We start from the raw sequence: 144,179 nt of genomic DNA, 5'->3' as shown, positions 1-144,179 counted from the left end.
TTTAGTGAACAAACAAGCCAACTCCAAGAGTGGAAAGCCATTCTTAGTTTCTTGGCCTAACATATCAGATCCAGAATTTCTGCTTTGTACACCCAAATCAATACATTTGGCCTGATCCTACTTTACATTCTTTCCACCCTGATCCAACACTCTTAGGATCCCAAATGTATTTTATCAGTCAAAATTAGCAAAATCTCACTATTCTTTTGGTGCATTTGGTTCCTTCTTGTAGGTCATTTTGTAATTGACCTCCCGAGGCCTGCCAGGATTTAAGTCTATTTCAAGTTTGAGAAACAATGAGGGATGGTGGGGATAGGTCCTGAGGAGGCTTTGTCTCCTGCAAAGCCACTCTCTCAGGTTCTTCAGGCAAGCGGAGACTGACCTTCTCATGCAGAAAGAAGGGCTACTTCTACTGGAATAGAAGGCAGAGCAAAATTTAAAGGTCATGGGCCAAGGTTCATTCACATCTGCCCATAAAGTCCCCATATCAATTTTCAAAGTCCCTCTTCTTCCCAATAAATGCCCTAACTTGAACAAAAAAGACCCTATGGAGTGGTAAATTCAATTTGCCTTGTAATTCAATCACCCACAGGATTAGCCTTTTGTTTTTCAGAAAAATTTCAGAAACTTTGCTACTGCATGAGATAGAGTTTCTTTTAGGGCAGTCATAAACAAGTTTGTAATTCTGAACGTTCCTAGAATTCCCTGGCTTGTGGAAACAACTAAAGTCACCTTAATATTGAAGACTGAATTCCACTAGTTTGAAAGCTCTCACGTACATAACTGTAAAACCTTGGGCCTCTTTTGAGATTTCTCTCTTACAGACATACCTCTGGTGTTTTTGGAGGTTGTCGCATAGTGTCACAAAGCATGCATGGCCACTGTGCGTGGCACTGCTTTCACTTGGCTCTGGGCCACCATTCCATACTCCCAGCAGACTGCTGCTGGAGCTGGCACCACAGCCCTACTCTGAATTGCTGCTCTGTGCTCCACCTAAGCCACTGTTGACACAGGGGCTGCTCCTTTACACTCTATGCCTGCCATCCCTGTCATAGCTGCTTCACCTGGACCCCCATTCCCTCTCCCTCAGGCTGCTGTTTATGCTGGTGCTGCTGCCCAAGGTAACTAACTCTCTTGGCCTTTCCACATGGGCTGCTGCTGGCCCAGCTGCTGTCACTCTACCTGGATGCTACTTCTGGGTGCCTTGCTGCTCTGTCCTACTCCATTGCCAGACCTTCTGCTTTGCCTCCTGCTTCTGCTGTGGTCACCCTATCCTTTGCAGCCAGTCAACATCCTTCACTGTCATCACCAATCTGCCTTAGGCTGCTAGCATTCACCTTGTATAAAATGCGTAGAGAAACATTTTCCTCTCCTCTGTGCTCTGTCCTCTTATAGAATTCCACCTCAGAGCTGCTTGGGGCCTGAGGTGTTACATAGTATAAGGAGTCTTCAGTATTACCCACACATGCTCCTGTCCTCATAGGTTCATGTTGGCGATTAGGACAACAGCAGAGCTTGTGGGGAAGTTGAGTCAGAGGCACTGCACTACACCCAGAAATCCTCTTGAAATCTCAGGTCTTATTACTGAGTTTAGTTTATTGTGTTAGGCTTCTTTCCTTGAGATTGTGCCAGGTTTCTTACAGGAGCTGCATAATCTACTTCTCTTTTACCCAGTTTTCTATTCAGTTTGAATTCCTATCATGAACACAGTTCAAATGCTTGTCCTAGAAGATGCCAGTGAATACAAACAGATCCAGTGGTGTGTGAGGGCCTCACTCCACACTAGAATATAAAGGATAGTCACTCCACTGTAGGATTTAAAAACTCTCATTTGGCTTTATCAGAGGAAAATAACTTCATTTCATACATGTATATGTGTGTATGTTTGTATGTACATGTATCAACAATTATTTGTCAGATACATATATTGTGACAAATGCTCCAAGTACATCTATGAGCAAAACAAAGATCTTTGTCTTCAAAGCGCTTACATTTAGTGGGAAGACAGAAAAAAAAAAAAACAAATATAATATGTATTAGTAGCTGATGACTGCAGAAAAAATATAACACTAGAACAGGGTAAGGATAATCTGAAGTGTCCGTGGTATGTGTGTGCACATGTGTGAATGTGTGCCTGCATGCATGGGCACAGTTGTAGTAAACCAGATGGTTAGGGCAAGTCTCACTGAGAAGGTTCCCTCACTGAGGGAAGATAAGAAGGAAGAGAGAAAGTTAGCTAAGGAGAAGAACATTTCAGGGAGAGGGCACAGCCAGGGCAAAGTCCTAACCCAAGAGTGTGCATGGTGTAATGGAGTTAACAGCAAGTAAGCTGTTGAAGGGGAGTGAAGCTGAGTGAAAGGGAGAGTAGAAAGAGACAAAGTCAGAGAGATAATGGGATGACAGGTTAAGTTGAACCTTGAACCTGTTGTAAAGGTTTTCACTTTTACTCTGACTAAAATGGGAAGTTTTTGGAGGACTTTGAGCAGACAAATGATACGACCTGTCTTACATTTTTTAAAGCTCTGGCTTCTAACTATGACGTTTAGGTTAGAGGATGAGGGATAGTGAAGAGGTTATAAGGTTGGTCCAAATGAGAGAGGATGGTGGCTCAGACCAAGGTAGTAACTGAAGGGGTGGTGAGTACTCAGATTCTGGTAATACTTGAAGGGAGAGTCACATAGGATTTCCCAAGAAATTGGATGTGAGAAATAGAGAGGAGTCAAAGCTAACACTAATATTTTTTACCTGAGCAGATGGAAGGAAGGAGCTGTTGCGAACTTTCAAGATGCCAAGATAGGGAACGCTGCAGGTGGGCCAAGTTTAAAGAGTAAGGTCCGGAGTTCTGCTGGAGACCTGTAAAGTATGAGATGCCTATTAGACATTCAAGGAGATGTTGAATAGGCAGTTGGATATTCAACTCAGGATTCAAGAGGGAGAACTGGGCTGAAGAGAGACATTTGGGAGTTGTCAGATATAGAGGTTTACATTTACAGCCCAGAGACCAGATGAGATCATCAAGGTAGTGAGTTTGGATAGAGAAGAAAGGGCCCAAGGCTGAGCCTGGGGCACTCCAACACTAAAAGGTTACAGAGAAGACACCAAGTCAGTCAAAGACTGAGAAGAAATAGCCAAGAAGGTAGGAGGAAAAGTAAAAGATTGTGGTATCCTGGAAGTCAAAAGAAAGTACATCAAAGAGGAGGGAGTGATCAATGTCATAAAATGCTGCTGGTCAGACAAGATGAGGACTGAAAATTGACCAATGGAATGATCAATATGAGGTCACTTGATGGCCTTGACAAGAAAAATTTTGGTAGAGTAGTGTAGGCAAAAGCTTCACTGAATTTGGTTCAATAGAGGTGGAAAGGGAAAAATTAGAATCTATAAATGGCTATTAAGGAGTTTAACTGTAAAGAAATTGGACAGTAGGGGGAGGGAAAAGTAGGTCAAAAGGAGTTTTTTGCTCATTTTATTAAAGACAGTAAAAATAATAGCACCCTTGTAGGCTGATGGAAATGATTTAGTGGAGAGTGAAAAGCTGATAACAGGGCCTAGGGAGCAGGAACTACTGGAGCAATGTCTTTTATTGGGTGAGAGGGAATAGGACCTCAGTGTCTAAGTTGAGGGACTGGCTTTAAACAGAGCAGGAATAGCTCATCTATGGTAACAAGCCACTATGGGGGAGATTTTGCTTCGTGTAGAAAATGGCAATTTTTAATCTGGTTTATAATATTGGTCATAAGAGAGCAGAGGGTTTGTCAGATCTATGGAAAATCAGCTTTCCAAGTTGGCAGCTGTGCCCCTACACATTCTCCCCCAGTACTCATCCGGCACACACATGCCCAATCCCAAGGGGTGGTCCAGGCCCCAGGCATATTTAGGGAAGGCCAAAGAAAGGGGTCTTTATGGTGGTCACTGACATTCAATTCTGGTTTGCAGATGCTCCTGATTTGATTAGAACATCAAGTGGGAATAGAGGAAAGAAACACTTGTGTTTTTCTGTCAATTGAGTTCCATTTAGGACTAGAAAGGAAGCAAAAAGAAACAGTTTTCCATTTTAAGTAAATGAATAGGGTGATGATGAGTCAATAAATTAGCTAAGAAACAGTGCTAGGAAGGAGAGAAAATAATCTGCTATTTTAAGAAAATGGATGGGGTGACAATGATTTCATTACATTAGCTAAGAAATCAGTCAGCGCTTATTGTACGTTTCAGGGGGAGAGGCCTGAAGACTTGAATCTTGCACAAATCTAGAAGCTTGGCAGCAAGCAGAGTAAGAAGCCAAGACTGGATAAGCAGTAGGATAAAGGTAGAAAATGACACTGCAATCTGGATTTGTCTTTCTGAGGGAACTGCTGAGAATGGTATGGAGAAGTTAAGGGTGCCATGTCCCACACTCATGTCCTCATCTGCGTCCACGCCACTCACTTGTCACTCTGTTAAAGAAGCCTGCTGAAGCACAAGATCTGGACAAGAAGCAGAGAGTGTATCATCTGAGACCAAAACAGAATTGCAGGGTACTCGTCTACAACAAATAGTAGAAATGCAAATACAAGTGCAGTGATGTGTGAGTCTTCACCTGCATTCGTTTTGTTTAAAATTTCATTTAGCAGTAGCTCTGTTTTCTTTGATTCACTGTCGCTATCAAATAATGCCAATAATAGGTAACATATTATGAACTTACAATGTGCCAGGCACTGTTCTAAGTAGTTAAAATGTATTTATTTAGGGACTCCCCTGGTGGTCCAGTGGCTAAGACTCCTCGCTCCCAATGCAGGGGGCCTAGGTTCAATCCCTGGTCAGGGAACTAGATCCCACATGCCACAACTAAGAGTTTGCATGTCGCAACTAAAGATCCCGAATGCTGCAACTAAGACCTGGTGCAGCCAAATAAATAAATATTTTTTAAAAACGTATTTAATTAATTTCAAGCAGGGACTATTATTCTCCCTTTACGGATGAGGAAGCTGACACACAGAGGTTAAATAACCTGACTCTGCACACAAAGCTAGTGGCTAAGTTGGGAGACAATCCAGGCAGTCTAGTGACAAAAGCCAATATTCCTACCTACTCTGGAATAGTCTCAGCTCAGGACTTGGGGACTTCTGGATTGCTAAGAACTTCTTACTGACTTGGGTGTTTGTGAAAAAATCTGTTTTATCTTTGCATTATGAGATTCTATTTCAATATTAAAATTTGAGTGGAAATTTCTTGTCTTCACAGAGATTTTAAAATAGAAAAACTTAGCTACTCTTACTTATGAATCCAAACGATTTCTGGGAGCACTCATCCATGTGAGCACTATGTAATGGTGAGTCAGAACTGTTTGAAAGGTTTGGGGAGTGATACATTATTTATACTGCTAATTATCATACTAAAATTATAAATTTGCACAATGTTTATTGTGAATATTCTTCAGGTGCAGTTTAGTTACTCAAATTATTTCTGACTTTATGTATACATATGAATCAATGCTAACTTGCCATGTTCTTTTTAATACCCGTATTTACCAATTAATAAAACATTAAAATTTACACAATTCACCTATGGAAAACAGCTGATGGCAAGTGGGAAAAAAGGGGGCTAATAGAGAAAAAAATGAGAAAGAACAGTTCATTTTTGCAAGTAAGTAAAAACATTTTCCTCTTTATTTTATAAATTGTAGAGGTGGAAAAATGAAACAAAGAAGTCAGAGGATATTGTTAGGCATGAAGCTCTTCCACCCTGTAACAGAAGTAGTTCATGAAAGCTTCATCCTCTGGAGAAACAGTGGGTATTCTGGGATTGCTTTTTGTTGTTGTTTTTCCCACAGATAGTGTGCTCACACAAGGGAGTATTACATTGTAAATCCTGAGGGTACGGTCACATTTCTCTCTTCCTGTATATTTTTCATAGTATCTGGTGCTTTGCATAGGAGAGGGTATTATTAATAAATATTGATTTGGCTGGGTATGATGATTAATTTTATGTGTCAACCTGATTGGCTAAAGGATGCCCAGGGCTTCCCTGGTGGTGCAGTGGTTGAGAACCCGCCTGCCAATGCAGGGAACACGGGTTTGAGCCCCGGTCCGGGAAGATCCCACACGCCACGGAGCAACTAAGCCCGTGCACCACAACTACTGAGCCTGCGCTCAAGAGCCTGCATGCCACAACTACTGAAGCCCGTGTGCCTACAGCCCATGCTCCACAACAACAGAAGCCACCACAATGAGAAACCCGCGCACCGCAAAGTAAAGTAGCCCCCGCTCTCCACAGCTAGATAAAAGCCCGCACGCAGCAACGAAGACCCAACACAGCCAAAAATAAATAAATTAATTAATTAATTTTTAAAAAAAGGATGCCCAGATAGTTGGTAAGACCTTATTTCTGGGTGTTTCTGTGAGGGTGTATCCAGAAGAGATTAGCATTTGAATCAGTATAGAAGATCTTCCTTACCAATGTTGTGGGCATGAACAGAACAAAAAGTGGAGGAATGACGAATTTGCTCTGTTTGAGCTGAAACATCCATCTTCTCCTGCCCTCAGACACGGGTGCTCCTGGTCCTCAGGCTGTCAGACTCAGATCAGGACTGACACCACGTGGCTCTGCCACTCCCACTCCTATTCTTAGGACTTTGGACTGGGACTGACTCCATATCACCAGCTTTCCTGGTTCTCCAGCTTGGAGATGGCAGATCGTGGGACTTGGCCTCCATAGCTGGCATGAGCCAATTCCTATAAGTATAAAGATTTACAGATATTGGTCTGTTTCTCCAGAAAACCCTAACTAATTTACACAGAATAGATAAGCAAAACATTTAGTCTCAGGTGAGGTACTCCTGGAAACATTTCAACCTTGGAGACACACAAACAAGTGTGTATAACTTGGAGATTAAAGTCAAGTACACATAGGCACTGATAATGTAGAACTGTGCTCTAGCAATCAGGCATAGCACACGTTTCACAAAATACCACTTCGAGAATGGCTTGTCCTGAGCAAAATATCAATAACAGTTCTGTCCTGATTTATTGTGTGATCTTAAATAATTTATTATCTTCTGTCATTCTACCTCATTTTCTACATGTATAATAAGATGTCCTATCAAGGTGCTATAAAGTCACATTAGCTAAATATGCTATTGCAGATGAAGTGTTACATGCTGCTTGCTTGGAAATATTTTCTGAGAAAAAAGTCAAAAGTATTTTTTAAACAGGTTATTCCTAAAACAAATGACATAATTAAGTGCAAGTGTGTGATCAGAGCATTACGTGCTGACAGATAACATTTATAGAAATTCAGTACTTTAAAGTAATTCCTGTACCAACCGTTACTCAGCCATATTGATATGAAATGCAAAGAAATTAGAGTGATCATAAACAGAATTAATCAAGACCTTATTCCAATAGACACCTACAACACAGTTGCTGTGGCCACCCACAACTTTTCTTTTCTGCATTGTGTGTGTATCAAAGCCACAACACGATGTGTTTGCAAATGACATTTATAGCATCTCAAGTTCTGTATATAATAGTTAATGACGCATCTCAAAGAATTCTATTTTTCAGCCTTATTGGTTCACTATTGTAGAGGGAAGTAATAAAGCTCTACAGTTCCTGGAAAAAATGGTCAGACTTTATTTTTAGTGTAAAGGGTCAGAATTTCATTCATCAGAAAGGGATACTGAGGTACATTCAGAATTAGCAAAAATATAAGCTACTATCAATCAGGGAGCTTCCTGGTACCAGACTGAATTAAATGGTAATTGGATTATTTTAAAATCTTGAAATATAACAGGATTATGAGCTTACCACTTACTGGTATAATGTATACCATTATTAATATCAACAATTTCTTTTATTTTTCAAATATGTTATGTTCAAGTCACTATGCCAAGATCACAGGGGCTAACAATGTAACATATATTGTAGTTTATTTTTAAATAAAAACTTTCATTGGCCAAGATGGTGGAGTAGGAAGACCCTGAGCTCACCTCCTCTCATGGGCATACCAAAATTACAACTATTCAGAGAGCAACTATTGATGAGAAAGACTGGAATCTAGCAGCAAAGATCTTCTACATCTAAAGTTATAAAGAAGGAACCACAACAAGATGGGGCGGGGGGGGGGGGGGGCAGGCAGGCAGAGACACAGTATAGTCAAGACCCATTCCCTGAGTGGGCAACCAACAAATAGGAGGATAATTACAATTGCAGAGGTTTCCCTCAAGGATTGAGTGGTCCAGGAAACACATAGGGCTCCCCAGCCCAGAGGTCCTGCACCAGGAAGACAGATCCCCAGAACGTTTGGCTTTGAAGGTCAATGGGGCTTACATTCAGGACACCCAAGGGGCTGCAGGGATTAGAGACTGCACTCTTAAAGGAAGCACACAAAATCTCACAAGCTCCGGGAGCCAGGGCAGAAGCAGTAATTCGAAAGGAGACGGGGTCAGATTCACCTGCTGATCTTGGAGAGTCCCCCGGAGAGACAAGGAGGCAACTGGAGCTCACCCTGAGATCACAGACACTGGTGGCAGTACTTTTGGGGAGCTTGTTCTACCACGTGGACACTGGTGCTGGTGAGTGCCATTTTAGAATCTTCCCTCTTAGCATCAGGACCTGGCCCTACCCACCAGCCTCTGGACACCATATGGAAACACCTCAGGTCAAGCAACTAGACACAGGCCCACCCACCATCAGGCAGGTTGCTTTAAGACTCCCCAAGCTCACAACAAGCCTGGGACACAGCCCTGTCCACCAGAGGGCCCACGACCTGGCCTTACACACCAGTGGACAGGCACAAGCCCCAGGAACCCCAGGGCCCTGCAGCCAGAGACCTTGGGGCCCAGCTCTGCCTACCAGTGAGGTGGCATTAGCCCTGGAACCCCTGGGCCTCGGCTCCATCCACCAGTGGGCCCTGAAGTCAGACAGCCTTGGACCCAGCTCCACCCACTACTGGCAGGCACCAGCCCCAGGATTTCCTGGACTCAGGCCCCATCCACCAGCAGGCAGACGCTAGCCCCAGGAACACCACAGCCCCACAGCTTTCTGTGCCAGGACCCAGCCCACACTCAAGGGGCCAACATCAGCTCTGAGACACCTTGGGCCCCTCACCCAGCTGCCCCAAGTCTGGTCTCACTCACCAGCAGGTGACACAAACTTCAGGACACCCTGGACCCTACAGCCAACTGTGTCAGGAACTTGCCCAGCCCACGAGTGGGCCAAAACCAGCTCCAGGACCCCCAGGACCCTGAAGCCAGAGATCCAGGGGCCTGGGTCCACCCATCACTGAGCCAGCACTAGCCCCAGAACTCCATGGACTTTTTAGTGTCTCATGCATTTCTACTTGTTTATGTTTTGTGCAGTTCTAAAAGGGAAGTTTATAGTGACACAAGCCTACCTCAGGAAACAAGAAAAATCTCAAATAAACAACCTAAACTTATACCTAAAGGAACCAGAAGAAGAACAAACAAAACCCAAAGTTAGAGAAGGAAAAAGATAATAAAGATCAGAGCAGAAATAAATGAAAGAGACTAAAAAAAGAAACATAGAAAAGATCAATAAAACTAAAAGTTGGTTCTTTGAAAAGATAAACAAAATTGATAAACTTTTAGCCAACCTCATCAAGAAAAAAAGAGGGCCCAAATCAACAGAATAAGAAATGTAAAAGGAAAAGTTACACTGACACCACAGAAATACAAAGGATCATGAGAGATTAGTAAATAAATAAAATGGACAACCTAGGACAAAGTCCTAGAAATGTACAATCTTGTAAGACTGAACCAGGAAGATACAGAAAATATGAACAGACCAATTACCAGTAATGATATTGAATCAGTAATTGCAAAACTCCCAAACAACAGAAGTTCAGAACCAGAAGGCTTCACAGGTGAATTCTACCAAACATTTAGTATTAACACCTATTCTTCTCAAACTATTCCAAAAAATTGCAGAGGAAGGAACAGTTCCAAACTCATTCTTCAAGGCCAGCATCGCCCTGATACCAAAACTAGACAAAGATATCACAAAAAGAAAATTACAAGCCATTGACTTCAGATTATACTACAAAGCTACAGTAATCAAAACAGTGTGGGGCTTCCCTGGTGGCGCAGTGGTTGAGAGTCCGCCTGCCGATGCAGGGGACACGGGTTTGTGCCCCGGTCTGGGAAGATCCCACATGCCGCGGAGCACCTGGGCCCGTGAGCCATGGCCGCTGAGCCTGCGTGTCTGGAGTCTGTGTTCCACAACGGGAGAGGCCACAACAGTGAGAGGCCCGTGTACCGCAAAAAAAAAACCCAAAAAAAAAACCAAAACAGTGTGGTACTGACACAAAAACAGACACATAGATCAATGGTCAGAATAGAGAGCTCAGAAATAAACCCATGCACTTATCGTCAATTAATCTACAGCAAAGGAGAAAAGAATATACAATGAAGAAAATATAGTCACTTTAAAAAGAAGTGCTGGGAAAACTGGACAGCTACATGTAGTATAATGAATTTAGGACATTTTCTCACACCATATACAAAAATAAACTCAAAATGGATTAAACACTTATATGTAAGACCAAAAACCATAAAACTCCTAGAAGAAAACATAGGTGGATCACTGACATAAATTGTAGCAACATGTTTTTGGATCTGTCTCCTAAGGAAAAAGAAATAAAAGCAAAAATAAACCAATGGGACCTAATTAAATTTAAAAGTTTTTGCACAGCAAAGGAAACCATCAACAAAACGAAAAGGCAACCTACTGAATGGGGGAAAATATTTGCAAATGATGTGACCTATAAGGAATTAATATCCAAAATATAGAAACAGCTCATATAACTCAACATCAAAAAAACAAACAACTGGAATAAAAAATGGGCAGAAGATCTGAATAGATTCTTTTCAAAGAAGACATACAAATGGCCAACAGGCACATGAAAAGATGCTTGATGTAATTAATCATCAGAGAAATGCAAATCAAAACCACACTGAGATATCACTTCACACCTGTCAGAATGGCTATCATCAAGGGACTTCCCCGGTGGTCCAGTGGCTAACACTCCACGCTCCCAATGCAGGGGGCCAGGGTTTGATCCCTGGTCAGGGAACTAGATCCCACGTGCCGCAACTAAAGATCCTGCATGCTGCAACTAAAAAGATCCAGCGTGCCACAACTAAAAGATCCCGCATGCCACAACTAAAGATCCCACATGCTGCAACAAAGATCCTGCAGGCAGCAATGGAGATCCCGTGTGCCGCAACTAAGACCCGGCACAGTCAAATAAATAAAATAAATAAATATTTTTTTTAAAAAAGAAAAAAAATGTCTATCATCAAAAGGATAACAAATGTTGACATGGATGTGGAGAAAAGGGAAAACTTATACACTGTTGGTAGGATGTAAACTGGTGCAGCATCTATGAAAAATAGTATGGAGATTCCTCAAAAAACTAAAATCCAGGAATGATAAATGATTTGCTCAAAGACCCAATTTTCACTGACAGAGCTATGACTAGAACCCAGGACCCTGTTCCCTCTTTGGTAGGCTTATCTCCAGGTGACATTAGACATTTATTGAATGAATAATGACCCCACACATTAACTCACTTTGAATTTCAACTCATAATTAGCTCTTTTCTAATGGACTTGCCATCTTCTTTTGGTCTGAATAGGTAACAAACTGTCCCTGGGGTACTTACTTCCCAGAAGAGAAACACCCAGCTTTACAATTCTGCCTCTCTTGCTCAAGCAGTTTGAGCTAATTACAGAAGAACCTTATTTGGTGTAGTGGGTTCTGTGCAACTACCCAGACGTCCCCTTCAGAAGGAGGCATTCATTTCCTTAGCTCCTGGGACTGTGCACAGCTACTGTTCTTTCTAGGAGTTGTCGCACTGAAGGAAGCTGCCTCACTAAGGTTTTGTCTCTTCCCTGGGGTTGCCCCACCTTCAATGACTGTTGATACCAGCGAACAAAAGCCCAGTCCCCTTCCCGCAGTTCAGAATTCTGAAAGCCAGTTCAGCTCCAGGGCTCCTCTGCAGCTGCATCACAGTTCAACAACTCCTTCTGCCCAATCTCACTTCTCACTCCCTCACAGAGGTTACTCCTGACTGCACTCCTGCATCCGTATCTCTGTCTCAAAGTCCGTTTCTCTGGAAATCTTACCTAAAACAGTAGCCCTTTCACTCTGTTGCCAGAGTAAAAGATAACAGGAGAGAAAAATGCTACAAAAGAAGTTTGTGGCAGAAAGCTCAAGGTTTCGCCAAACTTCTCCTGCCTCACAAAATCCCATTTTTTTATTCCAATTTATATATTTTAAATGTTAGGTATGAGTTATTTTATAGGTTTACTTCTTTCAAGAGATTAAAAGCACATTATCTTATATATTTATATTTTACAAACCACTTTCTAATAAATTACTTTATATTCTTAAAACTGTAATTCCTGTGTAGCACTAATTACACTACAATTGCCTACTTTCTGAGAGTCTTTCCTGCTAGACTGTCTTGTCTTTGATTCTCTAGCACCTATATCACAATCCACAACTCCATATGGGATCCTCAGTGAATTAACAATTGCCCTTCAAGATATACTTACAATAAAAAACTACAGAACAGGGCTTCCCTGGTGGCGCAGTGGTTGCAGTGGATGCAGGGGACACAGGTTCGTGCCCCGGTCCGGGGAGATCCCACGTGCCGCGGAGCAGCTGGGCTCGTGAGCCATGGCTGCTGAGCCTGCGCGTCCAGAGCCTGTGCTCCGCAACGGGAGAGGCCACAACAGCGAGAGGCCCGTGTACTGCAGAAAAAAACAAACAAAAAAAATACTACAGAACACATGAGGAAAGACTATGTCATGAACAAATGGAATATTCGGAAAGAGTACAAAATTATCTTTAAATGATGAAAGATATAAAGAACACATAACTGTGCAAAAGGAACAGAGAGAGAAAGAGAGAGAGAGAGAATATGGGTCTACTCCTGAGCTCTCTTCTGGTCAGCTGCTAACCATCCTTCAGTTCTTTCACCAATACTACATTTAAAAAAAAAATCATTATGGCTTTGTAGTATTTTTTAAACAGCTTTATTGAGTTATGATTGAAATATAGTAAACTATACACATTAAAAATGTACATACACCCATGAAACCATCACTACAATCAGGATAATGAAAATATCCATCACCCTTTAAAATTTCCTCATGCACCTTTTCAGTCCCTCCCTCCACCCACTCCCTGCTCTCATCCCCTGGCAACCACTGATCTGCTTTCAGTCACTATGAATTAATTTGTGTTTTCTAGAACTTTATAGAAAAGGAATCATAAAATATGTACTTGTTTTTGTCTGGTTTCTTTCACTCAGGATAAGTACCTTGAGATGCATCTATGCTGTTGTTTGCAGCAATAGTTCATTTCTTTTTATTCATGAGAAGTATTCCATTGTACAGACATACAATTTGGTTATTCCTTCATCTGCTGATGGATATTTGGGTTGTTTCCAGTTTGGGGCCATTACAAATAAGGCTGCTATAACTAAGTCTTTTTTTAAAAATTGAGATGTAATTGACATTCAACATTATCCCAGTATCACGCACACAACATAATGATTCGATGTTTGTATGTATTGCCAAATGATCACCACATTAAGTCTACACACAGCTGCAAATCTTTTTTTCTTGTGATGAGAACTTTTAAGATATGCTCTCTTCGCAACTTTCAAATATATAATACAATATTATTAACTATAGTCACCATACTGTACATTACAAACCCATGGTTTATTTATTTTACAACTGGAAGTTTGTACCTTTTGATTCCCTTCACTCATTTCTCCCACCCCTCAAACCCTGCCTTCAGCAAACACCCAGTACTATGAGTTTGCATTTTTTTGTTTGTTTTGTTTCCTTCTTAGATTTCATGTCTAAGTGAGAGCATCCATTATTTGTCTTTCTCCGTTTGACTTAGCAGACAAGGTCCACCTATGTTGTCATAAACGGCAAGATTTCCTTCTTTTTTTATGGCTGAATGATATTGCATTGTATTAAATGCATACACACACATATACATATATACAGACACATACAACATTTTCCTTGTCCAGTCATTCATTAAAAGACACTTACATTGCTTCCATGTCTTGGCTATGGTAAATAATGCTGCAATGAACATAGGGGTGCATATATTTTTTCCAGTTAGCAGTTTCATCTCCTTCAGATAAACACCCAGAAGGAGAATTGCTGGATGACATGCTAGGCCTATTTTTAAAAAATTATATACACTTCAACATTATACAGCATTATACTTTAATGCTGTATCTGTATATACTACAAAGTGAGCACTACCACAAATTTGGTTACCATCCATCACCATACAGTTGGCCTGTTCACCATTTCACCCACTGGCAACCCCTCCCCCTCTGGCAACCACTAATCTAATCTCTGTATCTATGAGTTTGTTTTTGTTTTATTTTATTTTGTTTTTTTAAGGTTCCACATATGAGTGAAATCATAAGTGTTTTGTCTTTCTCCATTTGTCTTACTTCAATTAGCATAATACTTTCAAGGTCCATCCATGTTGTTCAAATGGCAGGATTTCATTCTTTTCTATGGCTAAGTAGTACTCCATTGTGTATATATGTCACATCTTTATCCATTCACCCACTGATGGACACTTAGGTTGTTTCCATATCTTGGCTATTATAAATAATGGTGCAGTGAACACAGGGGTGCATATACCTTTTCAAATTAGTGTTCTCATGTTCTTCAGATAAGTACCCAGAAGTGGAGTAGGTGGGTCACACAGTTGTACTATTTTTAATTTTTTGAGGAACCTCCATACTGTTTTCCATAGTGGCTCCACCAATTTACATTCCCACTACCAGTGAACAAGAGCTCCCTTTTCTCCACATGCTTGCCAACACTTGCTATTTCTTGTCTTTTTGCTAATAGCCATTCTAACAGGTGTGAGATGATAGCTCACTGTGGTTTTGATTTGCATTACCCTGATGATTAGTGATGCTGAACATCTTTTCGGTAATTCCCTGACGGTCCAATGGTTAGGACCCTGTGCTTTCACAGCTGAGGGCTTGGGTTTGATCCCTGGTTGGGGAACTATGATCCCACAAGCTGTGTGGCATGGCCAAAAAAAAAAAAAAACATCCTTTCATGTACCTGTTGGCCATCTGAATGTCTTCTTTGGAAAAATGTCTATTCAGATCCTCTGCCTATTTTAAAATTAGATTTTTTTTGCTATTCAGTTATATGAGTTCTTTATATAATTTGGATATTAACTCCTTATCAGATATATTATTTGCAAATATTTTCTGTCTGGAAGTTGCCTTTTCATTTTGTTGATGATTTCTTTTGCTGTGTAATATAAACATGTAAGTCTTTGTGCTTTCACTTCCCTTAGGTAAATACCTAGGAGCGGAAGTCTGGATTATAAAAGAAGTATATGTTTAACTTTGTAAGAAATGGCTGAATAGTTTTCCAAAGTTGTTCTGCCATTTTACATTTCTCTCAGTAATGAATGAGGATTTCAGTTCCTTTACATCCTTGCCAAGACTTGGTATGTTCAGTCATTCTAATTTTAGCTATCATAATAGGTATGTAGTAGTATCTCATTATGATTTTAATTTGTAATGACTAATGATGTTGAGATCTTTTTATGTGCTTATTTTCCATTTGTACATATATAGTTTTTCCATTTATATATTTTTTGAAAAAGTATCTACTCAAATATTAAAAAATTGTTTTTTGTTTTCCTATTAAAAGTCTTTTATATTTTCTGGATAACAAGTTTTTTTTAATCAGTTTATGATTTTTAATATTTTCTCCCCATCTGTGGCTTATCTTCTCATTCTCTTAACAATTATCTCTTACAGGGCAAGGTTTTTAATTTTGACAAAGTCCAGTTTATTAATTTTTTCTTGCATGTATTATGCTTTTGGTGTCGTATCTTAGAAATCTTTGTCTAACCCAAAGTCACAAAGATTTTCTCCTGCTACTTCAAGAAGTTTTACAGTTTGAGGCTTTGCATTTAGATCTATGATTGATTTTGAGATAATTGTTGTATACGGTGTCAAGCATAGACCAAAGTTCCTTTTTTTTGCATATGGATATCTAATTTTATTCTTTTGTCATAGCTGATTTAGCTATTTAAGGACTTTTATTATTCCTCACAAATTTTTTAGTAAGTTTTATCAGTTCCTTATAAAAATCCTACTGCAATTTTAACTGTGATTACAACAAATTTAAAGATCAATCTGGGAATAATCAACAAGAGTATGTTTCTCCAATTATTTCACTGTCTTGCCAAAGTCACCAAAGTCAGCTCCATGTTGCCCTTCCTAGTGGAATTTTTAATTATGATTGCAATGCAGTCACTCCCTCGCAACGAAACACTTTTTTTATTTGGCTTCTAAGACTCTACACACCAGGAGTCAACAAGCTTTTTCTGCAAGGGGGCCAGATAGCAATTTTGGGCTTTGTGGATAATACAGTTTGTTGAAATTACTCAACTATGCCACTGTAGTATGAAAGCAGCCATAGAGAATATGTAAATGAATAAGTGTGGTAGTGTTCCAATAAAAGTTTATTTACAAAAAAAGACAGTGGGTCAGATTTGGCCCCTGTGAGCCATAGTTTGCCAACTTCTGTTCTACATTCTCCTTGTTTTCAGAAACTTCTTTGTCTCTTGTGCTTGTTGTTTCTTATCTCTTTAACTTTTAACATTGGAGTGCCACAAAAGACTCAATCATGGACTTTTCTTCTTCTCTATGTCAATTGCTTAGTGATTTCATCCAATGCCATGACTGTAAGTATTTTATCTATATTAATGGCTCCCGAATTTATATCTCCAGCCCAGACCACTTCCTGAACTTCAGATCTTAGTCCAGTGTCTTATTAACATCTCCACGGATACCTTCTAGATATTTCAATTAATACATGCCCAAAATGAAATGCTTGATCTTTTTTCACAAATCTAGTCTGTTTTCACCATTACAATTGACGGCAACAATATCCTTCCACCTGCACAGGCCAAAACCCTTGGGAATCATCCCTGACTCTTTTCTTTTCCTCTTACCTTAGATTCAATCCATCAGGAAACCCAGGAGCTGTATCAAAATATACCCATAATTTTGCCACTTCTCACCACCATCACTGCTGCCACTCTGGTATAAGCCACTATCATCTCTTACCTAGAATAACGCAAGAAACTTCTAGTTAGTATCCCTGAATTCATCCTTGCCACCATGGTCTATTCTCAACACAACAGCCAGAATGATGTCTTTAAAACTTAAAATCAGATCATATCACTCCTCTTCCCCAAAACCATCTAATGGCTCTGCATTTTATTAAGAGTAAAAACCACAGTCCTTATAATAGCCTACGTAACCTGGCATCTACTCTCTGCCTCCTTCTACCATACCATTTCCATGACTTTTTAAATATATATATTTATTTATTTGTTTGCACCAGGTCTTAGTTGCAGCAGGCGGGCTCCTTAGTTGCGGCATGTGTGTGGAATCTAGTTCCCTGACCAGGGATCAAATCCAGGCCCCCTGCTTTAGGAGCGCAGAGACTTATCCACTAAGCCACCAGGGAAATCCCTCATTTCTATGACTCTGTCTCCTACTACTCTCCCCCTAAAATCACTTTGCTCCTGTCACTTGGTTCTCCTCAAACATAGCAGACAAGAACCTGTCTCAGGAACACTGCATTAGCAGTTTGCTCTGCTTGGGAAGCTCTTCCCTTAGATATCTGCAGGGCTAGATCCCTCAGATCCTTCGTCTTTGCTCAACTATCACTTCCTTAGTGAGACCTTCCCTGATCACAGGACTTCAAATTGCAACACCTCCTTCTTCCTGGCTTTCCTATTTCCCTTTTCTACCTTATCTTTCTCCACATTACTTATCACCTTCTTATTTACTTTTTAATTTTGTTTATTATCTGTCTCTCACCTACAGAAAGTTAAGTTCCCCCAGGGCAGTGAATTAGTGAGAGTCCTAAAAGGAAATAGATGATGTACTTAAAAATACATGTTTGAGGAAGATTTATTTATAAAGAGTCTATTTATAAAACTGTGCATGTAAAGGAACTCACATGGATAGTAGCAGATGAGATGTTGCTGCCCCAGATCTGAAGATGGGAGGGAAGCTCTTATCCAAACTGGAAGGAAAGAACTGTACAGAGGTCACCGTGAGAGATACTTTGAGGCACAATGCCAACATGAGGCAACCTCTCAGGGATAGAGCCAGGAAAAAAAATACCTGCCTTCACTCTCTTCCCTCCTTCTGATCTCTGGCCACTGGCTGAACCAACCAAAAGTCAGAGGGTACAAGAGCCACTTGAGCTGATTCATATAGGTCAGTCTTCCCACAGAAGGCTGAGAGCAGCATCAACAAGGGCTGAGAGTGTATCTAAAATCACAAGCAGAAGATGAGGCAGGCATTTTTGTTACTTTGGTTCATGGCTGTATCTTACTTGTAGTAGGTCTATAATAAACACGTGTCTAGGTCTTTGTTCAAAAAAGAGGGAATGACCAATTATGCAATTGCTACTGACAGGGTGAATAAAGTAAGAAATGAGAACTAACCTTTGGACTTACCAAGTAAAGGTCAATGGTAACTGGGACAAGAAGGGTTTTAGTGGAGTGGTTGGGATTAAATTCTGATTGGGGTGTGTATAAGAGAGAATGGGGACAGAAGTGGAGACAGTAAATATAGAAACCTCTTAGAACAAAGAAGAGCAAAAAAATGGTGCTGAAGCTCAAGGTGGGGAGCTGGGGTTCAAGAAAGTTTTTTTTTTGATGGGAAATATTTCAGAATGTTGAATGCTGTTGAGAACAATCCAGTGGAGAAAGGGAAAAAGATATTTGGCAGAGGAGGGGGACAACTGTAGGAGCAGTCTTTGAATAGCTAAGAGGGTTAGACTGATTCCAATATATAGTAACTTGGGATATGATCAAAGTAGCTTTACATGTTATCAGGAAAAGGACGGACCATTCAATAAATGATGGTGAAGCAAACTGTTAACTCATTAACAAAAATAAAATTAGATCCCTCTCTCATGTCATAAATAAAAATAAATTCTAGATGATGTAAAGGCCCAAGCATAAAAAGCAAAACTTCAACATTCAGAGGAAAATGTACTAGAATATCTTTATGATTTGGAGTAGAAAGAATTTCTTAAAAAGCTATAAAGGCAAAATTAATAAAGGAAAAGTTTTTTAATGAATATGATAAAAAAAAAGTCCCAAACTACAGGTTTATCATAAACAGAATTGAAAGACAAGTCACATATTGGAAAAAGGCAATTGTACCACAGATAACCAACACAGGATTAATATCAAGAGTATATAAAGGATCAGTAAGAAAAAGCCAGACAACCCAATAGAGAAAAGTGAACAAAGGATATGAACACACATTCATAATGGAAAACTGTAATGACCATAAGCACGACAAGCTGATCTACCTCACCAGTAATCCAGAAATGCAAATTAAAACAATGTGATACCTTTTCATATCCATGAGTTTGACAAAAATGAGAAAAGTTATACATAACAATAACAGTGAGGATATGGTGAAAAGGGACCTCTCACACAGGGTTGATTGGGGTATAAATTGGTACAGTTACTTTAAAGAACAAGTAAAAAATTCCTGGAAAACTGGAATATGTACATACCCTATGCCTCAACAGTTCTGCTTCTTGGTATATACCTAGATAAACTTTTACATGGGTGCAAGAATCCATGTGCTAGTGCTTTCAGTAAATTCATTTGCAATATCAAAAAAATGAAACAATACTATTGTTTATCAAGAGACATGGATAAATAAACTAGCTTATTCTTACAATGGAATAAGACATAAAAGTGAAAGACCTAGATATTTATCCAACAGTATAGATAAATCTCAGAACCTAATGTGTGATGAAAAGTAAGTTGCAGAATATATGGAGCATAACACCATTCACTTGCATTTTAAAGCCACAGAACAATACAATATATTGTTTTGAACACACACACGTTTGATAAAAGTATAAAGACAAGTACAGGAGTGATATCCACTGACTATAAAATAGTGATTATCCCTGAAATGAGACAAGAAAATAAAAAGGGAGGTAGGATTTCAGCTTTACAGGATTTTATGACTTAAAAGGAAGGAGATTTTTGTTAAACAAATATGGCAAAATGTAACATCTGTCAAATGTGGGAATTAGGTTTACGAGTGTCTGATGTACCAGTTGCTGATATTTGAAACATTTTATAATTTAAAATTTTACATAAAAATCACTAGTAGCTTAGGTATTATTGTCCTTTAAAAATTATAAAACATTTAAACATTCAGGAGTTATCAGAATAAAAGTCCTCAAGTTACCAGTCCCCTTCCCCAAATCTCATTTTTCTCCCAGACTAATTATAACATTTAGCATGCATTACTTCTATGTATTTATATACACATACGCATATATGTGTACAAAAATAGTTGTTTTGTATCTAAGTGAATTCAAAGAGAATATATATTCTGTGACGTGCTTCTTTCACTTGACATGTGTATATATATGTATATATATATATATATATATATATACATATATATATATTTTATATCATACTTTTCAACTTCTGCATAATATCCCAGAGTATGAATGAGCCATATCTTCCTTCATTGTTCCCCTAAATTTGGAAATTTAGGCTGTTTAAACAATGCTGTAGAAATTTCTGTACATATACCTGAGGTGTACATTTATTAGTATTCTTGTGAGCCACTGGGATACATTCTGAATAGTATGTTTATTTTAAATTTTGATGTCAATTTCCCTTTCAAAAAGGCCCTATAACTTACATTCTTTCCTGAAATATATGAGAGTGCCCATTTTCTCACATGCATATCACCTTTACATATACTGGATATGACCAGTTTCTTTAACTTTTGCAACTTTGATGACGAAAAATGTTTCCTTTGTTTTAACCTACATTTCTTTGACCACTAAATGGGTTAGTATTGCTTGTTTTATGAATTTCTTATTTATATCATTTGCCCACTTTTCCATAGAGTTATCTTTTGCTGAGTCATAGGAACATCTTATATCTTAACTATTTTAATTACTACGTCGGTGGCAAATTTCTCTAAACTTTATTTATAGTAGCTTTCACAGAATACAGAAGTTTTATATTTTTATGTACACATATCTGTGAATCTGTTGGGATCTTGATAGACTACATTTTAAAGAACTGTCATCTCTACAATTTTCAACTGTCCCATCTAGGAACACAGTATGTCTTTCATTTTTAAGTTTTACAGTTTTTTTAAAAAGTTGCTTCCTATTTTAGTTTTGTTTGCTATTATACACAGGATCTTTTTTCCATTTCATTCCTGATAGGTTACTCCTGATATATAGTAAAGTTACATTAATTTTTTATTTATCTACTTTCACTTTAGAAAATTCTGCTTAAGAAATGGAATTTTCACTTCTTTGTTGACCTATGTATGGCTTTGCGTTTACAGTGAAATGATTGGTTTTGTCAATGAGTGTAGAAATTCTACCTATTCTTATTATTGTGTGCTTTTTGGACATTGTACTGATGTTAAAATATGCAACTGAAGGCAAAATGAGGACCAACTTAAACACAATTATACTCAAATCTTAATTTCAATGTTCTGAATTAGATGTTATGCAAACTATCTCTCATATTTCCTTTAGCTTCAAATCTTTAGTGAAGGATTCTTCCCCACATATGCTTGCCAAATCTAAGTCTCCTGGCATACACTCTTTCTGACTTCTGCCAAAAGACTGTTTTACAAAGTCCTGCTGGGCCTCTGAGCCTAGATATCTGCAATTAGAATTTGCACCCACCCACTTTCACTGGGTTTCAATAGTCAAAGTGAAATGTTAGATGTGGGTAATTCCCTCTGGGAACATGGGAAGCTTTTTTTTAACTAACTAAAAAAGATTTAATTAAATTTGACATTGTACCACAGAGAAGTCAGGCACTTAGATAATCATCATTCTCAAAATTTACTCTCTAGAATACTGACAATCTTTGTTTCACAACAGGCCAAGAACTCATAAATTGTTTTAACTGGTCTAATAAAACTATTAAATAATGTTAAAATTAATTCGAAATATAAATATATGCTCTTTAAGGACAGGGTGCCAAATCTCTCAAAACTTTATGACAGTGAAACCTATTGTTGATATCCTGGTATATTACATAGGAACTGTACTGCATAGTCTTAAGGCACAAAATCGCTATATATATATATTTATATATATACACATATATAATACATATACATATATAGTATATATTTTAAAATGTCTAACGTACTAGCTTCAATAAAATAAACATCTGAATGATTACTTTTTATTTTATGTAACATGTTAGTTATTAATCTCTGTTACTCCTAATGAAAACTAGATTGTAAAAAAAAACAAAACTATGTTTTGATGAGATATTTAAATTAACATGAGTGAAGAATGGAACAGGGGAATTCAAGTTAAAGAAAAAAACTAGAAACTTCTAAAAATGTTAAATAATATTAAAACAATTAAAATATATATTAAATTTAAACTATTTTAGCCAACTTTCCTCAAAAGACATAATATAGACACTTACTGAAATAATAGTAAGTCAGAGAATTTACCACTGATTGTGTCATGACGACCTTTAGCATTTTCTTATAAGGGCAAATTTCAAATCTGAAACAACGTTTATGAGGTATAATTTCCATACACACAATAAGAAAGAGGCGTGAGATATAAAAAAATTATGTAGCAAATCTTTTGACCTATATAATCCATTTCACAGACTACTAACCTCCAAAGTATTAGGGGGCATTAGGGTAGTCTCTGGTTTACTGTTAAGTGTACTATGTCTAGGCAATTTTGATAATTTTTTTATCTACTAAAATTAAATTATTTTAAAACATGACATTTTATATTGAGCATGGCAATACCAATATGTTTGCCAACAAACAAAGCTCGCATTGAGAATCCTATAAAAATTAAAAACACTGTATCATCATCAAATGGGAGAACTGACCAATGAATGGAAGAGAATACACTGCTCACTGAGAAAACAGAATGGTAAAGATGCATAGATAAAAGAGAAACAAAAAGAATATTAAACACAGTTTTATAGTTCCTATCATTAGATGGTAGAATGCCAAGCTGTTCTGTGATACTGTCAATCTTGTCAGGGATGAAAAATGTTGGAGAAAAAGAAAAAAGCCATTTAGATTTTATTGATTAAAATGAAGAGGATGCAGCCATATATTACATTTTCACAATAAGGTCTAGCTGTGGTCTAAGTACAGCTAATTCTACTAAGCCTATATTATATAGTTGGATCAAGGGACACTATTTCCTTAAAAAATTAGAATTTCTTTATTCCACAGTTATCTTACGTGATTTTGACATTTTATTCATCTATCTTCAGAAGACTGATTAAAAATTTTCTCTTAGGAACAGAGATACACTCTATCTCTAAAAGGAAACTGTATAATTATTTGTTAGCTACAGGAATAATTTCAGTGCTTTAGGAACAAAGGCTGCCTTCTGTGGAAAGTTGGCACACACTGTGATTTTTAGACCAATTCTTTTCGGGAGGGACTAAACGTTAACTTAATCTAATAATTTTAATCTAATAGTTTCATTTCACATGGGAAGAAAACCCACCAACCTGTCAAAACACTTCATTCTCAAATAGCTATGATAAAACCAAAATACTCATTAAGGTCAAACCGAAGCGAATATGATATACCTCCGTAAGCATTTATTTCACTTTATACAGTTTGATTTTCAGTGAAAATGAAATGTCTTCTTACCTAATGTTCTTTAGAAATACTTAACTATGTTCTGCAGTTTTCAGCAATATTCTTTCAACGTGAAACTTAATTATGAAACTATAATTTAATGCACTCAATTTCAATATGCCAATTCAGAGAAAAATATTTGCATTTCCAGGAGTTTAGCCAGAGTTATATACTTTAAAATTAAAAATGATAAAGACTTAATTTTATTCGAGAAAAATTCATTGCTTCTGAGTTGGTGGATCACAATACGGCACATTTTCTATAAGAAGGTCTTTCCTAGGGACCAATTCTGAAAGAAAAACAAGAAGAATATTTAACATCATTAAAATTAAAATAAAATGCAAATACACTCATTTCCCCCTAAAATTTGTAACAGTAAATTATCTAGTTTTAAAATAAATCTTCCCAGTGATATTTTATTTCAGTTAACTTCTAAGGTAGCGTTCCTGATTTTAAATGGAGATAGTTAATAGGACTCTCATTTCAGATTATACAACAACATACATGACCAACTTAACCATTTACCATCAATTTATTAAATATAACTAAATAACTGACTAGAATTCAGCTAACGCACACTGTCAGTAGCAGATTACAGATTAATGATAATTAAAACCATCAACTGGGGACTTCCCTGGTGGCACAGTGGTTAAGAATCTGCCTGTCAATGCAGGGGACACGGGTTTGAGCCCTGGTCCAGGAAGATCCCACATGCCGCGGAGCAACTAAACCCGTGCACCGCAACTACTGAGCTTGTGCCCGCTCTAGAGCCCACGAGCCACAACTGCTGAGCCCACACGCCTAGAGCCTGTGCTCTGCAACAAGAAAAGCCACCGCAGTGAGAAGCCTACGCACTGCAATGAAGAGTAGCCCCCCTTTCCCACAACTAGAAAAAGCCTGAGCGCAGCAACAAAGACCCCACACAGCCAAAAATAAATAAATTAATTAATTAAAACCATCAACTGGAAAATTAGTTCATGCTACCAACTATATAAAAAGCAAGACCACTTTCCTAATTTAAAGATTTCAGTGACTTCCCTGGCGGTCCAGTGGTTAGGACTCTGCGCTTCCACTGCAGGGCACCTGGGTTCATCCCTGTTTGGGGAACTAAGATCCTGCATGCAATTTCAAATTTTACATAACAGTGGTTCTCAACTGGAGGTGTTCTGGGTGGTCACACCAACTGAAGAATGCTACTGGAATTTAGAGAGGAGCCAGGGATGTGTGGGATAGTCTGTGTAGTGCAGAACTATCTGCTCAAAATGACAATAGGGCCCCACTGAGAAACACTGTTAAACAACAAGAACAACAACAACAAATGCTGAGTCCTAGGGAAGACATCCTGCTGGAGTCAACTGAGGTAAAGCTCTTAAGATAGAAAGTTTTTAGAAGAGCTGAATCCAGGTGAACTGCCATGATCAAAAAATGCTCACACCAAATTCTATGAAATAACTTGCCTATATTCTTCAAAAAGAACAAGGTTGGGCTTCCCTGGTGGTGCAGTGGTTGAGAGTCCGCCTGCCGATGCAGGGGACACGGGTTCGTGCCCTGGTCCGGGAGGATCCCGCATGCCGCGGAGCAGCTGGGCCCGTGAGCCATGGCCGCTGAGGCTGCGAGTCCGGAGCCTGTGCTCCGTAACGGGAGAGGCCACAGCAGTGAGAGGTCGCGTACCGCAGAAACAAAAAAAAGAACAAGGTCATGAAAGACAAAGACTAAGGAACTGCTCCAGATTAAGGAAGACTAAAAACATATACATACTACTACATATAATGGCAGATGGCTCATAGGGACCTGCTGTGTAGCTCGGGGAGCTCTTCTCAATACTCTATAATGACATGTATGGGAGGGGAATGTAGAGAAGAGTGGATATATGTGTATGTGTGGCCAATTCACTTTTCTGTACAGTAGAAACTAACACAACATTGTAGATGAACTATACTTCAATAAAAAGAAGAAAAGAAGCCTGACTAATACAATGGCATATATAATCATCAATTCTAGAACTTGGAATTTCAGTTCATTCTGATCTTAACCCAGTGTCTTTCCAAACTGAATATTGGCTAAGATGGGGCCACACTAATGAATAACACTTTCTTCTTATCTAGAAGTGAGTTGTAAGAACCACTGTAATTGTGCTGTTCCATTCACATGCATGCTTATCCCACAGTTCCCGCACAATATTTTTTTTTCAAAAGACACGGAGAATGTTGTTGTATAATGGAAGAAATAAACAGAACATTCTCAAGTAACTGATTTATTCATTTTAGGAGAGAGTATGTATAATGAAATGCATTTTTGCTCAGAAATGAAAAGGGTCCTCTCTGCTACTGTCAAACTTGTTTTTATAAACTCCTATTTTATATTTTATTTTGGTATATCAATCTTGAGTACTTTATTGTCAGGTCATCATTGGTAACCCCCTTCCCTATGACAGTACAGTGTGTACTCAATTTTGGAGTGTGGAAAATACATGTACTTATTTGGTTTTTGTTTAGTTTTGTTTTGCAGTACGCGGGCCTCTCACTGTTGAGGCCTCTCCCGTTGCGGAGCACAGGCTCCGGACACGCAGGCTCAGTGGCCATGGCTCATGGGCCCAGCCGCTCCGCGGCATGTGGGATCTTCCCGGACCGGGGCACGAACCCGTGTCCCCTGCATCAGCAGGCGGACTCTCAGCCACTGCGCCACCAGGGATGCCCTTGTTTTGTACCTGTAGTTTGGATATATAGTTGACATCTTTGTGCTTTGGTGTTTCAAAAATTTTAAGGCTGTAATGAGGAGTCACATTTACAATCATCAATATATTCTCTACAATGAATATGCTCCCTTAATTAAATCACGATGCTGGAAACACACACACACACACACACACACACACACGATGATTGAATGCGATCTGTGTGACCTTCAATTTCAATTGGACCCTAGACCAGAGATCCAATCCATTTTTTTTTCTTCTGCTATAAAGGGCACTCTTAGGTCAAATGGAAAATTTGAATAACAGAACTGAATCAATGTTAATATACTGATTTTGATAATTATACTGTTGTCATATAAGAGAACGTCTTTACAAATTTAGGAAATACACAATGTAGTATTCTTAAGAAATACACACTGAAGTATTTCTCCAGATCTAAACCCAAGTGGGCTGTTATGATCTGAAAAATGCTCATTTGGGGGAAACAGTACATTATGCCTGTATTTAGCTTCAGAAAGTTCAAGAAAAAAATGAGGGAGAGATGATAAAGCAAATGTGGTAAAATGTTAGCATTTGTAGATTCTGGATAAAGGAAATTCACATATTCTTCAACTTTTCTTGCACCTTTCCTGTAAATCTGAATCATTAAAAAATGTTTTAGAGATATTACTAAATGAATTCAAAAGGAAAACTGAAATTCTCACAAAAAAATAAGTGATCTGACTAAAGATAATGCTCTTATGAGCCACATGGTAAATCTGGCTTACTGAAATGAAAACCAGTTAAATAAGTAATATTTAACCATTTTTTATATCTCACTTGCTGTTACCAAATATTTGGAGGTTTCACCAGACAGCAAATTATAATTTAGGTTTTAACTTATTAACAATGGCAGTAAATTGTTTCATTTATCAAACATACATGTGCTTATTTTTTGCTAGACATTACATCACAAAATGAAGATACAGAAATAAATATATAATAGTCTCTTAAGTACAGCACAGTGACTTTAGTTAATAATACTGTACTGCATACTTGAAAGTTGCTAATAAAATCTTAAAAGTACTTATCCCCCCCCAAAAAAATTTTTGTAACTATATATGGGGACAGATTAACTAGACTTACTGTGGTGATCATTTCAAAGTATATATAAATACAGAGGACAGACAGCAGAAGCAAGAGCAACTACAATCCTGCAGCCTGTGGAACAAAAACCACATTCACAGAAAGATGAAAAGGCAGAGGGCTATGTACCAGATGAAGGAACAAGATAAAACCCCAGAAAAACAACTAAATGAAAGTGGAGATAGGAAACCTTCCAGAAAAGGAATTCAGAATAATGATAGTGAAGATGATCCAGGACCTCAGAAAAAGAATGGAGGCAAAGATCGAGAAAATACAAGAAATGTTTAACAAAGACGTAGAAGAATTAAAGAACAAACATGTAGAAGAATTAAAGAACAAACAAACAGAGATGAACAATACAATAACTGAAATGAAAAATACAGTGGAAGAAATCAACAGCAGAATAACTGAGGCAAAAGAACAGATGAGTGACCTGGAAGACAGAATGGTGTAATTCACTGCCACGGAACAGAATAAAGAAAAAAGAATGAAAAGAAATGAAGACAGCCTAAGAGACCTCTGGGACAACGTTAAACACAGCAACATTCACATTATAGGGGTCCAAGAAGGAGAAGAGAGAGAGAAAGGACCTGAGAAAATATTTGAAGAGATTGTAGTCAAATACTTCCCTAACATGGGAAAGGAAACAGCCACCCAAGTCCTGGAAGCACAGAGAGTTCCAGGCAGCATAAACCCAAGGAGAAACAAACACGGCAAGACACATAGTAATCAAATTGACAAAAATTAAAGACAAAGAAAAATTATCAAAAGCAACAAGGGAAAAATGACAAATAACATACAAGGGAACTCCCATAAGGTTAACAGTTGATTTCTCAGCAGAAACTCTACAAGCCAGAAGGGAGTGGCATGATATATTTAGTAATGAAAGGGAAGAACCTACAACCAAAACTACTCTACCCAGCAAGGATCTCATTCAGATTCGATGGAGAAATCAAAACCTTTACAGACAAGCAAAAGCTAAGAGAATTCAGCACCACCAAGCCAGCTCTACAACAAATGCTAAAGGAACTACTCTAAGTGGGAAACACAAAAGAAGAAAAGGACCGACAAAAACAAACCCATAACAATTAAGAAAATAGTAATAGGAACATACATATTGATAATTACCTTAAATGTGAATGGATTAAATGCTCCAACCAAAAGACACAGGCTCGCTGAATGGATACAAAAATAAGACCCATATATATGCTGTCTACAACAAACATATTTCACACCTAGGGACACATACAAACTGAAAGTGAGGGGATGGAAAAAGATATTCCATGCAAATGGAAATCAAAAGAAAGCTGAAGTGGCAATACTCATATCAGATAAAATAGACTTTAAAATAAAGAATGTTGGGGCTTCCCTGGTGGCGCAGTGGTTGGGAGTCCGCCTGCCGATGCAGGGGACACGGGTTCGTGCCCCGGTCCGGGAGGATCCCACGTGCCGCGGAGTGGCTGGGCCTGTGAGCCATGGCCGCTGAGCCTGCACGTCCGGAGCCTGTGCTCCGTGACGGGAGAGGCCGCGGCAGTGAGAGGCCCGCATACCGCAAAAAAAAAAAATAATAAAAAAATAAAGAATGTTATAAGAGACAAGGAAGGACACTACATAGTGATCAAGAGAACAACCCAAGAAGATATAACCATTATAAATATATATGCACCCAACACAGGAGCACCTCAATACATAAGGCAACTGCTAATAGCTATAAAAGTGGAAACAGTAACACAGTAATAGTGGGGGATTTTAACACCTCAGTTACACCAAAGGACAGATCATCCAAACAGAAAATTAGTAAGGAAACACAAGCTTTAAATGACACAATAGACCAGATAGATTTGATATTTATAGGACATTCCAACCAAAAACAGATTACACTTTCTTCTCAAGTGCACATGGAACATTCTCCAGGATAGATCACATCTTGGGTCACAAATCAAGCCTCAGTAAATTTAAGAAAATTGAAATCATACAGAGCATCTTTTCTGACCACAACACTATGAGATCAGAAATCAATTACAGGGGAAAAAATGTTAAAAACACAAACACATGGAGGCTAAACAATACGTTACTAAATAACCAAGAGATCACTGAAGAAATCAAAGAGGAAATCAAAAAATATCTAGAGACAAATGACAATGAAAACACAATGATTCAAAACTTATGGGATGCAGCAAAAGCAGTTCTAAGAGGGAAGTTTATAGCTATACAAGCCTACCTCAAGAAACAAGAAAAATCTCAAACACTCTAACGTTACACCTAAAGGAACTAGAGAAAGAAAACAAACAAAACCCAGTTAGTAGAAGGAAAGAAATCATAAAGATCAGAGCAGAAATAAATGAAATAGAAACCAAAAAAAACAAAAGCAAAGATCATGAAACTAAAAACTGGTTCTGAGAAGATAAGCAAAATTGATAAACCATTAGCCAGACTCATCAGGAAAAAGAGGGAGAAGACTCAAATCAATAAAATTAGAAATGAAAAAGGAGAAGTAACAACAGACACCACAGAAATACAAAGCATCCTAAGAGACTACTACAAGCAACTCCATGCCAATAAAATGAACAACCTGGAAGAAATGGACAAATTCTTAGAAAGGTATAACCTTCCAAGACTGAACCAGGAAGAAATAGAAAATATAAACAGACCAATCACAAGTAATGAAATTGAAACTGTGATTAAAAATCTTCCAACCGGGCTTCCCTGGTGGCGCAGCGGTTGAGAGTCCGCCTGCCGATGCTAGGGGACAAGGGTTCGTGCCCCGGTCTGGGAGGATCTCACATGCCGCGGAGCGGCTGGGCCCGTGGGCCATGGCCACTGAGCCTGCGCATCGGGAGAGGCCACAGCAGTGAGAGGCCCATGTACTGCAAAAAAAAAAAAAAAAAAAAAAAAAATCTTCCAACAAACAAAAGTCCAGGACCACATGGCTTCACAGGTGAATTCTATCAAACATTTAGAGAAGAGCTAACATCCATCCTTCTCAAACTCCTCCAAAAAATTGCAGAGGAAGGAACACTCCCAAACTCATTCTATGAGGCTACCATCACTCTGATACCAAAACCAGACAAAGATACTACAAAAAAAAGAAAATTACCGACCAATATCACTGATGAATATAGACACAAAAATCCTCAACAAAATACTAGCAAACAGAATCCAACAACAAATTAAAAGGATCAAATATATATATATATATATATATAAAATCATTATGTTGTATACTTGAAACTAGTATAGTGTTATATGTCAACTATACCTCAATTAAAAAAAAAGTCTCCTCAGCTTCAAACAGTTCACAAGCTAGTGGAAAAGACAGATTAACCAAAAGTCCAACAAATAGTGGTTTAAGTAAGAGATTTAACTTTCTCACATATCAAGAAATATAGATTAAGGCAACCCTAGGCTACTGCAGGTCCTTAGTACCACCAAGGACCCAGGCTCTTCTTTTTTTTCCTGTTCTGCTCCTCTTCATGTATGGTTTCTGTCTTCACTGCTGCTGTCACATCACATCTGCATTCCCGGTAGGAAGAGGGGAAAAGGGCAAAAAAGAGAGTGCTAGCTCGGCCTCTGCCTTTTAACAGGAAAACAGTAGTTTTACTGGAAGCAACATTCAGTAGACAGCTGCTTACACTGACCAGAAAGGTGTCACATGGTCTGAGATATCATATTTTTTCCTCCCCTGTCACACCGTACTCTGAACACAATTTTTCAGTTAGTGAGAAAGAAAGGATATTGAGAAGCAACAACCCATTCACCCTTTTAGCTACACAACATGAATATGCACCCTCCTTCCGATATATAGAATACTACATCCGTTTACTACTTGACCCCTAAGATCTCATCCATGTTCAAATCAAGGATCTCTAGCTGATGTGCTAGCCTTTCCATTAGGTCCAGCTGTGGCTCACATGGTAGATACCTACTGGACCATAGTAAAGAATAAACAGGATACAGCAATAAAAACCTGGAATGGAAAACACATGGCAGTTACTGCTCCACAGCAAATCCTAAATCCTAATCCTTCTGGACAGAGGAGCAAAAGCTCCTTGCTTTTGGCAGAGCAATAAACTCCAGTCAGCCAAATTGGCAACACCTAATCCTGTTTTCTGGGAGACCCAAAGACCCTCTATTGTCCACTGTCCTTCAAGGCTTCTGGTCTGTCCTCTAGGGGATCCAGATGGAGATATTACAAAAAATGCCCTTCTTTGAGGCTCTGAAGCTTTCATAATCCACTTCCTGTTGATATGAGTTAAGGGACCCAGGGATGGCCTTAAGAGTGAAAGAGAGCTAACCAAACTTGGGGTTTCTTGGCAATACAACTTATTCAAAAACTTTATAACTTCCAATCTGTTTTTTTCCAGTCATTTCCATGTGCAAGTAGCCACAGGCAAACATGTTGACACAGTTACTAAGCATGAAGATTTTCATTCTCTGGTTATGGTCTCTATGCTGTCTCATCTCCTTAACTCTTAGCTTAATGGACACTTCTTAACACAATGAAAAATTATAGGCTCCAGTGAGTAAATGCATCATATATCTGATCTTTGTCTGGCAAATGAGAAAGCTTGGGGCACTGATCTTATATTAGAGCTAAAAGACCCCCTGCTTGTATTGGCTTTAGTTTTAGTGGATAGGTGCAACTGGCATTTTTAGGCCTGCAAGGCTCTAAATTATAGGACCCTCAATCAGATTCCAGGTTGTAGCAAGAAGTGTCCCTTCACAAAGTAGTACTTCTTTCCATCTTTGCTTTGAAGACTGACTAGCTTAACCTGCATTAATCCTCTTTTTCAATATTTTGCTGAAAGCAGGAAGCAATAACGAGCACACATTGACATTCTGATTATGTCCCTTATTGCTGTAGCTGTACTCCCAAAAAACAGTTAAGTGGCACTAACCTTACCTTCACTACTACATAACAAGGGCCACCAGCTTAAGGCCTGTAATGGTCAGGTCCATGTTAACAACACTCCCCTCTATTCCTGTCTTCCATTCAACTAATTTCACATTTTAGGTTGTGTAATTTTCAGTATCTCACTTCTGGCAACAACTTCTGTTGTTCTTAGTTATAAGTAACAGAAGCTGACTCTGGCTAATGAGGCAGAAAAGGTATTCATTAACAGTTTATTAATCTAACTCAAGGAATTACTGTGAAGGCTTAAGAATCAGGCAGGTTTGAGTCTAAGCTTCCAGGAACAATGTCCAAAGACATACCATAGAACTGGCCTGATGACAAAAACTGCTGCTGCCTATGGAGCACTAGAAATAACTACCACTATTTCTACCCTCATGGAGCACAACATGCTATACTTTGGATGCTGCCAGAAACTCAACTTTACTGCATCTGTTCCTGCTACCACACCACTGACACTTCTGGATCAGTAACTTGACTCCGCAACCACTGATGCTAACTCCTGCCAGCAAAATGAGTTCTGCGCCAAGCCTCTTTTCTCAAGCTCACTTCTGAATACAGTACAGGTAGTGTGCTGCACCTATGTTAAATACATGTGCCTGAGGTGCAAAGGAAACTGAGGAAATGAATATTCTAGATCCTATCCTGGGAATTTAGAACTCATAGAGATGGAAATTCCTGAAGTAAGACAAGGACATTCAAAAAGTGGTAAATAACCAGAAAAACTGTCAGATATTCATTACTCTATCCCTTCACACAATTTATCTTATTATGCAATCTTTGAAATCAAAAGGCATCCTACAATTGAATTTTTCTATATTCATTAATTGCTAATACTTTAATTAGGCCAAACATATTACAAGTATATTTACATGCAGTATACTATTTTTCACTGTGATTATTTTATTGATTATAAAATTCCTAACCTTGCTCTCTATATTAGATATCAAAGTACCAAAACAACATTAGTTTAGGAAGTTGTCAGATCTCAACCAGGAACCACACTAAGATCGTGATTTATTTCCTGTATTTTAGGCCCCTGAAAAAGCTTCTCTCTTATGGTCATATTAAATGTATCATTTAAAAATTAATTTCTTAAAATAAACATGTTTTAAATCAATTATGGCCCCAAATCAAAATTTAGGTCAAGATTTTAAAAAATAAATAAAAGAATAGAAGAGGAAGGTACACGTCCAAACTCATTTTGAGTCCAGCATTAGCCTAATACTAAAACCAAACAAGCACACTATTAAGAAAATTACAGGCCAATGTCCCAGTTGAACATAGATGCAAAAACCCTCAACAAAATGGTAGCAAACTGAATTCAACAATACATTAAAAGGATCATATACCATGATCAAGTGGCATTTATTCCAGATGCAAGGATTTTTCAATATCAGCAAATAAACGTGATACACCACATCAATAAAATGAAGGATAAAAATCATATGATCATGTAATAAATGCCAAAAAAGCACTTGACAAAATTCAATATCTGTTTATGACAAAAACCTCTCAACAAAGTGAGTACAGAGGGAATATACCTCAACATAATGAAGACCATATATGAGAAGCCTACAGCTAACATCATACTCAATGGTGAAAACCTGAAAGCTTTCCCTCTAAGATCAGGAACAAGATCAGGATGCCTACCCACTACTTTCATTCAACACAGTTTTGCAAGTCCTAGCCAGAGCAACCAGGCAAGAAAAAGAAATACAGGCATCCAAATTGGAAAGTAGTAAAACTGTCACTGTTTGAACATGACATGACATTATATAAAGAAAATCCTAAAGAATCCACCAAAAAAAAAAAAAAAAAGAATCCACCAAGAAACTGTTAGAACTAATAAACAAATTCGGTAAAGTTGTAGGATACAAAAGCAATACAAAAAAATCTGTTGCATTTCCATACACTAATAATGAATGGAATAAACATCAGAAAGAGCAATTAAGAAAAAACCCTATTAACAATTGCATACAAATGAATAAAATATCTAGGAATATATTTAACCAAGGAGGGAGAGACTGGTACCCTGAAAACTATAAGACACTGATGAAAGAAACTGAAAACACAAATAAATGGAAAGATATTGTGTCCTCACGGATTGGAAGAATTAATATTATCATTAAAATGTCCATACTACCAAAGGCAATCTACACATTCAACGCAATTGTTTTTTTTGCAGTACGCGGGCCTCTCACTGTTGTGGCCTCTCCCATTGCGGAGCACAGGCTCCGAACGTGCAGGCTCAGCGGCCATGGCTCACGGGCCCAGACGCTCCACGGCATGTGGGATCTTCCCGGACCGGGTCACAAACCCGTGTCCCCTGCATCGGCAGGCAGACTCTCAACCACTGCACCACCAGGGAAGCCCTCAATGCAATTCTTATCAACATTTCAATGGCATTTTTCACAGAAACAGAACAAACAATCCTAAAATTTGTAACATGAAAGACCCTGAAGAGCCAAAACAATCTTGAAAAAGAACAAGGCTGACAACATCACACTTCCTCATTTCAAACTATACTACAAATCTATAACAATCAAAACAGTACGGTATTGGCATAAAAGAAAAACAGCACACAACAACCACCAAAAATGGAACACATAGACACAGAGAAAAGATTTGTGGTTGTCAAAGGTAGGATCAGGGTGTGTGTGTGAAATGGGTGAGGCTGGTCAAAAAGTACAAACTTCGAGTTATAAGAGAGATAAGCTCTGGTGATGCAATGTACAGCATGGTAACTATAGTTAAAAATACTGTATTGTACACTACAAAGCTACAGTAAACCAAACAGTGTGGTATTGGCACAAAAACAAACATGGATCAATGGAACAGAATAGAGAGCCCAGAAATAAATCCATATACCTATGGTCAAATCTTTGACAAAAGAAGCAAGAATATACCATGGAAAACAGTCTCTTCAGCAAGTGGTGCTGGGAAAGTTGGACAGGTGCATGTAAAACAATGAGGTTAGAACACACCCTCACACCACACACAAAAAATAAACTTCAAATGCCTTAAAGACTTAGACATAAGACATGACACCATAAAACTAGAAAAGAACAGAGGCAAAGCATTCTCTGACATAGATCATATCAATGTTTTCTTAGGTCAGTCTCCTAAGGCAATAGAAATAAAAGCAAAAGTAAACAAATGGGACCTAATCAAATTTACAAGCTTTTGTACAGCAAAGGAAACCATAAACAAAATGAAAAGACAACCTATAGACTGGGAGAAAATATCTGCAAATGATATGACTGACAAGGGCTTAATTTCCAAAATATACCAACAGTTCACAAAACTCAACAATTAAAAAAACCCAATTGAAAAACAGGCAAAAGACCTAAATAGACATTTCTCCAAAGAAGACATACAGATGACCAATAGGCACATGAAAACCTGCTCAACATCACTAATCATTAGAGAAATGCAAATCAAAACTACAGTGAGGTACCACCTCACACCAGTCAGAAGGGCCATCAGAAAAAAATTTACAAATAACAAATGCTGGAGAGGGTGTGGAAAAAAGCGAACCCTCTTACTTGTTGGTAGGAATGTAAATTGGTGCAGCCACTACAGAAAACAGTATGAAGGTGCCTCAGAAAACTAAAAATAGACTGGGTCATTCGCCTGAGTCGCAGAGGCACCTGCTGCAGTTGCCGCATCTCTGAGCCTGGCTGACAGCAAGCCCAAGCCCCCCAAGCCTGCCAACAAGACGCCCCCCAAGTCCCCAGGGGACCCCACGAAGGACAAGGCAGCCAAGAGGCTGTCACTAGAGTCGGAGGACGCCAGTGAAGGGGCAGCCACCACGGCCCAGAGCCCAGCGCCCTGGAGGAGGTTTACGGTGCACTGGTACACCAGGGCCACCTGTAAGGAGATGCATGGCAAGAACTGGTCCAAGCTGTGCAGGGACGGCCAGGTGATCGATGGCAGGAACATAACCGTCACCGACGTGGACATCATCTTCAGCAAGATCAAGGGCAAGTCCTGCAGGACCATCACATTTGAGCAGTTCAAGGAAGCTCTGGAGGAGCTGGCCAAGAAGAGATTCAAAGACAAGAGCCGTGAGGAGGCCACCCAAGAGGTGCACAGGCTCAGTGAGGGCAAGGCCCCCATCATTTCGGGGGTGATGAAAGCCATCTCCTCGCTCACCGTGTCACGGCTCACGGACACCACCAAGTTCACGGGCTCCCACAAGGAATGCTTCGACCCGTCCAGAAGGGGCAAGGGCAGGGCGGGCCACATGGACCTGGTGGACGAGTCGGGCTACGTGCCGGGCTACAAGCACGCGGGCACCTACGACCAGAAGGTGCAGGGAGACAAGTAGCCGGTGGGGCCTTCTCCTGTCGCCTGGTCCCCCCCTGCCGCCTCACACTTCGTCATATTCCTGTGCTTGCAGGCAGAACTCTGACCCAGGGCTGGACGGCCGCGGAGGCACCAGGCCTCCCTCCCCCACGGACCCGCACTCCCCTCGACCCCAGCTTTGGCCCCGACTCACTTTTCCTAACACAACTGCCTCGTCCCTGCCAGGAAGTGGGCAGATGACCCTTTCCAAAGTGTCTCCCAGGGCCAGACCACACCGGCCACTGGTTTGCAGCAAAGGGGGTGTTTTAAAGGAGCTGGTGGGCAGACGCTGTCTGGGGGTGCTGACCCGCAAGCACCAAGGCACCAACCAGCAGCACCGATAAAGCAGACGGAGCCCTGGACAGGGCGCCGCAGTGCCCAGAGAGCACCACGCAGGTATGGGAGGCAGGGCACACCGTGCACGCTTGCACACCCATGCACACATGCACGCACGCACATTCACCCACGCACGCACCTACGCACACACGCACTAAGCACCCACAACACACGCACACGCATGCACGCACACGCGCTCAGGCACACAAACCGAGGACCAGGTCTGCGCTGATGGCGGGCGCCGAGCTGAGGGCTGCAGTGCAAAGGAAGACGCCTCCTCTGTCGATCAAAGTGACTCGAAGTGTGATGTCACAAGATTTCAAAATGGAAACTAAGGGCAATTCATTTCGCTTCTTTGAGAAGAAATAGGAAACAGTGATGCATGTTTATTCTCAGAATGGCTCAGGGAAGACTCAGAATATTCCGTCTCTGTGACTCCCTCCCAGCAGTCCCTGTCTCCTAGCCCTGAGCGGGGAAGACCCCCAGGGGCCGGGCCCTGGACTAGAGGCTGCGGGTGGCCTGCCGGCTCTCTCCTTGCTCCTCCAGCCACTGTGGTTCCTCTGGCCTCTCTGGAACCTCCGTGAGCAGCCTTCCCCGTCCTCCCTGCCCTGGAGTGCAGAAACCGCAGGGCAGGGCCAGGCCAGGGGAGGGCCAGAGGCCGGGCCTTCTGCTGTCACAGTAGGCCCTTGGCAATGTGTCCCTTTGCATGGACATGGCCACAGCCTAGCAGGTAATGCTCTGGGCCCTGTGGTCCTGGTTTTGGTCCTGGGGGAAGCCCATGGCAGCCCCTGGGGAATGCTTCCCAGGAATCCAACTGCCCTGACGCTATCTGTCCTGTGTCCAGGGCAGCAGGCCAGTTAGGGGCACCCCTCCATGGACACACGTCCTGGCCCACGGCACAGGTGGCCGTGAGTGCCACAGCACTGCCATGGTAGGCACGTTGGTCACAGCTGGACCTGGGAGACCCCGCCCACCCACACAGAGGGGCTCAGGCCAGCCAACACGGCCACTCGCACAGGGCTCCCCCTGGGATGGCAGTGGCCTCTGCAGGCTTCGTCCTGAGGCCCTGGCACCTCACCGCACTGTCACCCAGGAAGTGATGGAGCACAGGTCAGGGGTCACTGCGAGGATGTGAATCGCTGCCGTCTATAAAGTTTCTAAAACTTGGGGATCCGAACCTGCCCGGCCAGGGCCCCAATCCACCACCAGGAAACTGAGGCCCGAGGGCTGGGGGAAAGCAGGCAGGACACCGACCCCCATCCTAGGCTCCTCTCCTCCCTCCAGAGGCAAGAGTCACCTGGGGAATTGCGTCTGCAGAGAACTCTGAACGTGCAGAGTGTTTCTGAGCACTAAGTTCATCACAGATGGGAAAGCCCATGTTCCAGGGCCAGCCGGTTCCTCTCCGTGGACTCGGGACAGGACTCCTCCCCAGACCCATGCTCTACCCAGTCGTCGTGGGTCTCTGCCTGCCTGACAGCCTGGCGCCCCCCCACAGCCGTCCCGCAGCAGGACCCTGGAGTCCAGCCCTCCCAGCTGGTCAGGGGCTGGCCTGACCGGGAGCACACGGGAGGTGGTCTGAGCAGAAGAAACCACGCCAGTGGCATCCTGGGACACTTCCTCATGCTGCCCCCCACCCCGGGGCCGGCCTGCGGGGCCGACACCACCCGCTGCAGGAAACCATCTTCCTGATGGTTACAGCAGCACCTCCTCCTTGGGTTAGGGAAAGTCAACAGCACACAGCTGCCCCCGTGGCCATCCCTGCCTCAGCCCCGCACTGCGGGCTCCCAAACTGCTGAGGCCGAGGTGTCCGGGTGGGTCTCAGGTGTCCCCAGCCCGCCTGAGGCTTCTTTCCCAAAGTGTAGCTCTGGAAGCACATCTCCCGCTCAGGGCAGAAGGAAGCGGTGGCCCCCTCCCCGTCAGCTCTATCACGGCATCTGTGTGTAGCCCCAACACAGCACGTCGCTCGGGCTCCAAGCTCTGCACAGACATGCGTGCCTCCCTCAGGCTCTGGACGCTGTGGACACACAGGCAAGTGTGCATCTTTGCTACATGTTCTATGCAATACTCATTCACTTCTACTAACTGTGGTTAACTAGGAACTACATGTCTCTCTGTGAACAAAGGAAACTGCACAGCAAGCCCACCAGAAAGCAGGGACCCGTGGTCAGGGCGAACCATGCTGACTGCGCCGAGTGCCGGGACAGCAGAGCGAGCATTTGAGAACACTGATCGCACTACAGTACTTATTTATTTCTACTTAATGCTCTAGGATAAGCAACTAGACGGTGGTCAGTTCACCAAAATTGAAGTTCAAATTACATAAGTTTAAAATATTATAGGAAGAGATCTATATTTATACTGGAGTATTTTTTTTTTAAGAAGATGTTGGGTAGGAGTTTATTAATTAATTAATTTTTGCTGTGTTGGGTCTTCGTTTCTGTGCGAGGGCTTTCTCTAGTTGTGGCAAGCGGGAGCCACTCTTCATCGCAGTGCACAGGCCTCTCACTATCACGGCCTCTCGTTGCGGAGCACAAGCTCCAGACACGAGGCTCAGTAGTTGTGGCTCACGGGCCTAGTTGCTCCACGGCATGTGGGATCCTCCCAGACCAGGGCTCAAACCTGTGTCCCCTGCATTAGCAGGCAGATTCTCAACCACTGTGCCACCAGGGAAGCCCCCCATACTGGAGTATTTTTACACCTTGAATATCCTCAGTCTTAAGGTTTGAGGCCGATGAAAATTACAGTCAGAAAGAGGCACGCGGAGCTCCAGCGGCATCACCTCCTGTCTAAGCTGCTCTATGTCCACGCCCCAGTGGCTAAGAGCTCAGGGCAGGCCGTGGCGTCCCTCTGAAGCACCAAGTGGACAGAGGCTCACACACCCGAAGCCTGGGCCTGCTCAGCCACCGGCTATCATGAATCAAGTTTTAACAGCACACAGCCCCACCATGCACCGCGCAACGCCTGTGGCTGCTTCTGTGGCTACGCCGGCGGCAGGGAGAAGATAAGTCACAGATGCCATGGCCCACGAAACCTACAGCAGTCACTGCCTGGACCTTTAGGGGAGGCTGCTGGTGCTGCCTCCACTCCTGAGGACCCAGCAGGCTCCTTCCTCTGGGAGTGTTCCCACACAAGCTGGCACACCCCGTCCCACAGTGCACGCAGGTGGGGACACCGTAGTCCCCTGTCCGTACGATCAGGTTGACAATTCAGCTGTACTGTGAAGTCACCACGAGGCTAGAATGTCCTTAGAATGCTGACCCTGAGTAGCTTCCCTCCAATGACTGACTACTGAGCACTCTGTGAAGTCCCGTGGCTTGGGCGTGTGGAGAGTGTGGCTGGTGGTCGCCCAGCACTTTGGGATGCTTTGGTTAACTCTCTCTCTTCCCCAAACCAAGCCAAACAACAAAGGAAACGCACGTAACTCAAATTTGAAAGGGAGCATATGCTACTAGTTTGAACTAAGTTTTTTTCAGGAAAGGGAAATAAATGTATATATAGATGGGGGGAGCTAAAAATAGAGTTTCCATATGACCCAGCAATCCTACTCCTAGGCATATATTTGGAACTATAATATGAAAAGATTCATGCACCCCTATGTTTATAGCAACACTATTCACAATAACCAAGACACAGAAGCAACCTAAATGTTCATCAACAGATAAATGCATAAAGAAGATGTGGTATAAATACACAGTGGAATACTACTCAAACACAAAAAATAATAAAATAATGCCATTTGCAGCAACATAGATGGATCTAAAGATTATCATACTAAGTGAAGTAAGTCAGAAAGAGAAAGACAAATATCATATGATATCACTTACATGTGGAATCTAAAATATGACATAAATAAACTTATCTAGAAACAGAAACAGACTCACGGACATAGAGAACAGACTTGTGGTTGCCAAAGGGGAGGGCCAGTACGGGAGGGATGGACTGGGAGTTTGGGATTAGCAGATGCAAACTACTATAAATAGAATGAATAAACAACAAAGTCCTACTGTATAGCACAGGGAACTATATTCAATATCCTGTAATAAACCATAATGGAAAAGAATATGAAAAAGAATGTATATATGTATAACTGAATCACTTTGCTGTATAGCAGAAATTAACATAACATTGTAAATCAACTACTTCAATAAAATAAATGTTAAAAATACTGTATTGTGTATTTGAAAGACGCTAACAGTAAATCTTAAAAGTTCTCATCACAAAAAATTTGTCACTGTGTATGGTCATGGATATTAACTAAAAACTTACTGTGGTAATCATTTCACTATATACACATATATGTTGTATACATAATGAAATGATTATATATAACCATTATGTTGTACACCTAAAACTAATACAATGTTGTATGTTAACTGTCAATTAAAAAAATATTTCAATGGCATGGTTTGTAAGAGTGTGAAAATCACAGAGGCATTTAGGATATAAATAATTTATAGGACATTAAAATATTTAACTCTGCAATTATAAAAAGTCTCTAAATATATAAAACACAAAAATACAAATGAGTTTAAATAGACAACTTGCATACAAAATTTTCTTTTTTTTGTAATTAATTTTTTATTGGAGTATAGTTGCTTTACAATGTTGTTAGTTTCTACTGTACAGCAAAGTGAATCACCTATATGTATATATGTGTATATATATATATATATATATATATATATATATATATACACACCTCCTTTTGGACTTCCTTCCCATTTAGGTCACCGCAGAGCACTGAGTAGAGTTCCCTGAGCTATAAGGTAGGTTCTCATTAGTTATCTATTTTATACATAGTATCAATAGTGTATATATGTCAATCCCAAACTCCCAATTCATCCCACCCTCCCCCATCCCCCCTTGGTGTCCATATATTTGTTCTCTATGTCTGTGTCTCTACTTCTGTTTTGCAAATAAGATGGTCTATACCATTTTTTCTAGATTCCACATATATGCGTTAATATGCGATATTTGTTTTTCTCTTTCTGACTTACTTCACTCTGTATGACAGTCTCTAGGTCCATCCACGTCTCTACAAATGACCCAATTTCGTTCCTTTTTATGGCTGAGTAATATTCCGTTGTATACAGGTATCATGTTCTTCTTTATCCATTCCTCTGTTGATGGACATTTAGGTTGCTCAAAATTGTTTTCTTTAAGAACCTCTTCCTGACCCACCAAGTTTGGGATTTGGAGCTCTGCCTATGTACCTGAACAGCCCCTCTACCTCTCCTGATATGGCAGCCAAAGGACTGTGACTGAACACTTTATTGTTTATCTTCTAATACGGTGCTCTAAGTTCCATAAAGACTGACCATTGTTCTGTTCTTAGTGCCTAGCACAACAGGTACTGAATAAATGGTTGTTGAATCACATTAACCTACCTTAGAATACAAACTATAAAGATAGTTTAGGGCAAAGACGAATATAAAAAACCAAAGGACAGAAGTTTAAGAACACATCTGAAATAAAGAATAGCTTCCGGGCTTCCCTGGTGGCGCAGTGGTTGGGAGTCCGCCTGTCGATGCAGGGGACACGGGTTCGTGCCCCGGTCCGGGAGGATCCCACGTGCCGCGGAGCGGCTGGGCCCGTGAGCCGTGGCAACGGGAGAGGCTGCCACAACGGAGAGAGGCCCGCGTACCGCAAAAAAAAAAAAAAAAAAAAAGAATAGCTTCCTAGAGCTTTTTTTTTTCTCTTTCAGTACTGTTCTTTATTATTTTCCAATTAAAACAAAAAACACCTTATTTTACAATCACTTAGGTAACACAATGCAGACAAAGAATATATTTAACCTTTTTTTCTTCAGCAATATCCACTCTGTGAAATATGGAGAAGACTCACGATATAGGCCTCTGATCTCAAAGAGCTCAAATTCTGGGGACCTTGTTAAATATGCAGATATCCTCTGCTTTTCTGCACAAGCACATTAGCCAGAAAATATGTCTTCTTAAAGCCTCTGACCTTGAAGCACATATCTCAAAAAACTCCTTCCATCCATAGGCAGAAATGTTTATCCATCACCCTCCTTCTTTACTAGCTCATCATTCATCCCACCCACGTTTGTTTTAATTCTCAGCAATATCATATTGCTCTCTGGTGACTTTGAGATCCTTTGTAGGTGGCATGAATGCTAAAATGGTTGCATTGTGGTACATCAAATCCATGGTATGAGATTATTCATCCATTTAAAAGAAACAAAACAAAAAACAGCATGCTACGTGTTCTCTAAACCCTGTCTAAATGGTGTGCTGCATAAAATCTTGTAAAAGGATAAGAAAAGGAAGAAAAGCAACTGTCCAAAGGTCCAAAGTATACTGAACCACTAGGGAGAAAAATGATGATGGAACAATAAAGGTAAACTCTGGATCAGAAAGGGTATTTTTTCCTACAATTAATGAATATTCATGAATAACTATAGATAAAATAATGAGTGAGACAGTTCCTGCCTCAGGGAGTCTAATATCTAGCACCAGAGAGAGAAATAAAGCACATATACACATCACAAAGATAATACCCAATGGCAAGCTGCGTAAATAATCTGAAGGGAGATTACAAGGTACCATGAGAGCATATGAAAGGGTATATACTGTTTTTAAAAAAATGTATCACACATGTTCAGAAGCATGTTCCTATTTTGTTTGTCTTACATATATGCCAGACAGGAAGTTAAAAAAACATGGATAATGCTACTCAGAAACTAGGTAAATATGTAGCCCTAAAGTCTTGAGTTTTCTTGGTACCATCTATAACCATACATTTGGTTACTGTCTATAGAATATATGTTTGATAAAGGCCAACACTGAAACCAGTTGACCAATATCCATATTAGAAAGAGGGCTTTGAAAATGTCAATAGTCAATGACAAAGCAAGTATAGAAAAATACTGAAATTAACTCATTGTTCTAAGTCATAGTTAGTTTTTACTTTTCTACAGAAAACCTAGGAAGGCTAGAATGGACCAATGATGAGACTGATATGAATTAAAAATTATGATTAATCCAAATTCATGTACCTGTGATCATACCAAAAATAAAAATACAAAAAAAGTAGGGAATGCTTGGAAAGAAAATAGTTTTCCCAATATTTTTGAGATTTTAAAAATAAGGAGTTTTTCTCAAATGATGAAATTATTATATCTATAATAAAGAATAGTGAAATTATCTTCAAGGATAAGGAAAGCAGTCTTTTTTAGAAGGAAAAATAGAGAAATTATTTAGGATAAAGAGTTCTTTCTGCTACTCAGTATTTAATTTCCACTGTAGATATTACTTAGAAGGGAGAAAAAAAGAGATGGATTGAGAATTTACGCATACAGGTAATTAATTTTGCAGATGAAGTTTCATTTCATTATTTTCAGTTTCTATTATTTTTCATGTTGGGACTTTATCTGATCTTTTTTAGAGATACACAGTCATAACTCTATTTTCTAGGCAAGAAGAATTTTAATTCCTCTCACTTCTGTATGTCAATAAAGACATTGCTAAAATATGTGGAGGAATTTTACTTAAAGTAACTTCTTAAAACAGAGATTAAAGACTCAAATCTGTTCTATCTTAAACCCATAGGAATAAAGTAGGAAAAAGAGACCCATATATAACTTAACAGAAAGAATGAGGCCTTTATTAAGGCAATATAGCATTAGATACTAATAATCATGTACGAGTCAAAATTTTCAATCTTGTGGAAAAATTAAACTATACAGAAAACCAAAAGAAAAAAAGAAATTTAAACCAATATTATCATATTTAAAACAACTTCTGAAATGTAGCTATCAAATTTAGCTATCTGAAATAACCTAAATTTTTATTCATAAAGATAATATTTTGCTGTAATTACCCATATAAAATTTTGGCTATAGTACACAGAAGCTCTAAAGATTATTATTAAGATTAAAGACAATGACTACAAATTTTCAATTTAGGATTAACCATGTTTATTGCACTTAGAAATATAACTGGATCTGATAATTTCTGATAAATACCATGAACTAAAAATAATTTTAAAAGTCCTATAGGACATATACTACTAGATATTAAGATTTACTGTAAGGCTGTAGTAATCAAGACATTATGGTTTGTGATGCAAGGACGGAAAAACAAACTAATTGAAGAGATTATAAAGTCCAGAAACAGATGCACACATATATAGTTATTTGATTTTTTTTAACTTTTTATTTTATATTGGAGTATAGCCAGTTAACAATGTTGTGAAAGTTTCAGGTGCACAGCAAAGTGACTCAGCCATACATATACATGTACCCATTCTCCCCCAGACTCCCTCCCATCCAGGCTGCCACATAACACTGAGCAGAGTGCCCTGTGCTATACTAATTATACTTCAGATGTAATTATTTTTATACAGTTTTAAAGACTACTTTCCCAACAGAAAGTTTTATTTTTTTAAGGTCCATGCCTCTCTCTTGCTTTGTCACAGCTTGCCCTTCCCCCTCCCCATATCCTCAAGTCCATTCCCTAGTAGGTCTCTGTCTTTATTCCTGTCTTACCCCTAGGTTCTTCATTACATTTTTTTCTTCTTAAATTCCATATACATGTGTTAGCAAACAGGATTTGTCTTTCCCTTTCTGACTTACTTCACTCTGTATGACAGACTTTAGGTCTATCCACCTCATTACAAATAGCTCAATTTCATTTCTTTTTATGGCTGAGTAATATTCCATTGTATATATGTGCCATATCTTCTTTATCCATTCATCAGATGATGGACACTTAGGTTGTTTCCATATCCTGGCTATTGTAAATAGAGCTGCAATGAACATTTTGGTACATGACTCTTTTTGAATTATGGTTTTCTCAGGGTATATGCCTAGTAGTGGGATTGCTGGGTCATATGGTAGTTCTTTTTGTAGTTTTTTAAGGAAACTCCATACTGTTCGCCACAGTGGCTGTATCAATTTACATTCCCACCAACAGTGCAAGAGGGTTGCCTTTTCTCCACACCCTCTCCAGCATTTATTGTTTATAGATTTTTTGATGATGGCCATTCTGACTGGTGTGACATGATATCTCATTGTAGTTTTGATTTGCATTTCTCTAATGATTAATGAAGTTGAGCATTCTTTCATGTGTTTGTTGGCAGTCTGTATATCTTCTTTGGAGAAATGTCTATTTAGGTCTTCTGCCCATTTATGGATTGGGTTGTTTGTTTTTTTCTTATTGAGCTGCATGAGCTGCTTATAAATTTTGGAAATTAATCCTTTGTCAGTTGCTTCATTTGCAAATATTTTCTCCCATTCTGAGGGTTGTCTTTTCGTCTTGTTTATGGTTTCCTTTGCTGTGCAAAAGCTTTGAAGTTTCATTCAGTCCCATTTGTTTATTTTTGTTTTTATTTCCATTTCTCTAGGAGGTGGGTCAAAAAGGATCTTGCTGTGATTTATGTCATAGAGTGTTCTGCCTATGTTTTCCTCTAAGAGTTTGATAGTTTCTGGCCTTATATTTAGGTCTTTAATCCATTTTGAGCTTATTTTTGTGTATGGTGTTAGGGAGTGTTCTAATCTCATACTTTTACATGTACCTGTACAGTTTTCCCAGCACCACTTATTGAAGAGGCTGTCCTTTCTCCACTGTACATTCCTGCCTCCTTTATCGAAGATAAGGTGACCATGTGTGCGTGGGTTTATCTCTGGGCTTTCTATCCTGTTCCACTGATCTATCTTTCTGGTTTTGTGCCAGTACCATACTGTCTTGATTACTGTAGCTTTGTAGTATAGTCTGAAGTCAGGAAGCCTGATTCCTCCAGCTCCGTTTTTCATTCTCAAGATTGCTTTGGCTATTCGGGGTCTTTTGTGTTTCCATACAAATTGTGAAATTTTTTGTTCTAGTTCTGTGAAAAATACCACTGGTAGTTTGATAGGGATTGCATTGAATCTGTAGATTGCTTTGGGTAGTAGAGTCATTTTCACAATGTTGATTCTTCCAATCCAAGAACATGGTATATCTCTCCATCTATTTGTATCATCTTTAATTTCTTTCATCAGTGTCTTATAATTTTCTGTATACAGGTCTTTCGTCTCCTTAGATAGGTTTATTCCTAGATATTTTATTCTTTTTGTTGCAATGGTAAATGGGAGTGTTTTCTTGATTTCACTTTCAGATTTTTCATCATTAGTGTATAGGAATGCCAGAGATATCTGTGCATTAATTTTGTATCCTGCTACTTTACCAAATTCATTGATTAACTCTAGTAGTTTTCTGGTAGCATCTTTAGGATTCTCTATGTATAGTATCATGTCATCTGCAAACAGTGACAGCTTTATTTCTTCTTTTCCAATTTGGATTCCATTTATTTCCTTTTCTTCTCTGATTGCTGTGTCTAAAACTTCCAAAACTATGTTGAATAAGTGGTGAGAGTGGGCAACCTTGTCTTGTTCCTGACCTTAGTGGAAATGCTTTCAGTTTTTCACCATTGAGGACGATGTTGGCTGTCGGTTTGTCATATATGGCCTTTATTATGTTGAGGAAAGTTCGCTCTATGCCTACTTTCTGCAGGGTTTTTACCATAAATGGGTGTTGAATTTTGTCGAAAGCTTTCTCTGCATCTATTGAGATGATCATGTGGTTTTGCTCCTTCAGTTTTTTAATATGTTTTATCATATTGATTGTTTTGCACATATTGAAGAATCCTTGCATTCCTGGAATAAACCCCACTTGATCACGGTGTATGATCCTTTTAATGTGCTGTTGGATTCTGTTTGCTAGTATTGTGTTGAGGATATTTGCATCTATGTTCATCAGTGATATTGGCCTGTAGTTTTCTTCCTTTGTGACATCCTTGTCTGATTTTGGTATCAAGGTGATGGTGGCCCCGTACAATGAGTGTGGGAGTGTTCCTCCCTCTGCTATATTTTGGAAGAGTTTGAGAAGGATAGGTGTTAGCTCTTCTGTAAATGTTTGAGAGAATTCGCCTGTGAAGCCATCTGGTCCTGGGCTTTTGTTTGTTGGAAGATTTTTAATCACAGTTTCAACTTCAGTGCTTGTGACTGGTCTGTTCATATTTTCTATTTCTTCCTGATTCAGTCTTGGCAGGTTGTGCATTTCTAAGAATTTGTCCATTTCTTCCAGGCTGTCCATTTTATTGGCATAGAGTTGCTTGTAGTAATCTCTCATGATCTTTTGTATTTCTGTAGTGTCAGTTGTTACTTCTCCTTTCTCATTTCTAATTCTATTGATTTGAGTCTTCTCCCTTTTTTTCTTGATGAGTCTGGCTAATGGTTTATCAATTTTGTTTATCTTCTCAAAGAACCAGCTTTTAGTTTTATTGATCTTTGCTATCGTTTCCTTCATTTCTTTTTCATTTATTTCTGATATGATTTTTATGATTTCTTTCCTTCTGCTAACTTTGGGGGTTTTTTGTTCTTCTTTCTCTGATTGCTTTAGGTGCAAGGTTAGGTTGTTTATTCGAGATGTTTCCTGTTTCTTAAGGTAGGATTGTATTGCTATAAACTTCCCTCTTAGAACTGCTTGTGTTTCATCCCGTAGGTTTTGCGTCGTCGTGCCTCCATTGTCATTTGTTTCTAGGTATTTTTTGATTTCCTCTTTGATTTCTTCAGTGATCACTTCATTATTAAGTAGTGTATTGTTTAGCCTCCATGTGTTTGTATTTTTTACAGATCTTTTCCTGTAATTGATATCTAGTCTCATAGCGTTGTGGTCAGAAAAGATACTTGAAACAATTTCAGTTTTCTTAAATTTACCAAGGCTTGACTTGTGACCCAAGATATGATCTATCCTGGAGAATGTTCCATGAGCACTTGAGAAAAATGTGTATTCTGCTGTTTTTGGATGGAGTGTCCTATAAATATCAATTAAGTCCATATTGTTTAATGTATCATTTAAAGCTTGTGTTTCCTTATTTATTTTCATTTTGGATGATCTGTCCATTGGTGAAAGTGGGGTGTTAAAGTCCCCTACTATGAATGTGTTACTGTCGATTTCCCCTTTTATGGCTGTTAGTATTTGCCTTACGTATTGAGGTGCTCCTATGTTGGGTGCATAAATATTTACAATTGTTATATCTTCTTCTTGGATCGAACCCTTGATCATTATGTAGTGTCCTTCTTTGTCTCTTCCTGTTATTTGATTTTATGATAAAGGTGGCCCTACAGTGCAGCGGGGAAAGAGTGGTCTTTTCAATAAATGATGCTGGATCAACTGAATATTCAGGTATAAAAAAATAAATCTTGACTGCTATCTCATACCATATACAAAAATCAACTCTAGTTGATATAAACAACAAAATGAAAAAGACCAAACAATAAAGCTTTTGGAAGAAGCATAGGATAATCTCTTCATGACCTTGCTTGAAACAGGAAAAGATTTCTTAAACAAGACTCAGAAAAATATTAACCATAAAGGAAAAAAGGGATAAACTGGACTACATTAAAATTAAGACCTTCTCATCAAAAGATAAAAACAGCAAAACGAAAAAGCAAGATAAAAAGCAGAAGATTCTTATAATATATATATATATCCAACAAAGGATTTATATTCAGAACATACAAAGAATTTCTTCAAATCAATAATAAAAAGGCAGATAACCTCTTAGAAAAATGGGCAAAAGACCTGAACAGCCACTTCATAAAAGAGAATATCCAAATGGCCATTAAACAACTGAAAAGGTGCTAGTCCTTCATTAATTACCAGAGAAATGCAAATTAAAATCACAATGTGATACCATTACATAACCACCAGAAACTCTAAAATTAAGAGATGCACAGTATCAAAGAGCTGGTGAGGGTAAATCAACTGGAGTTCTCAGATACCACTGCTTCAAGTGTAACTTAGTCTAACTACTTTGGAAAGCTGGTTAGCAGTACCTATTAAAGCTGAATAAACACATACCATATGACATGGAAGTTTCACTCATACAATATTCACAGAAATGTTGCTACACACAATGATAAAGATGAATCTCACAAATATAATATTGAGAGAAAGAAGCCAGACAAAACAGAAATCCTATATGATTCCATTTGCATAAAATTCAAACACTTTATTATATTAGGTTAAAATTGATAGTGTTAAAAGGACAGCGGTTATACTTATGGGAAGGGGCTGACGGTGAGGGACATCAGGGCATGATGGTACTTTTGGGAAAGTGGTAACATTATATAACTTGATGTGGATGTTGGTTACATGACATTTCACTTGGTGAAAATTCACTGGGCTATACTATTATAAATTGTGTACTTTTCTGTTTGTATGTTATTTGTATCTTTGCTGTTGTTTCTGTCCCCCAAAATACTTCAGGGAATGAAAACCAAATATTATGTGAAATGAGAGTCTGCTGAAGCCCCACCAGGAGTTTGGAGGTATAATGGAGGATTCTCAACTATATTACCATTTTGTATAATCCCAATTCTTCTGAATTAAAATAGTAGAATCATAGGAGAAAAGATAAAGAAATAGACACAGTCTAGGTAGGTGACAAATTATACTAGGAAAATTAGGAATGCCAGATATATTTTATAAAAACAGTCACACAGGCAAACTTCCGAGATATTGCAGGTTCGGTTCCAGACCACTACAATAAAGTATCTCAATAAAGCAAATCACACCAATTTTTGGTTTCCTAGCGCATATAAGAGTTATGTTTACACTATACTATAGTCTATTAAATGTCTAATAGCATTGTCTAAAAAACAATGTACATATATTAATTTAAAAATACTTTATTGCTATAATATGCTAACCATTATCTGAGCCTTCAGCAAGTCGTAGCAGTAACATCAAAGATCACTGACCACAGATCACTATAACAGATACAGTAATAATGAAAAAGTTTGAAATACTCCAGGAATTACCAAAATGTTACACCGAGACACCAAGTGAGCAAATGCTGTTAGAAAAATGGCACCGATATACTTGCTTGACACAGGGTTGCCACAAACCTCCAGTTTGTGAAAAATGCATTATCTGGGAAGTACAATAAATTGCGGTATGCATATACTGCCTTTGTAACTGTAGTTTTGCAGTATAACCAGTGGTTAAGATTAAAAAGAAAAAATATATAAAAGAAAAAGTCTGGTAAAACAAAGTTTCATAATTCAGCATTTTTAAATACAGCCTTATAAATGTGTACAATATATACCACATTGTCTGGCAAAATCAAGTTTAGTAATCAGCATTAAAAGCACTGTAATTGCTCAATAGTTTAAAACACATTGCAAGCAACATTTTTCTTTAATATTACTTACTCAGCGTATTGTGGTCTGTGTGAATACCTTGTATAACAGATGTTCTGAGTATCAACTCAACATCAGAACCTATTTTTATTAGCTGTTAAGAAAAAAAAAAATAGACTAAATCCTCTGTTTTTTCAATGGTTCACATGAATGTACTGTTTTTGAAAACTAAAGGTTTACAATTCTTTTTAGGTGACACTTGTCTTTAACTTCTTTTTTTTAAAGAATATATGTATTTATTTATTAGCTGCATTGGGTCTTCGTTGCTGCGCGCAGGCTTTCTCTAATTGTGGCAAGTGCACAGGCTTCTCATTGCGGTGGCTTCTCTTGTTGCGGAGCACGGGCTCTAGGAGTGCAGGCTTCAGCAGTTGTGGCTGGCAGGCTCTAGAGCACAGGCTCAGTAGTTGTGGTGCACGGGCTTAGTTGCTCCGTGGCATGTGGGACCTTCCTGGACCAGGGCTCGAACCCGTGTCCCCTGCATTGGCAGGTGGATTCTTAACCACCATGCCACCAGGGAAGCCCCTTGCCTTTAACTTTTTGTAACCATTCCAAGCGTACAGAAAGCTCAGACATGTGTATATTTTTACCTTTTATCTATCCATTCCATATTTTGTTCCAAAACAGATTGGAGTATTTTTTGTTGTAATATATATTTTACAATGTGTTTAAAATGTGCATTTTGTTTTTTTGAGAGGGGCTGAATCTTTCTTTTACCATAGAGTTGGATGTTCTGAACACTAGAAAGAGTACTGGATCAGGAGACAGAATACTTGGACTCCCAACTCTGGCTCTGTCATCAAGTGTATGGCCTTGGGTTAATACCTACTCACTAAGTTTCAGAACTCATCATTGCAAAATGAAGAACTGAACTAAAACAGTGAGTCTCAAAGCTGTGGACCCTGAGACCCTTTCAGGGGACCCATAAAGTCAAAATTATTTTCATAATACTAGAGCTGTCTGCATTGTTTGAGTTGTGAGCACAAGTAGAGTTTTCTCTTTGGAATACCATTTTTACTTTTATAGACAAACTCTGTTTATTCAGATTTGGGTAACTGGCAGATAGGTGAAATGAGTATGTCACTTTAAGAAAACAACTGACAGTATTTAATGGCAATGATAAAATTCAAGCTTTCAAGCAAAAATCAAATTCTGGAGAAGCTGTATCTGTCACTGTAAGCTTGACAGCTTCCCAATACTTAAAGATTTTTCTGATGAGATGGATATTAAGATATAATTTTAAAATATTACATATTGAACTATGTCAACATTTGGAAGATCTGCATTACTTGGTGAACCTACATTTTCCAAATCATCAGTGCATGATGTTACAAAACATGCATGACTGAAAGATCCATTCAAAGGGAAAGACAGATTAAAATCTGTTGGTCTACTAAATGACCAACAGATTTATATGTTATACCTATCAATATTTACCATATTAGAGAAGGGCATATTGGAGAAGAATATCGTAGGAAGAAGCAACAGCATAAATGGCCTGAGATAGGAAAGTTCTTGGTAAACTGAAGCACCCTCAAAGAAGGCACTGAGACTGGAAGAGTGAGGAGTACATGGTGAATTGAGGCAGGAAGTTAACAGGGATCAGATAATACAGTGTTACAGGTCATGGTAGGTAGAGACTTTAGATTTTAATTTGAATAGGATGAGGAGCCATGGGGATTGTGAGCAGAGGAGTGATGGGATATGCCTTTTTTTTAAAGGCTCACTGCCTTTTATAAGTATTGAGAATAGGCTGCAGGGAGTTAGGGCAGAAGCAAGACCCACTAGGAGGCTGCTGTAACAACCCAGTGAGAAATAATGATGGCTTGAACCAGGAAATAATAATAGGGCGAATAAGAAGTGGTTGAATTCTGGGTATATTTCGAAGGTTAAGTCAACAGGATTTGCTGCCAGATTGGATGTAAATGTGAGAGAAGGAAAGCAGTCGAAAAAGAGAGCACCAAGGGTTTTGGTCTAAGCATCAAAAGGAGGGAGCGGCCATTAATTGAAATGGAGAAGGCTGTAGGAGAGCAAAGCCTCACCTCCCTACAGAGCTGAGAAGGGGCTTAGAAGGGGAGAGAACGAAAAACAATGCAACTCCTCACCCACTGGAGGTGCATAAACTGAGCTGAGTCTTAGGTTTAAGGCTGGAAACAAGGCTAGATGAGAAACAAGGGATAATGGGAGATCAAAGGGGATGAGCAGGATGTGGTATGTATAAGTCCTAGGATCCACCCCAGCAAAGGATAAACACACACACCCACACACATCCATTGGTCTAACAGATAACAGAGTTCCACATTGCATCTAACCTTTAAAGAGATTTACCACTTGTTGAGGTCTGATATCAAAGAATATTTGCAATTATTTGAAAAGGCTAATATATACACCTACCCTCTTCCAACCACATATCTGCATAAGGCTGAATTTTCTTCATATAATTCAATCTAAAAAAACATACAGTTGGGCTTCCCTGGTGGCGCAGTGGTTGAGAATCCGCCTACAGATGCAGGGGACATGAACGTTTGGGAAGATCCCACATGCCGCCGAGCGGCTGGGCCCGTGAGCCATAGCCGCTGAGCCTGCGCGTCCAGAGCCTGTGCTCCGCAACGGGAGAGGCCACAACAGTGAGAGGCCCGCGTACTGAAAAAAAAAAAAAAAAAAAATACAGTGCCAGATTGAATGAGGAAGCAGGTATGAAAATTTAGCTGACTCCTATTAAGCCAGACATTAAAGAGATTTGCAAAAATATAAAATAATGCCTTTCCTCTTACTAAATTTTTTGGAAAATATAGTTATTTTTCATAAATATTGTATTTAATAGGTAATGAGCTTATTTTTTTTTCTTTTTTGCGGTACGTGGGCCCGAGCTTATTATTCTTAAATTATTTAATCAACATATATTTTTAAAATTTCTCAGTTTTTTTTTTTTTTTTTTTTTTTGCGGTACGCGGGCCTCTCACTGTTGTGGCCTCTCCTGTTGCGGAGCACAGGCTCCGGACGCGTAAACTCAGCGGCCATGGCTCACGGGCCCAGCCTCTCCGCGGCATGTGGGATCTTCCCGGACCGGGGCACGAACCCGTGTCCCCTGCATCGGCAGGCGGACTCTCAACCACTGCGCCACCAGGGAAGCCCATAAAATTTCTCAGTTTTAAATCCTAATATGGTAAATATTACTACTAAGTATTTAATATATGCAGAGTTACAGAAAGTATAAAATATACACTTGTATATAACAAATATCTAATTTCAAGAGTGCTTAATGTGGGCTTCCCTGGTGGTGCAGTGGTTAAGAATCTGCCTGCCAATGCAGGGGACATGGGTTTGAGCTCTGGTCCATGAAGATCCCACATGCTGTGGAGCAACTAAGCCTGTGTGCCACAACTACTGAGCCTGTGCTCTAGAGCCTACGAGCCACAACTACTAAAGCCTGCATGCCTACAGCTCATGCTCCGCAACAAGAGAAGCCACCACAATGAGAAGCCCGCACACCACAATGAAGAGTAGCCCCCGCTCGCCACAGCTAGAGAAAGCCCGCATGCAACCAAAGATAAATAAATAAAATAAATAAATTTATATATAACAAAAAGGAGTGCTTAATGTTAGTGTTCTACAAGTAAAATTAATTTGGGAGATGGTAGTTCATTTTTCCAGTTTAGTTAATATAAACAGACCTCAATTAAAAAATTTTTAAATCATGACTTCAAAATTTAAAAACACTTACAGGCATAACTCAGAGATATTGTGGGTTCAGTTCCAGACCACCACAATAAAACAAATATCATAATAAAGTGAGTCATACACATTTTTTTGTTTCCAACTACATATAAAAGTTATGTTTACAATATACAGTAGTCTATTAAGTGTGCAACAGCATTATGTCTAAAATAACAATGTGCGTACCTTAATTAAAAACACCTTATTACTAAAAAATGCTAACCAGCATCTGACAATGCAGGGTTGCCCCAAATCTTCAATTTGTAAAAAACACAGATTCTGTGAAGTGCAATAGAGCGAAGCACAATAAAACGAGGTATACCTGTACCACATTGTTATTAATCAGTGTACCAAATAGCAAAATATTACAAATTTCAGTATATACATTTTAACTTCTCTTCATGTCATGATCTGATTAGAATGTCATTTTAACTTCTTTCATGAATAGAAATTACATAGTCCCTGTTTGCCCTATCATACGCTTAAGTGAAATCTCCCCCTTTTTTCTTTATGTTATAGGGAAAGAAATCCTTAGGCTATCTCATTTTGTCTCATTAGTTTATCATAGATATTTACTATTTCAAAAATATCATTTTCTCTACTAAGTAGAAAAGTATTTGTATAAAAAAAATTTTTTTCACTATGTGGAAATTCTATTAAACATGGAAGAATTTCTCTAATTTGTAACTTCCTCTTTACCAAACCAATTCTTGGAATCTTAATTATTCCAACAAATAATTTTTCATTTTTCATTTTCTTCCTAATGGTCCTTTCCCTACATTTATACAGTTAGATACAGGAACACCTAGGAGGCAGTGTTCCTTCCTAAGACAGAGACAATGTGTATATGCATATGATTTTATACAGGAAAAGAATCATTGTGCACTTTTTCAATGAACATGTACTAGGAATACTAGGGAGCTCACCGACTAGTAGATTGTCTTCAACTGCGGCAAGTGACTAAAATGCAAATACAGAAGGCAAAGCAAGAATAGTTCATAAACTCTGGCTGGTTAACTTCCACAGCCAAGATATGAATTTTTTTAAAAATTCTGTCTAGTTGAGCTAAATGAGTAGACGTTCCCTCTGTGTAATTCTGAGTGAGTTACCACAACACTCACTCTCCTTAGTTTCAGTCACTTGCCTTAGATGAAGACAGCATTTCTGTGAACTTCTGGGTTGGTTCAGCTGCTCTTGCTTTGATCATGGCTACACTCATGTTCTTTTCACCAGGCAACTTGCTATATTAAGGGTGTAGGCTGATGACCCTGAGAAGGTGAGCCAAACCAAACAAGTGAAGGTTATCTATAGTTGTGATGGCTTGCTTTAACTATCAAGTAATAATTTTTATTTCATATAATCCCTCTATTTTTATCATTTCCTTAGTTGCTAAAATTTGAGTTTTATTATAATTGAAAAACTTTATTACTGTACCTCTTCTATTTTCTTAGGAGAAGTTTCACTTTTATTACATTTGAATTCTTCATTTATCTTTATTCTGGCTGCTAGAAAAAGAAAAAATATGTATATAGTTATTTGCTTTTCTTTCTTTTCCTTTTTCTTTTAAAATATTTATTTATTTATTTTGGCTGCACCAGGTCTTAGTTGCAGCATGCAGGATCTTCACTGTGGCGTGTGGGATCCTTTGTTGCGGCGTGTGGGATCTTTAGTTGCGGCATGTGGAATTCTTAGTTGCGGCATACGGACTCTTAGTTGCAGCATGCATGCGGGATCTAGTTCCCCCGACCAGGGATCAAACTGGGGCCCCCTGCATTGGGAGCATGGAGTCTTACCCACTGGACAACCAGGGAAGTCCCTGCTTTTCTAATTTATAATTTCTGTCCCAATAATTTACATATTATTCATTATACTACGATACTATATGCTATATATCTACTAGTTCTCTAGTAGAAAAAATAATTTTGCCCCATATAAAACAAAGTATAAAAATAAGAAATTTATTTTAAAAGTCCATGGAGAGTTTTTGACAGGCTGGCAAATTTGTAATTAAACTTAATACATATTTTTAGCACTCTAATACTTTTATGTCCTGCTTTTTATTTCTAATTTCATTTTGAACCTCTAACTATGAGATTCTAATAAATTCAAGTTAATACTTTGTTTTTGTAAATCTAAGGATTTGAATTAACATGCTTTTTTTAAGATGGCAAAACTCAATGCATACAAGCATGTTAACCCTACCCCCCCCCCGCCAAAGACACACTTAAAATGAGGATATACAAATAATTCTGGGTGCCTTGACTGACAAGTAAAGTGACTGATAAATAAAACTTTTGTTCATATACCACTGAGACTTTGGCATCACTACAGCAGCATAATTCAATATAACTGATAAATTGCCTTAGAGTGTGCTGTGAGCATTTAATGGAACAATTCATGTACAGTGCTTAGTAAATATGCAGTATTAGCTATTCTTATAATTATTTCACTTAAAAACATTTAAAACATTTAAAAATATGTTATGCTGATGGAGATTAGCCATAAAGCCTTCCTTCTGTGCTCGATACATTTCAATATGTAAGGTGGGTAAGAGTTTAGGCTTTGGAGCCAGAATGTTTAGGCTAAATCCCAGCTCCACCTCTTACTAAGTATGATGTGGGGTAAATCCTTTCACATTTTGTCAGTTTTCTCATCTGAAAAAATAGAAATTATGATAATAACTACCTCACAGGGCTGTGATAAGAATTAAATGAGGAATTTGTGTAAAGTACATATAATATGAGGCATATACTTTAATATTCAAGAAAATTTTTTCGATAAATTAGAAAAACTTGAATTCCTAGTGACAGTGGGGACACTTTACGTAGGTGGCCTCTTTTTTTCAAATGGAGGTTGAATTTTTTTTTAAATTTTTATTTGAGCATAGTTGATTTATAATGTTGTATTAGTTTCTGTTATACAGCAAAGTGAATCAGTTATACCTATACATATATCCGCTCTTTTTAAGATTCTTTTCCCATATAGGTCATTACAGAGTATTAAGAGTTCCCAGGCTTCCCTGGTGGCGCAGTGGTTGAGAGTCTGCCTGCCGATGCAGGGGACACGGGTTCGTGCCCCGGTCCGGGAAGATCCCACATGCCGCGGAGCGGCTGGGTCTGTGAGCCATGGCCGCTGACCCTGCGCGTCCGGAGTCTGTGCTCCGCAACAGGAGAGGCCACAGCAGTGAGAGTCCCCCATACCGCAAAAAAAAAAAAATCTGTGCTATATAGTAGGTCCTTATTAGCTATCTATTTTATATATAACGGTGTGTATATGTCAATCCCAATACCCCAATTTATCCCTCCACCCCTCCCACAAGGTGCCTTCTTAAAGAGGTTTAGAAACTGAGTATGACCAACACAGAACCTAAGCTTTAGAGCTCTGAGTTCCGGTAAGACAGAAACCACTTTAAACAGTGAAATACTGAATTTGGAATCATTTGTGATAGATTCTCTTTCATAGCTGCTGTCACTTCTAGAAAGACACAAAGCATTAACAATATGGTAGTACCTGGTCCTAGAGGATGTGAAAATTTGATTATATAATAGACAAATGAGTTTCATGGCTTGAACATAAGGCAAGTAATGGAGCACACTGAAATTCTGATCCTTTTTTTTCCCCTAATTTTTTAAGAAAAGTTGATCTTTAAAATTTTTTCTTTGTAGATACTTCTCAAAGAAGGGTAAGGTAAACTCATTTTTATTTAAAAAAACATTAGGGGAGAGATCGTGAAGGTCATTCCCCAAGATAGGTCTTGACCACCATACATGGTCTCTTATATTATTAACAGCCACCTAAAGAATGGACTTGCTCCAAAGGGGCAAAATATAAACTTACCTTCTAATGCCCTAGCATCATTTTTAAAAACTTGTTGTCTGGTCCTGTGCAGTGTTTTAAAGAGCTGTAAAACCTATAAAGAAAATTAGAATTCAGACCTCAAAAGAAAAAATTTCACATTTTACATAATTACATGGATTAAACAGTATTTATTTTCTGTTTGTTTTTTAGACTATTTTTCGAAATAGTTGGTGAAAACAAGGGTTGGCCAAAATAACTTTCCCTTGATTATTTATCTTTAAATTAAAAAAAAAAATTAGCCTTATGTATTTACAAAAACAATACAAAATTCTTTGAAACAAAACAATACGAGAATGGTTAAAAAGTTAATGATTCCTCCTGCCAAAACTAGTTTGCTAAGTTAATCAACTTTACCAGTCTGGTATTTGTTCTTATTTTGCTTAACCTGAGAACTTCATCTGCTCTTAAAGTCATACACACATGCACACAAACTCGTGAATATACTACATCTTAGAAGAGGCCAGAGGAAGATGTTTCAGATAATTTAGGCAGGTTTAATTGTGCTTTCTCAAAAAAGAAGTGGAATGCTGAGACTTCTGAATATTCTAAGACTGTGCTAAAAAAAAACAAACAAAAAGGTATTCAATATTGTCCCCCCAATATTGCTCTTTCTTCTGTCTTCTCAATTTCAGTTATGGAAAATAATGGATTTCTCAAGCCAGAAATCTCTAGGTCATTCTTTAAATCTACCTTACTCCTCATGTAGAAACTGTAGGGATGTTTCTCTAATCTTTTGTACATTCTCCATCATCCAAAACAATTTAAGTTCAGACCTCTCCCTATCTCTTGCTTAGACTACTGACAAAGATTTTGTCACTCTGCCACCATTCTCTCCTTTCCCCAAGTCCATTCACCAGATAACAATACCTAAACTTTACTAAGTTTTCCTGTGCGCTAGGCACTATTTTAAGTATTTTACATATTCTAGAAAACCTAAAACATCAAAGGCAGATACCAAAACAGAAACAGAAAACAGGGAGCAGAAAACATAAAAATAAAACAAAACAAAGACTGACCAACCACAAAGAACCTTCTCAGAAACATAAATTATTGCAAACATGGAATAACAACAAAAAGAAGTTAGAGTAAATTTAAAAAGGAACATTCAGAAAATGCCCCCAAACTCTTGGATATCAAAAGAGTGATAGCAAAAATTAAGTTGAGAAAAACTACCCCAAAAGTTGAATAAGAATTCAGAGATACAAAATAAGGAGAGAAAGGATAAGAAAATTAAAGGAGTAGTCTAGATGGACCAACAGTTATATTCACAGATCTCCAACAAGACTGAACAAAGAAAACAGCCTCCATCAAGTGCTCAACACAAAACCCATGAATAATCTTGGAGGGCAAAAAACAGTTCACGTATAAAAAATAGAAAATCAGAATGGTACCTGATTTCCAAATAGCATCACTGTGAGAAGACAATGGTATAAAATCTTCAAGTTTTGTATAAAATGTCCAGCTTAGAACACCATACATATCCAAACTATCACCTAACTGCCACAGCAAATAAAGATTTTTAGAAATGCAAAGTCTCTAATTTGCCATACGCCCTTTCTTGGAAAGCTATAGAAGATTGTGCTCCACCAAAATAAGGAGATGAATCACAAAGAAAAAAAAATGGGAATGAGGGACACAGGTAATCCAACATAGGAGAGGCAGAGATGATGGTGAGGGACAAATATAGGTCAGCATTTCTGCAGCCAGCATAGAAAGCAACTAGTCTGGACTACAGCAAAAGGCTATATTGCTCTACAAAAGATGCTGCTAGGAAAAAACGATACTAGTAGACATCAGTTTTGCTCAGAGTTCGGAAATAGCTATGTAGGAAAATGATAATAAAAACAAGACAGTTATTAACTTCAAGAAAAGTTGGGACTTCCCTGGTGGTCCAGTGGTTAAGACTCCATGCTCCCAATTCAGGGGGCCTGGGTTCAATGCCTGGCCGGGCAGGGAACTAGCTCCCACATGCCGCAACTAAGAACCCGCATGATGAAACTAAGACTTGGTATAGCTAAATAAATACGTATTAAAAAAAAAAAAGAAAGAAAGAAAAACTAAGACTTAGAAAGGCAACGTAATCATATATTTATATTAGAGGGCTCAGCTGTGGACAAGTTCTATATAGTCATATTAATATCAAAGATGAAAAACTGCTTCAGCAAAATCTGTATATTGAGAGGAATAGGGTATAAGGGGGAACTTAGTCCTCAACTTTCACAGACAAAGGTCAATAAATATCCTCAAAGAGAAAAAAAAAAATCAATAGTAGTTTAAACATGTTATTTAGAAACATGGAGGTAAATATCAGAAAAAATAAGTAAAATGATTAAAAGTGCTTATATTTGGGAAGCAGGAATTGGGAGTATGTAGAAGTCAGTAGACACCTACTGGTTTCTGTGTAACACTATTTGACTTCTTAAATTTTACACATTTATCCCCTTTATAAAAACTAAAAAAATTATTTTAAAAAGATAAAGGGAAAGGACACTATCAAAAAAGAGAAAAGACAACCCACAGAAGGAAAGAAAATATTTATAAATCGTATACCTGATAATGGGCTAGTATCTAGAATGTATAAAGAACTTCTACAATTCAAATAAAAAACTAATTTAAAAATAGGCAAAGGATTTGAATAGACATTTCTCAAAAGAAGACACACAAATGGTTATTAAGGCCATGAAAAGATGCTCAACATAATTAGCCATCTGGGAAATACAAATCTAAATTTCAGTGAGGTACCACTTCATCCCAATAGGATGGCTACAGTCAAAAAAACAGACAGTCAATAACATGTGTAAGATGTGGAAAAATTATAACTCATACATTGTTGGTGGGAACGTAAAATCCTGCAGCTGCTTTGGAAAAGTTTAGCAGTTGTTCAAAAAATTAAAGAGTTATCTATCATATGACCCAGCAATTCCATGCCTACATATACAACCAAGATGAAAACATATGTTCATATAAAAACTTGCACATGAATGTGCATACTAGCATTATACAAAACAGTCAAAAAGTAGAAATAACCCAAATGTCTACCAACTCAGGAATGGATAAATAAAACATGGTGTATCTATATTGTTATGGCTTGAACTGTGTGTCCCCTCAAAAGACATTAGAGGATTAGAGTGCTAATCCTCAGTACATGTAAATGTGACCTAGTAGGGTCTTCACAGCTATAACTGAGTTAAAATGAATCATTAGAGTAGGCCCTAATCCAATATGACTAGTATCCTTAAAAGAAGAGGATAATGCCAGGTGAAGAAAGAAACACAAAGGTGTAAGACCACCATGTGAAGATGAAGCAGAGATTGGAGTGATGCAACAGCAAGCCAAAGGAACACTACGGATTGATGGCCACCATCAGAATTTAGGAAGAAGTAAAGATTTTGCCCAGAGTTTCATAGGGAGTATGGCTCTGCTGTCACCTTGATTTCAGACTTCTAGCATCCAGAACTGTGAGACAATAAATTTCTGTTGTTTTAAGCCACCCAATTTGTGGTAATTTGTTAGAGCAGCCATAGGAAACTAACACAGATTTTACTATTGGGAAGCGGGATGCTGCTGTAACAAACATCTAATAATGTGAAATTGGCTTTGGAATTGAGTAATGTGTAGAGACTGGAAAAATTTTGAGATGTTTGATAGTAAAAGCCAAGACTGTCTTGCAAAGATTGTCGGTAGAAATAGGGACATTAAAGGTGGCAGAACATCATAGAAACCCAGGGAGTTTAATATTACAAGAGCGGTGGAAGAGGTTGCATGGGATTAAGAAAAAAGTGACAAGCAAGTAAGCCTAATCATTTTACATGCTATTCAGGGAAAAAACAAAGTGATTCCATTAGTACAACAACCAGTAACCCTACTTTAAGAATTAGTATTAAGAAAAAGAAAATTAGTATTAAGAAATGCCTTAGGGCTTCCCTGGTGGTGCAGTAGTTGAGAGTCCGCCTGCCGATGCAGGGGACACGGGTTCGTGTCCCGGTCCGGGAAGATCCCACGTGCCGCGGAGTGGCTGGGCCCGTGAGCCATGGCCGCTGAGCCTGCGCGTCTGGAGCCTGTGCTCCGCAACAGGAGAGGCCACAACAGTGAGAGGTCGGCGTACCGCAAAAAAAAAATGCCTTAGAGCTAGTATCACCTTGGAGTTAATAAACTTTTATTAAAATGTAGACAGCTAGGTCATAGACTGTCTTCTCTTCCTAATTTATTTATATTGATTGGACAAATTCTGGCAGTATATATGGAAAGTCAAATTACTTAGCCTTTTTGCCTCAAAAAGGCTTGAATAATGGGCTAATTTTAAGGGTGGATGATATAATTTCTGTACTAGGTATCACTTTAGCTGGTTAGTACTTTTCTGTCTCTTCTAAGTCTGGGTTATATGCCCCTCTTGAGTACATCCACAGCAGTGGGCACTTACTACAATTACTTGCTGTGTCCCCTACTTCCTGAAAGGCTTCTCAGTCATCTGTATCTTCCACATGGCACAGGTGTCTTCTACACATGGCAGTTCTCACCAAAAGTGTTTCTGGAATGAATTCTATTTAACTTCATTTGTATTCAAGTTTTCCAAGCAACTTCCCACTTCAAGGATGGTCCATGTGATATTTCTTCTTTATAGAATACTCTTTTCTCTATTCTAGCTAGTTTCTAACAAAACTTCAGGTCTCAACTCATACTTTTATGAGGGATTTTTTTTTCTTTTTTTTGCATCCCTCCACACAGGTTAAATCTGAGTTATGTGCTCACCAAACACACTGTATTTTCAACAGAAATATACATCAGGCAACTCCCCTGGTGGTGCAGTGGTTAAGAATCCACCTTCCAATGCAGGGGACACAAGTTCAAGCCCTGGTCCAGGAAGATCCCACATGCCTCAGAGCAACCATACCTGCAGGCAACAACTACTGAAGCCGGTGCGCTCTAGAGCCCATGCTCCGCAACAAGAGAAGCCACTGCAATGAGAAGCCCGCACACCGCAACGAAGAGTAGCCCCCGCTCGCCACAACTAGAGAAACCCTGCATGCAGCAACGAAGACCCAACACAGCCAAAAAGAAAGAAAGTAAAAGATAAAAAAAAAAAAAGGAAATATAGATCAGTGGAACAGGATAGAAAGCCCAGAGATAAACCCACGTACTTATGGTCAACTAATCTATGACAAAGGAGGCAAGGATATACAATGGAGAAAAGACAATCTCTTCTATAAGTGGTGCTGGGAAAACTGGACAGCTACACGTAAAAGAATGAAATTAGAAAACTACCTAACACCATACACAAAAATAAACTCAAAATGGATTAAAGACCTAAATGTAAGACCGGACACTATAAAACTCTTAGAGGAAAACATAGGAAGAACACTCTTTGACATAAATCACAGCAAGATCTTTTTTGACCCACCTCCTAGAGTAATGGAAATAAAAACAAAACAAAAATAAACAAATGGGACCTAATGAAACTTAAAAGCTTTTGCACAGTAAAGGAAACTATAAACAAGACAAAAAGAGAACCCTCAGAATGGGAGAAAATATTTGCAAACAAATCAACGGACAAAGGATTAATCTCCAAAATATATAAACAGCTCACGCAGCTCAATATTAAAAAAAACAAACAATGCAATCAATAAATGGGCAGAAGACCTAAATAGACATTTCTCCATAGAAGACATACAGATGGCCAAGAGGCACATGAAAAGCTGCCCAACATCACTAATTATTAGAGAAATGCAAATCAAAACTACAATGAGATATCACCTCACACCAGTTAGAATGGGCATCATCAGAAAATCTACAAACAACAAATGCTGGAGAGAGTGTGGAGAAAAGGGAACCATCTTGCACTGTTGGTGGGAATGTAAATTGATATAGCCACTATGGAGAACAGTATGGAGGTTCCTTAAAAAACTAAAAATAGAACTACCATACACCCCAACAATCCCACTTCTGGGCATATACCCAGAGAAAACCATAATTCAAAAAGACACATGCACCCCAGTGTTCATTTCAGCACTATTTACAATAGCCAGGACATGGAAGCAACCTAAGTGTGCACTGACAGATGAATGTATAAAGATGTGGTACATATATACAATGGAATATTACTCAACCATAAAACGGAACAAAATTGGGTCATTTGTAGAGACAGAGATGGACCTAGAGACTGTCTTACAGAGTGAAGTAAGTCAGAAAGAGAAAAATATCGTATATTAACGCATATATGTGGAATCTAGAAAAATGGTACAGGTGAACCGGTTTACAGGGCAGAAATAGAGACACAGATGTGGAGAACAAACGTATGGACACCAAGGGGGGAAAGCTGGGGGTGGGGGGGATGAACTGGGAGATTGGGATTGACATGTATACACTAATATGTAAAAAACAGATAACCAAAAAGAACCTGCTGTATATTAAAAAAAAAAAAAACAACACTGTATTTTCAATTCAAAGCACTTACTACACTTGTAATTAATTGTTTAAACTCTCCCTACCTGCCAGATTTCTGTATGAAGTTACTGTTGCTTCCACTATGCCTAGACAGTATAGGCTAAATGCTGGCTGTTAGGTGCTACTAATAACTATTATGGACGCTCAGTAAGTGTTTTGAATGAATAACCGTTTACAGTTCTGTCCCTCTTGGTCTTGTGACATATATTGAAATGTACTAAGAACAGAGTTCAGTAGTACAGGAGGCACTCTTGGTGGCTCCCTGTTATTGACCAACAATTATAAGCACTGCTTTTCCTTACTATACTATAGCAGGCCGTTTCCCATTTTTCATATCTCAACCAGTGACAGGGACTGGTCTCAACCGACCATGCTGATAATACTTAAAGTTAGGGATGGCTGCTCCCAGAGAACTGTACACTGGCCAGGAATGCGCATCAGTTTGACAAGAAATAAATCCGACACCAGGTCCTCGGGGATGTGACCCCCGACCACGGCGGAGCCATCACTTCCCAAGCTCCTTCAGAACACTCAGGAATCACAGGTTTCTGCTCTGTCTCAATAAGTGCTACTTCTGGCAAACGGTTTTGCTGGGAATCAGTTTCCTTGGTTCCTAGACGTCTGTGCACCTTCTGGTTATCTGACGAAACCTTTCACCTCATAGGAAGGTTTCAGCGCAGGACTGATTTTGGGGTCTCGTACAATTCCCATGGATGTGAAATGGGCCCCTCACACAAACGCTCGGTGTGGAGATGGCAAGGGGGCAGAACTCAAGTCGCCGGCATGCATCACGGACAAACATTCCGTACCCGGTAGACGAAGAAGTAGGACCACCTGTGTCGCCCTCTCTCCTCCACACCTGCACAAACCTTCGACTGCCCTGCAGGGTCGGTCACCGGCTCCTCAGCTGTAAAGGCCACATACTCCGTGGAGGGTCCTGAACCCCAGCTACAGAGATTCCAGACTACGTTCGCAAGGCCGCGCTCTTACCCACCCCGCCGGCATCGCACCCACCCCCTCCCCGGACCCAGTCACCTTGGCCGCCTGACTCATGGCTCTCCTCACAGCTGCAGCTACTTCTCCAGCGGTCGAGTCGCCCCGCCTCTCTGCAACCAGTCACCGCCTGGTATGGACGGTCCAACACCCCGTAGCCACGTTCTTAACGAGCCGCAACCAATCACCACGCAGCATCTCCTTCGTAGCCCCGCCCCCCGTGGAGGGACAGGCGTGAGGTGTTCGCTAAGCCGGTACCCTCTAGGAAAACCGCGAGGAGCCGCCGAGCTCAATTACAGCCGAGAGGGGAACGGAAATCACCTAGACGCCATGTTAGTTAGGGGCAGCGGCACTTCCGGCCATTTCTGAGGCAACCGCCGGTGGCGGAGTGTGCCTTGACACTTAGTTGATGGCTTCGGCACGTTTATGTACTTACCTCTTGTTTGGCGGTTGGGGTTATGTATTAAGGAATCATTATTTTAACGTTTCTGGGTTGCAAATGTGTCCTTGCAAAAGTGCATAAATAAGAGCCAAGCACTAACAACTACAGTAGGCGTTGACTGGAACGCTGACTCCCAAAAGCGCTATTGGTACATTATCCCACTTCATTCCTCTGGAAGGAGAGGTTGAGTTACTTGCTCAAGTCCACACGATTAGCAAATGGAGGTCTGGGATACAAATGCCTATGATTAACCTGAAAGCTCAGTCTTACCCTCTACTCATCCTGCCTACTCAACTCGCCCTACTCCTTGGTTTTGCTGGTCAAGAGGTTGGAAACAGATAGTTTATTAGCAGCATCATGATCATAAACAATCATAAAGCATTTAAGTACATTTAACTTATGACCTTGCAAGCATCAAGAAAAAAATCTCAACCTTGCTCCCATTGCATAATCATTGTTTGTCTTCCCTACCCACCCCCCCAGGTTAACTTTTAGGTAAAATTGACTTTTTATTAGGAATGAAAGATTTAGACCAATGGATATCCAAGACCCTTTTCCTTCTCTGTGATTTATGTCATTTTAAAGAATATTGCAAGTCATCATGAGAATAGCAATAGTTGACTTTTTAAAAATTAAAATGAATTGGATTTGCAAGAGTGTTTAACATAAGCAATTAAACCAGATATTCTAGATACTGTCTTTTATCCAGGAAACAACAAATTAGATGATCTTGTGACATTGTATAGTAGTGCCTTCTGACTGCTAATGAATGATTCAAAGATGCCAATTTTCATTTTCAGTTTAGAATCACAGCCCAATCTCCTAAACATTCATAATTTATTTTTATAATTTCTGGCTAACTAGGGTCCTGTATTCAGTTAACTAAAGCCGCTTATCTGCCAATATTTGAAAGTACAGTTTCCATAGTGCCCAAAAATCAATTCAGTCCTAAAGCTTCTCTTCTCTTAGGTAAATCTGTATGGTTCCTTGAGCTGTTCCATAAAAGAAGCGACTATTCTGGTTGTTCTGGGAATATGTCTTGGTTTGTTGGCATCTCAAAGTGCGGGACCCAGAACTGAACAGGAAATTCCTACATGTTCATCATGTAAGGTCATGGACTATGTGGTAGGCAGACTAATGGCTTCCAAAACATGTCCCTATTTAAATCCTAGGAACTTTTGAATATATTATTACCATTTATGACAAAAGGGGCTTTGCAGATGTGATTAAATTAAGGATTTTAAGATGGGAAGGTTATCCTGGGTTGTCTGATGGGCCCAATGTAAACACAGGATCTTTTTTTTTTTAAGATTTACTTATTAGTTATTTATTTATTTATATTTATTTTTGGCTGTGTCGGGTCTTAGTTGTGGCATCCGGGGTCTTCATTGAGGCATGTGGGATCTTTCGTTACAGCACATGGGCTTCTCTCTAGTTGTGGCGTGCGGTTTTCCTCTTCTCTAGCTGTGGCACACAGGGTCCAGGGCGGGTGGGCTCTGTAGTTGTGGCGCGCAGAATCCAGAACAAGTGGGCTCTGTAGTTTGCGGCATGCAGGCTCTCTAGTTGAGGTGCTTGAGTTCAGTAGTTGTGGCACGCTGGCCTGGCTGCCCCGTGGCATGTGGGATCCTAGTTCCCCAATCAGGGATAGAACCCGCATCCCCTGCATTGGAAGGCATATTCTTTACCACTGGACCACCAGGAAAGTCCCAACACAAGGATCTTTATAAGTGGAAGAAGGAAGCAGAGTCAGAGAGAGGTTTGCAGATGTTCTTCTGTGGTCTTTGAAGATGGAGGAAGGGCCAGAAGCCCAGGGACACAGGTGGCCTCTAGAAGACAGAAAAGGCAAGGGAACAGGTCTCCCCCAGAGCCTTTAGAAGGAATGCAGCCCTGCTGACACCATGATTTTAGCCCAGTGAAACCCAATTTGGACTTCTGACTTCCAGAATGTCATCTACTTGTGGCCCCTTCCATCTTCTAAGTCAACAGTGGAGCATCTTCAATCTTTGATTCTCACCCCTGCTTCCATCATCATATCTCCTTGTCTGAGTCTCACTGTCCTGTATCCCTCTTTCATTTAAAGGGGTCCATGTGATTACACTGGGCCCACCTGGATAATTGAGGAATCTCCCCACCTGAAGACCCTTAACTTAATCATATCTGCACATCCCCTTTACCATGTAAAGTAACATATTCACAGGCTCCAGGGATTAGGACATGGAAATCTTCTGCCTCTCATACCCACTTTGGGTGAAGCTGGTCAATAAGGATGAAATGGAAGGAAATGAAGTAGGAGAAGCAGCCATGGGCCCAATTGCTTAATAGCTTATAGCCAAGTTTAGGATTTTATATTTAATTCTATGATGAAATGCCTTACCATCAGGAGAGTGACATCATGATTTATATTTTATAAAAATCATCTTGGCTACTGTATAGCAAATGGACTAGAGTAGAAGCAGATAGGCAAACTAGGAGGCTTTTGAAGTACTCCAGGCAAGATATGATAGAGGCTTGGATTAGGGTGGTGGAGTAGAGGAGGTGAGAAGTGATTAGATTCATATGTGTTGAAAATCCACAAAGAAGAGTTGATGATTGCAAGGCTTTTCGCTTGCACAATTTGGTGAATGGTATCATAGATTTAAAATGCTGCAGGAAGAGGTTTTTAGATTGTTTGTTGTGAGTAAAAATAAATTTGAAGTGCCTGGTAGACATCCTACTGAAGGTGGTGAGTAGGCAGAAATATGTATCATACACCAATCTGGAATTAAGAAGTTGGGAGATAAATACTGGAGTCATTACTCTGTAGATAGCAAAGCCTCTTAGTGAAAGATGACCATATTATTTACTACCCAACCCAGTATATATTCATTTTTTAATTTTGACAATTTCAGTCTTACAGAAAAGTTGCAAGAATGATTGAATTTGCAAATACCTTTCACTCAGTTTCCCCTACTGTTAACATTTTACTACAGTTGCTTTATCCTTTTCTCTTTTGGGGATCTCTTTACTGTTTGAAAGTGAGTTGCAGACACAATACTGCTATACTCCTAAACACTTCAGTAGGTTTTTCTCCTACAAAAAAGACATTCTCTTACATCAGTGGTTCTCAAAGTGTAGTTCCCAGGTTAGCAGCAACTGCATCACCTGGAAACTGTTAGAAACCTAAATTATAGAGCCCCACCCCAGATCAACAGATTTTGATAATTTTGCTATATGGGGAAATTAACAAGACTTTCAAAACTATTTCCTAATTTGTATGCATTATTTAGATTTCACCAATTGTCTCAGGAATGTCTTTAATACCAAAAGTACCAAATGGGACACTTTTGTGATTAAAGGGGACCACTATCAATAATTTTGCCAAGGCAAAGTGCTAAAGGTATAATTTTTCATAATAAGGACACCTGGAGATTAAGTGTTAGAGAAGAGGGCAAAGAATGGCATGCATTGAAAGACCTGGAACAGAAGGCTCACTATGAAGGAGAAATAGCATCCAGAAAGGTAGGAGAGTGAAGGCTTTTGCTGAAAAGAGGGCATGGTCAACAGTGGCAAATGTTGCCAAGGGGTCAAGTATAATTGGAATTGCCTATAGGATTTTGTAAGTGGAGATCCTTAGTGACCTTGACGAGAGGCAAATGGTTTCAAAAAAGAAAGGTAAAGTGTACACAATATATAGAAAACTCTTTTAAAAAGAAGCAAAGACATGGAGGGGTATGTGGGGTTAGGAAAGGTGTTGTTCTTTTAAGGTGGGGCATCTTACATTATGCTGATTAATGCTGGGAATAATTCTTTGCAGAACAGTCTAGGGAGGTTTACAAACTACTGATGCCTGGGTCTCTCACTCCCAGAGAGTCTGATTTAACTGACCTGAGGTGTGGCCAAGTTCCCGGGGACTTTTTACATGCTCCCCAAGTGATTTTAACGTGCACTCAAGATTGCGAACCACTGCTAGAGGGAGGGAAAAAAACGGATGCAGGAGGGCTTACTTGCTGGAGCTAAGACCTATGTAGCTGACAAATGAAGTTATCATGGTGTCTCTGCCAGCAAAAACGGCCAGTACTACTTAGGTTATCAAATCTTTTCAGTTACAGTATCCGATTTTTCCTACAAGCATCCATAAGTTAAGCAAAGGGCTCACTGCAGTAACACCGCTCCCCGAGAGACTAGAAAGGAAGAAAAACGACCTTGGTGCGGAACCCTCGGGCCTCCAATCAGGAACCGCCCTCCAGCTTAGTCGCGCCCAACGATTCCCCTAGAGCTGCCGCGCGCTCCCGCAGCAGCCCAGCGCACGTCGCCAGTGCGCACGCGCACGAGCTGCCGGGGCAAGAGAGCAGCGGTCCCCTAGCGGGCTTGGCCGCCAGCTCCCGCCCTCTGCCAGCTCCCACGGCTCCTCCCTCCTCCCGACCTTCTCCCCGGCCAGCCGCGCGGGAGGGAGGCCGAGATGGCAGATGAGATCGCTAAGGCTCAGGCCGCTCGGCCTGGTGGCGACACGATCTTCGGGAAGATCATTCGCAAGGAAATCCCAGCCAAAATCATTTATGAGGATGACCAGGTAGGCACCGGGCGCCGCCTCGCTCGTGGGCTGAGGCGGGGCAACCGCCTGTGGACACGCGGGTTTCCCGTAGTGGGAAGGGAAGGGAAGAGTCGGGGTGGGGGTGCGCCGCGGAGAAGGGAAGGCAGCGGGCCGCCTCGCGCGGCCTCTGCCTCGGGCCCACAGCCAGCGGGCTGGGCCGCGGCCGCTCCGAGGCGGCCGGCCGGCGCGTGCCTGCGCTCCGGTTACGCGTTATCAGCCCGGAGCGCTGGCCAGGCCGCCGGGCGCCCGCGGGCCCGCGCTGCGGGGTCTGGGTGCTTGTTGTGGGCGCGCCGGGTCCTCGGCATGAGCGCTCGCCTGCTCCCCGACTGCCTCGGACCTCTCCTGTGTCAGGAATCTGACAATCTCGCCCGCGCTCTGCCTGACAGGCAGAAACCCGATCGCACCCTGACTCGGGCCCAATCTCCGCGATCTCCCGCGCGCAGCCGGCCTGCCCGGGAGCTCCCGGGCGCCTCTCCCCATCGCCTGGCGCTAGAGGGCCGGGGGCGAATGGCCTGGGGGCGGCACAGACCCGCTGGGCCTGGGCGAGGGCCGCTAGCCAACGCCACCCGGACCCACCCCCGCCGCCCATTCTCGGGCCTAGGACTCCTGAGATGAGAGTGGGCCTGCATCTGGGATTTGCTTTCCTTTGGCCCCTCCCGGGAAGAATGGTTCCTTTTATATTTTCAGGAAGCAATTTTATGCCAAGGGATTAAGAATGTCGTTTTTGTTGACTTCACTCTAGGTGAAACTGTTTTAGAAAGGCCGAGTTCATTTGACTTCGAGACATCTTGTATAAAATATTTAGTGGGAGGTTATATTTATGGATCTCACATAAAGCTGGACAGGTTGGCTGATTTAGATACAAGGTTTGTGCACTTTAATAAATTAGCTTTATGAAATATGGAATATAAGGAAAGATTTTATGCTACCAGTAGCGTTCTTAGATTCAGAACACCTCCCTCGAGGTGAATTTATTTAAATATCTTTATTTGTCCGTTAGGGGAGTTCTTTTGTTGTAAGTAATGTGTATTTCTTTAAAAATATTTTAAGTTTCTTTTAATAAATGATCGTTGAAATACTGACTTTTGAGCCATCAAAGTTCCAAGGTGTAACAGCATGAAGCAATCTAAATGATACAGCATTTTTGTACAGAGTACGAAGTAGAATAACTCCTGAGGCAGTTAAGCTGGGATAGGTTCTATTAAACAGCTTCCACCTTCAGTAGAGAACAAGAGATTCAAAACCATTCAAGTGGTATGTAATTTGTCTAAATGTTACTTATGCTCTTCATTTCTACAAAAGAGAATAGATATATTTATTAAGTAATTGAGTAAAGTTGGAAGAAATCAGTGTTGGTCAAATATCAGCAAATTTCTCATTACAAAAGTGATCACCACCATAAAGGAAAAAAACCAAATTGCACAACCAGGACTCCTGACCTAGGGAAGGTGGGGACGTGAATCAAAAGATTTCCTTTAAGTGGCGCTGGGAAAGTTGGATAGCTGCAAATAAATCAATTAAGTTAGAACACACCCTCACACCATGCACAAAAATAAACTCAAAATGGCTTATGTTTAAAGACTTAAACATAAGACATGACACCATAAAACTCATAGAAGAGAACACAGGCAAAACATTCTCTGACATAAATTGTACCAATGTTTTCTTAGGTCAGTCTCCCAAGGCAATAGAAATAAAAGCAAAAATAAACAAATGGGACCTAATCAAACTTACAGGCTTCAGGCTTTTGCACAGCAAAGGAAACCATAAAAAAAGAAAACCGAAAAGACAACCTACGGAATGGGAGAAAATATTTGCAAATGATAGACCCACAGGGCTTAATTTCCAAAATATACAAACAGCTCATACAACTCAACAACAAACAACCCAATGGAAAAATGGGCAGAAGAGACATTTCTCCAAAGAAGACATACAGATGGCCACAGGCACATGAAAAGATGCTCAACATCACTAATTATTAGAGAAATGCAAATCGAAACTACAATGAGGTACCACCTCACAACAGTCAGAATGGCCATCATCAAAAAGTCTACAAAAAAATGCTGGAGAGGGTGTGGAGAAAAGGGAACCTCCAACACTGTTGGTGGGAATGTAAATTGGTGCAGCCACTATGGAGAACAGTATGAACGTTCCTCAGAAAACTAAAAATAGAGTTACCATATGATCCAGCAATCTCACTCCTGGGCATATACCCGGACAAAACTATAATTCAAAAAGATACCATTAGACTGTAAGTTCCATGAAAAGGACCAGAGGACCACATGTGTTGTGTCCAATTCTGATTTCCTAGCATTTATTACAGTGTTTCCCATGGGGTTAGTGTGAAAGAATGATAAGTTTAGGCTGTAAGATTATATACGAAAACCTTGATTTCCCCTCCCCCCCTTATTCCAGTGTCTTGCTTTCCATGACGTTTCCCCTCAAGCACCAACACATTTTCTGGTGATACCCAAGAAACATATATCCCAGATTTCTGCAGCAGAAGATGACGATGAAAGTGTAAGTACATTTACTAACATGATAATTTTCTTGCTTTTTAAATTGGGAGACTAAATTTTGACTTTAAAGTGATATCACATTTTCATTTTCCTGAGGGCATTACTGAGGAAAATCAGAAAATCATCAGGGGTTCAATGCAATGTATAAGTAATTTGATTTTTTAATGAGATATAATTGGCATATAACATATTAGATTTAAGTATATAACAAAATGATTTGATATATGTATGTACTACAAAATGATCACAGTGGGACTTCCCTGGTGGTCCAGTGGGTAAGACTCTGCGCTCCCAATGCAGGGGGCCTGGGTTCAATCCCCAGTCAGGGAAGTAGATCCCACATGCCTCAACGAAGATCCCGAGTGCTGCAACCAAGACCTGGCGTAGCCAAATAAATAAATTTTTTATTTTAAAAAATAAAATGATCACAGTAAGCCTTGTTTACATCTATCACCACAAATTCTTCTTTTTTCTTTTTTTTTTTTTTGGATTTTAATTCCTTTATTCAAATGATCTCTGGGCTTAAGTTTACAAAACAAATTTCATCTTTAGACTTTCATTTCTCCCTGAGAATTTGATAAAGAGAAAAGATGTATATTCACATTAGATGTAGTTCCATATTTTTAGAGTTTTTATTATTAGAGAACCTTACTGTTTTCATTCAGTCTTATGCAGAACCTCTGATATACTATGTTGAGCAATGTAATTGGACATAGTTTGGCATGGAAAATAGGAAATTAATTTTCAGCCTTTGAAATGGAGTATCTTTAGTGTTGACTGATTAGTGTATTTTCTTACCCATTTCCTAGCCTTCTATGGTCAAAACTACACTCCCACCAACAATCCCAGAATGATGCCCAAAAGAAGTCATCACCACAAATTTTTAAACAAAAAAGGGTTCTAAGCAAGGATTAAGTTGGTGAGACTAATTTTTCCTTAAGTAAGAAATAGTGTTATCGTACAGGAGAGGGTTCATTGGCTTTTCTGTTAATGCCGTTAAAGAAAAATAATTATTTGATTTTGCTAGGAGCTACTGGCCTCAATTAAAATTTTTCCTGGTGCTCTTTGTAGTAGATTATATAATTGTTCATAAATACTATTTTATTTAGGGGTACATTATATTTCTGAGCTCACTGATGTTGGGCCTGGTCGTATGACTTAACTTGGCCAATGAGTACAAACAGAAGTGATACATGTCTTTTGAATAGAAACTTTAAGAGCTAGCACCCGGTTTGCCATGTTCTCTCTTGCCTCTGCCACTGTTATCATACAGAGACTGTTCCATCAGCATGGGTTTCAAAGTGAAAGAGATGTAGAATATAGAGCCTGGTCAACTTGTGATGAAGATGTAGTAAACACAAGAAATGTATGTTCGTTGTAAACCAGATTTGGAGGTGGTTTGTTACCACAGCATAACCAATTCTATCCCAACTGATACACTCCCCCGTAACAAGCAAGCAAGGTATCGTGCCTTATTAAGAAAACTTAAATACCACTTGGAATATGATTTAAAACTTTTTTTTTTTTCGCGGTATGCAGGCCTCTCACTGTTGTGGCCTCTCCCGTTGCGGAGCACAGGCTCCAGACGGCCATGGCTTATGGGCCCAGCCGCTCTGTGGCATGTGGGATCTTCCCGGACCGGGGCACGAACCCGTTTCCCCCGCATCGGCAGGCAGACTCTCAACAACTGCACCACAGGGAAGCCCTAAAAATTGTTTTAATTGAGCAGATTTTTGTCTCTAATATGTTTATTGAAATTAGTAATTACCTAATACTAATTTCAATACCTAATCTTACTGGGTTTTTAATTGTAGATTATATTATTTTAGGATTAAAAGTGTTTCCAAATATTTGCCCAAAGTCTGTTTCAGTTTGGCAGTCTTTTAATTTAATATTTCAACTTGGTAGTTTGTTACATGATGACAAAAAGTTGTAAATTACCATTGCTTAAGAAACTTTTTTTTTTTTCCAGCTTCTTGGACATTTAATGATTGTTGGCAAGAAATGTGCTGCTGATCTGGGCCTGAAGAAGGGTTATCGAATGGTGGTGAATGAAGGTTCAGATGGGGGACAGTCTGTCTATCATGTTCATCTCCATGTTCTTGGAGGTCGGCAGATGAATTGGCCTCCTGGTTAAGTGTATTGTAGGGATCATTTTCCCTTCTCTATGCAGTGATCAGGTCTGCAAGTTCCAATATGCAAAACAATACTTTTTTTTGCGTGTGTATGGAGAGATTGCAGAAATAATTTTAAAAACCCGTACATAATAAAAGACATTGTTGCATGGTCTGAATTCTGTATTTGACTTATTTTAAAAACATATTTGTTGGAATGTTTGAAGGTGGAGTTCATAATTTGGGAGGTTTTTGTTTTTTCTTCCCACGGAGGACTCAGCATATGTACATGGCTATAATGGTGTGACTGATCTTTGAAGACAAATGTAAAAATTTCATAAAATTAGCTTTAGCTTTGAAATATCCTTTTAGGGTAAAATATTAGTCCAGGAGAAGATTTTCTAATCCAATTCTCTTATTTTCTAAGAACAAAGGAGTATGTGATGTGATTGATCCAGAAAATGACAGTTGTGGGTCTAGCAAAAATGCTTTTTGTCCAGCTCACGTGTTTCTCCTGGACTACTGGGCTAGTGTGGAAGGGATGAAAGTAGATTTGTCACAGAATCTTTGATGACCATGTGAAGCCATACTATGATGTTTCCTTGTTACCTAATGCTATTTATTATAAAGACTTGAAAATATATTATTTAGAATTAACTCTCCAAATTGAAAACTCATTGTTGTGAATGTGTATGTGCACACTAGCAAAAATTTTTAAGTTATGCATGACTCTGGCTGTGTAGAGTTGGGGGGAAATCTCAGGGTTTGAGTTCTTATGTAGGCTGACAACAAAACTTTGTTTTTTGGTCTTGCCATGCACCCTAGCCTTTCTAAGTTTGTGCAGGGCAAACAGGTTTGCTTCTTTGCTTTCCTTCATGTAGGCACTTTCCAGCTTCTAAAATTTATTTAATACTTCTTGCCTGCTTTGTCTCTTCTCTCATTCTCTTTGTGTTTATGGGTTCCTTCCATTTTTAATCCCTAAGGCCATTTTAGTAGATTTTGACACATTTTATTGCAAATTGTTTTTCTTCTAAATTTTTAATTTTATTAGTGACTTAAAAAATTTAGGGGGGGTGGATTAGGGAAATTGGCTGTATTTGTCTTACAAGTGAGTTTTTTCCAACTGTCATTTTTTTACTTTGTTTATGGTGTTTAAAATATTTATATAGTTAATGTATCCATTTTTAATTTAGTTCATATTTTTATATAGTTAATGTACCAATTTTTAATTTAGTTCATATTTTTAAGAACCTTTCCCACCCTAGGAGGATTTATAAAAGAAATTATTCCCCTAATACTTTATGGCTTTACGTATTTTTATGACTTTTTTATGATGGAAGTTCTGGGGCGGGGGATGAGTTTTGGAGGGATTTGTGCCACTGTAAAAAATGTAATAATGAGAGAAGCATTTGTACTATATATAAGAGGGTTGAGTCTAGTTTCCTTAGGCATATTAACTTTTGATTTCGTCAAACTAGTGCTAATAAATCAGGTAGATAACCGCTAAGTTGTCTTGCTGATTGTGTCCGACCTTTCTGCCTAAAATCGTTCTGAGACTCAATTTTCAGTGTGTGCGGGAGGGGGGTGGGGTGGGGGGGTGAGTATCCCACACAGCATCTGCTAATTCTCCAGATACCAGCTGGGCGTCCTACAGTTGAATTCAATTCTGACACTACCCAGAGATAACATCAGATTCCACAGGTTAAGGGTTCAGTCCTACACAACTGCCATCCCCCTATCCCTCCAACTTCAGATGCCATTCACAAGCTCGGGTTGTTACCTGTACTTCTGACCAGCTGGCTGTAAATCACACATTCTCAAGACTCTTCCTTGACTTCAATTAATTTGCTAGAGTGGCTCACAGGGCTCAAACATTTTACTTACTAGATCAGTGGTTTAATAGAAAAGGATATAATTCAGAAGCAGCCAGATAAGAGATACATAGCACAAAGTATGGGGAAGGGCCAGGAGCTTCCATGCTTTCTTTCAGTGCACCACTCTCCCCAAATCACGTATTCACCAACGTGGAATCTCTGAAAAATGTTCTTTTGGGTTTTATGGAGGTTTCACTGCATAGGCACGATTGATTAAATCATTGGCCATTGGAAATGAATTCAACTTCCAGCCCTTTTCCCCCTCCCTGAGGTTGCTGGGTGGGGCTGAAAGTTCCAATCAAGGGGTTGATTCCCTTAGGTTACCTAAGGGTGGTCCAAAAGTCACCTCATTAACATAACAAAAGATACATTTATCCCTCTTATCACTTAGGATAATTACAAGGGTTTTAGGAGCTCTGTGCCAGAAAGGGAGATGAAGACCAAATATATATTTCTTACCATAAATCACAGTATCAAACTGCCTGAAACAGACTTGTGTCAGATATTCACCAAACCTCAGGTGGTAGCCAATTTACAAGATAGCCCACAGACATCCTCTCCTAGCATCCACACCCTTGTGTAGTGGGTCACAAAGGGCTTGTGGCTTATATACCTTGTTCTCTTGGATTGCTCACTTTGGGGGAAGCCAGCTTCTATGGCCAAGGACACGCAGGCAGCCCAGTGGGAAAGCCTATGTTGGGAGGAACTGAGGCCTCCTGCCAGCAGCCAGAGTTAACATGTCAGCTATGAATAAACCACCCTGGAAGTAGATCCTCCAGCTCCAGTCAAGCCTTCAGATGACCGCAACCTCATGAGAGGCTCCAAGGCAGAACCACCTGACTAATCTCCCAAATCCCTACCCCACAGAAATTAAGAGATAACAAAGGATTGTTTTAAGCCACTAAGTTTGGGGATAATTTGTTACATAGCAATAGATAACAAACATCCTCTTTTCCTTAGCATATAGCTAAGTTACATTTCCCTGCATCCCTTCAGCTATGTGGGGGCATGTGCCTATAGTCTGGTCAGTGAGATGTATGAGGAACTGATGTATGCCATTTCAAGCCCCAGAAAAATCTCCCATGCTATTTATCTCCCATGCTTTCTCTTTTCCTTTGTCTTGGCAAAATGCAGAAAGGATCCAGCAGAGGACAATGAGCTGTTTGATGGAAGGAGCTTGAATCCCTGAATGAATGGGGCAGAGTCCTCATTATTCCTGACCCACATCAGAATTTGTTAAGCTGAAACAGGAGGGGAGGGGGCAGGGCACAACATTTAAAAGAATGACATAGCCCGAGGACACAATATAAACTGATTAGAACCAACAGGTCCAAGAAGGCGGACAAGTTCACTAGACCTTAAGCCTCAGGATACGCTCATTGTAACACATCAGCAAGCTAAATGACACACTCACAGGTGCCATGACAGTTCCAAGGCTGACCATAAAGGTCAAAAAGTAGGTGCTGGCCTAATTTTTGGAATCCCCACCCCTTCTCCAAAATAGCTGGAATATTCCTCCCACTCATTAGCCTATGAAATTACCCACCCCTATAAAAACTGACAACCCCATACCCTGAGGGCCACTGTTGCCTTCTGAGATGGCCCACGCTCTGTCTGTGGAGTGTGTTTCTAAGTAAATCCACTTCTTACCTATCACTTTGTCTCTCACTGAATTCTTTCTGTGACAAGACAACAAGAATCCAAGCTTCGGGCTTCCCTGGTGGCACAGTGGATAAGAATCTGCCTGCCAATGCACGGGAAACAGGTTCAATTTCTGGTCCAGGAAGATCCCACATGCTGCGGAGCAACTAAGCCCATGCGCCATAATGACTGAGTCTGTACTCTAGAGCCCGCGAGCCACAACTACTGAAGCCCACGTGCCTAGAGCCCGTGCTCCTCAACATGAGAAGCCACCGCAATGAGAAGCCCACGCACCACAACGAAGAGTAGCCCCTGCTTGCCGCAACTAGAGAAAGCCCGTGCGCAGCAATGAAGACCCAACACAGCCCAAAATAAATAACTTTTAAAAAAAGAACCCGAGCTTCATTAAGTCCTGAGACCAGGTGTGTGATCTCAGTTCAAAAACCCTGGGTTTGAGTCCCAATCCGGTTTTTGCCTGGGTTTGAGTCCCGGCCCATGGGCTCAAGTCTCAATCTGGGTTTTTGCTGGGTTCAAGTCCCAATCTGAGTTACACGGTTTCAAATCCACTGAGATTTCAGGGATTAGGTAACAGCAGCTAGGAATATTTACCATAATTAATACAAGGTCCATTCAGGAGTGGTGGAACTTACTTGTCTGCATAAGGTGGCTTGGGCTTTTAACAATCATAGCAGCCTATTTGATTGTTCTGCCCTTTGAATTACCTAGGAGGGTGAGACTGACAGGGTAAGCAGGGTTAGAACTTGGAGTTAACAGTTGGGCTCATAAGCAGAGTGTAAGCCAGTTTCTGTAGCACAGCTTGATTGAACTGAACTGAGAGGGAGGCTAAATGGGAAATGACTCCTACCTTTAACATTAAATGTTGTAAGTTTAGACCAAAAGTGATAGATTCAGACCATTGAAGGGTTTTAATTTATCACTGAGATAATTTGCTTGAGTAAGCTACTAAGAAAAAGTGGCCTTTATCCTTCATTTTTAAAAATGTTATTTTTCTCAATCAATGTGATACACCGCATTAACAAATTAAGGAATGAAAACCATATGATCATTTCAATAGATGCAGAAAAAGCTTTTGACAAAATTCAACACCCATTTATGATAAAAACTCTCCAGAAAATGGGCATAGAGGGAACCTACCTTAACATAATAAAGGCCATATATGACAAACCCACAGAAAGCATCATACTCAATAGTGAAAAACTGAAAGCACTTCCACTAAGATCAGGAACAAGACAAGGATGTTCACTCTCGCCACTCTTATTCAACAGAGTTTTGGAAGTCCTAGCCACAGCAATCAGAGAAGAAAAAGAAATAAAAGGAATACAAATTGGAAAAGAAGAAGTAAAACTGTCACTATTTGCCAATGACATGATACTATACATAGAAAATCCTAAAAATGCTACCAGAAAACTACTAGAGCTAATCAATGCATTTGGTAAAGTTGCAGGATACAAAATTAATGCACAGAAATCTCTGGCATTCCTATACACCAACAACAAAAAATCAGAAAGAGAACTTAAGGAAACACTCCCATTGACTACTGCAACAAAAAGAATAAAATACCCAGGAATAAACCTGCCTAAGGAGGAGAAAGACTGTACTCAGAAAACTATAAAACACTGATGAAAGAAATCAAAGATGACATAAACAGATGGAGAAATATACTATGTTCTTGGATTGGTAGAATCAATATTGTGAAAATGACTATACAAACCAAAGCAATCTACAGATTCAATGCAATCCCTATCAAACTACCCATGGCATTCTTCACAGAATTAGAACAAAAAATCTTACAATTCATATGGAAACACAAAAGACCCCATATAGCCAAAGCAATCTTGAGAAAGAAAAACAGAGTTGGAGGAATCAGGCTCCCTGACTTCAAACTATACCATAAAGCTACACTAATCAAGACACTATGGTACTGGCACAAAAACAGAAATATAGAGCAATGGTACAGGATAGAATGCCCAGAGATAAACCCATGCACATATGGGCACCTAATTTATGACATAGGAGGCAAGAAAATACAATGGAGAAAAGACAGCCTCTTCAATAAGTGCTGCTGGGAAAACTGGACAGCTACATGTAAAAGAATGAAATTAGAACACTCCCTAACACCATGCACAAAAATAAACTCCAAATGGATTAAGGACTTAAATGTATGACCAGACACTATAAAACTTTCAGAGGAAAACTAGGAAAAACACTCTTTGACATAAATCACAGCAAGATCTTTATTGACCCACCTCCTAGAGTAAAAGAAATAAAAACAAAAATAAACAAATGGGACTTAATTAAACTTAAAAGCTTTTGCACAGCAAAGGAAACCCTAAACAAGACAAAAAAGACAACCCTCAGAATGGGAGAAAATATTTGCAAATGAAACAACAGACAAAGGATTAATCTCCCAAATATACAAACAGCTCATGTAGCTCAATATCAGAAAAACAAATAATCCAGTTAAAAAATGGGTGGAAAACCTAAATAGACATTTCACCAAGGAAGACATGAAGATGGCCAAGAGGCACATGAAAAGATGCTCAACATCACTAATTATTAGAGAAATGCAAATCAAAACTACAATGAGGGGCTTCCCTGGTGGCGCAGTGGTTGAGAGTCCGCCTGCCGATGCAGGGGACACGGGTTCGTGCCCCGGTCCAGGAAGATCCCACATGCCGCGGAGCAGCTGGGCCCGTGAGCCATGGCCGCTGAGCCTGCGCATCCGGAGCCTGTGCTCCGCAACAGGAGAGGCCACAACAGTGAGAGGCCTGTGTACCACAAAAAAAAAAAAGAAAAATCTACAAACAATAAATGCTAGAGAGGGTGTGGAGAAAAGGGAACCCTCCTACACTGTTGGTGGGAATGTAAATTGATACCGTCACTATGGAGAACAGTATGGAGGTTCCTTAAAAAACTAAAAATAGAACTACCATATGACCCAGCAATCGCACTACTGGGCATATACCCTGAGAAAGCCATAATTCAAAAAGAGTCATGTACCACAATGTTCATTGCAGCACTATTCACAACAGCCAGGACATGGAAGTAACCTAAGTGTCCATCAACAGAGGAGTGGATAAAGAAGATGTGGTACATATATAAAATGGAATATTACTTGGCCATAAATAAAAGAACAAAATAATGCCATTTGCAGCAACATGGATGGACCTAGGGATTGTCATACTGAGTGAAGTAAGTCATGGATGGATCTAGAGATTGTCATACTGAGTGAAATAAGTCAGACAGAGAAAGACAAATATCATATGACATTGCTTATATGTGGAATATAAAAAAAGGCTACAAATGAACTTATCTATAAAACAAAAATAGAGTTACAGATGTAAAAAATAAACTTATGGTTACTGGGGGGTAAGGAGGGGGAGGGATAAATTGGAAGATTGGGATCGACACATACACACTACTATATATAGAATAGATAACTAATAAGGACCTACTGTATAGCACGGGGAACTCTACCCAATACTCTGTAATGGCCTATATGGGAAAAGAAGCTAAAAAAGAGGGGATATATGTATATGTATAACTGATTCACTTTGCTGAAAGTAACACATTGTAAATCAATTATACTCCAATAAAAATTAAAAGAAAATAATAGTGGGTGCAATTTTAATTCCAGGTAAAGCTCCTTTTTTTAAAAAAATTATTTTATTTATTTTTTTATACAGCAGGTTCTTATTAGTCATCAATATTATCCCCATCAGTGTATACATGTCAAAGCTCCTTTCTTGGGCTTCCCTGGTGGCGCAGTGGTTGAGAGTCCGCCTGCCGATGCAGGGGATGTGGGTTTGTGCCCCGGTCCGGGAGGATCCCGCGTGCTGCGGAGCTGCTGGGCCCATGTGCCATGGCTGCTGAGCCTGCGCATCCAGAGCCTGTGCTCCGCAACGGGAGAGACCACAACAGTGAGAGGCCGTGTACCGCAAAAAAAAAAAAAAAAAAAAAAGCGCCTTTCTTATTGCACTCATTTCTAGTGTCCTATTACACTGACAACATATCTTTTCTACTCATATTATGACTTACAAAATAATAAGTGACTAAAATTTTATAATTATGGCATCAATTCTAGTTAATAAGAACAAAAAGTGGGGAGAGTGGCCCAGATGGCAGAGTAGGAAGACCCTGAGCTCACCTCCTCCCACAGGCACACCAAAATGATAGCTATTTACAGAGCAATTATTGATGAGAAAGACCTGGAGACTAGCAGAAAAGATCTTCTGCAACTAAAGATATAAAGAAAGAACCACAGTGAAATGGGTAGGAGGGGCAGAAATGCTGTATAGTCAAAACTCATACTCTTGGGTGGGCGACCCACAAATGGGAGCATAATTACAATTGCAGAGGTTCTCCCCAAGGAGTGAGAGGTCCACCCCACATTGGGCTCCCCAGCTTCGGGCCTGGGGGTCTTTCACCAGGAAGATAAGCCCCCAGAACGTTTGGCTTTGAAAGCCAGTGGTGCTTACTTTTGGAAGAGCCAAAGGGCTGTAGGAAATAGAGAGTCCACTCTTTAAGGGTACACACAAAATCTCACACGCTCCAAGATTCAGAGCAGAAGCAGTAATTTGAAAGGTGCCTGGGTCAGACACACCTGCTGATCTTGGAGAGCCTCCCAGAGAGACAGGAAGCAACTGGAGCTCACTATGGGGACACACACACTGGTAGCAGCCATTATGGGGAATGTGTTCTACCACGAGGACACTGGTGCTGACAAGTGCCATTTTTTTTATTTTTGCAGTACGCGGGCCTCTCACTGTTGTGGCCTCTCCTGTTGCGGAGCACAGGCTCCGGACACGCAGCCTCAGCGGCCACGGCTCACGGGCCTAGCCGCTGCGTGGCATGTGGGATCTTCCCGGACCGGGGTACGAACCCACGTCCCCTGCATTGGCAGGCACTCTCAACCACTGCACCAGCAAGGAAGCCCACAAGTGCCATTTTTGAGTCCTCCTAGCGTATTAGTGCTGGGACCCAGCCCTGATCCTCAGCATGTTGGCACAAGTACTGGGATGCCTGAGGCCAAGCAGTTAGCCAGGCAGGGGCACAGCCTCACCCACTAGCAGATTGGCTGCCTTAGGAACCCCTAAGCCCCCAGCTGCCCTGGTACCTGACCCTGCCCACCAGAGGGCCCAGGATCTGGTCCCACCCATCAGTGCACCAGAACTAGCCTCGGAGCCCCAAGGCCCAACAGCTAGTTGTTGAGACCTGGCTTTGCTCAGCAGTGGGCATAACACCAACTCTGGTACACCCAGGGCCTTGCAGCCAGAGACCTTAGGACCCAACTCTACACACCAGTGGGCAGGCAATAGCTCCAGGACAGCCTGGGCCCAGACTCCACCTGCTAGAGGGTTGGCACCAACCCTGGGACCCCCCAGGACCCTGCAGCCAGAGACCCCAGAACCTAGCCCTGGCCACTAACAGGCTATCAGCCCCAGGACCACTAAAGTACGACAATTTGCCATGTTAGAACCCAGCCTACCCACCAACAGGCCAGCACCAGCTTCATGACCCCCAAGGCCCTATAGCCAGAGGCCTCAGGACCCAGCCCTACCCACCAGTGGGTAGACATGAGCCCCAGGACAACTGCAGTCCTGCATCTTGCTGTGTCAGGACACAGCCTACCTACAAGCACCCAGCACCAGCCCTGAGATCCTTGGGCCCTGGCCTTATCCACCAGCAGGACAACTCTGGGAAACCCTGGGCCCCTGAACCAGCTGCTCAAGATCTGGCCCCACAGACCAGTGGCTGACACCAGCTCTGGTCCCCCAGGGCTCTGCAGCCAGAAACCCTGGGAACTGGCTCCACCCACCAGTGGGCCAGCAGCAGCCTTGGGACCCCAAGGGCCCTGGCCCTGCCCTCCAGCAGGTTTACACCACCAGCTCTGAGACACCTTGGACCCCTCAGCCAGCCACCCTTGAGATTGAGCCCCATTCATCAGTGGGCCAGCGCCAGCTTTGGGACACCCAGGACCCTGCAGCCAGCCATGTCAGGAACCTGTCCTGCCTACCAGCAGGTGGACACTAGATCCAGGATCCCCAGCTGCACAGCCACCCACTTTAATGTGATGAAAGGAAAAACCTCCAATCAGGAATACTCTACCCAGCAAGGCTTTCATTCAGATTTGATGGAGAGATCAAAAGTTTTACAGACAAGCAAAAACTAAAAGAGTTCAGCACCACCCAGCCAGCTTTACAAGAAATGTTAAAGGGAACTCTCTAAGCAAAAAAAACAGGTCACAACTAGAACATGAAAATTACAGAGGAAAAATCTCATCGATAAAAGCAAATATACAATAAAGATAGTAAATCAACCATGTATAAAGCTAGTAGGAAGGTCAAAAGACAGAAGTAGTAAAATCATCTATATTCTCAATAAGTAGTCAAGGGGTACACAAAATAAAAAGATGCAAAATAGGATGTCAAAAACAGTAAAGGTGGGGAGAGTAAAAATGCAGGGTTGTTAAAAGGTGTTCAGACTTAAGAGATCAGCAACTTAAAATAATTATACACTCACATATATTTCTATATATAAACCTTATGGTAAGTACAAACTAAAAATCTATATAGATACACAAAAAAGAAAGGATTCCAAACATAACACTATAAATAATCATCAAATCACAAGGGAAGAGAACAAAAGAAGAAAGGAGCAAAAAAGAAGTATAAAAATGATACAAAAACAAGGCCCATATATAAGCTCCTTACAAGAGACTCATTTCAGATCTAAAGACATACACAGACTGGAAGTGAGAGATTGCGAAAAGGCTTTCCAGGTAAATGGAAATGAAAAGAAAGCTGGGGTAGTGATATTTGTATCAGACAAAATAGACTTAAAGTCTATTTTAAAGAGACTGTGACAAGAGACAAAGAAGGATACCACATAATGATCAAGTGTCAGTCCAAGAAGAAGATATAATAATTGTAGGCAGAACTGGAGCTCTGGGCAGCACCAACAGTGACATAGGAGACAGCGAGGCTGCGATGGCAGAAGCCAACCAGTGATTGCAGCAAGAGTGGCAGGGACAGAGCAGACCACAAGGAAGGTGCACAGGCAGCCAGACTGGGCCAGGCCATGGGGAGAGTGGCCACTGGGAAGCAGGCAGGAGGCTGGGTGGGCAGTGGGCAGCTGCCTAGCCGTGAAGCAACATGGTACTGCTCAAGGAGTATCAAGTCATCTTACCTGTGGCTGTGGAAGAGTATCAAGTGGGGTAGCTGTATTCTGTGGCTGAGGTCAACAAAAATGAAACTGGTGGTGGTAAAGGCATAGAGGTCCTGGTGAATGAGCCCTATGAGAAGGACAGTGAGAAAGGCCAGTAAACACACAATATCTACCACTTACAGAGCAAAGTGTCCGTGTTTGTTCAAATGCTGGCCCCAGAGGGAGCCATGAATATACATGAAAAAGCATGGAATGCCTACTCTCCTACCCTTATTGCTGAACTGTTATTACAAATGAGTACATGAAAGAAGACTTTCTTATTAAAATTGAAACCTGGCACAAACCATATCTTGGCACCCAGGAGAATGTGCATAAACTGGAACCTGAGGCATGAAAACATGTGGAAGCCATATATATAGACACTGCAGATCAAAACCAAGTATTTAGAAAGGATTTCAAGGTAGAGGAAGACCCAGCAAAATTTAAACCTATCAAAACAGGCTGAGAACCCTTGAGCCCCAACTGGAAGCAAGAACTTGTAAATCAGAAAGACTACCCATACATTCATACATACAAAATGGTTACTGTCAAGTTCAAGTGGTGGGGCCTGCAGAACAAAGTGGAAAACTTTATACATAAGTAAGAGAGGTGTCTGTTTACAAACTTCCACAGGCAGCTGTTCTGTTGGCTCAATAAGTGGGTTGACCTGACTATGGATAGCATTCAAAGGATGGAAGAAGAGATGAAGAGATAGCTGGATGAGACAAGGCAAAAGGACCCAGTGAAAGGAATGATGGCAGATGACTAAAGCCACCCCTCCTCCTTCTGCACTTTTTGCAAGACAGTGGTCAAAAGGAAGGCCCAGCAGCTCCACCCTCCCAAGTGACAGGTCATCTTCAGACATAGCCTTTCTGTGCCCATTCTTCAGACAACTTTTTATCCCTTACTGTAGCTAATTCTAGATGCCCTTTAATACTGTGAACAAATAGACCATCTGGTATTATGAAGTCCATGTGTGCGGGAGCCTGTTCCTCTGAGATGTGTGGTGTGTAGGTTGCTGTATTTACAGCTCCTCGCTCTCCAACCATTGTGTTCTCAACCTATTTCTGTGTGCCCTCCCCCACTTTATTTCCAAGTGACAATTTTAGTCTTTCAAAAACAAATTGTAAATATATACACATCCAACATCGGAGCACTTAAATACATAATGCAAATATTAACAGACATAAAGGGAGAAATTGACAGTAACACAATAATAGTAGGAGACTTTAACACCCCACTTACATGAATGGGCAAATCATCTAGACAGAAAATCAATAAGGAAATACTGTCCTTAAATGACATATTAGATGAAATGAACTTAATGGATATATATAGAACATTCTGTCCAAAAGCAGCAGTATATGCATTCTTTTAAAGCATACATGGAACATTCTCCAGGACAGATCATATGCTAGGCCACAAAACAAGTCTCAGTAAACTTTAAGAAGGCTGAAATCATATCAAGCATCTTTTCCAGCCACAATGCCAATACAAGAAAAAAACTGTAGGGAATTCCCTGGCAGTCAAATGGTTAGGACTCTGCTCTCACTGCTGAGGGCCTGGGTTTGATCCCTGGTTGGGGAACTAAGATTCCACAAGCTACGCAGCCAAAAAAAAAAAAAAAGAAAAGAAAAGAAAGAAAAAAACACTAACATGTGGAGACTAAATGATATGCTACTAAACAACCAATAGATTACTGAAAAAAATCAAAGAAGTAAGCAAATACCTGGAGATAAATGAAAATGAAAACACAATGATCCAAATCTACGGGATGCAGCAAGAGCAGTTCTAAGAGAGAAGTTTATAGTGATACAAGTCTACCTCAGGAAACAAGAGAAATCTCAAATAAACAACCTAACCCTACACTTAAACGAACTACAGTAAGTCCCCTACACACGAACGAGTTCTGTTCCAAGAGTGCGTTCATGAGTCTAATTTGTTTGTAAGTCCAACAAAATTAGCCTAGGTACCCAACTGACACAATAGGCTATATAGTACTGTACTGTAATAGGTTTATAATACTTTTCTCACAAATAGCACATAACAAATGAACTCAAAAAATAAAAAAAAATTTTAATCTTACAGTACAGTACCATGAAAAGTACAGTACAGTACCAGCTACATCATTGCTGCTTTTACTCTTGCTTCCAGACATCCTGGGCTTGAAATAAAGATACTGTACTACTGTACTCTATAAAGTACTGTACACTAAAGTACACAAAAGCACAACCACTTGTAGAGGATGCATGCATGTGACAGTGTACACCAGACACGTGAACTAACTTACGTGATTGGACATGTGAACGCACGTTCACATCTTTGAAAGTCTGCAACTTGAAGGTTCATATGTAGGGGACTTACTGTAGAAAAAAAAAAAACAAACCCAAAGTTAGTACAAGGAAAGAAATCATAAATAAAATCATAAATGAAATAGAGATGTAAAAAACCATAGAAACACCTAGAGGGGTGGGATAGGGAGGGTGGGAGGGAGATGTAAGAGGGAGGAGATATGGGGATATATGTATATGTATAGCTGATTCACTTTGTTATAAAGCAGAAACTAACACACCATTGTAAAGTAATTATACTCCAATAAAGATATAAAAAAAACAAACCATAGAGTTGGTCCTTTGAAAAGATGAACAAAATTGACAACCTTCAGCCAGACTCATCAAAAAAAAAAAAAGAAAGAAAGAAGGAAAGAGGGACTGAATCAATAAAATAAGAAATGAAAAAGGAAAAGTTACAACCAATATCACAGAAATACAAAGGATTAAAAGAGATTACTATGAACAATTATACACCAATAAAATGGACAACCTAGAAGAAATGGACAAATTCCTAGAAATGTATAATCTTTTAAGACTGAACCAGGAAGAAACAGAATACATGAACAGACCAATTAGCAATAATGAAATTGAATCAGTAATAAAAATACTCCCAACAAACAAAAAGTGTAGAATTAGATGGCTTCACAGGTGAATTCTATCAAATATTTTGAGAAGAGTTAATGCTTATCCTTCTCAAAATATTCCAAAAAATTGCAGAGGAAGAAAGCTTCTGAACTCATTTTATGAGGCTAGCATCACCCTGATACCAGTACCATGGAAAGACATCACCAAATTACAGGACAATATCACTAGTGAACATAAATGCAAAAATCCTTAACAAAGTAATTGCAAAGCAAATTCAACAATACATTAAAAGGATAGATCATGCACCATGATCAAGTAGGATTATCCAAGGGATGCAAGGATAATTCAATACCCACAAATAGATCAATGTGATACACCACATTAACAAGTGGAAGAATAAAAAATCATATAATCCTCTCAATAGATACAGAAAAACTTTTTGACAGATTTCAAGATCTATTTATGATAAAGACTCTCAACAAAGTGGTTATGGAGGGAATGTTTCTCGACATAACACAGGCCACATATGACAAACCCACAGCTAACATCATACTGAATAGTAAAAATCTGAAAGCTTTCCCTCTAAGATTAGGAACAAGACAAGGATATCCACTCTTGCCACTTTTACAACATACTATTGGAAGTCCTAGCCATAGCAATCATACAAGAAAAAAAAATAAAAGGAATCTAAATTTGAAACGAAAAAGTTAAAGTGTCATTTTTTGCAGAAAAGATGATACTATACACAGGAAATCCTAAAGATGCCACCAAAAAACTACTACAACTCATGAATGAATTTGGTAATGTTGCAGGATACAAAATTAATACACAGAAATCTGTTGGGTTTCTATATACTAACAATGAACTATCACAAAGAAAATTAAGAAAACAATCCCACTGTATCAAAAAGAATAAAATACCTAGGAGTAAATCTAACTAAAGAGGTAAAAGATCTCTACTTGGAAACTATAAGGCACTGATGAAAGAAACTGAAGATGACACAAACAAATGGAAAGATATACCATGTTCACGAATTGGAAGAATTAATATTATTAAAATGACCATACTACTCAAGGCAATCTACAGATTCAATGCAATCTCTTTCAAAATACCGACATTTTTCACAGAACAAGAACAAATAATTTTAAAATGTTTTGGAAACAGAAAAGACCTTGAATAGTCAAAGCAACCTTGAGAAAGAACAAAGCTTCAGAGGTCTCATGCGCCCTGATTTCACACTATACTACAAAGCTACAGTAACCAAAACAGTATGGTACCAGCACAAAAACAGACACATAGATCAATGGAACAGAATAGAGAGCCCAGAAATGAATTCACACTTTTATGGGCAACTAATCTATGACAAAGAAGGCAAGAATATACAATGGAGAAAAGACAGCTTCTTCAATAAGTGGTCACTTCAATTTTTCCAATTGGACATCTCCATGCAAAAGAATCAAACAGGACTACTCTCTCACACATGCCCAAAAATAAACTCAAAATGGATTAATGACTTAAAGGTAAAACCTGAAATCATAAAAATTCTAGAAGAAAACATAGGCACTAAGCTCTTTGACACTGGTCTTAGTAATATTTTTTGGGATCTGTCTCCTCAGGCAAGGGAAACAGAAGCAAAAATAAGCAAATGTGACTACATCCAACTAAAAAGCTTTTGCACAGCAAAGGAAATTATTAACAAAATGAAAAGGCTGCCTACGGACCAGGGGAAGAGATTTGCAAGCCATATATTTGACAAGGGGTTAATATCCAAAATATACAAAGAACTCATACAACTCAGCATCAAACAAACAAACAAACTATCTGATTAAAAAATGGGCAGAGGACCTGAGTAGACATCTTCCCAAAGAAGACATAGAGATGGTCAACAGGCACAAGAAAAGATGCTCAACATCACTAATGATCAGGAAAAAGCAAAACAAAACTACAACGAAGTATCACTTCATACCTGTCAGAATGGCTGTTGTAAAAAATACAACAAATAGTAAGTGTTGGTGAGCATGTACAGAAAAGAGATCCCTGGTCCTCTGATGGTGGAAATGTAAATTGATGCAGCAACTGTGGATAACAGTATGGACAGTCCTCAAAAAACTTAAAGTAGAGGACTTCCCTGGAGGGTCCAGTGGTTAAGACTCTGTGCTTCCACTGCAGGGGGCATGGGTTCAATCCCTGATTGGGGAACTAAGATCCCACATGCCATGCAGCATGGCCAAAAAAAAATCAGAAGTAGAACTACCATAGGATCCAGCAATTCCACTTCTGGGTATTTATCTGAAGAAAACAAAAACAGTAATTTGAAAAGATATAGGTACCCCTATGTTCACTGTAGCATTATTTAAAATAGACAAGATATGGAAGTAACCTAAGTGCTCACTGATAAATGAATGGATAAAGAAGATGTGGTATATATATACACAATGGAATATTTCTCAGCCATAAAAAAGAATAATATCTTGCCAGTTGTGGCATCATGGATGTACCTAGAGTATATTATGCTAAGTGATTAAGACAGAGAAAGACAAATAATATCTGATTTCACTTATATGTGGACTCTAGAAAAACTACAAATGAACAAACAAAACAGAAACAGAATTAGAAATACATTCTGGTGGTTGCCAGAGGGGATGAGGGTGGTGAGAGGAAAGAAATAGGTGAGGGAGATAAGAAGTACAGATTTCCAGTTGTAAAATAAATGCGTCAGGGGTATGAAATGTACAGGGTGAGTAATATAGCCAATAACTATGTAGTATCTTTCTATGTTGACAGATCGTGACTAGACTTATTGTGATCATTTTGAAATGTACAGAAGTACTGAATCATTATGTTGTGTAACAGGAAGTAACAAAGTGTTACAGGTCAATTATACTTCAAAAACAAACAAACTCATGGAAAAAGCAATCAGATTTGTGGTTAGCAGAAGCGGGATGTGGGGAGGGAGAATTGGATGAAGGCGATCAAAGGTACAAACTTCCAGGTACAAGACAAATAAATACTAGGGATGTGATATACAACATGATAAATCAACACTGCTTTATGTTATATATGAAAGTTGTTGAGGGTCAATCTTATGATCACAAGAAAAAAATTTTTTTTCTATTTCTCTAATTTTATATATATATAATATGATGGATGTTCACTAAACTTATTGCAGTAATCATTTCATGATGCGTGTAAGTCAAATCATTATGCTGTACACCTTAAACATATAGTGGGTACATCAATTATATTTCAATAAAACTGTAAGGAAAAAGAACAAAAAGTGGTTAAGCCTTTTTCAAATATGTACTGCAAGTATGCCAAGAGTTGATATCAGTTCTCTGTATATCAATCCTTTCATCCATCTATGAAGCAAACTATTTAAAAGCACCAGCTGACGATAGTAATTGCTTCTTGCTTTGCCTTCTATGATATACAGGATCATTTAATAAAGAGATTTTTGCCTATAGTAGCTCATTAAGTTTTCTTCCTGAGCATATTTATTATAATGATATCCAGTTCTATAAGCTTCTCTGAAGTAGTGTGACTTGTACATGCATTTGTTTACTAAGAGTAAATTCTGATGTTTTTATAGCCTGATTTCTTCTCTTTGTTCCATACTGAAGAGTATTTGCATTTGTCCTAGAAAAATGCAGTTGGTTTAACATGGATTTATTGTACTCTGTTTGAAAATGACCTGAAAGCTTGGATGGCTTCACGTTATTTTTTTAAAAGTCAAGATTATTGATTTATAATTTAAATACCGTAAACTCTACCTTTTTAAAAGTGTGCAGCTTGATGACTTTTGACAAATGTACATCATGTATCCATCACCACAATCAAGATATAGAATATTTTAATCACTCCAAAAAGACTTGTCAGGAGATCATTTTATAATCCATGCAAGAGATGACTATAGCTTGGTCCTGTATTATAGTGATGGAGCTGATGAGAAGTGATCAGATTCAGCAGGCATTTTGAAGGTAAAGCTGGCAGCATTTGCCCATGGGTAAATTGCATAAGAAAGTACAGTCAGGATTTATTATTTCTCAAGATTCTATGGACCAACTTGGCAGTCTGCTGCTTTTTGCCTAGTCATGTCGCTGTGCTTTGTTTAAGGTTGGAAGGTACAAGATGATCCCACTCAGATGCCTCACAGTAGGTGCTGGCAGTCAGCAGGGGTCCTTGGAGTCTCCTTTATATGGCCCCTTATTCTCCTGTAGGCTAGACCAGCTTACATGGTGGTCACATGGTAATAAGCAATCTCAAACTTTGCTTAAAACAAGTACAATTTATTATTCATCATGATTTTTTGTGTTGGTTGGGCTGTTCTGCTGATCTTACCTGGGCTTGCTCATGTAGGTTGGATGGAATGGATTCAGCTGGGAAAACTGGAATGGCTTGGTCTTTTTTCCATGTTGTCTTCCACCTCAAGTTTCTTCACAGCATAATGTTCTCAAGGCAGCATTTCAAGAGGGTGAAACAGATGCTGCAAGGCCCCTTGAGGCTTAGGCTTCAGAACTCAAATAACATCACTTCCCCCACAACCCATTGGTCAAAACAAGTTAAAAAGGCCAGCCTAGATTCAAGGATTTGGAGAAACAGACCTCACTTATACAAGGGAGAAGCAGAAAAGTCACATTGCAAAGGTGGGTACATACTAGTATGGAAGGAAGATATATAGCCATTAATCAGTTTACTCCACTGCCGTTATGTTAACTTGCCTACTTTCTTTCTCTCCTCCTGCCATTAAGACCAATTGCTACTGTATCTCTTTGTGACTTGAGTTCATACTTCCTAAGAGAAGACAAGGACTCCTAAGGCATAAACCTGGGGCCAGATCCCCTCATAAGCTGCAAAATAGCCTATAAATGGCTTACCAGCTTTCACTGTGGTGAGCCAATCTGGTATCCATGGTAGCCAGTGTGTAAAGAACTCAAAGAATCTTATAAAAAGGGCAAAGGGCCAGTGGGTGTGGCAGGTCCTCTGAAGTTTTCCTGAAGGGGTCAATACAGGCATCTTGCTTGACTGGTACAGAACACCTGGGAAAAGATGTAGTGTGTACAAATATCAGCTTACAATGTAGTATGCAAAAATATACCTCCTTTTGATCTTCTATAACAACTTACTTTCTCTTTTGAGTCTCTGATCCATCATGATGAAAAATGCATATTTTTAGTCAGTTTAGAGTTGCTCTCTTCCATCCCTTGGTCACACCTAATTTCTGGAGGGTCTTATATAGTGTCACAGCATCAGGAGGGCCTATCTACGCTTCTTTGTCATTGGTCTCTACAGTGTTCTCAAGACTTTAGTTATCTCATTTAATCCTTATTCATTGATCCCTGTAGCCTGATATTTTTTAATAATGATGACCATGATTATGATAGTAATTATGACAGTTTTATGATAGTATTAACAGCAATTTCTATTTATTGTCTGCTATGAGAGGCAGGCAGTATGCTGCTGTATATATTAAATATACTATTGATAAAAAACCAAACAACTCTGTGTACATCTATCACATCCTACGGCATTTACTGAGAAATTATATGTATAATGAACACTAGTAATTACTGATGTCCACCATTTGAAACCCCTTTGAATTTAAGGGATTCCTTGTCCCCAAAAGAGAAGTTGAAATGAAAAGACATCTAGTATTCTAGCTCCTCTGCTAGCTGGGATGTAAGCCCTTGACTTAGGCTTTGCCAATCAGATGGACTCATCTGGGATTTTGAATTTGAAACTAATGACACAAAGAAAAAAGGACAGTGGAGATTGCTTTCTGATGTCAGTGGCCGCAGCATCCAGTTGGCAGGCACAACAGTGTCTGTGTTGCCAACTGCTGGATCCAGTATTAAATACCAGGGATGACAACAGTGCAAGCTGCAGTTAGTTCCTTTGTTCAGTGGCAGCAGTAGTGGTGCCCCAATAGACTAGCTTTTTGGTTTTATTTTTGGCTGTGGTATTATCTGCATAGGTTCTCTTGATTCTTGCCTGTTTTACCAGTTAAATCTGCGAGGTAGCCATTAAATATTGTTACAAGAAATTAAATTTTGGAGAAATTTTTACCAGGGATGGTTGTAGGCAACAGATCCTCAGGGAAGGGTGGGGGCGGGGGGGGGAGACCTAAGATTAGTTACTTGGTCTGGTTTAAGATGAAGACAAGGAGAATCCAGCTAACATTAAGAAACTGGATTTTCACAGCCCATGGTAAATAGTACCAAAATAGCTAAATCATTCCATGGATCACTTGTACTAAATATGCCAATTGAAGGCAAGACTTTGTACTTTCAAGTGCTACTGCCATAGGATGATATGAAGGGTAAGCAGAATTCTAGGACTATGGAGGTGTTGTGATTGCTTCTAATATTGCTGAACATCTGAGAAAGAAAGAATGACATTCTATGAGGCCACCATCACGTTGATACCAAAACCGTACAAAGAAACCACAAAAGAAAGAAAATTACAGGCCAATATCACTGATGAACACAGGCACAAAAATACTCAACAAAATACTAGCAAACTGAATCCAACAATACGTTAAAGGATCATACACCAGGATCAAGTGGGATTTATCCCAGGGATGCAAGGATTCTTCAATATCCACAAATCAATTAGTATGATACACCAAATTAACTGAAGAATAAAAACCATATGATCTCATTGCAGCACTATTTACAATAGCCAAGACATGGAAGCAACCTAAATGTCCATCCACAGAGGAATGGATAAAGATATTGTGGTACATATATACAATGGAATATTACTCGGCCATGAAAAAGAATGAAATAATGTCATTTGCAGCAACATGCTTGGACCTAGAGATTATCATACTAAGTGAAGTAAGTCAGACAGAGAAAGACAAATATCATATGATATCACTCATATGTGGAATCTAATTTTAAAAAATGATACAAATGAACTTATTTACAAAACAGAAACAGACTTACAGATATCAAATACAAACTTATGGTTACCAAAGAGGAAATGTGGTGGGGAGGGATAAATCAGGAGGTTGGGATGAACATACATACACTACTACATATAAGATAGATAAACAAGGACCTACTGTGTAGCACAGGGAACTCTACTCAATATTCTGTGATAACCTATATAAGAAAAGAATCTAAAAAACAATGAATATATGTATATGTATAACTGAATAACTTTGCTGTACTCCTGAAACTAACACAACCTTGTAAATCAACTATGCTCCAATAAAATTAAATTTAAATAAAAGAGACATTGTCACTATTCTTTCTCTTATTTCCTCTTTATATGATGTATCTGTCCTGCTGTGAACAGCATCAGCAGCTCCTAAAAATAAAACAGTCTAAAGGCTATCACCAGCTATGAGATTGATAAGAATCTTACTCTTGAGAGCAACAGTGTATCCTTTCAAAATTGTATTTTGTTACATCACATTATATTTGGCCACACAGTACAGGTCAGATTCAGAAGAGCATTTGGTAGACTGCATTTTGTCATTTAATAAAACTTTTATGGAGCATGTTTTTGTTATTAAAGAAAGTAAATTATGTTCCACTTCAAAATGTCTTTCTCGGAACTTTTGTTAATGCCGTGAATTTTTTTTTTGATAACTTGTGAGATGTTGCATTTGTTTTTTAGGTGTGCCCTAACCTAAGTGCCACAAACTGGGTGGCCTAAAACAACAGAAATTTATTCTCTTGCAGTTCTGGAGGCCAGAAATCAAGGTGTCAGCAGGGCTGGTTCCTTCTGGAGGTTCTGAGGGAGAATCTACTCCACGCCTCTCTCCTGACTTCTGGTAGCTGTTGGCATTCCTTGGCTTGTAGCTGCATCACTCCAGTCTCTGCCTCCATCTTTACATGGCCCTCCCCTCTGTCTCTTTATTTTTTAAATATTTATTTATTTATTTTCTTTATTTTTTTTGCTGCATTGGGTCTTAGTTGTGGCATGTGGGATCTTTCATTGTGGCATAGACTCTTTGTTGTGGCGCGCCAGGGTTCTCTCTAGTTGTGGTGTGCGGATTTTCTCTCTCTAGTTGTGGCACGGGGGCTCCAGGGCGTGTGGGCTCCAGAGTGCATGGGCTGTGTAGTTGCGGCACACAGGCTCTCTAGTTGAGGCACACAAGCTCAGTAGTTGTGGCACATAGGCTTAGTTGCCCCGCGGCATGTGGGATCTTAGTTCCCCAACCAGGGATAGAACCTGTGTCCCCTGCATTGGAAGGAGGGTTCTTTTTTTTAAATCAACTATTTATTACTATTATTTTTTAAAAATTTATTTTATTTATTTATTTTTGGCTGCATTGGGTCTTCATTGCTGCGCAGGCTTTCTCTAGTTGTGGTCAGCGGGGACTACTCTTTGTTGCAGTGCGTGGGCCTCCCATTACAGTGGCTTCTCTTGTTGCAGAGCACAGGCTCTAGGTGTGCAGGCTTCAGTAGTTGTGGCGTGTGGGCTCAGTAGTTGTGGCGCACGGGCTTAGTTGCTCCGCAGCATGTGGGATCTTCCCAGACCAGGGCTAGAATGTCCCCTGCATTGGCAGGCAGACTCTTAACCACTGCACCACCAGGGAAGCCCTGGAAGGCGGATTCTTTACCACTGGACCACCAGGGAAGTCCTCCCTCTGTGTTTCTTTCTCACATCTTCCTCTACCTTTGTCTTCTAAGAATCCCTGTCATTGAATTTAGGGCTCACCCTAAACCCAGGATGATCTCATCTCTAGATCCTTAACTTAATATCATCTGCAAACACCCTTTTTCCTAACAAGGACACATTCACTTAGTTCAGAGGATTAAGACTTGTTTTGGGGGACTACTGTTTTTTTTTTTTAACATCTTTATTGGAGTATAATTGCTGTACAATGGTGTGTAATGCCGTGAATTTAAAAAAATCTGCTATATTAAAAAGGAATTGCATTGATTTTCTTTTCTAAAGTTCAGGAAATGTCTCATTCAAATAGTTGCTTGCTATGAACTATGGTTAGGCAGAAGACAAAGGAATGAATTTTCCTCCTGTTGGAAATAATTAAGCAAGCTCTGCATGTAATATATATTTTGCCATTTATGTTAATTTTATTCCATCAAATATGGTTATAAATGTTTTAGAGAAAGAAGATGGCTATCAGAGAAAGCTCATGTTTGCTAAGTGGAGGATATAATCCTTAACATCAAGGCATTGTTTGTCAAGATTCAGCTATTAGGTGTATTTAGGATTCTATAATAGTTTTTGTTATTTATTCTTTTGAAATTCTAATGTAGCATTTCTCTTTGGAAGATATGAAACATCTTTCACTGGGGTTCCCAAGAGGACCCCAAATAAATAGCACCCCTCTTCCTTGCCTGAGTTTTGGACAAATTGAGAAAATAAAGAGTAAATATAGAGGCCAACATTTTGATTACATCTTCATTATTGTTAGAGATGAGGTTAGAGGATGTGACTCTATGTCTGTAACCACGTGTCCTTGCTAATACTTAACCTACAATTAAGTAGATTTAACCTTGGATGGGCAAAGGGATTGGGTGGGTTAGCAGGGGAAGTGAGCCTCTTGAGGGCTTCTAAGAGGAAGAAGAGCAGAGCTGAGAATTTGCATTAGTGGTTATTCTTCACAGATTTACCAATCAGAGAAGTCACTCCACCTACCTTGGGATGGAGTGCAAAAAATGAGAAGAGCATACTTAGGAAAAAGCCCTTCTCTTGGAAGCGGGGAGTAGAAGAAAGGAATTCTGTTCCTACATTCCTTGGCTTTTTGTTCTTCTAATCCATTGATTTAGTAATTAAGCCTATGGTCAACCATAGGCTGTTTTCAGTTTTGTCCCTGTTTCATAAGAGTGCTCCTCCCAAACCAACCACTTCTTTTGGGCATCATTCTGGAATTGTTGGTGGGAGTATAGTTTTGACCACAGAAGGCTAGGAAATGGGTAAGAAAATACACTAATCAATCAACACTAAAGATACTCCATTTCAAAGGCTGAAAATTAATTTCCTATTTTCCATGCCAAACTATGTCCAATTGCATTGCTCAACATAGTATATCAGAGGTTCTGCATAAAACTGAATGAAAATAGTAAGGTTCTCTAATAATAAAAACTCTAAAAATATGGAACTACATCTAATATGAATATACATCTTTTCTCTTTATCAAATTCTCAGGGAGAAATGAAAGTCTAATAATGAAATTTGTTTTGTAAATTTAAGCCCAGAGATAATTTGAATAAAGGAATTAAAATCCAAAATCAAAATCTCTTGTTCTTGTGACTTAAAAGTCCAAAGCCTAAAATTCTTCAAGTCCAAAATCCATTCCCTCAAATTTCTTTTCCTACTTGGTTTTAGTGAGGAACTAAATGCTTGAGTGGGACTGGGGTTCCTCCTATCACTATGGTTTCAGCTGACTCTCATGGACGGAGTATGCTTTCTTCAGAATTCCAGAATAATACCTGTTTAGAGGCAAGTTTCTCCTGACTCTCCCATTTTAAAAAGTTCAAAGTGTCCACAGGCCCCATCATAGCCACAATTTAGAAAAAAATATGTCTCTACCCCAAGAGCAGGAAATGGGAGAAAGCCAGACACCACTCTGCTTCAGCTCCAATGAACTCAGGACCTGGGAGTGGATGAGCCCTAGGGTACAGAGCTCCAAGCAGGAGAAAACCCACTGTCAAGAAAACCCACAATCAGTCACCCCTTACCTATCAAAACAACGCTGCCGGTCTGGTCTTTCTCCATTGCCTCTGTATTAATCAGAGTTCTCCAGAGAAACAGAGCCAATAGAACATATGTAGATAGATAGATAGATAGATAGATAGATAGATGATAGATAGATAGATAAGAGGAGATTTATTAAAAGAATTGGCTCACTGAGGTTATGGAGGCCAAGAAGTCCCATGATCTGTCATCTGCAAGCCAGAGAACAAGGGAAGTAGGCTGTATAATTCAGTCTGAGTGCAGAGGCCCGAGAACCACGGGGTGACTGATGTAAATCCCAATGTTCAAGGCTGGAGAACTAGGAGCTCTGATATCCTAAAACCCAAAGTCAGCAAAAGACAGAAATCCCAGCTCCAGTAGAGGGAGAGGGAAGAGGGAGAGGAAAAGGGAGAGAGGGAGAGAGAGGGAGAGAGGAAGAGAGAGAATTCTCCCTTCTTCCATCTTTTTGTTATATTTTCAGGCCCTGAAAAATGGATTAGCTGATAGCCGCCCTCACTCCAGAGCAAGGATCTTCTTTCCTAAGTCTACTGATTCAAATGCTAATCTCCTGGAAACACCTTCACAGTGCACCCCGAAATAATGTTTTTTCAGCTCTCTGGGTATCCCTTAGCTCAGTCAAGTTGACACATAGAATTAACTATCACAGCTTCCTTGGGAGAAACAGCAGAAGAGGGCATTCCTTGGTTCTAATTCCCCAACTCTGAAGTTTCTAAGCAACTGCTTGAGGTCAGTTAGTCCCCACTTATTTGTCTCATACCCTCACAAGTGCAGGACTTCACTGTTAAACTAATTTTAATCCTGAGTACACCTGGACCACAGGCTGCTGGTAAAGGCTTAACAACCAGCTGGGGGTTGTTGGGGGGAAGCCCTGATTAGTAGGGTTTGTTGATTTTCATGGTATAGAATCAGGGCTGATTTCAAGTTGCCAACTGAAAGTGGAGTTGAGAGATGTGCGGTAGCACAATATTATATAGAGTTTCCACCTTACAAGTACAATAGATACAAATAATCTCAAGAATACAGATAATTGCAAATTGTAGTACAATTAGGAAGTGATGACTTTTGAGTATTTATTGTTCAAAAAAACCTTTTTATTTTAAAATATAGACTCATAATAAGTTGCAAAATAGCACAGGAAGGTTCTGGGTACCCATCACTCATTTCCCCCAGTAGTAATATCTTACATAATTATCAAATATTATGAAAACCAGGAAATTGAGATTTTATTGCCTTTGCTTTTTTTAAAAAAAATAATTTTTAAACTTTTAATTGTGGTAAAATACACACTACATAAAACTTACTATCTTAACCATTTTTAGGTGTATAGTTCAGTAATTGCTACGTTTATGCACATTGCTGTGCAACCAACTTCCAGAATTTTTCCCTTGCAAAACTGAAACTCTATACCCATTAAACAGCTCCTCATTCCTCTCACCCCCTTACCCCTGGCAAACCACCATTCTACTTTGGGGGTCTTTTGACGACTCTGTGTACCTCATTTAAGTAGAATCATGCAGTGTCTGTCTTTCTGTGTCTGGCTTATTTCACTTGGCATAATGTCCTCAAGGTTCATTCATGTTGTAGGATGTGTCAGCATTTCCTTCCTTTTTAAGCATGAATACTATTCCATTATGTATATATACCACATTTTCTTTATCCATAATCTGTTGATAGACACTTGGATTGCTTCTACCTTTTGGCTATTGTAAATAATGCTGCTATAAACATGAGTGTTGCCTTTGTTTTTAATACAACTTACTTAATTGTAAATTTATATAATTTAATTTTTAATAATGGCTGTATTTAAAAACTGGCTTGCAAAATTTCTGACAAGTTAACAATCAGCTATTGAGAGCCGCTATACCAGTTCCAGCACATCAGTGGATCTGAGTCACTTCACGCATGGGAATGGGCAGTATTTGTTCCAAGACAGCAGCAGAGGAGAAATAGAACCAGAGTGCCAATATTTCCCTTTTTGGGCTGCCTCCTGTTTGGGGCTAAAGCCACCATACCCTGCACAAACCAGTTCAAAGCACTTCCCCTATCAAGGATTTCTCACAGTTTTCCTTCTCTACATGCTTGGCGTTGATCTTGAGAGAGGGAACCAGTGTCCCTAACAGTTCAGCATCTTGTCCTTCTATGTTATCTCTACATTTTTGCAATGATGTTTTCGATAGTGAACAACAGAATGCCTGTCTCCTTTTACAGGAGGATGATTTGTAAATGCTGTGCTCCATGCTTACTGGAGCTCTTATCTTGGAGGAGAGGATGTGTCTGTGCCTTGAGAGCACATCTTTCTTGTCATATCAATGGCATTCCAGAGGATAGATGTCTTTTCACTTGTCAACAGTGATTTTCCCCTTCTAGACAACTGCCATTCTCTAGACAGTGGGAATCATCCCTGGAGGCTTTGTGAATTGCTTTAGTTTCCCTGAATGACTAATGAGGTTAGAGAATTTCTGCTTCCATTCCAAATTGGGAGGCTGGGGCTTAGCAAGTAATAAAGATATAACTCAAGTAGAGCAAAGAAGGCTTTATTTTATTCATGTTTTGTAGCAGAGTGTTAATTTTCCAGAAGTGTATTTTATTTTTCCAAGTGCAGCATACAGTTAGAAGCTCTAGTAGGCCACTCACATGGAACAATTATATGAGTGCTTTTCATAAACCTTAGTCATGTACTTTGGGGACTCATTAAATTTCACTTAGGTGACACATTAAAAAATTCACAGATCTGATAGGGAGCTGTAATTAATCTCTATTTTTCTTCAGGGAAGAGGCTAGAAATGTAGCATTTTGTGGGGTACAAATGATAGACTAAATAGAGGGGAAAACCTCAGGAAGGCAGGTGTGCAGGACTAGCTGCTTACCTGAGCATGCAGGCTTCAGTAGTTGTGGTGCACGGGCTCAGTAGTTGTGGCTCACAGGCTCCAGAGCCCAGGCTCGGTAGTTGTGGCATGTGCGCTTAGTTGCCCTGCGTCATGTGGGATCTTCCCGGGCCAGGGATCGAACCCGTGTCCCCTGCATTGGCAGGTGGATTCTTAACCACTGGACCACCAGGGAAGTCCTTATTATTAGTGCTTCTAATGTGTGTTGCCTGGTTCTGTATTTTGCCAAGTTTTGTTGGTTTTCTCCTTTTGTTTTAAAAAATCTAGCCAATAAACATTTGAATAAAATATTATTTTCTGGACTCCCTCCTGGCTGACACACCTTCATAAAGACCTGGAAGGCTAAGTTCAATTTCCTAGAACGTGACACTGCAGGGAGGGCTGGTCCCCAGCTCAGTTCCAGGTCCACGGGTTACCCATTTCTTTTTTTCCCTGAGGCAGTGCTCAGGGTGCCTATACCCTGGCTCTTGTAACCATACTCCTTCCATCTCCCTACAAAGGACCCCTCCACCCCCACCCCCAGTGAACTGGGAGCCCAGGTACTAGTAGAAGGTGACAGAGTCTGGGTGGCCTCATCCTTGTGGTCCTGTGGACACCTTTCTCCATGCCCCACGCAGAGAGGTGAGCCAAATGAAGGTTCAGAGCTCGCATGGAGGCACTCCTTGCAGAGGTCTTGCAGGGATCCAGTGATTAATAATTTTGTGACAAAAAAATGCTATGCTAGGTCTGCCCTGGTGGCACAGTTGTTAACAATCCGCCTGCCAATGCAGGGGTCACGGGTTCAAGCCCTGGTCTGAGAAGATCCCACATGCCGCGGAGCAACTAAGACCGTGTGCCACAACTACTGAGCCTGCACTCTAGAGCCTGCGAGCCACACAACTACTGAAGCCCACGTGCCAGAGCCGGTGCTCCACAACAAGAGAAGCCACCGCAATGAGAAGCCTGCATACCGCAATGAAGAGTAGCCCTCACTCACTGCAACTAGAGAAAGCCCGCACACAGCAACAAAGACCCGACACAGACAAAAATAAATAAATAAAATAAATTTTTTAAAATGCTATGCTAAAAATAAATGCTTTTAGTATTAACATTTAGATTGGAAAACCCATCACAATTTCCATCTGGTTAACTTGCAGATAAACCTTTGTAACCCAGTTATAAGTTTGGAACCCTGTTCTGTCAAGTCCATGTTAATTTGATCCAGCCCTTGCATTTGTTAATTTGCAGCTGTTGTTGTAAACTGTCATATGAGCACAGTCAGTCTGAAAATACATAAAATATCTTGATCTTGAGAAGCTTGCTGGTGAAATCAAGCTAAATTTAGAATGCAGTTTTCAAATATAGTTTACCACAAGATTGAAGGTTTACAAATCTAAATGATGGTCATTGTTTGCCCCAAAGCAACAAAACCCCAAACTGAAACAAAACAACAAAACGAAAACATAAACAAAACCCAAAAAACAGGCTGGAAGTGGATAGCTGGTTAGGACCAAACCATATTAGCCCCTGAGGAAGTCTCACGTCTAGATTTTAGGAATAGGATTTAGGTAAGTAGGTCAGATCAATGGGGGAAAAAACTTTGGGAAAGTTCAAGTTCATTTTTGCCTTTATATGGGACTTAAATGCTAATTAACTTACCTGAAACCAAGCCTGCTTAGTAAATAATAGAATAAATAATTAAGCCTTACTGTTTTCATAATTTAGTCAGCATCATTTTTCTGACAATGTTAAAAATTAAAAATAGTACAGAGAAAACATGTAATTGTCAGATGCAGTCATAATACTTTTTGTTTATTCAGTTTTGATAGGTGTTTCTTAATCAGGATTGGTCTGGTAAATGTTTTTTCTTTAGGGCTGTAAACCACACATCTTTGTGTAAATGAAATAAAAGCTGCTCTGGGAGCTAGGATACTTGGACTCGGATTCTGAATCTCACAATAGGTTTGGGTCCTACCTACTCACCTCAGGGTCTTCAAGGTGTCTTGTGTACCATGAAGTTCCCGGTCTCCCTCAGAAGCACTGTGTAAGGAGCAACAGAAAACATTTACATGAAGCACTTTGAAAAGTACAAAGAGCTAGTACTCATCTCATGGGTTTGTTGTGAAAATTAAACAAATTAATATTTACGTGGTGCCGGATATACAGTAATTGCTCAGTTAATATTAATTATTATTATTGTCCCTACTTTTTATATTTAAACCCATACCATGTTTTGTACACCATCAAACAACATTTCACCTTGGGAAAATTAGAAGATAAGTTGAACATTAAATTCAACTTTACAAGTGGATGAGTTAAAAACCATCTGACATTTGCAAATCACTTTTCCTCTAAGTCATTTATATTTTATCTTATTGCATCCAGTAACACTATACTCAGAAAATATGAGTATTTAGTGTGGATTTCTGATTAAAAGAGAAGCCTCTGTTTTTTCCTTTGTGCCCTGCTTATTTCTCTGACTAAAGGCATTTATTTTCGCTGATTCCAAGTTCTGAGCACTGTCCCCTCATGCACTTCTCAGCATTCCCACAGCAGGGCAGAGCAGGACCATAAAATGAACACTAATCAGCCTGAGCCATTAGAATGCATGTCTGCTGGCCTTCACCTTATTTGATTCTGCAGTCTAATGTGAGACTCTGTGAATGCTTTGTCTGAAGTTGTGCTTATTAAATTCACAGGTCCTTCTGAAGAATTTTCATACCCTCTGAGCATTTTGTGTGTGTATATGTTCAATATACATCAGAAAGACAACAACTTAATGTTTACTCTGTAAAACTGCTTTTCATTTTGTCTGATGCATTCCTCAATGGAAGGGAACAGAAACCTAGCCTCGTGCTTGGGAGAGCCACTGTCTTTGCTGTTGTGACTGAGAGGATCCCTTTGAGAAACCACCAACTTGCTACTTCTAGAGTAACCTGTAGGTAGGACTCTGTGGAGACACTGGTAAATTAAAAAATAAAAAATAAATATAGTAACTGAGCATATATGGGCAAAATTTTCCAATGACAAGTTGTAAACCCAATCATTTACTATTAACATTGTTTTTTCAATCTTGGCAATCCTTTCAGAAAAGTTCACATGAAAAATAGCATTTCCTTTGCTACCTTGCTCTTCATAAAGTCTAGGACCTTCACTGACACCAACAATATTTTACTATAGTTTAATTAATACCCACCCCCAAAGACTTTCTAATCCCTATTTTGAGCAAGTTATAGTGTGTGTATTGCATATGTGTGTGTATACATGTGTGTGTGTCTGTTTATATGTTTAGGGCTTGTTTGGCAGACTTGCATACAAGTCAACAAGTGTTTGTTAAATACCATGTATTGAATACACTGCTAATACAAGGGTTTTCAAACAAGCAAAGAATACAGACTTTACAAACGTCCAGCTTGGGTTTGAGAGGTAAGACACAGGAGATAAGACTTGTTAAACAATTACTAGAATTCTAAATTTTTACCATTTAAAGTGGATAAGCACTAAGATTTTTCCAGTTCTAAAATTTTGATTCTATGATTTAGAGGACACATAAAAAGAATATATAAGCAGGTCCAAAGTTTTATGACATAGAACTAGTACTACCTTAGAAGATTAACAGTAACAATAAAGATTCAAGGTTGATTTTTTTGGTCCCCAAAACTCTTACTAATGATGAATTAATGTATAAAAGGAAGAATTCTCATATTTTTAATTCCTTTTGGAAAAAAAAATAACCAGAGTTTTTCTAATTTTTGTGGGCTTTTTACTAATTTCTCAGCAAAAAGTACTTAGGATAAAAACTGAGCACTGTAAACCCTTCCCAATGCCTTTTAAACCCACGCACCTATGGTCAACTAATCTAGGACAAAGGAGGCAAGGATGTACCATGGAGAAAAGACAGTCTCTTCAATAAGTGGTGCTGGGAAAACTGGACAGCTACATGTAAAAGAATGAAATTAGAACACTTCTTAACACCATATACAAAAATAAACTCAAAATGGATTAGAGACCTAAATGTAAGACTGGACACTATAAAACTCTTAGAGGAAAACATAGGAAGAACACTCTTTGACATAAATCACAGCAAGATCTTTTTTGATCCACCTCCTAGAGTAATTAATGGAAATAAAAACAAAAATAAACAAATGGGACCTAATGAAACTTCAAAGCTTTTGCACAGCAAAGGAAACCATAAACAAGACGAAAAGACAACCCTCAGAATGGGAGAAAATATCTGCAAATGAATCAACCTACAAAAGATTAATCGCCAAAATATATAAACAGCTCATGCAGCTCAATATTAAAAAAAAGAAACAATGCAATCCAAAAATAGGCAGAAGACCTAAATAGACATTTCTCCAAAGAAAACATACAGATGGCCAAGATGCACATGAAAAGCTACTCAACATCACTAATTATTAGAGAAATGCAAATCAAAACTACAATGAGATATCACCTCACACCAGTTAGAATGGGCGTCATCAGAAAATCTACATACAACAAATGCTGGAGAGGGTGTGGAGAAAAGGGAACCGTCTTGCACTGTTGGTGGGAATGTAAATTGATACAGCCACTATGGAGAACACTATGGAAGTTCATTACAAAACTAAAAATAGAATTACCATATGACCCAGCAATCCCACTACTGGGCATATACCCAGAGAAAACCATAATTCAAAAAGACACATGCACCCCAATGTTCCTTGCAGCACTATTTACAATAGCTGGGTCATGGAAGCAACCTAAATGCCCATCGACAGACGAATGGATAAAGAAGAAGTGGTACATATATACAATGGAATGTTACTCAGCCATAAAAAGAAACAAATTTGGGTCATTTGTTGAGGTGTGGATGTATCTATAGACTGTCATACAGAGTGAAGTAAGTCAGAAAGAGAAAAACAAATATTGTATATTAACGCATGTATGTGGAACCTAGAAAAATGGTACAGATGAACAGGTTTGCAGGGCAGATATTGTGACACAGATGTAGAGAACAAACGTATGGACACCAAGGGGGGAAAGCAGCAGGGGGCGGGGTGGGGCTGTGATGAATTGGGCGATTGGGATTGACATGTATACACTGATGTGTATAAAATTGATGACTAATAAGAACCTGCTGTATAAAAAAATAAATAAAATAAAATTTAAAAAAAGGTATATTAACTATCTTAAAAGCTAGCTTTTATTTTTACTTAATCAACAAGTTTTTGGGGGGCCACATACTGTGTGCAAGGCACAAGGGAATGCAAAGACAAATAAGAATAGGCCTTACTGTTCTATATTATATGTACTGACTTTATTATATTTATTGTGATTTCTAATGCAAAGTACTAATTGTGGAGTATACTCTGCCTACTCTTCTCTCTTGGGATAACAAAAACATAGGGAATAATTTTCTTGTGTGTCCACATAAGAGAGCCACAATATCTGTGGCTTCTCAGAAGTCAGTGGCTATTCTCAGACCATAATTTCAATACTGGCAGAATCTCTACTCAAATGACTTCCAAATCCACATCCCTAGCTTTGAACACTTCTGGATTCCAGTCATAAAATCCAGCCACTTAGTGGAAATGCACTGGGATATCCTGAACTTACCTATAAGTATCATCATCATCTACCCTCAACCCCACCCCTCCCAACAGACTTCTCCAATGGTGAATACCACCATAGTTGTGTTCAACTAGGGTTGAAACTTCAGAGTTATCTTAGACTCCTTCTTCCTTATATCTCATGACCTGTCATTAAAGATGGTCAATTCTTACTTCACAACTCCTCTCATATTAGACTCCTTTTCACTTCTGAAGTTACCACTCTAGGTTTAAGCCCTTACCACCTGTCTTATCTCCGCACTTCCAGGTTCTGCCCTCTAATTTAGCCAGCCACCCATTTTCGTATCAGTCTTCTGAGAGCACTACTTAGACTTCTAAAGGCATTTCTAGTTCAAAGATATTATAATTCCTTTATTCAAGAACACTTAGAATTTCCCTGTTATTTAGTAGATTAAGCCCAAATTGGCATTCAAGGATTACCAGTCTGGTTGAAACACACATTTCCAATAATGTCCTCTGTTATGCCCACATCATAACCTCTGCAGCAGGTCTGACAGTGTATTCATGCCTTAGTACTCTTCTGCACCTTGTTTATCTGTTGTTTTTTCTCTGCTTTCACATGTTAATCACCTGTCCAAGTGGATCCCTGGTATCATTTTTTTTTTTTCAATTGAATCTTCCTTTACTGCTCTATTTGCAGTCATCTCTCCCCACTGGCGGAATCAATAGCAATGTCTGTACTTATAAATGGCCTTGTTGTGTGTATGACGTTTATAATTCTCCCATTAAATGGAGACTGTCCATCACTCACTATATCCTCTATTGCAGATAAAGCAGCTCTCAGCATGTATTTGTTGATCAGCCAACTGAATGAATGATTTAGTAAATGGAGAATGAATGGAGACCTAGGCCAAACTAACTTGAAGTCAAAGTCTTGCATATGATTTTGACCACTTAAAACATCAAGAATGGCATTATGTTCTTCCCAACTGCTTTGACTGGACTGTAGTCAAGTCAGGAAGAAGATATCATCTGTTCTTCTGAAGGAAATTATAGGTTTGGGAAGTCAGTCAGGAAATTTCTGCTGGAGTGCCCAAAGGGCACTTGTAGTCATACATCCCTCTGAGCCTCAAGTCTCTGAATATTCAACAAAGAATATAGAACATTCAAAGAGAGATAAGAGTTCAAGACTTGCCTTTGCCCTGCCCAGAATAAGTTGAAAACCAAAAGATTAATATCCCTGATTTTCTTCCCAGGCTTCGGGGAAATGCCTCTACCATGAAGGCATCAAGCATCCCTCTGCATTGGGTCAAGAGGTTTCCACAAAAATCCACTGACCTGTGTTGGATATTCATTATTAGGGCTGTCAGCTTCAGTATGGAATGCCTTGTCCTTAGGGCATGGCAGGTCCAAGGGCATGGCATAATCAGAATTAACTTGGATTCAAGGCTAAGAGTTAGCTGCCCAGATTAGCACACCTATCAGTCCACAGAGTACACAAGGGTCTATTGAATAACTTCATAAGTGTAATGGGATTGAGAAGGAAATTGATTAACTAACTCTGTATCCTCTTTATTGACATTATTATATATCATTTAGGCTTATACATTTGTATGGCATAAGCACGATGAAATATTAAAAAAGTTATTTTATTCTGTTTCATTTTTAGATTGTTTTATTGTGCTGTGGTTCCAAAAGTGAAATGACAAATTTGATTGAAGACCTTCATTCTATTACTAATCAGTTATCTGTGTACATGGTTAATATATTTCCCCTTGGCCCACTTTCCATGAGCATCACTGCTTTGATCTGTGAGGCTGTTGACCAAATAAATTGACTTGTAGAAGTTCTAATTATGCCACCTTTCTGTGATTGGTTTTCTACACAGCAGAAGAAAGGGGACTTCCTCTCCCCTTCCACATTCTTGTTGTTTGGGAAGGAAAAGAGCCCTTTACTGACACTTTGATAACGCTCTAGTGTGAGGCTGGGCTTTCACAATAGTCAAAGAATACATACATGATTTCCATATTCTCAACAGCAGGTATTCTAATCCTGCAAATTTTCCTTGATTTTTCCTTTTCTTAAGAAATTTACTGAAGATCATTGTATCTGAGCCTCTGCTTTTGCTGCTTCTTTAGAGCCCAAGCAAGAGCATTGTGTTTGCTCAGTGTCTTCCTCCAAAAAACTCCCTGAAGAACTGTACTACATTTCCTAGTCTTGAAGGATTTCTAGGGTGCTATGATTTCTAGTGAGTCTTTGTCAGTTTAAAACAGATGACTGCTTAATATCAGCACCACCATGGTGACAGAAGCACATGAAGAAATTAGTAATATTAATAAATGATTGACACACAGTATGGGGTTCTGAAGATGATTATTTTGACAAGGAACCATTCATTCATTCATTCATCAAATAATTCCTTACCACCTACTTTGTGCCAAGCACCAGTACAGTAACTGGGGATACAATGGTGAATAAAATAAGAAAATTCCTCATCTTCACGGATCTATGTTGTACTATGCAAGGCAGATTATAAGCAGGCAGACAGTGAATAAATAACATAACTGCACACTGTATTATGTGTTATTAAGGAAATAACTCAGCATTGCAATTGGGTGGTCACGGAAGACTTCTCTGAGGAACTGACATTTATGCTGAGACTTGATGGCTGTAAAGAAGCTAGACACATGAAAAGTCAAGGAAAAGATTCCCAAAAAGATGGAACAGTAAGTGTAAGACTTTAAGGGAAAAAGTGAAACTGTATAAGTTGGATTGGAGAGTGGGTAGAATCCAAATTATGTTTACTGAACCTTGAAGGACAAGGTATGGAGATTATTCATTATGGAACTCAAGGTAAAAATGGGAAGACCCTAAGGGTTTTAATTGGGGTTATGGTAGGAGGTGAATTTTATTTTGAAAGATCATTCTGGTTACTGTGAAGAGATGGGAAAGGGGGAAGGTTAGAAGCAGGCTAATTAGGACATATATGTTCTGAACATCTACTGTTTGTTCCTACAGATCTACCTTATAATCTGTCCTATGTGGTTAAACAGATTATGAATTACTTCAACAGAGCTCCCAAGCCCTCTGGCTTCAGCAGGGTTTGATCAACAGTCACTGTGGAGATCAGAGAATGAGATTGAGGCTAATTATTCACCTGGATTCTTTCATGCAAGGGCTATGTTCCTCAACTAAGGTCCTTGCTCCTCCTGAGATGGCCTACTTTTTATGATTCTTTCTCCTTTTGGGTTCTGGTAACCTTTCTCTCTCCTCATCCTTTGATAAAAGCTCTGACGCTGTTAGCCTGGGTTCCTGCAATCCTTTGTTTCCTTAACCCTGCATGTTTGTTTGAAGAACTAGATCATCAGGGTTGGACAAATTCTTTCAGGCTAAATCATTCCTTGGGATTCCTTCTTTCACTTTGTTTCTGCCTTTTGTAGATTCCTTATTTTCTTGCCATCTCAACACCTCATTTTACATGGTGACCATTAAGTATTCAATATTATTTAGCTTTTGTAGTCATTTCATTGGAAAAGTCCTTCCAATATCTAATCAACAAACTTGCCTTCCATTTATCCCTGTAACAGACCCAGAGTATCCTGACCATGGGATGGACCCATGACACAGGCTGAGATAATCTTAGTCTCCAATCTTTCTGAGCATGTGTCCCAAGTGGAGACAATCCACTCCTGAGGCCTTCCCCAGGAGTCTTCTAACCCCAGTCAAGGGGAAGAGAATTTTTTCCTCTCCTTGGATTTGAGCTGTGAGGATGTGATACTAGAGTTTCTGGCACTCATTTTCTCCTCCTGCCATGAGGCAAAAGCCTGTTTGCTATGGGAGAGGTTGAAGCCAAGCAAAGATCAGCAAAGATGAGAGATAGGCTGAGGAAGAGTGATAGACATACAAAGAGAACACTTTGGAGGTATCAGCTTACCAGTTCCAATTGCTGAGATTCTTGGAGTTGCATGAGTTCCTGCAGCTCTTCCTTTCATTCTGTGACAAATCCCAATATCTTTCCAATAAATTTCTTAAGCTATCATGGGTGAGAATCCTCTGGGACCTCAGGGCCCCAGTACTGTGGGATACTTAGGAGACAGCCCTAGAGCCACACTTTTACCAGTATGACTCTGTTGCAGACTGGCAGCTTGTGAAAATAACCATGGGTTATTCCCTCTAATCTCAAAGTTAGACTACCCAACAACATGGCTCTCAGGCTAAGGATTTAGGATCAGAGACACTAGGTATGAGCACCGCACAGGGCTCCCAATTTGGAAGCCAAATCAAAGGCAGCTGAGGTGACACAGTCTTTACCGTGTCTTCAAAGACAATATTAAAGCTGCAGGCCACAAATGTGTCAGTTCAGAGCCTTCACCAGCATTGTATTTATTCAAACCAACATTTAGGAGAAATTAGCTTTCTTATATTTTCTGTTGCATGTCCAGCTGTTGCCAAAATTTTGGCAAAGTAAGATATCTTGACGCATAATTGAATATTTAACATATTTTTGAAAGTGAATATAAAGAATTTCAAGATTATATCATTTTTTGCTTTTAGAAAAAAATAACTAACACCAGATTTTACAAAACCTTTTAAATTTTCTCAAAAAGAAATGAGAAGCACATTACATCAGTATTCATATTACTTTTACTTTTAAAGCTTGTCAGATTTCAGGTTTTAAACAGTTGGCAAACTGAGTCACAGTGCAATAATCAAGTTACTTACTTGACTCCCTCTTGATGTCAGGGGTTTCTCTCGTGCAGTTAGCTTCACCTGAAATGGAGTCAATAGGTGGGGATGGAGGTGTGCAGCTCTTTATTCTCCTTAACTAACAAACTCAATTTCCTAACAGCTTCTGAGAGACTCAGTAAACTCTCAAGACCAGTCAAAATTCTAGTCCGTTCACTTCACCATTAGGAACAGTGGAGTTCCTAAACTCTAACCAGGCAAAGCACATCACGTGACCTACAAGCATATGAGAAAAGTGCATCTACTCTCAACCACTCTTTCAAAGATCAGTAGGATCAAGTGAACGACAAAGCCAGCACTCAGTCTGGGACATCATCAAAGGGGCTAGACATGCAAACAGTACCTCATGGTGTCTCTCTCCCTTTCTCTTCCTCCTTTCTTCGTTCTCCCAACTACTATCCTTCCCCATCTGTATTAGTTTCCTATATAAACTACCACAAACTTAGTGGCTAAAAGCGACACGAATGTATTATCTTACAGGTCAGAAGTCAAAAAATGGGCCTTGCTGGACAAAAACCAACATGTTGGCAAGGCTGCGTTCCTTCTGGAGGCTCTAGGGGCGAATATCTTTCCTTATCTTTTTCAGCTTCTACAGGTCACCTGCATTCCTTGGCTCCTGGCCTCTCCAGACATCTTCAAATAAGCAACTACAACATTCTGACCTCTGCATCTGTCATTACATCTCCTTCTGTGACTTTGCCAAACAGTCTTCTGATTCTCTTTTTCACTTTTAAGGACATTCATGATTACACTGGGACCATACAGATAATCTGGGGTAATCTCCCCATTTCAAGGTTAGCTGATTAGCAACCTTAATTCCACCTGCAATCTTTTTTTATTTTTATTTTTTATATTTTGGCTGCATTGGGTCTTTGTTGCTGTGTGCGGGCTTTCTCTAGTTGCAGTGAGCGGCGACTACTCTTCCTTGCGGTGCACGGGTTTCTCATTGAGGTGGCTTGTCTTTATTGCTGAGCACGGGTTCTAAGCGCACAGGCTTTAGCAGTTGTGGCTCGCGGGCTCTGGAGTGCAGGCTCAGTAGTTGTGGCACACGGGCTTAGTTGCTCCGCGGCATGTGGGATCTTCCCGGACCAGGGCTCAAACCCATGTCCCCTGCATTGGCAAGCGGATTCTTAATCACTGCCCCAACAGGGAAGTCCCTCCACCTGCAATCTTAATCTACCTTTTCCACGTAACCTAACACCTTCACAGGCTCTGGGGATTAGGATATAGACACTTGGGGTGGGATGCATTATTCTGTCTACAACACTATCTTCTTCTTAAGCTATTGCAAAACAAAAGTACTTTTTTGAGGTCAAAAAGAAGTCTAGGATGATGAAAATGTTATGAAACTAAACAGATGGTTGCACAACTTTGTGAATATGCTAGAAAACTACTGAATTGTACACTTTAAAATTGTGCATTTTACACCATATAGATTATATCATGATAAAAAATATGTATACAAAAATGTCTAAGTTGACTCTATGGATTCTATCTACTAAGCTGTTTTATCTGTTGCTTTACTTATATATAAACAGGAAATATCACTCACAGTCACTCCTTTACCAACTTAACCCAATTCAGTTTTCTCCTGAGTGGGAACAGGGTTAATGAATCCAGACATATCAATTTCAAGAAAGATTACAGAAGAGACAGATATGCTATAAAACAGGGTGTACTGGCACTTCAAGAACGTGTTTTAGATAACTGAGCCTTTCAGCCCCAGACCAACCTCAGTCATACTCTAGCAGATCTTCTTACTGGGCTCTACATAATTTGGAATAATCCCCAAGTAATTGAAATATGCACATGAAAATGTCCTAGGAGGATTTATGCAGAAGTTTGAATGGTACATGCTAGTAAATATTCTGAAGTGAATAGAGACAATTACGAATCAGCTGTAGATGCATCCCAAAGTAAGCAAGTAAAAGTCCCATGTAGCCAGGGAGAATCTCAGTTGGGTTTCAATGACACTAAATCATGAAGAATATAAAAGAAGAAGAGAGCTCTAGGGGTCCCCCATCTGAGACCACAGGCTTAAATCACAGACAATCAACTAGCAAGCCTCATTCTGACAACAGAGCCTCAGTAGAGATGAGAATGTTGATGCAAGGATCCCAGGCCACAGAGATAACCATTATGTGGACCAGAGGTCTGCAAAACTTCTCTATGCTACACACCTCAAAAACCTATGTATAGAATATATGCGGATGTTTGCAGCAAGCATTCCCAGCTTCACTTCTCAAGCATCAACTTGGTTAGAAGGGAGAAGGAGTTAGAAACAGGGAGTGTGGAGATGAAGAAGGTACAATGTTAGTTAATACTGAAAACTGAACCCTTGAACTGCCATTCGTGTTGGAGTATATACTACAATAAAACAACCAACTAGTTATCCTGGCTGTCTCCTTTATCTCTCTATTCACCTTGGGGGAAATTCAAAACTTATATTGATGAAAATGGGATTTGTATCTATTCAAAGTACTTTTTATTCACTCTGAAAAGTGTCTTTATTCTTCAGGAAGTCTCATAACATTTATTAATCCTTCCACACTGCTGTCATAAATGACAAATCTGAGATGAACTTCCTTTTTTTTGCTTTGAGTTTGCATTTAAAAGAGATATGGGAACATATGTATATATATAACTGATTCACTTTGTTATAAAGCAGAAACTAACACACCATTGTAAAGCAATTATACCCCAATAAAGATGTTAAAAAAAATAAAAAAATAAGCGTATGATCCTGAAAGAGAGGTTTTAAGAATTCACAATGAACTCACTGAGTTATTTACTGCCTAACTTTTCCTTCATTCTCACCGAGGGAGCATATTTATTATATTTTCTCCCTCTGTGCATTTACATTTCTGAGAAGTTTCCAAAGATGGAAGGAAGTGGGGAATTGGTATACTTATTCTGCAGCCAGGGAGACTCTTCATTTTTTAATAACTCATAATACCAATGGGATAGTTAAATCAAACAGACTTTTTGGCTAGAGATTTTGTTGGTCTAGCTTGATTATTTTCAAACTGTGATCAATCCATTTCCACATTGCTCCTACAGCTGGAGGTAGTTTATATTTCAAAGTCTCTGAAAACATAGGTTACAAATTTTCCAGTTTTAGATGGGGTGGAAAAACACTTTGATGTTTTTGAGGTGAAAATTACCCATCAAAGAAGTGGAGTTAAGCACTGCACCAGAAAAAAATTATATCCCATTTCCATACTTGGAATAAAAAGAAGAAAAACAAAACCCAAAGCCCCTGCAATTGAAATAATACATTTTATTAATTTCAACCTTCCATAGTAATTTTATCCCAATCTCTCATGGGCCCTAGGAAATGCTAAGACAACCAAACCAAAATTATCAGTAGGTTTATCACCCAAGCCATGACTTATCCACAACAAATTGTGAAACCTCAAACTGCTTCTGCATGCAGTATTTTTGAACTATTTTCCCCCAAACATCACACACACACACACACACACACATCGATTGGTTAGTCTTATGGATTGCAACAAAGCTTAATGGAGTAAAATCCTCCTATGGGATACCTTGCTCTCCCACAGATTTGGACAGCATGAAATATATAATTCATTTCTTTCCCAAGCTTAAGTAGTTCGGTGCCAATCTAGAGTAATTGAAATTTTGGGCTCTTGTTTAGGATCTTTAACTCTACTCTTCCTTTCTCTATGAATGGGAAGAGTAGTCTCTTGCAAAGTGGTTTAAATAAAATATGGACATTTATGCAAAATGAGTTCCTAGACTTATCAAAGCCTTATTCCTCAGCCACCGGCAATTTCATGGGACAAACACCTCCTAGATTGATGGTCAAATTGCTTCACTCACAAAATGTTCAGGGCTCTTTTCTTTTTTCCACCTTTTACATCCTGATGATCAAAGAAGGCTTTCTCCCTGTTGGTGCCACTGAGAATCCTGGGCACCCCTTGCAAATCACACCTCCTACTATTTCCTGGGCCAACACTGTCCTGCTTGCCTTACCGTGTGGGGCTTCCAGTCACTCTCAATTCAGCATTATTCACATTTTCTTGGTAGATACTTTTTCAGTAAAAGGCTTCTTAGACATATACCATGTTTCAGTTTAGAGTTTTATTTTGGTTGCCTGGGAACTTGTAAAAAAATTCTGTCTTTTCCATCCCAATCACATATATATATATATATATATATATATATATATATATATATATACATATATATATATATATATATATATATATATATACCCTGAGATTACAAAAAGAAGTTTTAAGTATCAAGTCTCCTAAACCTTTAAAAAAATATATTTTTTTAATTTAATTAATTAATTTATTTTTTGCGCTTTGTGGGCCTCTCTCTGTTGTGGCCTCTCCCATTGCAGAGCACAGGCTCCGGATGCGCAGGATCAGTGGCCATGGCTCACAGGCCTAGCCGCTCCATGGCATGTGGGATCTTCCCGGACCAGGGCACGAACCCGTGTCCCGTGCATCGGCAGGCGGACTCTCAACCACTCTGCCACCAGGGAAGCCCTATTTATTTTTTTATACAGCAGGTTCTTATTAGTTATCCATTTTATACACATCAGTGTATACATGTCAACTCCATAGCCCAATTCAGCACACCACCATCCCCACCCCACCGTGGCTTCCCCCACTTGGTGTCCATACGTTTGTTCTCTACATCTGTGTCTCAATTTCTGTCCTGCAAACCTGTTCATCTGTACCATTTTTCTAGGTTCCACATACATGCGTTAATATACGATATTTGTTTTTCTTTCTGACTTACTTCACTCTGTATGACAGTCTATAGATACATCCACATCTCTACAAATGACCCAATTTCGTTTCTTTTTATGGCTGAGTAACATTCCATTGTATGTATGTACCACTTCTTCTTTATCCATTCGTCTGTCGATGGGCATTTAGGTTGCTTCCATGACCCGGCTATTGTAAATAGTGCTGCAAGGAACATTGGGGTGCATGTGTCTTTTTGAATTATGGTTTTCTCTGGGTATATGCCCAGTAGTGGGATTGCTGGGTCATATGGTAATTCTATTTTTAGCTATTTAAGGAACCTCCATACTGTTCTCCATAGTGGCTGTATCAATTGACATTCCCACCAACAGTGCAAGACGGTTTGCTTTTCTCCACATCCTCTCCAGCATTTGTTGCTTGTAGATTTTCTGATGATGCCCATTCTAACTCGTGTGAGGTGATACCTCATTGTAGTTTTGATTTGCATTTCTCTAATAATTAGTGATGTTGAGTAGCTTTTCATGTGCTTCTTGGCCATCTGTGTGTCTTCTTTGGAGAAATGTCTATTTAGGTCTTCTGCTCATTTTTGGATTGGGTTGTTTGTTTCTTTAATATTGAGCTGCATGAGCTGTTTATATATTTTGGCGATTAATCTTTTGTAGGTTGATTCATTTGCAAATATTTTCTCCGATTCTGAGGGTTGTCTTTTCGTCTTGCTTATGGTTTCCTGTGATGTGCAAAAGCTTTGAAGTTTCATTAGGTCTCATTTGTTTATTTTTGTTTTTATTTCCATTAATTACTCTAGGAGATGGATCTAAAAAGATCTTGCTGTGATTTATGTCAAAGAGTGTTCTTCCTATGTTTTCCTCCAAGAGTTTTATAGTGTCTGGTCTTACATTTAGGTTTATAATCCATTTTGAGTTTATTTTTGTGTATGGTATTAGGGAGTGTTCTAATTTCATTCTTTTACATGTAGCTGTCCAGTTTTTCCAGCACCACTTATTGAAGAGACTGTCTTTTCTCCATTGTACATCCTTGCCTCCTTTGTCCTAGATTAGTTGACCATAGGTGCGTGGGTTTATCTCTGGGCTTTCTATCTTGTTCCACTGATCTATGTTTCTGTTTTTGTGCCAGTACCATATTGTCTTGATTACTGTAGCTTTGTAGTATAGTCTGAAGTCAGGGCGTCTGATTCCTCCAGCTCCGTTTTCTTCCCTCAGACTGCATTGGCTATTTGGGGTCTTTTGTGTATCCATACAAATTTTAAGATTTTTTGTTCTAGTTCTGTAAAAAAATGCCACTGGTAAATTGATAGGGATTGCATTGAATCTGTAGATTGCTTTGGGTAGTATAGTCATTTTCACAGTATTGATTCTTCCAATCCAAGAACATGGTATATCTCTCCATCTGTTGGTATCACCTTTAATTTCTTTCATCAGTGTCTTATAGTTTTCTGCATACAGGTCTTTTGTTTCCCTAGGTAGGTTTATTCCTAGGTATTTTATTCTTTTTCTTTCAATGGTAAATGGGAGTGTGTCCTTACTTTCTCTTTCAGATTTTTCATCATTAGTGTATAGGAATGCAAGAGATTTCTGTGCATTAATTTTGTATCCTGCAACTTTATCAGATTCATTGATTAGCTCTAGTAGTTTTCTGGTGGCATCTTTAGGATTCTCTATGTATAGTATCATGTCATCTGCAAACAGTGACAGTTTTACTTCTTCTTTTCTGATTTGTATTCCTTTTATTTCTTTTTCTTCTCTGATTGCTGTGGCTAGGACTTCCAAAACTATGTTGAATAATAGTGGTGAGAGTGGACGTCCTTGTCTTGTTCCTGATCTGAGAGGAAAGATTTCAGTTTTTCACCATTGAGAATGATGTTTGCTGTGGGTTTGTCATATATGGCCTTTATTATGTTGAGGTAGGTTCCCTCTATGCCCACTTTCTGGAGAGTTTTCATCACAAATGGGTGTTGAATTTGTCAAAAGCTTTTTCTACATCTATTGAGATGATCATATAGTTTTTATTCTTCAGTTTGTTAATATGGTGTATCACATTGATTGATTTGCGTATATTGAAGAATCCTTGCATCCCTGGGATAAATCCCACTTGATCATGGTGTATGATCCTTTTAATGTGTTGTTAGATTCTGTTTGCTAGTATTTTGTTCCAGATTTTTGCATCTATATTCATCAGTGATATTGTTCTGTAATTTTCTTTTTTTGTAGTACCTTTGTCTGGTTTTGATATCAGGGTGATGGTGGCCTCATAGAATGAGTTTGGGCGTGTTCCTTCCTCTGAAATTTTTTGGAAGAGTTGAGAAGGATGGGTGTTAGCACTTCTCTAAATGTTTGATAGAATTCACCTGTGAAGCCATCTGGTCTTGGACTTTTGTTTGCTGGAAGATTTTTAATCACAGTTTCAATTTCATTACTTGTGATTGGTCTGTTTATATTTTCTATTTCTTCCTGGTTCAGTCTTGGGAGGTTATACCTTTCTAAGAATTTGTCCATTTCTTCCAGGTTGTCCATTTTATTGGTATAGAGTTGCTTGTAGTAGTCTCTTAGGATGCTTGGTATTTCTGCAGTGCCTGTTGTAACTTCTCCTTTTTCATTTCTAATTTTATTGATTTGAGTCCTCTCCCTCTTTTTCTTGATGAGTCTGGCTAATGGTTTATCAATTTTGTTTACCTTCTCAAAGAACCAGCTTTTAGTTTTATTGATCTTTGCTATTGGTTTCTTTGTTTCTATTTCATTTATTTTTGCTCTGATCTTTATGATTTCTTTCCTTCTGCTAACTTTGGGTTTTGTTTGTTCTTCTTTCTCTAGCTCCTTTAGGTGTAATGTTAGATTATTTGAGATTTTTCTTGTTTCTTGAGGTAGGCTTGTATAGCTATAAACTTCCCTCTTAGAACTGCTTTTGCTGCATCCCATAGGTTTTGGATCGTCGTGTTTTCATTGTCATTTGTCTCTATGTAATTTTTGATTTCCTCTTTGATTTCTTCAGTGATCGCTTGGTTATTTAGTAACATATTGTTTAGCCTCTGTGTGTTTGTGGTTTTTACATTTTTTTCCCTGTAACTGATTTCTAATCTCATAGTCTTGTGGTCAGAAAAGATGCTTGATATGATTTCAATTTTCTTAAATTTACTGAGGCTTGATTTGTGACCCAAAATGTAATCTATCCTGGAGAATGTTCCATGCACACTTGAGAAGAAAGTGTAATCTGCTGTTTTTGGATGTAAGGTCCTATAAATATCAATTAAATCTATCTGGTCTATTGTGTCATTTAAAGCTTGTCTTTCCTTATTAATTTTCTCTTTGGATGATCTGTCCATTGGTGTAAGTGAGGTGTTAAAGTCCCCCACTATTATTATGTCACTGTCAATTTCCTCTTTTATAGCTGTTGGCAGTTGCCTTATGTATTGAGGTGCTCCCATGTTGGGTGCATGTATAATTGTTATATCTTCTTCTTGGATTGTTCCCTTGATCACTATGTAGTGTCCTTCCTTGTCTCTTGTAACATTCTTTATTTTAAAGTCTATTTTATCTCATATGAGTATTGCTACTCCAGCCTTCTTTTGATTTCCATTTAATATCTTTTTCTAACCCCTCACTTTCGGTCTGTATGTGTCTCTAGGTCTGAAGTGGGTCTCTTGTAGACAGCATATATATGGGTCTTGTTTTTGTATCCATTCAGCAAGCCTGTGTCTTTTGGTTGGAGTATTTAATCTATTCACATTTAAGGTAATTATTGATATGCATGTTCCTATTACCATTTTCTTAATCGTTTTGGGTTTGTTTTTGTCGGTCCTTTTCTTCTTTTGTGTTTCCCACTTAGAGAAGTTCCTTTAGCATTTGTTGTAGAGCTGTTCTGGTGGTGCTGAATTCTCTTAGCTTTTGCTTGTCTGTAAAGCTTTTGATTTCTCCATTGAATCTGAATGAGATCCTTGCTGCGTAATCTTGGTTGTAGGTTTTTCCTTTTTATCACTTTAAGTATATCATGGCTGTCCCTTCTGGCTTGTAGAGTTTCTGCTGAGAAATCAGCTGTTCACCCTATGGGATTTCCCTTGTATGTTATTTGTCGTTTTTCCCTTGCTGCTTTCAATAATTTTCTTTGCCTTTAATTTTTACCAATTTGATTACTATGTGTCTCGGAATGTTTCTCCTTGGGTTTATCCTGTATGGGACTCTCTGCACTTCCTGGACTTGGGTGGCTATTTCCTTTCCCATGTTAGGGAAGTTTTCAACTATAATCTCTTCAAATATTTTCTCAGGTCCTTTCTCTCTCTCTTCTCCTTCTGGGACCCCTATAATGCGAATGTTGTTGTGTTTAATGTTGTCCCCGAGGTCTCTTATGCTGTCTTCATTTCTTTTCATTCTTTTTTCTTTATTCTGTTGTGCAGCAGTGAATTCCACCATTCTGTCTTCCAGGTCACTTCTCCGTTCTTCTGCCTCAGTTATTCTGCTATTGATTCCTTGTAGAGTATTTTTCATTTCAATTATTGTATTGTTCATCTCTGTTTGTTTGTTCTTTAATTCTTCTAGGTCTTTGTTAAACATTTCTTGCACCTTCTGGTTCTTTGCTTCCATTCTTTTTCCGAGGTCCTGGATCATCTTCACTATCATTATTCTGAATTCTTTTTCTGGAAGGTTGCCTATCTCCACTTCATTTAGTTGTTTTTCTGGGGTTTTATCTTGCTCTTCATCTGGTACACAGCCCTCTGCCTTTTCATCTTGTCTACCTTTCTGTGAATGTGGTTTCTGTTCCACAGGCTGCAGGACTGTAGTTCTTCTTGCTTCTGCTGTCTGCCCTCTGGTGGATGAGGCTATCTAAGAGGCTTGTCCAAGTTTCCTGATGGGAGGGACTGGTGGTGGGTAGAGCTGGCTGTTGCTCTGGTGGGCAACGCTCTGTAAAACTTTAATCCGCTTGTCTGCTGATAGGTGGGGCTGGGTCCCCTCCCTGTTGGTTGTTTGGTGTGAGGGGACCCAACACTGGAGACTACCCAGGCTCTTTGTTGGGGCTAATGGCGGACTCTGGGAGGGCTCCCGCCAAGGAGTACTTCCCAGAACTTTTGCTGCCAGTGTCCTTGTCCTCACAGTGAGACAGAGCCACCCCCCACCTCTGCAGGACACCCTCCATCACTAGCAGGTAGGTCTGGTTCAGTCTCCTATGGGGGTCACTGCTCCTTCCCCTGGGTCCCAATGCGCACACTACTTTGTCTGGGCCCTCCAAGAGTGGAGTCTCTGTTTACCCCAGTCCTGTTGAAGTCCTGCAGTCAAATCCCACAAGCCTTCAAAGGCTGATTCTCTAGGAATTCCTCCTCCCATTGCCGGACCCCCAGCTTTGGAAGCCTGACGTGGGGCTCAGAACCTTCACTCCAGTGGGTGGACTTCTGTGGTATAAGTGTTCTCCAGTTTGTGGGTCTCCAACCCAGCAGTTATGGGATTTGATTTTATTGTGATTGTGCCCCTCCTACCATCTCATTGTGGCTTCTCCTTTGTCTTTGGATGTGGGGTATTTTTTTTGGTGTGTTCCAGTGTCTTCCTGTGGATGATTGTTCAGCAGTTAGTTGTGATTCCAGTGTTCTCACAAGAGGGAGTGAGAGCATGTCCTTGTACTCTGCCATCTTGAACTAATCTCGTAAAAACACTTTTAAATTATCCTGTTCTTCATCACCCCCCCCAAGTTTTTTTTTTTGTTTATTTTTGGGTGCATTGTGTCTTCATTGCTGCGCAGGCTTTCTCTAGTTGCAGCGAGTGGGGGCTACTCTTCATTGAAGTGCGTGGGCTTCTCATTGCAGTGGCTTGTCTTGTTGCAGAGCACGGGCTCTAGGTGCATGGGGTTCAGTAGTTGTGGCACGCAGGCTCAGTAGTTGTGGCTCGCAGGCTCTAGAGCACAGGCTCAGTAGCTGTGGTTCATGGGCTTAATTGCTCCATGGCATTTGGGATCTTCCTGGACCAGGGCTTGAACCCTGTTGCCTGCATTGGCAGGTGAACTCTTAACCACTGCACCACCAGGGAAGTCCTACCTCCCCCCAGTTTTATTGAGATATAATTGATATATAACAGTGTATTCATTTAAGGTATATACAACCTAAGGATTTGCTATATGTATTTATTGCTAAATGATTACCACAATAGGTTTAGTTAACATCCATCACCTCACATAATTTTTTTTTCTTGTGATGAGAACTTTTAAGATCTACTCTCTTAACAACTTAAAAAAAAAAAAGATTATCACAACAAGTTTAGTTGACATCCATTATCTCCTATACATATAAAGGGAAGGAAAAGAAAGAAAAAAAAATTCCTTATGATAAGATCTCCTAGGATCTCTCAACAACTTTCATATATACCATATAGCAGTGTTAACTATAGTTATCATGTTGTACATTATATCCCTAGTACTTATTTATGTTGTAACTGGAAGTTTGTACCTTTTCACCACCTTCATCTAATTCCTTCTCTCCCCCACCTCCCTGCTTCTGGTAACCACAAATCTGATTGTTTTTTTCTATGAGTTTGGTGTTTTTAAAAGAATTCCACATATATGTGAGACCATATGGTATTTATCTTTCTCTGACTTATTTCACTTAGCATAATGCCCTCAAGGTCCATCCATGTTGTTGCAAATGACAGGATTTCCTTCTTTTTTTATGGCTGAATGACAATATTTTGTGTTTGTGTGTGTGTGTGTGTCACATTTTCTTTATCCATTCATCTGTTGATGGACACTTAGGTTATTTCCATGTATTGGCTATTGTAAATAATGCTGCAATGAGCATGGGGGTGCAGATATCTCTTTGAGATAGTTATTTCATTTCCTTCATATACATATCCAGAAGTAGAAAGGCTGTATCATATGGTAATTCTATTTCTAACTTTTTGAGGAACCTCCATACTGTTTTCCATAGTGGCTGCACCAATTTACATTCCCACCAATACTGCACAAGTGTTCCCTTTTTTCCACGTTGTTATCTCTTGTCTCGTTGATGACAGCCATTCTAACAGGAATGAGGTAATATCTTAATGTGGATTTGATTTGCATCTCCTTGATGACTAGTAATTTTGAGCACCTTTTCATGTACCTTTGGGCCATTTGTATATCTTCTTGGTAAAAATGTCTATTCAGTTCCTCTGTTCATTGTTAATTTTGCCCGTTGGATTATTTATTTTTTGCTTTGAGTTTTATAACTTCTTTATTTAGTTTAGATATTAGCCCCTTATCAGATATGTGATTTGCAAATAATTTTCTCCCATTCTGTAGGTTAACTTTTTGTTTTATGATTGTTTCCTCTGCTGTTCAGAATTGGTGTCAAATCCAAAGAATCATTGCCAAGACCAAAGTCAAGGAGCTTACTCCCTGTTTTCTTTTAGTTTTATGGCTTTAGGTCTTATGTTCAAGTGTTTAATTGAATCTGAGTTGATTTTTGTGTATGGTATAAGAAAGTGGTCCAGCTTCATTCTTTAACATGTGGCTCTCCAATTTTCCCAGCACCATTTATCGAGGAGACTAACCTTTTCCCACTGTAAATTCTTGTCTCTTTTGTCACAAATTAACTGATCTTGTATGCACAGGTTTGTTTTTGGGCCCTCTATTCTATTCCACTGATCTATGTGTTTGTTTTTATGCCAATACTACACTGTTTTGACTACTATAGCTTTGTAGTGTAGTTTGAAATCAGGAAGTGTTATGCCTTCAGCTTTGTTCTTCTTTCTCAAGGTTGCTTTGGCTATTTGGGCTCTTCTGCAGTTCCATACAAATTTTAGGATTGTTTGTTCTATTTTTGTGACAAATGCCATTGAATTTTGATAGGAATTGCATTGAATCAGTACATTGCTTTGGGTAGCATGGACATTTAAAGAATATTAATTCTTCCAATCTACGAGAATGTAATATCTTGCCATTTATTTGTGTCTTCTTTAATTTCTTTCATCAATGTACAGTTTTCAGTGTACAAGTCTTTCACTTTCTTGGTTAAATTTATTCATAGGTATCTTATTCTTTTTGATGCAGTTTAAATAGGATTGTTTTCTTGACTTTTATTTCTGATAGTTTGTTATTAGTGTATAGAAATACAACTGATTTTTGTAGGTTAATATTTTATTCTGCAACTTTACTGAATTCATTTATTCTAACAGTTTTTGGTGGAATCTTTAGGGTTTTCTATAAATAATATCATGTCATTTACAAGTAGAGACAGTTTTTGTTCTTCCTTTTCAATTTGGATGTCTTTTATTTCCTTTTGTTCCCTAATTATTTTGATTTAGGATTTCCAACGCTATGTTGAATAAAAGTGGCAAGAGTGGACATCCTTGTCTTGTTCCTGACCTTAGAGGAAAAGCTGTCAGGTTTTTACTGTTGAGTATGATGTTAGCTGTGGGCTTGTCATATATGGTCTTTATAATGTTGATGTACATTCCTGCTATACCTACTTTGTTGAGAATTTTTATCATAAGTGGCTGTTGAATTCTGTCAAAAGTTTTTCCTGCATCTATTGAGATAATCATATGATTTTTATCCTTCATTTTATTGATGTGGTGTATCACGTTGATTGAGTTGCAGATATAGAACCATCCTTGTATTCTTGAAATAAATCCCACTTGATCATGGTGTATGATCCTTTTAATGTATTGTTGAATTCAGTTTGCTACCATTTTGTTGAGGATTTTTTCATCTATGTTCATCAGGGATATTGGCCTGTAATTTTTTTTTTCTTCTGGGCTTCTTATCTGGTTTTGGTATCAGGGTAATGCTGGCCTCATAAATGAATTTGGAAGTGTTCCCTCCTCTTCTATTTTTTGGAAGAGTTTGAAAAGGATTGGTATTAACTCTTCTTTGAATGTTTGGTAGAATTCACCAGTGAAGCCATCTGGTCCTGGATTTTATTTGTTGAGAGTTTTGATTACTGATTCATCTTTACTATTACCTGGTCTATTCAAATTTTCTATTTTCTATTTCTTCATGATTCAGTCTTGGTATGTTTCTAGAAATTTATCATTTCTCCTCGGTTGTCTGATTTTTTTGGTCTGTAATTATTCATAGTAGTTTCTTACGATCCTTTGTATTTCTGTGGTATCAATTGTAATGTCTTCTTTCTTTTTTTTTTCTTTTAAAATACTTGCAATTTATACTAGAACTAAATTTGAATTCCTGTATAATGGGTTTCTGTTTTCCCTCTTTCATTAGAATGGTGAATTTAATTCTGCATTATTATATCTAGTCAGAATCACCTGTAGCAATCAGCACATTATTAAGGGCCTGGATTCAGTGCTTGCACTGGACTGTGGAGACAAGCAGCTGAAACACCACAGAGAAGAGAAAAAGGAAGCAGGAAATGAGCCAGCTGGCGCTACAGAAGAACTGAGGCTCAGAAATATGCTGTATACCCAGCATTGCCTAAAGGCTAGGGACCTGGAGGGTAAGCCTCTCTGCTTTTACACATGCCACTCTGTCTACTGCCTTTTGGTGGGCTTTCTTCTCCTCATTTTACCTTCATTGTTCCCATTCAGGATCACTTTAACCAGGTCTCACCTATCTACAAATGAAGGGCAGGACAAGGTGAGTTCATAGCTCATGTGATAATATCTGAGCTCCCAGAACTGGTCCCGTGACCTCCGGCCCAGCTCTCCCAGATGCTTCCACACCCAGCTCCAAGACCACACACTGTCTTTACTAGTAGACTCTAAAGTAGACTCTGAAGATGTGGTACATATATGCAATGGAATACTATGCAGCCATAAAAAGGAATGAAATAATGCTTGTTACAGCAGTATGGATGGACTTAGAGATTATTATACTAAGTGAAGTAAGTCAGAAAGAGAAAGACAAATACCATATGATGTCACTGATATGTGGAATCTAAAGTATGACACAAATGAACCTATGTACAAAACAGAAACAGACTCGCTGACAGAGAACAGGCTTGTGGTTGACAAGGTGGGGTGGGTAGGGAAGGATGGACTGGGAGTTTGGGATTAGCAGATGCAAACTATTATGTATAGAATGGATAAACAACAAGGTCCTACTGTATGGCACAGGGAACTATGTTCAATATCCTGTGACAAACGATAATGGAAAAGAATATGAAAAAAGAATGTATACATATGTATAACTGAATAACTTTGCTGTATAGCAGAAACTAACACAACATTGTAAATCAACTATACATCAGTTAAAAAAAAAATAGACTCTGAAATGTGGCATTTCAGCTGCTCCTCGTCCTATACAGAAACCTAATTTGTACAAACCTTGTATTAGAGCCAAATCTTACGTGTATTCTTCCTTTGACAGCTGGCATGATGTTAAGCTATGCCAGTGGAGGGCACTGAAGTGACTCAGCTAGCATGCAGGACAACCAGCAGAGCTAACCTCCAGCAGATTTCAGGGGGCACCCAGGCAGGTGTCTTTCCAGCAAGTTCCATGGGTGCACCAGATGACACCTCTGCAAGCTCAGCAGCATTCTGCACACACACCTTCCCGTGAGTTCTGTAGACACTCCAGCCAGATTCCCAGCAAGCACCCTGTTCCCCCTGGGTGAGTGACTTCCCAATGAGTCCCACTGATGACCAGTTAACTTCCCAGGAAATTCAACAACAGCCCCTCTCCACGGGAAGCTTGCCAGTGAGTTTCTTCAGCATCCCAGCAGCCTATTTCCTGCTTTCCAATCTTGGCCCACAGCTTCTTAGTGAACTCCTTTGCCACCCAGAGGGTTACAGCTGCACCTTCCCCAAAGAGGTCTGAATATCAGCATTAGATGGGGAGAAGCAGAATATCCCAAATGTGTTCCTTCCTTGGGTATTCTGCCTCAGACCAAGGGGTAGTAGCTGTTCCTTATAGCTGCTATTGCTTTATTTTTAAGTCCTCTTTACCAAGGGGTACATCTCCTGTTACTCCAATCTCCTGTTACAAGTTGATAATTCTTCCTATTAAATTTTTCCTATCTAATTACTAAATTACTCTGTTTACTGACTAGGCCCTGACTGATACAAATTCTATCATCATTTGGTTTTATAAGAACTCTGCCACTCTATTATTTTAGTTTCAAAAAGCAGGGTGTCAGTACAGACCAGGATAAACCAGTGACTCCCACAACCTCTGCTACCCCAAAAGGTTGTCACATTCCCATGCCATAATGCTACAGTAGTGTGGTCAGTCAGAACTCCATTTGAAAGAGACAATGGTCTTCAGAAAAAAAAAAAAAAAAAGCAGGGACTCTTGGTATTAGTGAAAACTTTGAGTGTTTGCAATATCATATATTCAGAGCAAAAATAAAAAAGGAGGACCTATACTAGAATGAGTTGGCTAAAAGTGTTAGAAATCCAACTGATACTAAATTAAGCATAAAAAAGGAGTTTATAGGAAGGATATTTGGTTTTGTCATAGTATCAAAGGCAGGGCTGTAGGAACTCATGAAGCTCCAAGGATCTCAGGAATTGGAACTGAAAACCTAATACCTCCAAAGCGCTCTTTCTTTCCCCTCTATCACTCTTTCTCAACTCATCTCTCATCTTTGCTGGTCTTTGCTTGGCTTTAACCACTTCCATAGCAAACAAGCTTTCATCTCATGGCAGGGGAGAAAATGAGTACCAAAGATGTTTGGTATCACATTCTCACAGCTCAAAACCAAAGAGAGGAAAAAAAAATTCCCTTTGCCCTTGGCTGGGATTAGAAAACTCCTGCAGTTCTCTGTCTTCACTTGGGGTACATTCTCAGCCTGGACCAATCAAGGGCCCAGAGAGACTGGAGACTAAGTCTCAGCCTCTGTTATGTGTCCATGCATGATCAGGATATTCTGGGTCTGTTTACATGGACAAAAGGAAGGCAAGCTTGTTGATTAGCTATCCTAAGGATTTTCCCAATGAAATGACTGCAAAAGCTAAATAATACATAACAATCACTATGTTAAATGAGTTGCTGAGACAGCAAGGAATGAAAGAATCTACAGAAGCCAAAAGATAAAGTGAAAGAAGGAATCCTGGGGAGTGGTTTAGCCTGAAGGAATCTATTCAACCTTAGTGACTGAGAACTTTTAGTTTGATTGCTACAGCAAGTAGAAGAGAGAAGGTATGTTTTTATTATTAGTTTTCCCTCAAAAAAAAGGGTGACTTGAAAATATGAGCACAGAACAAGAGACCATAAAAATGATCTAATAGACTTGAACAAGAACCATATAGAACTTCATGTCAGAGACCGTCTGTCTTGATTTTGTTCCTTAAAGACATAAAGACAACCCTAAGCCATTACCCTGATGTGTCACTGATCTCTGGGGACTCTGAACTGTGGCTTTGGGCCTGTGACAAAACTGCCCTTCTGTGTTCTCAGTGATCCCTTTTCTGCTTTGTTTATTTACTCATTTTACAATTATGCCAGGCACCATGCTATCTCTGCCCTTAAAAAGGTCACAGTGCAAGAAGAACTTGAGTTCACAATCAGATAATGATACTACTGGGTGACAAGTGCTGTAGCAGAAGAGTAGACAAGGAGTGAGAGGAGTTCAGGAGGAAATTCCCAAGTCCACCTGAGTAATTAGGGCGGTTTTAAGTCGTGACTTGAAGGCAGACAATTGAGGTTGGGCATCTTGGGTGTGGGAAGAGCATGTGCAAGAGCACAGAGCTTAGGAAGGAGCTGGGTGCATCTGGAGAATTTCTAGAGGCTCAGTATTACTGACTCACAGAGGGAGTGTGTCTAGGAGAGGGAGAAGAAGATACAGGGACAGCCAACAGGGACCAGGCCTAAAAGACTTTGTCCACCATGCTTAAGAGCTGGGGTTTTACCCTGTAGGGTGGGGGAGGGCATTAAAGGACTTAAATCTGGGCAGTGACATGATTGCGGCTGCAGGAAGGAGCACTCGGTAATGGTGTAGCAGCTGTTCAGACCAGGGGTGATGATGGCCTAAACCAAGGTAGCAGGGGCAGGCGGATAAACCTGAGATACTTAGGAGGTTAAATTCCCATGACTGAATAAGGCCAGTAAAAGAGAGAGGCAAGGGCAAGGATGACCCTTTCATTTCTAGTTTGTGTAACTAGGTGTAGATTAAAGTGTGAATAAAAGTTGACTTATGAAAGTGAAAGACAAATAATGGTTAGAAGAATGTAATGTTAAAACTACAGGGGACCTGGAGCAAAAAAATCCCAAAGAGGCAGAAAATAACCTAAACTGGTCAGTTGAGCACAAAGAAATGTCATTGGACAAAAGTGGAAAGGGCTGGCTTTCACAAAGGCTCAGGGCTGGTAAAATGAGCCAAAGCAAGGAGGAAGAGGATTATCTTAGTTTCCTGGTGCCATTAAAAGCAACTGGGATGGATGCCCAGGATTCTATTTTAGCAGTTTTAGCCTCCTTTAGAGACAGAAATTTTGCTTCTTAATTCTCTAATGAGTTTTTGGTATATTACAGAGAGTTATTTCTTCAGAGGAAGAGCAAAATCTGAGTGTATCCTGTCAGGCTTACAAATGCTCTAGTTAAGACACATTAGGGCAATCAAATATGCATAGGTTAATCTCACCTATGCTGTCTCCACTATCTGTTCTTCTAGGTGGCTTAGCTTCTTGCTAAGTCTAGAGTGTCCCTACGACATGTACACTCAAATACGTGGTTTTCTAAAGAGAAGGTGGGAAAAACAGTCAGCATCTGACTGTTGCTAGGCTTGTTTACTTGCTACTCTCCCATCTCTTTCTCTGTGTCTGGCTTGAGCCATGAACCATGAAGCTGAGTCATATCTTACCATTCTTCGTCTCTGCTACTGCTCATGCTTGGAAACCTGACTTGCCCCTCTTGACTTTTCTTCTCAACCCTTTTTCTTCATCATATCCTAGACCTTCCATATGTACTTCCCTTATAACCTGAGTGAATCCAAAAGCTCCATGTTGCCAATCTCAGCACTGTCACATTCAAATAATTGATCAACCAGAAGTAATTAAAATTAATTCGAATATTCACTTATGTCTCTTGAAGAACATTAGAGGAGACTCAATTCAAAATTCACAGGACTGCAACTTCCCTGGTTGCGCAGTGGTTAAGAATCCACCTGCCAATGCAGTGGACATGGGTTTGAGCCCTGGTCCGGGAAGATCCCACATGCCACGGAGCAACTAAGCCTGTGTGCCACAACTACTGAGCCTGCACTCTAGAGCCCGTGAGCCACAACTACGAGCCTGCGTGCCACAACTACTGAGCCTGTGCTCTAGAGCCCGTGAACCACAACTACTGAGCCCGTGTGCCACAACTACTGAGCCTGCACGCCTAGAGCCTGTGCTCGGCAACAGGAGAAGCCACTGCCATGAGAAGCCCATGCACCACAATGAACAGTAGCCCCCACTTGCTGCAACTAGAGAAAGCCCATGCGCAGCAACGAATACCAAATGCAGCCAAATAAATACATAAATAAATAAATGTATTAAAAAATAATCCACAGGACTACTTTTCAAACTAGCTATTTTCCCAGTCTTCTCACTCTCTATCTCCCTCACGGCTCTACGGATGCTTCCATGGATTAGTTTCCTGTCAGATTCCTTAGTCCTCTGCCCTTACTTATTACTTGCTTCTGCCTAACAGGGTTGGGGTGGCAGGGAGGGAAGGCACATGCCAGAAGTTCCTTAGTGGGCTGGGCTGAGAGAGTCTACTGATTTTGGTTGCAATACCCTTGAACTTTTAACACTTCATTGGAATTATTTATATGCTTGCCTCTATCACCTAGATCAGCAATCCTCCACAGAAGTATCCTAGCCCACTAATGTGTTGGAATCAGGCTGGAGGAAGGGCTTGGGTTATAACTATTTTTCAGGGAACTGTGCTGAACTCTTAGTCTATGCAATTATCTGGAGTGAGTGACCATAAAAATCTGGATGTACTGAGAGAGGAAAATACTAGGCAGTAAAATCTAAAAGTGTAGGGATAGTCATCATACTCATTTCTATTCTTTAGCTGTAAAAGGAACGAATAAAAGCACTTTCATCATGTAGATTGGGATTTATTTTAATGTTTTAAGCTCCAGCGGTTTTAATGTCTCAATCACGAGTTAATTGCTTTCAACTTGAAGTTATTAACACAAATTTTATGATTCACATATTCCTAAAAGGAATAAATGGGGGAACAAGAGAGAAGGCAAAGATCAATTCTAAATTAATCTAATGGACGCAGATTTGGGGGATTTCTCATTTTTTCTCTCCTGGAAAAATAATGAGTTTTACATTATCAGTCCAGATCTCATGATGCAGGATTTGCTTGAAACTCAGCCTGATATTTGCCACTAGAGTTTTCACATAAACTTTGTATTGATTCTGTACTAAAGGATATAGAAAACTGGTTTTAGGCAAATAGTGAATGTGTGCTGGACCAGTTTTCTTTTTTTAACTATGCCTTGTTATATATTATTGCCAACCTCCTTGTGCTTGTGTGCTCATATAATTTTGCTCTCTCGAGTAGCATTCCATCTGATTTACCACACCTGTGAAGCTGTCGCTTTGGTGTAGGGGAAGGTAGGAGATGTAGTTTGGGTGCCAGGATATGAAAAATCTGTTTCTGTTAATATACTTATAAAATCAGCAAATTATATATGTATACATTATATATATAGGTAGAGAAAGAGAGAGAGGGAGATTTTCTCTAAACTCCAGCTCCTTTCCCCTAACATCCTTATTCATACAGCTTAGTGCCTAAAAAGCATCTTAAATGTAATTATGTGTACAACAGATTGTTAACTTATTCCTTTCCCAGGTTACCTTTTCATAGTCTGTTCCATCCTAATAAATGGCAGCACAGCCCACTCAATTGCAAGGACCAAAAGCTAGGAGCCATCCTTGTATCCTCTCCATTTATCACCCTCTACATCCATCAGCAAATCCTTTGGGGTCTACCTCCAAAATACCTCTTGAATTTGTCCACTTCTTTCTTTGTCCAAACTACCCTCGTAATCCATCCTATATCGTCTTTTATCCAGACATCTATAATAGCTGTCTTGTTAAATAAGACAACATCACTAATGGACAATTACAGCTCAACATCTTCAATATGATAAATGTACTCTTGTTAGATGTACATAATATAAATAATCAGAATTTGATCAGTTGCTTATTTACTTCAAAAATAATATCTGTTTTTAATACTGCTGAAACTTATGTGACCCCTAAAATGATTTATTATGTAATCCCAAATAATGCTAATAACATAAACAAAAACTAAAAAGTAAATGTTAGGCTAAAATGACAATCTGTGGTGTGTGTGTTTGTGTGTGTGTGTGTGTGTGTGTGTGTGTGTAGGCAGTGCTGAGGGAAATATAAGAGCTAACTTTATCATATATCTGAAATTTTAGAAAAAGGTCAGAAACTGTCCCTTTAAAATAGCATAACGATCATTAAAATATGGATGATATTTAACTCCCTTTAAAAAGAGCATAGCTAATTTAAACATGTATTTGTAAGCACGATGCTGGTATAACTAGGGTGCTAAATACATCTCAGTAAGGAATTTTAGGAATATCCTGAAAACGGAGATGTCACATTCCAAATTAAGGTGGCTAACTGAACAAAGGTATCAAATTTTATTCCTCAAATGCAACTAAAAATACAGTAAGGGCTTAAAATTTTTTTATTACGTTTTTAAACTGCAAGGAATTTTAAGAAGGGATTAAAAAAATAAACTCAGAAAGACAGTGAGAACAAAAAAAGAGAAAACATACACAAAATTTTGGAGGCTGGAAAAGAGATACACAATAAGCAACTTAGCAGAGTACAGAGCTGAATACTAAGCCAATAAGAGCAAAAACCGAGAAACAATCTGATTTTCACTGCAGAATATTCAAAGACTTGGAAACCGGCAGTACAAAATACCTCTGAAATGGAGTTCAAAGGGAATGCTAAATAATACTGATTTAATGAAAATTGAATGAAAAAGATATTTCTGAACCTACTCACCATTATATGTTTCTGGGCAACTGATTCCACTCTACCCATGATAATTCAGGACTGGAGACAGTAAACACAGGGCATCTAGCCTAGGGAACATATGGCAAAGTTAAGGGCATTGGTGCAGTAACAAAAATAGATAGGTTAAGTGATCTTATGCAGATTGTTTACTGAGATACCAATTTCCTTCACTCCCTAGAACTCTAATAGATAGTACTTTACCCTCCAAAGAGAAGATAAAAGGCTTATATTTAGGAAAACTGATTAGGCCAAGAGAAAATATCTAAAAATACTGTATACCAGAGTTTCTCAACAAACAACCTACCTGATCACTCTACCAAAGAAGGTTAAATTCAACAAGTTAACTCATTTGTTACAGGCTTTTAATCAGCTTTTTAAGCTTTCAGTGGAAGGACATATAAAAATAAGTCAACAAAAAGGAAAATAAAGGTAGTTTGTTGCAGACAGATGCTATGTAGTTAAAAACAAAAACAAAAACAAAACAACCTACCAAAGACTTAGATGAATATACCAGGTTCATGAATTGAGAGATTCAATAATGAAAAATCTATAGATTCAGCATAATCTCAGTCAAAATCCAGGTAGGATTTTTTTTGAGGTAGAAATTAGTGAGCTCATTCTAAAATGTATATGGAAATGCAAAGGGCCAAAAATAACAAAGATAACCCTGAAGAAGGAAAATAAAACTTGAGATATTATACTTCTAGATATCAAGACTTATTGCAAAGATACAATGGATCTGACATTCACTGTAAATACTACAGTGTGATATTAATTAAGGATTGATAAATAGATCAATGGAACAGAGTAAGGAGCTGAATAAAAAACTGAGATATAAACACATATAGAGTTATTCTACATGTTGTGTCACTCCAATGCAGTGAGAAAAGAATGTATGTTCCCCAAACTTCAGATATATAATTGACAAGCAAATGAAAAAATAATAAACCTAGATCTCTCCAATCCATACCATATCTATTCCAGGAGTGTCTTCTTTGGCTTGTCAGAGTAAGCTCCTAACAGACCAACCCTCACAGAAATTTTAGCAATGGCATAGATGCCATCATGATTGGTCAATAAGAAATCTAGAGTTACTCATGCCAATAGGTTGAGAATGATTTGTTCTCCGTCTAAAGAAGAGGTGGTATCATTAATAACTTCTGCCAGAGTTAGTGAAAAGTTTCTTTCGGACTTTTCTATTTGTAAGATGCTCACCACTGGGAACACTGCTCTGACTGCGTCAACACTGAGTCAGTAATTCTTCCAGGTAGAGTGCCAGAATAATCAGGGGTAGCCACATTTTGTAGCTCAAAATGGAATTTTCACCCTTGGTGATTTATAGAATTAGATTTCCGAGTATTATTCCTAAAACACATGAGATGCTAGTCTGAGGCAAACTGGACCAGACGTTCTGGCTGTAAAGGAAGTAGTAGCCAGTAGGAGCAGAGGAAAAAAGGAGTTGTTCAAAACATGAGATGAGAATTAGGGCCTTACCTTAGCTTGGTTACATATTTGAATCTCTATTGGTCTGTTCTAAGTGACAATTTCTTGGCCCATCATTCAATGAAGGTTGTTGAATTCAGATTTAAAATTACCTCTAACTGATCAGTTGTAATAATTTGTCCTTTTTCTGAGAGGGGGTAACCATCAAAGTCATACGTAGGTTTTTAAGGTCATTTGTTTATGTAGGTGCAAGTGGAAATGCTACTAGCTATCATTCCCTTTGTTCTCATTTGATGAGACTAGAATTGTGCAGAGGTTTTTTTTTGTCTGGTGACAGATGGTATATCCAGCAGTCGGTAAAATTGAAAGCAGTGGCTACTGTTTGGGATAATCTAAGAATGGCATTAGAATAAGTTTGTTCTGACCTAACAGTTATCAGAAAGAGGAAAGAAAAGAGAAATAGGGTAATTATGGATGGACAACAACAGGGGTCAAATGTAATTGAGATGGCAAAGGTATATCCAGAGCAGACACACTTGACTATGAAAAGAAGAGTCCTTTGGAGCCTCTAGAAATAGTCCCTTTGGTGTGCATTTAATGTGACAATTCCATTTGCAAAGCAAGCCTCTCCCTGTTGGAGGACTGGTGTCACAAAGCAGAAAGAAATACTTTTCAGTCATTGCGCAAGGACTGAGAAAAAGGGAAGGTCTGTGGGTTATTTAAAATATCCACCACCTGTGTGGTATGTTTACTCCAAGGAAGAGATTGAGCAAATGTGGCAGGATTTGATGTAGAAAGAGAAGTGCTGGTATCTACCAGGTACTGATGTAGTTGACCATTTATATTTATAGTTAATTCACCTTAAATGTTTAAGGTGAAGGCAGTATATTGGGAGCTTTTTCCTTTCCCGGAGCGTTCTCATTGATCTTAATTGAGGGATTTTTCTGTCTTCGTTTTCTTTTGTAAGATGGATCAATGTTTTTTACCTAGTGTTCTTTTATTTACAATATCTACAAGTGTCCTTGTTAATAGGTAGTCTGTTAGGAAGTGGGTCACCTACCTTTTTGATCTGGAAGGCCATAAGTTTATTTGGGGCCTGTCTTGTTGTATTCTCAAGGCCTTTCAAAATGTCATGCCAGTTGTAACAGCACTATTTCCCATTATAATTTCTGTTGTCTAATTAGGTCTCAGATTTCAGGTTTAATTTCATTGACAAAAATGAGAAGAAAGGTCTGCTGTTACATTGGTGCCTTCTTGAAATCCCAAATGTTGTCAGCGACATTTTCTAGTCTATTCCACAAAAACTCCTATAGTTGCATATTTTATCTTCCTCCTGGAAAATCACAGTGCAATAAATGAAATCAAATCTCTAACAGGTTACTTGACAAAGAAATACTGTTATTACAGATAAAAGAAACATTTTGAAAAATATGTATTACATAAAACATTTTTAGAAAAAATATATCATTAATTATGATTAACAAATCATTTTCTAAATTGAGGTCTCAAGAGCTTGGTCATGTGACTCATTTTCACAGAGACTGAATACAACTGATATAACTGAACAGCTGAACATGCAAAGCTGAAGATCCAATTTTGAATCTTTAGTTTCCCAGTAAAGTACAGACACCCTGAAAATTCAATCACAGTTGCAGAACAAATGCAATGTGTTTCTCTCTCTTGACTACCTGTGCTATAATGCTGTCAGGTGGCATATAATTTTGAACTTAAATTGTATATTTTCAACAAAAGAGTTTTAATAAAAAAATGTGCCTGAAGTCATTCCATTTTTGACTGACTATATCTAATTCAGTGTTTCCAGAAGTGTGTTTTTTAGAGTACTATAACTGCAGGGTATAAATAGGTATTACAAGAAAATAGGAGAGGTGGTAAGGAGAGATGGAGATCAAACAAGTTTAGGAAAAAGCAATGTGCTAATCAATGAAAAATCATTTGGTTTTGCTTTTTCCTTTAAATATTTCTCAAAGCACATCCATTATTTCAAGATTAAAACACGTAGTTTTACTTTTTTAGTATATAAGCCATGAAAAGTCATTAAAATGTATTAACTAATGAAATTATCAGACAAGTCAATTGTTCGTGAAGAAGGAAATGGCTGCAAAGACGCAATGAACAATTGCTTAAGTAGTTTGTGTAGTTTAAGAAATAAAGCCACAAGGAAAACAAAACCATACTTCTCAGGATTCTCTCTCTGCAAGTGTTGAAATTCTGCGAAGATTTCCAGCCTCAGGGGAATGAATCATTGCAGCTACCTTTCTGCTTATCAGAATGGCATTTATGGTCTGATTATGCTGACATTTTTTCATAAAGCATTGATCATGTGGTCTTTCATTTGAAAACCTGTAGGAAAACAAAGTTTACATTTATACTAGATAACATTTAAGAAAAATGCATTTAAAATTTTAGGATTCAATTAATGTAACTAAATAAAAGTAAAAAAATCTTGCATTCAGAAGATAGGGTAAAGCAAGTAAAAAATTTAAGAGGGTATAAGCTAGGGCAGAAAATTAAGCATTAAAGAACAACATAAAACACTAAAAACAGGTAATGAATATTATTATTACAAAAGTTTTAGAAGTAGTTCCTCATGGAAAATTGTTCAAATATTATTCATGATGCATTCTACACAATCAAACCTTTACCCCTACGGAAAAGAACTTATGCCTGGGTGTCAAATGAAGGGGGGCATACAACTTTTACTGGAGAGTAGAAATGAATTATAAATTGAACTGAGCTGAAGCAAAGATACTCCACTGTGCGGTATATGTTCCCCTGCTACTCTCTCTTGCATCATTCCACCTGCCCTCTCCCTTATCCTTTATATATTGCTGGTGTTAAACCATGAAGCGGATTTCCTGAGTCTGCCTCCAGGTTAAGCTTTAAACTCAAGAGTGAAAGGAAAAAATCAGGGCATATACATATATATGCCATTACAACTAGCCAAGGTAGGAGTCCAGGTATGTGATCAAATCCCTAGCTTTAACAGGACTTTCAGGGACCCAGGTGGGTGCTGATGCTTATGAGGGAGCAGCATTCAGGGTTTCATAAATCCCAACTCCATCATCTCAGGAAAAAAGGAAGTACAAATATTTTTGACCAAATCATAAAGAATCCTGCTTGGATTGAAAAACAGCAACCCATCTGGTAATATGGAACCACAGGTAAATGAAAAAAATTTTACCTGTGCTGTGAGTCATATCCTTCATTTGAATTAAAAACATTTATTGCCTGTAGTTTGCTAAATTTTAAATTCTAGACTTGTGGGTCCAAAATAAATTTTTTTTTAAAACGAAGCCAGGATTCCTTTATTTCCTGTCTCCCTCGACTTCTTTTTTTAAAAAAATTAATTAATTAACTAATTAATTAATTTATTTATGGCTGTGTTGGGTCGTCGTTGCTGCTCGTGGGCTTTCTCTAGCTGCGGCGAGTGGGGGCTACTCTTTGTTGTGGTGCGCGGGCTCCTCACTGCGGTGGCTTCTCTTGTTGCAGAGCACAGGCTCTAGGCGCGTGGGCTCAGTAGTTGTGGCACACAGGCTCTGCAGCACAGGCTCAGTAGTTGTGGCACACAGGCTTAGTTGCTCCATGGCATGTGGGATCTTCTCAGACCAAGCCTCAAACCCATGTCCCCTGCATTGGCAGGTGGATTCTTAACCACTGTGCCACCAGGGAAGTCCCCAAATAATTTTTATGTGTGATATAACATCTAAGCACATCTGAGGACAACCAAAAGGTCTTGTGGGTTTCATATTGTCAAAGCAAAAGCTGACAAAGTTAAGCAGGCAAAGGAAAATTTAAGAAGTTATTACCAATATGGAAAGGAGACCAAAAGCTGTCTGAACTCAACTCTACTGAAATCAAGGGCAGGAGGGTTTTTAAATGCTGGGATGAGCAGAAGAACACAGGCCAGCTGTGTTTGCTAACTGACTTTACTCAAAGGAAAAATAAACTTTCTCACATCTTTGTGACAGAAAGTAGTTTTATAACTTGTATCAAAGCCATCACCAAAGGTAGGCTCCTACCCTCCCAAAGAAACTGGAAGATAGGGTCACTATCTTCACTGACAATTACATTTCAAAGGGATGGCTCCCAGGTCCCTGAGAAAGACAGTCCTGGATTGTAAAACTGACAGGAGGCTTTTAGAAACTATTTACAACTTAAAGAAACAGAAAATAATTTAAAATTATTTAAATATAATTATATTTTATAACTTTAAATATATTTAAAGTTTTCTGAAGTGAATGCTCTAAGGAAAGAGAGGTCAGAGACCTGGAGACAGAAAGAACCCTGTCTAAAGACTGGCCAAGCTGAGGGGAAGGTTAAGATCATTTGGGCAGTGCCCTCTTTTGCTCAAGGGAATCCAAGTTTTCCACTGAACAACTGAGGAAAGCTAGTCCATGGAGTTCATTTCACCATATTTCTGCTGTTGAAGGCCTACTGGAACCATCTGCTGAGCCTTGGCAGTAGAGAATATTTGCTGGATGGTACAAGCAATGAGGCATTTAATGTGTGGGGGGGGGGGTGGATTCCTATAGAAATGCAAAGAAAGACACAGAATAGTAGTTGGAGCAGACTTTAAACCCAGTTTTGGAGACCAGAGCTCACGTAGTTCAAAAGATCCCAAGACACTGGGCTTGAAGCATATTTAGATTACAGAGTGAGGACAGCAGTGGTAATTCAATGCATTTCCTGATTTGCACTCTGAATGTTTTTGGTGATGACATAGACATCAGAGAGGTTTTGGTAGGATCATCCACGACTGTGGTTATTTTCTGCAGCAGAGAATGGAAGATGCGATAGTTCCTATGAGCTTCTTGAGTGGCCCACAGCAGCAGCTTCAGGCACAAAGTCTGCCCATACATGATCTGCTCTGGTATAAACCTCAAGTCATCCAGCTTTAGTTAGCAGGACTACTTCTAATCCTGGGGGGACAGGCCATTTATGAAGCAATACAGAATCCTAATAAAGATCTGGGCAGATTTTAGTTCTCAGTGATGCCAAGTCAGGAGAGTGGGAGAAAAACTGGAAACATTAGTTTGTAGACCTGGAGTCTGATATTGAAGGAAACTGCAAACATTTTTAATTTGATAAGAAATGACAATTTGTGCAAAATGACAGGATTGAGTGTAATGTACAGGTAGGTAACAAAGCTATTTTACCTACAGAGAGGTGAATAATAGATGGAAGACGATGAATAGGACTAGAATCTAATAACTCACAAGGGCGAGCTATAGTTTTCTACTGAAACATAAAATTTCTCTCTACAGTCTAGGCTCTTTCACTCAAAGATAAGCAAAGTAAGATTATCCTCAATCACAAAATAAGTCTGGGACTTCATTGGTGGAGCAGTGGTTAAGAATCTGCCTGCTAATGCAGGGGACACGGGTTTGATCCCTAGTCCAGGAAGATCCCACATGCCGTGGATCAACTAAGCCCATGCGCCACAACTACTGAGCCTGCACTCTAGAGCCCATGAGCCACAACTACTGAGCCCACGCGTCGCAATAACTGAAGCCTGCATGCCTAGAGCCCATGCTCCGCAACAAGAAAAGCCACAGTAATAAGAAGCCTGCGCACCGCAAGGAAGAGTAGCCCCTGCTCGCCGCAACTAGAGAAAGCCCGCGTGCAGCAACGAAGACCGGGTGCAGTGATAAATAAATAAATAAGTCTGGTCTCATTAGATTTGATTTATTTGTGTAGATGCAGCAAGAATGGTAATTGATTACATAGGCCTTTTAAAATTTACTTTCCTGGAAGTTTTCATAAAGAATCTCAGATTGGACTTTTAAAAGCACTGAGGCTAGAAAGCTAAGCAAAGAAACTGTCACCAGATTTCACCTGCAGTACCTATAGATTTGGTACCCTCTTCTTGGGGTCCTCCAAATACCCTAAGATTCCTGTGCCTGCCAGGAAGTGATCTTCCTTTCTCACTTATAAGGCTGGGCACCCTCTAAGCCAGATACCAGGCCAGTTCTCCCAAGAGAGGTTTGTAAGCATTGACTCCATTTTCTTTTTCTTAAACCTCTCTGGTTTTCTTAAACCTCTCTTAAACCTCTCTGGTCATATCTCATTCTATGCACATGATTCTCAAATCTGCCATTCCAGTTATATAACCAATGTTTCCAATTATGTCCTGTTACAAGGATGACAGATTCTTACTGAACCAATGAGAATATATTGCAATGAAAGTAAGTAATCTCAATAAGAGTTTCTGAATGCTGGAGCAATCAGCCAGGGAGAAAAAGATGAATGTTTCATTTCTGTTTATACGAGTATACTCTACTAAGTTGTTATGAGTTAAAGATAGATTAAGAGAAAAGAGAAAGGAGTTCCTTATATCCAGAAAACAGAACATTAAAATATCAGCAATATTCCAAACAAAACCTATAATCATCCTTCATCAGTTCATTCAGTACTATGTAATTAATTCTTTTCCTGCTTAATCATAGGTTAGCAGTCTCATGAACCCATCAGCATCTCCACTACAGTTATAGAAATTCTGACTCAGTCCGGTGGTATGGTCTCAAAGTCATTTAAGCAATGTCATCAGAAGCTTGTGTCTCAGAGTACCTGGCATAGTGTTTTCTGAAGACAGTGCATCCTGACCTAGAGCTAACTGATGTTTCAGGGAAACATCAAAGTAAAAAAAAAAAAAAAAATGTGGATGACATGTGACTTAAAATGGATGTGGTTAAAGATCTAATGAGAGTTCATTACAAAAATAATGCAATTGGCAAGGTAATTTGTTTGGTAGGAATATAAATTGGTGCAGCCACTATAGAAAACAGTATGAAGGTTCCTCAAAAAATTAAAAATAGAACTACCATATGATCCAGCATGCCCTTCTTCTGGGTATAGATCCAAAGGAATTAATATCAGGATCTCTGCGAGATATCTACACTTTCATATTCACTGTGGCATTATTCACTATAGCCTAAACACGGAAGCAACCTGAATGTCCATCAACAGATAAATAGATAAAGAAAATGGGGTCTATACATGTAATGGAATATTACTCAGCCATTAAAAACAGGAAATGCTGCCACTTGCAAATACATAAACAAAGTGGAGGACATTATGTTAAGTGAAATAAGCCAGACACAAAAGGACAAATACCACATGATACTACTTATAAAAGGAATCTAAAATAGTCAAACTCACAGAATCAGAGAATAGAATGGTGGTTTCCAGGGGTTAAGGGGAGGGGGTATAAAGTTACAGTTATATGAAATGAATAAATCCGAGAGATCTGTAATACAACATAGTGTCTATAGTTAATAATACTGTATTATATACTTAAAAATTTGCTAAGAGGGTAGGGCTTCCCTGGTGGCACAGTGGTTAAGAATCCGTCTGCTGATGCAGCGGACACAGGCTCCATCCCTGGTCAGGGAAGGTCCCACATGCTGTGAAGCAACTAAGCCTGTGCATCACAACTACTGAACCTGAGCTCTAGAGCCCACGAGCCACAACTACTGAGCCCATGTGCCACAACTATTGAAGCC

General features: G+C 39.4%; 2 protein-coding genes, 1 non-coding gene and 2 pseudogenes across 3 annotated transcripts; 4 read left to right on the top strand and 1 right to left on the bottom strand.

Annotated features, from left to right (window-relative positions):
• Positions 1-23,933: 23,933 nt before the first annotated feature.
• Positions 23,934-66,489, bottom strand: LYRM7 (LYR motif containing 7). Its single transcript, XM_065875011.1, has 5 exons — positions 66,442-66,489; positions 58,945-59,017; positions 56,542-56,612; positions 51,406-51,487; positions 23,934-24,061 (listed from the first exon to the last, which is right to left on the bottom strand). Exons 1-5 carry the CDS (start codon positions 66,457-66,459, stop codon positions 23,991-23,993), a joined length of 315 nt encoding a protein of 104 aa, XP_065731083.1. The 5' UTR covers positions 66,460-66,489; the 3' UTR covers positions 23,934-23,990.
• Positions 35,105-36,837, top strand: LOC136121622 (tubulin polymerization-promoting protein pseudogene; annotated as a pseudogene).
• A 4,769-nt stretch (positions 66,490-71,258) lies between the features above and the next one.
• Positions 71,259-76,218, top strand: HINT1 (histidine triad nucleotide binding protein 1). The gene is made up of 3 exons (XM_065874405.1): positions 71,259-71,390; positions 73,827-73,931; positions 75,903-76,218. The coding sequence occupies exons 1-3, from the start codon at positions 71,280-71,282 to the stop codon at positions 76,065-76,067; spliced, it is 381 nt and encodes a 126-aa protein (XP_065730477.1). The 5' UTR covers positions 71,259-71,279; the 3' UTR covers positions 76,068-76,218.
• On the top strand, positions 74,188-74,260 carry TRNAG-CCC (transfer RNA glycine (anticodon CCC)). Its single transcript has one exon. It is a non-coding gene; the product is annotated as a tRNA-Gly (tRNA).
• A 10,516-nt stretch (positions 76,219-86,734) lies between the features above and the next one.
• Positions 86,735-87,555, top strand: LOC136121220 (phosphatidylinositol transfer protein alpha isoform pseudogene; annotated as a pseudogene).
• Positions 87,556-144,179: the final 56,624 nt, after the last annotated feature.

Source organism: Phocoena phocoena, chromosome 3 (assembly GCF_963924675.1).
Source record: "Phocoena phocoena chromosome 3, mPhoPho1.1, whole genome shotgun sequence".
Taxonomy (NCBI): domain Eukaryota; kingdom Metazoa; phylum Chordata; class Mammalia; order Artiodactyla; family Phocoenidae; genus Phocoena; species Phocoena phocoena.
This window is presented reverse-complemented; position numbering and strand designations above follow the sequence as displayed.

Bases quoted from the DNA above. Each gene is read 5' to 3' on its own strand.
- LYRM7 (XM_065875011.1), bottom strand. The intron at 51,488-56,541 runs GTACAGTAATAA...TTTTCTTAACAG, and splicing joins CTCCTAAGAAAATAGAAGAG to CTAATAAAAATAGGTTCTGA. The intron at 24,062-51,405 runs GTAAGTAATATT...TTTTTCTTTCAG, and splicing joins CACAGACCACAATACGCTGA to AATTGGTCCCTAGGAAAGAC.
- HINT1 (XM_065874405.1), top strand. From the start codon at position 71,280: ATGGCAGATGAGATCGCTAAGGCTCAGGCCGCTCGGCCTGGTGGCGAC. The intron at 71,391-73,826 runs GTAGGCACCGGG...CCCTTATTCCAG, and splicing joins TCATTTATGAGGATGACCAG to TGTCTTGCTTTCCATGACGT. The intron at 73,932-75,902 runs GTAAGTACATTT...TTTTTTTTCCAG, and splicing joins CAGAAGATGACGATGAAAGT to CTTCTTGGACATTTAATGAT.